Below are 121898 nucleotides of genomic sequence, written 5' to 3'. Positions count from 1 at the left end.
GGTATTTTGCAAAATTAAGGAATATCTGTAAGCAAAAGATTCACTTTCTTGAAGAAATTCAGCCTAATTTCAGTCCTGTGCCAGGACCTACAACAAAACAATTAGGGCAAAGCTGGATTTATTAAAGGGCCCTGGGACTACTAGAGGCTTTTCAAATACATTTTCATGTTTGTCTCAGTCACGTGTAAATAAAAGGCTTTTCTGAAAGGAAGAGAAAGCTGTATAATTCAACCTGACCACTACATTATACTTTGAAATATCAACTTTTCTTTATCACTGGCCTCAATTCTACTGCCGTTCACTGCTCAGCAAAGCAGAGATGCCTTTTCTCTTTCACCCCTGTGCTTAGATTCTTTGCTGGAGCAGTACAGAGCCTGAACTCAATGGCTGAAGCTGACCTTCTCAGGGACTGCTGTGACACCTGGCTCTGGGGAATCCATCAGGACTTTCCCCACCAGCTTTTGCAGAGTGAAGAATTCACTGCAGCAACCATGGGAACCATTCAGCATGTGAGGGATCAAGTTCTTGAGTAGAAAATGGGAGCTGAAATGTGGCTTTCTGCCCATCTGGTTCCAAAGTGCTCCCAGGAAGCTTTTGTGCAGCCTTTGGCCAGATCTCTGCTTTCTCTCCAGCAAAGCAGTAGGACCATGAACCTGTTGGCAATATTATGTCCCAATAATATAGCAATATTATGCATTATTTGCAAATGCTTCCATGCCCAGTCTCTAGAGGAGGAATACCTGCTGCAGAGTGAACTTACAGCTTTCACAGGACACAGCAATTTTCAGGAACTACTATATATTCTATTAAAGTTTGTATTTATACCAGTTTAGTTTTATTAAAGGGCTTTAAGAAAGAGAGGGTAGAGGTAAGAGTCCTTAAAAGACAATCTGGTGTCACTGAAGCCTTACTCCTATCTGCAGCAGTAACTTGCACTGATTTCCCAGAACAGAATAAACCAGGAAATAGCTGGTCTTCAGCCAGTGTTTTCCATAATTAAATCATACCTACATAATACAGAAGCACTGTAGGATTTGTTTAAGAAATATGATCTCCCAAGGTCTGTCCTGTGTTTTTGAAACACATTACCTTTGCAGGTGACCAGCTGTGTGTATGCAATTCAGACAGCGTCCTGCTTTGTCAGCAGGCAAAAACTCAGGAGCATGTATGTCCCCCGCACAGTTTCATTCGTATGTGTCAAGTTCTTCCCAACTCCTTTTCTTCATTGAAGATGCCATAGAAATATCCAGCTCAGCTCCTGATTCATGTGGGAAAGAAATGCTCACCTAAAACCAAAGACATATTTTCCTGCATCATTCAGTGCAAAAAAGAAGTGCTTCTCCCTGCCTGACACATAATACACTGGAGCCCCTGCAGGCACCACTTTGAGAAGCGCAAGGCCTTGCAGTACTTGGTCAGCAGGTCCCAGATGTGCCATGATGTAAGAGGAGGGTCACAGCATCTGAGACAAGACATGCCTCGAACAGTGGGGACAATGTCTTTTGTGCAGAGGACGTACATCTCCCAGAGGGGAATACGTATTGTTTTTCCTGCCACAGAAAATGGAAGCTATTACAAAGCTTCAACTGCTGAGCTGCTTGTACTTGCAGCCCTGGACACCCTCCATTCCCCTGCTCCCCAGCCGCGGGGCAGGGGAGGCTTGCGAATAAACTATTAAACAATATTGTTGGGAGAAATTTTCCAGGAGTTCTGTAAAATACTGTGGTCAGCTGAAAACAAAACAAGCCCCGATCCCTGGCAGGAGATGTTCAGGATGTTGGAGGATTGAACCTGGGCTGAGCCAAAGTAAATTGCAATGAACAACAATAAATCAGCAACCTCCATGATAAACAACGGTTTCCGTCAGTTTACCCACTTCTGTGGTGTTACTGCTTTGGTGTCCATGTCCTGAAGAAAACATTTTGTCAGAGACCAGAGGTCAAAAAAAATTCTTCAAAAGTAATGGACACCTCTTCACCCCTCACAGTGCTCAGGACCACACACTACTGCAAGCTACAGGCATGCCTCCAAAGAGGGGAGAGGAAAGCTTCAGCGATGCTGCTAACTGCTGACTTAAAAGCTTTTCTGCAATTACCTTAAGAAAACACTAATAAATGCCCTATCATCTGCAAGCTGCAGAGTGAGATTGCCTGAAGCCAGTACTTGAGGAGATCCCTCTTCACTGCTTCATAACAAACCCCAGCAATGCAAGGGCAAAGACAGTCTGTCCATAAACAAGTCTGTGACTAATGGTATGAGCTGGGTGAGGGAGAGTCTTCTATCTGACGCTGCAGACTACCACACCACTGACGCAGGCTAGAGCAATGAACTCAGTTTAAAAGCACAGATTGGGGTTTTCAGGGCCACTTGCAAAACCTGACCACCTAGCTTTCTGCAGACTACAAGATATCTGAGTGAGCAGGGATTCCTTTGGGAAGAGCACAGAGCATCTGAAAAAGCAACCCAAAGTAAGCTCCCCACCTAGTTTCAAACACAAGGTTCTTAGTTAATTCAAATGTTTAAGTCTTAAAGTTTGCATCCCGTATTCCTGGGATAGATACTAGCATTTGTCCAAGCCCAGACATGAGCTGTGAACTTTCCAGTACCTGAAAGGAAAATGCTAGAATACCTGGAGGAGGGGCAACCAGCAGGCAAAAGTGCCTTAAAGCTATCGTTCTTAACTATTCATGACTTTAAATGCAGTGTCAGGAGCAGTAGATGTTAGACTCTAGAATTGTTGCTAAGCTTTGTTACCAAAACAGTACATTTAATCCTGGGTCTTCCAAAAATATGGAGTGTAGCAAGCTTGGCTTTTGTTGCTCAAAGGCTGTGCTCCCACATTAAACCTCCAAAATTTAACCCCAGATTCAGTTGCAGGGTTTTGATGCTAAGTTTCACATCACAGTTTTTTAGTGACTCTGTGTATTCCCTCACTTGGTTCTTGAATATCTCATGGTACACATAAACTGTCACAGAACGATTCATTACACATGAAGAGTCATGTCAGAGCACCCATCAATATGAAAACACAAAAAGCTGGAGAATGAGGTTGCCAAAGATCACCCCAAAAGTTGACATAACTGCTTTTGGACAGAACAGGAAAAGAACAGGAGCTCACATTTATTTTCTTGTCAGAGGATTAAGTGAATCAGAAATACTATTAAATTTGCATCAAACTTTAAAATGCTAAGTGATTTTAAACGAGGCAATTACATCTCACACTTAAATCCAACAAATTGCTGTCTTTATATTGAAGAGTTTTGTTAAAATGAAACAAAATGTGAAAAACAGCAGGCATGAAAGAAATTGTTAGGCTACCACAGAAAATCTTGAGGAGTTGAAAATTTGCTCTTTCCAGAAATGTACATAAACGGCTGTGCTTAATGCCTGATGTGTATGATATCTGTCTTCATGCAAACTAGCAGTATCATAGAAAGCTACTCTCTCATACTGCTTCATTCCATCAATTTCTAGTCTTAGCTATAAGCAAAGCTAGAAAATTAAGAGGGGGAAAAGAAGAAACTATTTTTGTTCCTGAATGTAGTGCAAATCTGGAGAAGCTGAAAATATTGGTGCAGTGCCAGGAGGAACCTCATTTCAGCAAAAGAACTGGCCCAGACCTGACTTTAAGGGCATCAAGCCCAGTTCTGTTGCCACTTAAAAAGTAAGTGTCTAATCTTTGCCAAGTGCGAACAGGCAAATTCATGGCAGGAGAACTGAGATAGGTGAAAAATAGCAGGATGCATTCCTGGTGAAAATAGAAAATGGTTGAAAGTCTGTGCACATATACAAACAAATATCTTCCTTTTTCTCTTCTCTGTCTTTTGCCTAAGGCTAAAATAACACAATGATCCAAGTAACAAATGGATCCTTGCTCTGTCTTTCAGTGGCAAAAAGACACAGACATCCATTATCCAGAAGGTCTGACTTAAAGTGATAGGGGAGGCAGCAAAGCCAGCCAGGGACAGTTTTTGAAGGCTCTGTTACAAAATAATAAGATGAATGTATTAAGCAGCTTGGGAAACTTCGCAATTGGCAAACTCCACACAGGAACTTACCACATGTTTTCCAAGAAAAAAACAATCAAAATACACATATCTCCCCTTACAAAAGCCAGCAGCTTTATTCCTGCCTGGCTGCGTTGCACCAAGCCTGCATGAGAATGAGCCACCGCCATCATTCTGCTCGCTTCATTTTGCACTGTGCTTTCTTATGAACAATGCAAAAAATGAGACGAGAGGGAAAGTGAAATCCAGAGATAAAGAAGAGGCAAGATATGGAGAATTAATGGAGCAGAAAGATGCTGAAAAGCTGAATGGCAGGGTTGTGCTGTTCCACTAGGCTCTGAAATATGACAAATGGTTTAAGATCTCTACTGTTTTATTACAGGCAGATCCATGCAAGAGTTGGATCATCTGTCCTGGGCAGCTAGGTGCTTTATACTCCTTGGTCTTGTCAGTACAAAGAACTTCTCCTCATCAGGTTTCCTCCTGTTGCTTTTGCAGCTGTAGTTCAATTTCTGACATCAAGAGAAAACATGCTACTGCACCACATTTAACCATGGTGCCCATTAGATCTCCACACAGAAGATTTAGGAAATAGGTTGTTGGCCAAATCCCAGCTTTCATAAGACATAAGTCACAACAGGCTATATCATTTGCCTGCTGATTTGGATGCATTTGGATGGAGTGGCATATATAGTGAAGGAGGCTAGAGGAGAGAAAGCATTACAATTTCCAAGCTCTCCAAGCCCTGGAAAGCTTTACTGAGAAAAAGCCAACTGGAAACAAAAAAGGCCATCAAAACCCAGCATGGAAGATAATGGTCTCATGTATCCCCATGGTTTCCAAGTGCTGGTACATTAGAAGCCTGTGAAGACTGAAGGATGATACTTTCCTACTTTGGGCTGGGAAGAACTGGCAGGGACAGAGTGAAGCCAGCCTGCCAGAGGCTCATTTTTCAAGGTCTGGATGCACAGACTGCCCAGCTGTGGATCACGAGTGACACGCAGTGGAGAGGTCCGTGAGCAGAGAGGGGATGAAAGGCAGAGCACAGCTGGAAAAAAGTGTACCATGCCTCATGCTGAACTTGAGTAAAACCACACTGTGCAACTGCAAGACCACTCCTCAGCGATGCCCCCATCCAGTGCTCCTGAGCTTTCACGCTAGGGACTGTAGGCAAATGAAACAGTTTCATGCAAGGGACTGTAAATAAAACAAAAGGGGAAAAAAAACCCAACCAAGAGGAATTTCAGCTGAGCAAAAGTAGCGTAATAACGCAGGAGCTCCTCTCTTCAGCCTACCGTTGAACACAAGACGAGCCTGAGAAAAACAGCCCCTTGCATCTGCCACAAAAAGCCTCCAGAATACCTCTACTCCCACACTGCAGCCCAAGTCCAAGCTTTTGCTGCTAACTCCTCCCTTGCCACAGTGGGTCTCTGAAGGTTCTTCGTGGCCAGCTGCATCCTTGCTGTTCTGCAGTGCTAATTCAAGATTGTTAAAAAATTGCAATGTGCCCAGCTCTTTGTATTAAAAAAAGGAAATCAGTTTACCCCCAAACACCTCCTCATGAGCTTTCCATGGAGTGTTTTCTAATAATCTGAACTGGTGTGCAGAAAATCTGGTTTCCTGATTGTGTGCTGGGGTTTTTCATAGCTTCATGAGCCAAGCTGTTAAAACTGCCCTGTTGCTTTCTTTTATGCTCTTTCCTTCTGCAAAGATGTACAGGCTGCTTTTACTTTACTGCGGAAGAGTAATGACAAGGTTTACTAAGTTAGTCAGAGTACAGATGCTTTTTCCTGGGGCAGGGCAGGTGGTTTTGTCATCTGGGGGAGAATGTATCTGCTCCTGCCTCTGCGTCTGACAGACTTGGTGCCTCATCCATCCTGGCTCTGTCTTCTGCATTGCAACTGGCTGAAAGCATCTACTTGCTATCTCCCCACAAATATGCTGCCAATTTTCTCCTTCTTAATGGAAAAACAAATAAATAAATGAATGAATGAAAATCCTCTTTTAGAATAATGGGGGTTGTGAGACAGATTTTGCCTTCCTTGATCAGTGTAAGTTGTACTTTCCCTGGAGAACAGCTCCTTTGAAGTCAGTGAATTGTGCCATGAGCTCCAAGTAAGTAGAGGCAGGAACTGCTTGCTGCAAAACAGGAAGTTTTGCAGATGAAGAAGGTTTAGAAATTAAATGTAGGTTGTAGTTTTCATTGAGGCTTATGCACAATTTACTTACCAAAGGCTATTAATTAGTGCTTAATAGATTGCCTTAGTGACTGGCAATCAACTTTTAAGGAGCCCAAAGGGCAGTGAGTTGCCTCTAGCCATCAATTACTTGAAATCCATCAGGATGGATGATGAACTTGAAACACATGAAACACTTAAAATCTTGCATTAACCTATAATAAACCTTTTCCTGCAGAACTTTCATGTAAGTTATGATGGAAGCAGCCCTACAACGCATAGTGCCCTTCCTATCCTATCTGGATAGATATTTCAGGTGTCCTGCAGAATGGACCTATGCCACTAGGATGACATAGGATAAGATGACCTGCCTTTCCAGTAATATTCTCCAGGATAGTACCTCAGCTATCAGGAACTGAGGAGTGACTTTAATGGGACTGTGCTGATTTATAGGAGTTGTGGTTCTAGCACTGTAGCAGTTTTTCAATAAAAGTGATGGGGGTTATTACTAAACTTGTTAATGATTTCTTAAAGTTTTGACTTCATATGGCTGTAAGAAGTGACTTGGTATGGTGTCATTCAGGGTTTTTTCCTTCTTTAGAGTAACTTCAGGAACGATTTTTCATCTTTGCATATGGTTGTACCACTGTGATAAAATGTGATAAAATTCCCATACCAGACCTTCACTTGGAAAATTTATTTCTGACTAAAGGCCTGTGTGACTAGCCAAAATTCCTCCCAGAATAGTTTTGTGGAAAACAGTTGCCAGCTCAGAGAGTTTTGATTCATTAACTTGACTGCTGATAGGAAGTGGGTTGGGAATAGGCTTGAATGAACTGTATAAAGTAACCCCCAAACTTTCCATACTGTTTGAAAAGTCCTTGTGTGCACACAGCCAACCTTCTTCTGCCTGGGACTGCAGGAGTGACTCTATACCTGCAACAACGCTGATCCAAGGCTCCTCATCCAGGTCACACTTACTTGCTCATTCAGTCCCACCAAAACCAGAACAACCAGCTGCCACAGATGACCAGGTGAAACAAGCCCCATAAATGGCAATATATATATATATATATAGCCATTTACACAGATATCTCTTCTGTTGCTGCTGCTTCTTTGTTAATGGCATACAGCTACAGAAAGGGAAGATTATGAAATAGAAAAGGGAGAAATTCTGATGCGCACGAAGAAAATGAACTGACTGAAAAAAGGGGGAAAATGGCCAGGAAATACACATCTATCATTCATCCTCTCAAACTCATGTTAACTGCTCCCCACAGTCCTGACTTTGTTTTATTCCAGAAAGATATTTCAAGTTGTGGAATCCAGAGAGCATCAGAAATCATCTTGCCTGATTCATATATTCACTGCTCCAGTAGACAGTTTTATAATTGAATCAGAATCCTTGGAGGAGTAACTGTATCTTTGTCCAAAAGCATTTTAAAGGGCTTAGGAATGGAGTGAGGCAGAACTTCATATGTGACACTCCACACCACCAAGTACTCAGCTCATGAGTTTGGTGCGCCATTTCTCTGACAGCAGACTTCTTCCCTTGCTTTAACACTCTAACACGCAAGAAAAGGCACACAAGAGCCTCTCAGATATTTCTTTCTGTAGGTGGCCAAGATTCCCAGAGGTGCCAAGGGGCTCTCTGTAAAATTAGGAGTTTGTGGTGCTGGGTGCTGCAGAAGCATGCAGGAAAGAAGGTATTTTTGCCCCGCATCTGTGACAACATGTGACAGATGGGGGAAACAAGAGGGCAGGGAGAGAGAGGAGGGAGCAAGAAAGCAATATAAACAAATTTTCAAGTGCAGCTTTTTGGACAGAAAGAGATGATGCTGAGACTGCATGTTTCCAAGGAATTGTGCTTGGGACATCCAGAGCTACAGTTTAAAGCTTCTTTCACAAGACTAAGAGGTGAACTCAGAATGGAGAGAGGTACACCTTAGATGGTAGTCCTGAAAGATAGGAACATTGGGTATTGTTTCATCTTCAGGTCCTGCTCTTGCAGATAGTGTGATCCAGAAATGGAAGAAATTTACTAATGGTAAGAAACCTGAAGGAGCAGGTAGCATAACATATAGCAGAACTGACTAGCAGAGCATTACTGAGACAGGAAGTGCTTGGGAGATGTGAATATTAAAGAGAGGTGGGGAGAAGGTGAGGCAGGTGACAGGAGGACCCTGTTATGTGGCAACACAGCTGAAGCAATCAGCATCTCCAGCTGGTGGAAGAAGAATTCTCATCTGTTTTTGAGGAGGACACTTTGCTTCTGCAATGGTCAAACTACCTTTTAGCTGTCTTGATTTTCTTCCAGGCAGTTAGATTTTTCCAGATCACCTCTAGACTTTTATGGGAGGAAAGGTCACTTAATAACATCCCTTCTTGCAATAATCCATCCCACAAGAATTTCCAATAATCCCTAGCCATCGCATTGCTGAAATATTGATTTTCCAGCTGTGGGAGGAGATTTGTTAAGGCAAGCAGCCCCATATCCTGGGATAGCTTTTTACAGTCCAGCCTACATGTCTATTGTGCTTTGCACAGCTTCTTCAGAAGCACATGTTTTGATTCACTTTAAGATAATTTAGGATAGACTAGATGATTAATCTGCCTGTTCTGGACATAGAATTAAGATAAGCAACGCTAATAGATTTCCAGATTCCCATTTCACCACAGAGATACAACAGCTGTGCATGAAGAGATCCTCCTGCAACAGCACAGACTGTTTAGACTGTTCCTCCCAGGTCCACAGTCATTACCATTCCAGGGTGCTGGCATTCAGACGCGAGCTCTGCAAAGTGCTTTGTGTCCCTGTGGGATGCAAAGACTGCACTGTGGAAGACTGTGACATTTTTTGCTTGCAGTATTCATGGCATTAATGTTTCTTTTTTCCTCTCAGACGCCCTGGGACAGATGTGTGCCAGCCTTTCTCCCTCTTTGGTCCATCACTTGGTCAGGTTTCAGCTGGGATTACAAGCGTTTCCTGGCCACTGGTGTTTGGGTTGTGTCAGCACAGGCATTAAAAGCTATGTCCACCCCACAGTAACCAATGAATGATACTTAAAACAGAAGGAAAAAAAGAAAAAAGTCATTGTGCTGCATCTGTTTTCCTCTGCTGCAGTGGAAATTGGCATTACTTCTAGGGAAACACTACTGACATGCTGTTTCCATGCTTTGCATGGCAGCCTTTGTGTTAACAGCTTGCAGAAAAGGTTGGACCTTTGGCCTTATACAAAAATATAAGCCCTCTAGTTCTTCCTGCATGGCACAGATTAGTATGGCCACAGCCTCCAGGCATAGCCCTGCCACAGACCGTGGCATGACAGAGCCAGAGCAAGGTGTATCTAGCTGGTGTGGTCCAAGAGCCCCCTCCTTGGGCAGAGGAATCAGCTGCTGGGGACACAGCATCCAACCAGCTGTACTACATCTCCAGTGCTTCCACCTCCAGGGTCATCAGGAGTCCTGTGAACAGTGGCTCCTAGAAATGCTGCCTCTGGGTCACCTGTACCAGTGTATGAGCCTTCCAGCTCTCCATTCAGCGTCAGTTTCAGAGACAGGGAAGTGCCAAGTGTCGCAGAAAAGACTCCTCTTGAACCATGAGGAAGTTGTTTTAAACAACTGTATGAGGAAGACATTTACCGGTGTGCAGTGTGCGCGCTGGGTTGGAATACCCAAGGCAATAGTTCTCAAACCACTTTGTGGTGACACCACTCCCTGAATCAGACAGAAAACCCTCTGTCCATGTGGGCTCTGTTTTCTGATTCCATTTCCTCTTTACAGATCCCCCTCTTCCTTTTTCCAACAATTTTTCCCTTCCTGCTGTCAACGCCTCTCCATGCTGTGAATGTTGTCACACCATCCTGTTCTTAGAATCATCATTCAGCTCATTCCTAGTCTTCCCACATCAGCTACTAGTGCTCATTCACAAAATAATAGGAAATGCAGTCAGCATTTGTAACAATTCTGCCCTAGTGCATGAGGGATCATTTCTGCAAAGACCTCCAGCAGCCCATCCTCATTCAACTGTGTTATTTCTGTGCACTCTTACAGAGTTTGCTGTTTGCTGCTTCGGAGTTTGCTAACACTGAGCGGTCACAGAGCCTCTCTGGCTCCTCAGCTCTCCTGCTGCAGCTGGAGATGGGAGAGGCACTTTCTGGGATTTGGAAGTGCTGGTGATATACTGGGCCCTGCCTTGCAATTCCCAGAAATAATCCTTGGAGGTAAAAAATGCTAGGTATTTTCTAAAGGCGGCCCTCTCTTCATGCCTGGAGCTGTGAGCATTTCCCAGCTGTTTAAAAACATCCCTTTCAGCCAACAAAACATATGCCAAAAGCATCCTTCAACTGGTCTTCTATACATTCCCTAAGCTTTCCACCCTCCACACCACCCTGTGACCTGTTTATTATGAACTTCACAGTACAGTGAGGATTTTTGCACAGGGGAGTGAGTCATTCCTCAGCAGATGTAAGAACTTCTCAAACACCTCTTGAGAGCAATCCAACACAGAGCCAAATTGGAGGCTTTTTTTGAGCAGGTGAAGGAGGGAATTACAGGCCAAACACTGCTTCCATATTCCCGGTTGTCCTCCTTTTCACTTTTATTTTGGATGTCAACTTACTCTCTGAGAGAGAAATATCCTAAAGAAATCACTTTGTCTACCAGTGTAAAATTTGTTGTAGCTGGGTAGCCAGCTACGTAGTAGGTAAAACCAGTGAATATCAAACTAAATGGTAATTAGTTTTATTCTCAGAAGAACAAAGTTTTATTCTAAGAACAATGGATAGTGAAACACATCTAAAGAATTGAAAGATACATGCATTTGAACAGTTAGCTTCCAAGAGCATGAGTTTCTAAATGTTCATAATGTTTAAAAGGAGCTGCAGGAAAAAAAGGCTATTCTGCTTACTTTGAAACCTATCTTTGATTATATGAACAATCCCCCTGTCTCTTGACAATGTTGCTGTCGTGCTGCTGGGGCTCCAAGCATTCACACTTACTTGCTTCTTCAGGGAGGATAATGTCCCAGGGACAGGCATTTTAAGAGATTACGTATTCTCAATGCAAGTTTAGCTCCCACTGGAAAAAGTGTAGTAGCAGTGACTAGGTTTTGATTTTGTTTTTGTAGATGTACATCTGGAGTTGCTTTTCTGATTGCAATAGGATCATCTGGCATTTACAGAGAAATGAGACAAGATCATGACTGTATAGATGACAGTAACACCACATTCTGTATCTCAACTTGTATGGTTCTGAAAACAGTCTAATTGATCTATTTCAATAAGAATTTAACACTATTAATCTGCAAAAATGGATTTTTCCAGTGTATGCTGCTTGCAGATCTGTGCAACCTAGTTAATGATCTTATTGCAGAAGTAGTTCCCAGTAGCGTATTGAACACTGCAGCAAACCTGAGAGCCACTTCATGAAAGAATAATGTTGTTTCCTTCCCAGGAATGGTCACTGGCCTATCTGAAGAGCACTTGTGTGCTCTAATGGACAAACGCTCTCATGAAATGAACACAAACGTTTGGCAATGTGCATTCCAGTTAAACCTCTGGCATGGTGCTTTCTTTTCTGCCTCCAAGGAGAAGTCCAAGGAAAGGTATAGGCATCCTGAGCATCCCACCCTGAGATATGCTGCTGTGCAGTGTGGGAAGCTCTGTGCTGGCTTTAGTCCCTGGGACCATTGCTGAGAGTGATGCTCCCCTTCGTGGCAGGAATGTTCCCAGCCAAACCTCTCTGAAATCATCAGGATTTCATTTCCATCACTTTCAGTGGTCTGGGAGAAGGCAGCAGACCACTGAACTCCTTGATTTTTCAAAACAACTTCAAATGAGAAGGCTTGCACGTGCCCTGAGAATATCAACACTCTGTAACTTCAGTTATTCTCTAAGCAAGTCCCTCCAATGGCACCAACTTTGTGACTTTTGGATGCCATATTCCCATTCAGTTATTCTTGCACTTGCAGGGGAAAATCCATGTCACCTTTCTTCCTCTCTCTCCACAGAGACATAAGCACTCTGCTGTAAATCTGATTTTGAGCTTCTCTAGTACCTTCCTTTAGCTTGGCTGAACTCAATTGTTGCAACAGAAGTCAGCAGGAGAGTGTCAGGCTGATTGTTTCAGCAAAACATGGCTATGGCCATGGCCTTGGCTCTAGTGAGGGAAGCCAGGATCACATTTCCACCCATCACAGTAAGGAGGGAAGAACTAAGCCCAACCAAACTCAACACAACAGGAAACAGAGGGGCTGGCTGCTGGATGACTTGGGCCATCCAGCAAGCTGGCAGCTGGCCCACAGAGGGTCAGTTCAACATGGTCACTGGAGCCCTCCTCCTCCCGGATTGGATATTTTGTCTTGCTACTTATGAATGAAATCTCTTAGTTACTCCTGAGGAATTACCATGCATGAAAGGACCATAGAACCAGGAGAGAAAACAAGGCAAAATGGACAGGAAAAACCAGGTCATATTTTTTCTTAGGGTGTTATGGATTCATGCTGCCGTCCAACAGCCATCTCACCCGCTAGTGAGTTTGGTGCTGTAGGTTCCAGCCAAGATCCTCCATAATGGATCTCTTGTCAAGTCAGTCTGCTCTAACAAATGCTGCTCTGTACTGCAGTCGTATTTCGGAGCTAAATGGCTCTGCTCCTTGTTTTTTAGGCAGAGTCCATTCCTCCCCTCCTCTCAAGGACCACAGGCTCTCCTTTAACAGCACTCCACAGGTCCACATGCTCCCACTGATTTTCCATACCCCCCCTTAGGAGCTGTAAGGGTCTGGGTTTGCTTAAATGATAAACCTGCTGACTAATTCAAGCTCTCCAGGCTTTCAGGAAATACAGCCATTTCCTGCTGGACAATACTTCAGCATCCTATGTTTCAGCAAGATCTTTGATGGCTTCCTCATCTCCAGTCCTGAAGAAAATCAGGCCTAGCAGTTCCATTAGTTTTCTGGTTGTGGTTCAGCAAAGCTTAGCTGCAAGGAGTTTTTCAACTTTATGTTTAATCCATGAAATTTACCTTTTTCTACATTACTTCTCATGGTTTATTGTCACTGAACATATATTTTGCTTAGTATTTTGATTACTAATTTCTGGTGTCCAACTGCATTCTGATGTAATTCTCTTTCTCTGCTTTCCTGTCCAAACTCCTCTCCAAGAATGAGGTAAGTACATTACTAACCAGCTCACGCCTGAGTTGACAGAGAGTCAGCTGGATGACTGAGTTGCTCAACTAGGGGACTCTTGAGTCCTGTACCAGAAATGGCCTAATTTCCTGGTGGAAATGCTGTCCCATTTATTGCTCTAGGTTCTGCAGAAATACACTGCAAAGAGGTATTCCCCAAACTGTGGAATTCACAGTGGAAAGGAAGCAAAGAAAATAAACCTATTATCCCTACTAAAATAAAAAACTTAGATACTGAGGGGAAATTGTGTAGTCATATACAGTTTGTGACAGAGCCAAACATCATTTCTAACTCTGGACTCTTGGCTGTACCCAGGTGGCTGTATTTCTTCTTTCTTTTTAAATATTCCTTGCATTTGTTGTCTGTGTGCTGGGTCTTTTGGTTAGAGGCAGGACCAGAAGGGAAGATCTGGAGTGGTACAGACAGCAGACCTCTGCATCATATCATGCAGTGGCCATGTGCATGGGCACTGAGTCCTATGAGTAGGGCACCCACCGGGACCACAGCCACAGCCTTTCTTAACACAGTGCTCTGCTACCAACTGCAGCAAATGGGCTGGGGATGGTTAGGGAAGAAGGAGGAGGCAGAAGCCCACCAGCCTGGCAGCGTGATTGTAAAGGCTCATGTAGCTTTATTGATGAACGATTCTTTGATGTATGACTGGATATGCTTTGTTTTTCATTGTATGCTTTACTTGCACACAGTGTCAACTAATGAAATCATGGTTTTCTTTATTAAAATCACACATATGTCACTGTTAGTTCATAGCAAACAACATGGCTTCATAGTAAATTTATACACTGTGTAATATTTTTCCACTCTTAATGAAAAACACACAGTTTTGTTTGGCCCATCTCCAGACTTTTCAGTTATGGAGTTACTCTCTGAAGGTGGAAGCATGTGGGAGGTTGCTTTAAGCAGCATTGCTAGCAAAGCCACTTACTCTGAATATTGGCTGCTCTTTCACTTTATTAGGATGAAGAGTAATATTTTCAAAAGTGTCTGAGCTATTTAGGAGTCCTTGGCCTACACCAGAAAAATTTCATTGGTGCATAATGGACTAGATAAGATGTTTTCCTTTCAATGGTTGCACCTTCATACAGTAATACAAAGCACTGGAAAAAGATGTCTTTTACTAGTGCAGTTTATTTAGTTCCTGAACCAGATCAACCTGGACTGGCACAGGCAATGCTAGACTAGAACAGACGATAGTCAGATGATAATGGACAATGTCTCTTCCATTGTACTCAGCAAAATGAGTGCACCCACATTTGTGAGTGACTTAGGACACTTGGGAAGAAAAGTCCTTTTGACTTTCAGCCAAAGTATTCTACCAAAACTTAATGCTTCTTCAGCCACACAAATTCCTTGGGGAAATGTTAGCTTTTGCAAGCAAAGGGACAGAGCACTAACATTAAAAATAAGCAAATCTGTGCTACAAAGGCTTTCTTTCATACCACTGTGCACTGGAAAATGAGTAGAAAAAGCAGGAACTGGAATTTTGCATAGCTGACCTAGATGTTTTTTCTTACATCACTGTCTGGTGTCTGCTCACTAGTGAAACATCAAGCTTGGCTACAGCTGTGCTGCAGGAAATTTCCAAAATACTCATCAAATGCCAGAGAGAAAGAAAATACCAAATCCTGCTGCAACATGTGGGATGCATGCATTCTTCTGGTAGTATCTGCAGTGGGATGGATTCTGCTGCCATAGCTCATCCTCACAGCCAGGCAATACAAGCCAGAAGCGCACACTGGCCGGGAGCCACTGGAGAGGCAGTGGCCATTAGGCTGTCATTTTTTCCACGTTCCTGGGAGGACCCACTCATATCAACAAAGCCATATATGTTCTTTGACATGTCCTTCTTGGCTGAGTTACAGCCATGGAGTATGAGTAAAAGCCAGGCCTGAGTTCACTGTGGAGCACTGCAATTGACATCTCCTTACAGCCACCCTTAAAGTCTAGTTGCAGACAAAATTTACATCCTCTTTTTCTGGGACAGGTCTGCAATCAATCATGATAATCCACATTAAAGGCTCCTTATATACCTATCATTCCTTCCATCCCAATTAGTGGTGTTCTGCTGTAACCCAACAGAGATGTCACCTCTTCACAAAATGCTGAAGGCAGGAAAGAGGATAGCCCAGCATAGCTCCATTTCATAGCCTGCCTGTGCTGACTTCTCCCCGGCCCCTTTGGTCCCTGCATCCCTCTGCTGATATAGCCATAGCTGGGCAGGAACTGGGGAGGTGTGAACAAAACCTCCCCTACCACATCCCCTTGCTGAGCTCACTGGGCACAGGTCAGACTCAGCAGACGAGGAGTAGGGAGCATTCAAGGAGAGGGAAGTATTCAAGGACTGCAATCCTTACATAGCAGCCAGGTTTACATGGCTTGTTTAAAAAGGGAAGCTGTCATCTAGAGATGGTGATAAGAAAATTTGACATTTCTCCTTTTACAGCTGCTCTTTGTGCTTTTCCAGGATTTTAGAGCATTCACTCAGGTTCAGGGTGTGTTCTGCTTAGAAAAAAATAAAGTAACGCTTCCCAGTGTCTGTCAGTTTTCTGCACAGAAATATAAAATAACAATAAAAACCCACACCATTTAAAGTGAAATTCTTCTAATCCAGCAAGTTTTCATGGAGTTTGTCTTAACAAAATGATTGTCCGTGTCGCAATTGTGTTTTATTTGTGCACTTAGAATAAGTCATTAAATATGCCTGGTGTTCCCCGACCAAAATAGACATCACAGCATAGACACTAAGTATGTGTCCAGCTGATGAGAAAAGAGGTTCTGACAGTCAAGGGCCCCAGTTCCCACTTTACTTTCCTGCATGCTCCCTCTGGTAGATTAGGCATGGATGTCTCATGCTTTTAACCACATGGACTTAAAGCAGGATTTCCACTTTATAAAAAATTTGCAGGTTTTTTTCTTTAGCCCCTTTTTTTTTTACCCCTGAGCTATTTTTTGAGGCATGATCACCCACAAGGAGGGCTGGTCCTTCTGAAGCACCGGCACCTGCCATTTCCCCTCTGTTGTGGGTCTATGTGAGCTTGATGTCTGATGCCCAAGCCCAGCTGACCCCTCCCTGGCATCAGGCCACCCTCCCTTGCAGGCATGTGCCAAATAGCCAAGAACCCATCTGCCTAACCCCTAGCTCCTGCACATGGGGTCTTAGAACAGCCTCTCCTCCCCCAAGATGTGGAAGACATCTCTCTTTTTTCCTGGCCAAAGAAGGAAGAGGGCATGGCATGCCAGGTCGCTGTTTGGTACAGTGCTGCTGTCACTGTCACTGCCTGTGAGTGCACAACCCTATGGCCAATGATCTGGAAAGTCTCAGTTTGCTTCTGTGCCCCAGTGTGCTGGGTACTTGATAAAACCAGAGGGATGCCTCCACTTGGAGATCTGAGGTAAAATAAGTGATACGGGTAGGGGAAAAGAGCCATGCTTAAAAGTAATACCAAGAACCAGACTTCAGCAGATATTCAGAGAAGCATGATTTCACCTTCTCTTCCTCAGGCATGGGATGGGAGCCTTTGTCCTCCTGTTTTTTCCTCCTCCTCTTCCTTGTCCATTGGCCACCTCCAAATTAAGTAGTTGGCACTGTCAAGCTTGGGGCCCAGGAGCCCACATGGCACTGCTGACACCAGTGGGTCAATGCAAGCCCCTGCTGGCCAGAGCTGGACCAGTCCTGAGCCCTCTGACAGACCCTCTCCTCCCTCTGCCCCTGTGCCAGTCCCAGGTTGAGCACTACTCATCCCACCATTTTTTCCACTGACACTGCTGAGGTGAGCAAGTCCATGGACAGGAGTTTACATGTCTGAACAGTAGGAGAAAGGACAGATGACCTGAAGACTAAACAGCAGTTCATCCCTAAGCATGCTCATGCAAAGATGTAGGAGCGATGTTTCAAATGTAGAAGGAATATCTGTCATTTTTTCAAACCCTTAGCCCAGTCCAGCTCAGGAAAGTCTGTTTTCCTGATGTGCCTTTTTAAGAAGTGTCATAAGAACAGCCAGCTTGCCTGCAGTTATTGCTTTAGCTGCAAGAACATATGTACGATATTGGTAGCTCCCTTGACACTAAAATTTCTGAACAAAATAATTGTCACTTGCTAGCATCTAGCTGTCGCTCAAAATCCGACCTTAATGTGAGTAAACAGGAGAAGGGTTTGGAAGGCAACAGCAGCTGGACTAGCTCAAACCAGGCACATTTTTGAGTGACTCTCTAGAACTAAGGAGTGTTCACATATTTTGAAAAAGCAAGGCTGCAAAGAGACACTTGAGGACAAGAAGAATGCACAAACTTCAAAATCTGTGGCAGGGCAAGCATTTAAATACCCAGATATTATGAGCCTTGGAAAAACAGAGAAGTGAAATGAAAAAATGTCAGTCCTTGAAGCATCCTTCAATCTTTTAGTGGTAAAACACTATTTATATAAAAACAATTTAATTTTGTGTTGAGTGTGGGTGGGAAAAGGAAAGGCTTCTCCTTGTTTCAGTTGGCCTTTTGAGCTCTTGATAAATGAAATACACCTAAAACAACAAAGTCTTCCATCAGACAATTAAAAAAAAAAAAAAATTACTTAGGTTGGAAAATACCTTTAAGACGATTGAATCCAACTGTCAACCTAGCCCTGCAAATTCCACCACTAAAACATGTCCCTCTTTTCTAATATCCAATCTAAATGTCCCCTGGCACAGCTTGAGGCTGTTTTTTCTTGTCCTGTCACTTGTTATGTGAAAGAGGACAATGAACCCCACCTCACTCCATCCTCCTCTCAGGTAGTTGCAGAGAGTGATAGGGTCCCCGCTGCGCCTTCTCTACTCCAGACTAATCAGCCTCAGTTCCCTCAGCTGTTCCTATCACACTTGTGCTCCAGACCCTTCGCCAGCTTCATTGGCCTTCTCTGGACCTGCTCCAGGACCTCGATGTCTTTCTTGTAGTGAGGGTCCCAGAGCTGAACACAGGATTTGAGGCACGGCCTCACCAGTGCCCAGTACAGGGGGATGATCACTGCCCTGGTCTTGCTGCCACACTGTTGCTGATACAGGCCAGGATGCTGTTGGCCTTCTTGGCTGCCTGGGCACAAGATGGCTTATGTTCAGCTCCATCAGTCAACACCCTCAGGTCCTTTTCTGCCAAGCAGCTCTCCAGCCAATCTTCCCTAAGCCTGGAGCCTTGCATGGAGTTGTTGTGGACCAAATGCAAGACCCGGCACTTTACCTTATTGAATCTCATACAACTGGCCACAGCCCATTGATCCAGCTTGTCCAGATCCCTCTGCAGAGCCTTCCTATCCTCTAGCAGGTCAACATTCCTGCCCAACTTGGTGTCATCTGCAAACTTACTGAGGGTACATTTTATCCCCTCCTCTATCTCATTGATAAAGACCTTAAACTGAACTGTCTCCAGTACTGAGCCTTGGGTATCACCACTTGTGATTGGGCATCAACTGGATTTAACCCCATTCCTACCTTACACCCCAGGAAATAACAAAGAAACCTTTATTTGTGGTAGAAAACACCTGGTGTTTACCTTGCTGCTTGATTCAGAGATAGCTTTGGCTACCTGGAAGAGGCACAGAGAAAAGCAGTACAAATGAGGAACAGGAAGGGGTCTTTGGAGGGGCGACAAGAAAATCCAGCAAGAAGCTGAGCATGCAATGACTAGTGGAGTGAGGAGCAGATCCATAAGCATGGGAAGGCTTAGCAATTAAGAAGAGTAAGGCATTAGACAGAAGTGGAAAAGGCCGATTCACACCTGCTCCTGCTGGGACCAGCTCACCTGCAGCAGTCCTATTCTCCCTGTCACACTTGGCCAGAAGGGGCAGATCTCAATAGGCACAAAGCAGGGTGGGGAGGCTGGCCTATATGATGCTAGGGAGTGTGCTGTGGGCTCTGGCCATCTTCATTCCAAACATCCCGGCTCTCCAAGCTCCTGCTCTGAACGTTGCCTACTGCGTGCTGAGGCTGTGTCCTGCACTGCTGCACGTGTTGTGTATTTAATGCTAACAGATCATCATGTAAACAGTCTGACTTTGCCAACAAATGGTGATCCAGGGCTTAGAACAAAAAATCCCAGAGGCATTGCAGCATGTTTTCACGAAGGGTGATTTATTTAGCAATTGTGTATTTTGGCTTTTTGCTTGCTATGTCCAGCAATCCATCTCTGTGGGACTGCTTTACATTACACATGCCATGTCACGGAAGGCACCAGGGTATTAAACATGAATCACCAGGTTTTGGGGAGAGTTAAAAATCGAACTCTTCCTTTTTTATGTTTTTGCACTTAGTAATACCTGGAGTGATCAGTAGCGCAATTTTATCTTAGGAATGTCAACTTTATTTTCTGTTGTTTTGCTGAAGCAGATGTTGGTCTCTCTCAGTATATAAGTCAGTAACTTCCCTAATGAAAAGCAGGTAGTTAATTGACCCTTTACCTAATACCTGCTTTCTTCGAAATGTGAAATAGGAATTAGCATAGAGTCTTACGCTAGCTATGCTCAAACAGCATTGAAATAATAATATTTTTCTTTTTTCCTTTTGGCTCTTCCTCCTTCCTATGGTTTTGCAAATCTGTGTGTGTACACATTCATTCCTATGTATAAGCCAACCAGCTTTGGTTTAGTAAATGTATGACCTTCGGTGGTTGAATTGAAACTGGGGACATCATCTAGAACAAACATGCTCATGCACATCAAAAAGGGAAAAGAGAATGGAAAAGAGAAGGGGAGAGAGAAAGGAAGTAATAGGGAGAGGGAAAAGAATCAGCAGGTGCTCTGTGCAGGAAAACTTTTCTACACACTAAAGGAGGTCTGAGGTTAAATGGTGCAAGTGTGGACTTGAAAGGAAGATGAACAGCTAGGAATATGGAACAGAACTGATCAAGTGATTTACTGGAAATAACCTCCCCCTTCATTGCCCCTGTGTTTCAGCCCTATGCTGTCGCCTGGAACAGATCAGCCCGTGCTCCCCCCACACTCCCTAGAACCACTTTTTGAATAATTCCCCTCCACATCCAAAATACCAGCTCTCAGGATGAAGAGTATTTTTGCACACTCTGTATTACACATGCTAAATACTTTATTGTACTAGAAACAACCTCTAAACATTTACAGTAAGTGCACATAATAGCAATTTTTTTTTTGCCAAACCTCATTGGTTCTCTCCATACTTGTGATGTATAAACATGGTTTTGTTTAAACAGGGAAACAAATGAACAGATTCCCAAGTCCCCCACATACACTTTGGTTATCAGAATTTTATCACAGGCAAATGGGAACATTTCATGGGGGCTTTTGTTAATAAAATGCTGGCAGCTTATCAGCAGGTTGCATTTCAATATACCACAGAAGACAACAGCATAGTTTAATATCCTTGTTTGTTTTTGTTGTTTATCAACCTCTTTTCTCCTTGATAAGACTTAGAAAACCAGAGCTAGGTAAACACATTTCTTGAAAATCCTCTAAAAGAAAACAAGAGGAAAGAAAAGAGCACTTTTTCTTGAGGAGTTATGTCTGGACAGGTGCTAGAATTAATACTCTTTAAGGTATCTGTCTATCGGAAGTGACCTTTCCAACCAAATGGTAAAGCCTGGGCAATTTGGTTGGACAAATGAGATTGCATTTACAAAGCCCCTCCATACAGACATGGTGTATAGCACAGACTGATGGCTAATGGCAGGAACTGATCACAAAGGACTTGCAATTGCATATTGCTCAACAGGAAAGCCCTTAAGAGAACCAGAAAGGAAAAGCCTGTATTCAGGTTATGTTACTTCTGCAGCAGGTGCAAAAGAACCAGTCTGCTAAGGCTGACCTCTGCCAGCTCCCTCCCATCTCAGTCAGAAGGGACCCAAAGGAATTACAGGCACAATGGGATGGGGTCATGCCTCAGCAGGCAGGCAATGAAAAAGCTCTTAGTTGGTCTGCCCTTTCTCCTTGTGCCAGCTATCTTCTGAGTTATCTGCCCAGCTTTGAGCATCCCAGTTAGCAGCCAGCCTGGAGCTACCAACAGATCTCAGAGATGGAGCAAAAAAGAGGTTGACAATACAGCGTGCGTCAAGCACAGAACATGTTTACAACTTTTCATGTAAATGCTGTGATTAACAGCTCTGTGGACCGATTGGTTGCTCAGCCTCTCTAAGTGTGACAGAAACAGGGAGTTAAAATTCCACTTAATAATCCTTCACTCAAAGGCAATCTTTTCAATTAGTTTTCAGACTTGTGCTGCCACTGGGGAAACAAAGTAGGAAAACCACATTTTCTTTGACCTGCAAATGATTTCATTAAGCATACTCCTTTTAATACACAGCTTCCTACCACTACAATTGCTGAAACAAACACCATTACTTCTGAACTTCAAGAGCATTTACTTGGACCAGAGGCAGCCAGCAACAGAAGAATTTTAATGACTGTGGGAGGATTGTTGGTATTTTAAGAACCCTTCTAAAACCTTCTGAAGGATTTGAGATAAGTAAAAATAAGTGGAGCAATTTTTTTTTCCCTAAGTACTTTGCACCATGTTTTCACATAGCAGAAGTGGGTTCTACAACTGTGCAATGAAGAGAGGCAAAAGTTGGAAAAAATCTGAGATGAAACCAAGTGGCATGGGAACCACTCTAAAGAAGACAGCCAACGAATCCTTCCATTCCAAGCTCTGGCTTTTATTCTCTTTGCTCACAGCAGCTTTAATTTCATTAGCTTGCAAAGTAACACAATCCACAGATCAGATTTCTCAAGGATATAGGGAGATCATGACAACAAAACACAGCACTAATTAGATTTTTAAGCAGCAGCCACATGCTCAGTGAGTTCTAGTGGAATTGTATAAGCAACATTTGCACCCTGTTGCCTTTGACCTTAAGGAATTGCACTTCACCTTTCAGAAGAAAAAGCCACCTACTGCCAGAAGTGCTCCTGGATTAATCTACCCAATGACTGATATTTAGCTGCTGTTAGATAGTTCAAAATGTCCAGCTTTTTGAACTGTTGAGTGCCTCCTTGGAGAAGGTCTGATTGATGTACCTGGGCAGTGACTAACTCCTGTCATAATTACAATAAGAAATGCCTGCCCTCTGGACCCAGTCCCCTGTCACACACCTGCTTTAAGATTATTCCCCCATGACTTCTTCAAAACCACCACACTTTCAACACAGTGAACGAGGGTGAAGGATTTGCTGCTATTTCTTAGCATCATCCTCCCACCCATCCAGGAAAGATTCAATCAAGAGCATGCAAACAGCAGTAAAACGGACACTTGGAAAGGGCATCCCCAAAAATAAAGTGTCTACGATATCCTTCTTTTATGGAGAAGATGGGGACAGGAAAAAGTGCTCTTCCTGGATCCAGGGAAGAAGGCAACTCCAAGCGTTCTTGAGGAAAGGAAATTGTTTTTCAGTTGGATGTGCCCTCTCTTTGGAGGCACTCTCACCCTCTCTTCTGCTTAACTGCACTAGATGAAACATCACAGAAGCACTAAGAATAATTTATGAGTGGCTTAGCAAAGAGATAATTTTAAATGAAAAAGTTAATCCAACCTGTTCTTCTCTTTTGCAGTACAGTTATGTGGATAAAAAAAAAATAATCAAAATTTACATTCACTTGCTCTAAAATGCAGTCGGAAAAAAGAGCTGTTTTGTACAAAGCAAGTGCAACATTCAATATCTTAGTCAACTGACAGATAATGTTGAGTTTATCCTCTCTGTCCACTTGATTTTCCACAGTGTCCACGCAAATTTGGCTTGACAGTACAGGTGAATTTCAGTTTCACTGAGAACAGTGGCAAAACTCTCATGTTATTCAATGCAGACAGGTTTTGCTCACTTGCTTCCCCCTCACCCCCCCCCCCCCCCCCCCAAGGAATTGCCTTTTCCAAGCGATTTTATACTTGGAAATCCAAGTATATCTTCCAAGCGAGAGATGCTAAAAATTCTGCTTTTTCCTGGGCTTATACTCTCCCCTCCATTCTTTCCCTGCCCAAATGGGAGAATATTGTCCCTTGTGTTACATTCCAGTACAGTACATAGACGGATATACCTCTGATAATTTTTGTGTTTTTTTTTTGTGGTTTTGTATTTATTTTTTTTTAAAGTTTTTCTTGTGTTTTTTTTGTGGTATTTTTTTTGTTTTGGTGGGTTTTGTGTTTTTTCTTTTTTGTGCGTTTTTTCTGTTTTTTTTTTTTTTTTCCTTTTTTGTTATTCTTTTTTTTTTTTTTTAGGGTTTTTTGTTTTGTTTTTTGTTATAGAGGCACATTACAATGATGAAAATGGCCCCAGGACTTTACTGTTGGTATATTTTATACTGTTAGGAGAACACAGAGTTTCCTAGAGAAAGGTGCCAAGTTTTTCATTATCAAGGTCTCATCTTCATCCATATTTACACCTGTGTGATTGATGTCACTGATTCTTGGTAACCGAGATTCACACAACTGATATTTCTCTTTAAAATACACATATGTGAAAAAATCCATCTGTTAGCTCAGCTAGTCTTAACAATATCCATGCGTGGCTATTACATGTAGCACAGTCCTGTCATTTGCAAGAGATGACTACCTACTTTATCTTGACTTTATAAAATACAAAATACAATCATATACATCAAAAAATCCTTCTGCTTTCCGCCATGGACAAGAAAAATGTTCCAATGCCATAAATATTTTTTTTAAAATTCTGCCAATCTGACTGTACCCCTTTAAGAGCCTTATGGATGTGCCCTACTTTAAGAACTTGACCATGAAAAACTTGGGACCCCTTACACGTTACACATTCCATAACGCACTTCAAAGAAGAACATTAAATACCTTGTGACTAGAGTACTGTTTATTTCATAATCTAAACAAACACTGCAATACAGTCTATACTTTTCTACTTGCAGACTTTACAACAATTTTTTTAATTAAAACAATCTGCATACACACAGAACATGCATGCTTTCTAACATCAGTAATGAAGGTAAGAAGAGTCAGTTTTCATCATCTTCCTGTTGCCTGTACTAGAAAAATTACTTCTGTTTTCACTGTAGTTATGGCAGTGTGGCTAATGACGCAAAGACTAGAGCACAGTTTTAATCCCTGCACAGAAAATTTTCATCACAAGCATGCTGATGGTGATAAATATTACATGTCTATTAAATGATAGGCATACTTTAATCCCCTTTACTCCCTTTATAAAAGACTAAGTGGCTACATGTAAATGCAGTGAAGCAGATATAAGCTTAATTAATCAGGGTTGATTCAGACTGGCACCAAGATGCAGCAAAGTCCGACAAAGTCTCAGTGAGGTTCTCCATGGGCTACTGATGACCTCCGCCACAAGGCATGTGCCTTCTGCTTTTTGAAAGTGGAAACCAAAAGCCTTGCAGCAAGGACAGTCCTGCAGACAAGACAGACTGCACCGGTGTGTGGAGCTTCCAGGAAGAGAAATACTTCTAGTCCATTAGTGTCTGAGAAAACCTTGTGAGTGGGTTACCTTGCCCCAGGCCGTGCATCCATCCCGCTCCACATAATCCCCCACTGCTCTTCATCGGCCATGTGGCTGTCTGTGGTTTTACACCACTGAGTGGTCGTTACTGTGCACGCCTGCCAAGATGGTGTGGTTGAGCGAGGACGCAGAGCGGTCTGAGCCTTCAGTGGGGCCATTGGCATTCTCACTGCGTTGGCAGCAGAGGATCTGCTTGAAGGTTGCGCTCATCTCCTTGTCCCGGTAGGAGTAGATGATGGGGTTCATGGCGGAGTTGAACTCTGCCAGGAGCAGGAAGAATTTTTCATATGCCAGGACGTTGCACTGGGGACAGCAAACATCAAGGAGCAGCAAGACCAAGCCTGGGGTCCAGCAGATAATGAAAGCACCTAGGAAGAGAAAGAGTGGACAAAACACAACATAACCCATAAATATACTAATGCACCAACACTATGAGAAAACACTATGAGAACCATCCAACTGGAAATGGCAATGGTTAATTTTTTCTTTCAAAAGTATTGTTCCCACACTATTTCTTCACTGACCTGATGAGAGGGATGCCTTTCAAAGATCTGTAAATAGTTATGGGCAGCACATCAAAAGAGAAAGGCATTCCTCCCCTCCTGACACCGTCTGAAACACTGCTTGGCAAATCCATTTGCACTTAAAATTGATAATGAGGAACATTTTTTCCGTTTAGCTAGAGACCTCTGACTAATCAATCCCTTGATCAGGAGAAATGATGCTGCAATTTACTTCTCAAACTAATAACAACAAAGAAAACCTTTCTATGAGTGCTGTGACTGAAGCATCAGTAATAGAAAAAGAGTGGTGCAGGCAACAATTCTCAAGAAAAAGAAAGCCTGGGTCTTGTTAATCCATTTCAGCCCTATTATGTAATGGAAAGTCCTAAACACACATCCTTCTTGCACTGAAATGCCATCCTTCACCAGATCTACTTCTTTTCTTAGTCTCTATTCAATAGAAATTCAGACGCTCCTCAGGCTTCAATAGTGTAAATGCCGAAGACCCCTACCCTGATTAAAATGCTTCCCCCTCTTTTCTCTGCTTTGCAAAGCTCTGAGGGGAATAAAGCCCAGGATAAAATTCAACGTTCAATGCAGAAATGAAAGCTTTTCGCTTTAGTGAGAGTACTGAGTTAAAGGATGCATGCTCCTTGAAAGGTTAAAGAGGTTCTAAACATACTGGGAAAGCCCTTACACCAAATTGTATTTGCCAGAGCGAAGACAGGGCTCCTGACATTTTCCAGGCTTGACTTGACGTGCTTGACTGAGGTGGAAACCAAAGTCTTGTCATCAGTGGTCAGGTTTAGCAGAGGCAGCAGCAATAAGGGCTTCCCAGCACTACCCAGTGAGGATTGTTTTCAGACAGGTTCTCCTGTCACTGTGGTATTTATTTGCTAACATATTGCCTCTATTTTTATTACAGTGATGCTCTCTGCAGATCTAGCAGCTCACTACTGTCAGTCTCTGCAGCACACAGACTTTTTGCTGTGCCTGCCAAGAAGGTGCCAGCTATTTCCAGCTTGAGCAGTGCCAGCTGTAAGCTGTGCAGACACCTTTCTATTTGGATGTCAAACCCACCTAGATTAAACAGAATGTTTTTTGAAGGGCTTTGCAAAGACTCAGGATGTGCCAGGCTACAGACACTGGTTACCAACCAGGCAACCACACACATGCTTTTTTTGTACCAAAAAGCATCCCTAAACTGAGCTTGCTTGCAACTAGTGGTGCCACAGTGCCACTCAATGCCTATTGCTTTGCAGACCAACAAAGCTTGCAAAGGAGAAGATGGGAGGCGAAGTGCCAGCTGCCAGTACAAAGCACCAATGGCGCTGGCCAAATGACTTTGTTAGGGGCTGGCAGCAATTTTGCAGCATAGGGATGAAACTCTCCCACACCGAGGTGGCATCAAACACATGAATCCACTTCATAGCTTTTGTCTGCTGCTCTTTCAGATTACAACTGTCCTAGAAAAGAGTATTTGAAACTCACGCAAAGGACCATGATCTTTTGTCCTTTCTTTGTACCTGCTCCCAGGTAGTAGAAAACTGCATCTCTTTATTTGCAGAACTGTTCACATTGATAGAGAGGCTGTCTTCTGCACAGAACAGCTCTGCTGAGCTGTTTTCCACAGAAACCAAGCCAATTTTTCAAATTCAGCTACTCACTGCTGGAACTGAGCATGTTGTGTTCAAACTCCTAGTTAGAGAGGCAGCAGTGGACTTTGATCCAGCTTGAGCATGTGTCCTGGGTTCAGCAGTAGCAGTCATGTTTCTCTTTCATGGTAGCTGGTGCAGCGCTGTGTTTTGACTTCCAGCCTGGGAACAGTGCTGGTGATACCGATGTTTTCGGTTGTTGCTAAGGGATGTTTACCCTGACCAAGGACTTTGTGAGGCTCATGCTCTGCCAGGGAGGAGGGAAAGCCGGGAGGAAGCAGAGACGAGGCGCCTGACCCAGGCTAGCCAGGGAGGTATTCCATACCACAGCAAGTCATGCCTGGGGGGGGCGTAACTGGGAGTTACCCGGAAGGACACGGGCTTCCGCTTGGGACTCGCTTCTTGGCTGGTGGTATTGTATTCTCTTCCCTTGTTATTTTCCCTTATCATTGTTGTAGTTGGTGGTAGCGGTGGTGATTTGTGTTGCACATTGGTTGCTGGACTGTTCTTGTCTCAACCCCTGGGAGTTGCACTCTTTCAATCCTCCTCCCCATTCCTCCGGGAGTGGGGAAGGGGAGAGCCCCGGGGGGAAGAGGGTGGGGGGGCCCTCGATTGCTCTCCACCCAGCACCACTCACTGGGAGTGAGTGAACAAGCTGTCTGGCTAGGGTTTAAACCATGACAGCATGTAATTTCTTCATTACAGGCTGCTTTGGGGGAACAACATCAGAGACAGGAACACTGCAAGTCATGGGATCTACAGTCAAGGACAAAAGATGATGACAGCATCCTCACCAGGCAGGAGCAGAGAAGTCCAATGTGGGAACAATGGAGCTGACAGGAAAGCTCTCATAGTGTTGTTTAAAGTTGCAATTGAAAGCTTCCAATTTTCCAACATTTTTTTTTTTTCCATTCCAGATCTGTTGTTGAGAAACTAAGTATGCCAAACAGAACATTCTGTTGCTATCATTTTGGGGTATGTTGAAAGCAGTAACAACAAGAAGCAGTACAGTAAGGCAGGTAGCCATTTGCCCCTGAGAAAGCCCCAGAGTCTTCGGCAAAAGTTCATATGCAGCCCACTGTACTGAACACTGGTCTTGGGTGGAGTTTCTGAGCCATTCTGGGCTCCTCAGTATCACAAATAGGTCCAATAACCTATGCGCTGAGGCTTGATGTGGCTGCACTCAAGAAAAGGACTGCGGTTGAGCAAAAGACAAACACAATGGGCTGTCTTCCCACCCAGCTCTGGAAGCAAATCGAAGTCACTATTCTGCAAGTTGTCACCCTGCTGCTCATGCCAGGCCTGGAACTGGGTCAGTGATGCGTTGGCAGCCAGGGAGTGGAGGGGAGAAGAAATTCCCAGCTCCAAGCTACAGACCTGCTCCGGTAACGTAGGCTTTCAGCTGCCTTGGTCCGCAGCTACAGGCCAGGCTGACTGTTCAACCTGTTTCCTCCATGCAGCAGCAGTGGCAGAAGAGGAGTACATGGCAGCAGAGGAGCACACAGCACTCAGGACTGCACCTCTGTGCAAACAGGGCTAGCTTCAAGCGTCTGAACAGACGGCTCATTTGTTATTGGGAAATAAAAGTCATTGAAGCCAGCCCCATTTAATCTAGCGGGTTTTGTTTTCCTTTAGCCCCTGGGATTTTCCTAGCAAAACTTCCCACCATGGTCCTCCAGCTTATTAAGTTAAGCGTTTGCAAATGCTGACAAAACAATGCCTTGTGTTTTCTCACTTGTTATTTAACTGTCCGTACCCTGGAAAACACTGGAAAGCATCACTTATGGTAAGGGCATATTTGAGTTAGGTACAATGCAAGGAACATTAAAATGTCAGGCTCCTGTTACTTCAAATTTAAGAAACATCATCTGTTAAACATGGAATTACTTCTCTGGAAGGAAAAAAAAAGCCTTCTTTTTCTTTTTTCTTACTTGGAGTACTTGTCAAAGAAAAGTGATACTAGCTGCAAGTGAGGTTAAATTCCTCCCTTTCCAGAAATTTGTTGTGCACTGATTTCACCAAGAATGAAGATCTAAAAATATCACATCTAATAAAAGAGTGAGATCCTAAAGCTCTCTGCTGCCATATACTGAAAAGCCTTAAGCATACACCAAACTCTTGATGTATTTTTCTGCCTACGAACAGAACTGAGAGCAGCCTGAAGTACAGTGTGAGTAATTTCCAGGTGCATCTTAACATTTTACAGGCTTTGGTTAAACCCCTTGTTAAAATGACATACAAAGCAGATTTACTGCATGCAATGAATCAATCTGCTCAGCTTCATGGATATGACATTGTCATGCCATGGCACTAGGAGACATCAACATGCATGAATAAAATCACAGACGGTATGCCCTTGGGTGGCTGAAGAGCACTGTTGCCTAGACAGATAAATAGCACCTCAGGGTGACACTTTCAATCCTGGTAATCCTTAGAGGTGCTGGCACTGCATGAAGCTGACCAAACTGTTCAATCACAGAGAGGAACATCCCTGTGGTGTATGGCCAAGGTCTGCCTTGTGTGTCTGGCAGGACAGGGCTGTTTGAAGAATCAGGCCCAGCTATGAGACAGTAAAGTCTGAAGGAATGAGAGAAATCACACTGCATTTTTTAAAAACATTTAAGGATACAAGAAGAGAGGGGTCTCTATAAACTGAGAAGCATGTTTTACAGCAGGAAACCTTTTTAGCATGCTTTTACATCAGGAGTTACAGTAAAACAGTCATGACACTAATCTCGTTTTCTGTTGCTGTGTGATAACTCTCACCCAGGTCTGAAACCCCAGCTCCTTGTGCACAGTCTGTTTTGCTGCACTGTGGTCAAAGTGCACTGGGGGCTTTCTAATGACTATGATATAACTACATTGCCTCTGTCCTTATCTGATGCAGCAGTGGGGATTATATTTCCATGGAAGCTGGATTCTTGAGAACTCCTCGGGTAAGCATGGCACGGCCTCACAGCAAGGTTTGATTGCAAGGGAGTAAAAACTGTTGTAGGCAGTAGGCATATGAAACCAGCCATGATAAATCACAACAAAGTAAGCAACAAAAAACAGCAGCAGAAAAGAAGCTACATGAGAATAAACACTGATAAACTAGTTGCTCATTACTAGGATACTACACTAGATGGCTACTCATGAAACTTCTCATGTTAGTTCATGAAACTCCTTATGTCAGTAGATGAATTTTCTAAGCAAGCACTTTTTATTTGTTGTTGCTGCCTTCTGCCTTGGACAGCGTAAGTCTGCATTTATTCCATGAACTTCTGTTTTCCTCTAACTCACAACAGTAAAGTAAAATAAGCACTTCTGCTCCTGCAAAGTCACACACAGTTGTCCCTCAGAGGCTCTGGTGGGATGCAGCTCTTGTCAGAGCACACCTATTCTGAAACACCCCTTTCCTCCTGCCTAACCATAATGTATCCCTTTTGTGTGCCCTCTTCCACCCATCTTGGGTATAGACCTAGACTTTACTGATTTCTGACATGGCCTCATGCTCACCCTGCAAAATCCTCACACAGAAAACTCTATGGAGGGGAAAAATATGGAACAAGCTAGTTTTTCCATAGAAAAGAGAGAAGGGGGAAAAAGATCTCTCTTGCGTTTGCAGTTTTGTTAAGATTACAGACAGTAAAGCACCATGATATAAAAGACAGAAAAGACCCACTCCAGCTGAACTTCAGGGACATTTATGGTCTGCCACAGTTGCCCAGCTCTCCTTGTCCACCTGCTGTCCTCTCCAAATCCCCTCCTGTTCTCAGAGTGCCACTTGTGATAGCTGGCTACACCATCTATTCCACTGGGACAATGGGGACCAAGACAGGAAAGGACACTGAGCATCACTGCCAGTTACCAAGAAGGAGAAGAGTTTTGCTGCACTTTCTGTAGGCTGAAACCAATGCTATGGAGAGGTGATTTATTTAACAAAACCATAGCCAAGAATTTTCCATATCCCAGTACAACCCTACACTCAGGAGGTAAAGCAACTTGCTAAGCTAGCTGTGGAGCTGCCACACAACTGCATTTCTTTGTGCCCTAGACATCTGAAAGCTGTATCAATAATCCTCATCAAATTGTGTATTATCTCATGTATAGCATGACTAGAGATATGTACTGCATGAAATAGTGCTTATTTATAACTATGTATTGTTTTCCACAGATACAAATATTGAAGAATGAAATGTAAACTGCATGCTGAATTACATATTCAAAAGTTCCATGAAGATAATTTATTACACTGTAAACTTATAGAGTGTAGGAGCAGTTCTGACATAATTTCCCCAAATTTTGCCACAACATTGGTACAATACAACTTACAGTTCTTGGTGGATGAAAACACAGTTGTTGCTGGTTTTTGTAGTTTCTGCTGGAAACAGTCAACATTGGGGTAAGGTTTACTTCCACCCATAGAATTTTTACGTGCAAAAATATGACTACCACATATGGACCAGATCAACAAACGTAAAATAATCTTATGCTAAATATGGAAAATTCTTCATAACCTTCAGATACGAGAGGCTTACCTCTCCACCCACAGACTTCAAAAGGTTTGGGGAGGATGACAGTGAAAGACCGTCCTTGAAAAATACCTGAGGCAGGGGAGAGCAGCATGCAGCATGCCAGTAACAATGGCCTTGCTGAAAAGGGTGTTATAAAACCTCCTTCACTTACTTAAGGTGCCTTTACTTAAGGAAGATGTATGAATTTTGAATAAGAGATTCGTAGCACACTCCTGCAGGTTCTGACTGAGTGTAAAATGCTGCTTTCTCTGACATGGACCTGGGAGACTTTGACGCAATGGCCTCTTTGGGTTTCAAGTCAAAAATTTCTCTTGTGGGACTCTGTGTGAAAGGAAGGGGGTATATCTCCACCAGTGTAAAACAGGTAACGATAAACAAAGCAAAGCTAAGTAAGATCTACATTCATATTCATGCAACAGCATCTTACATGTACTTCTTGTAAGAAGATTTGGAGCAAGAGGGTTGAAGCTAGTAACAGAAAATAAACAACTAGGGGGGCACAAGGGAGGAGCTGGGTGATAGGACCTAAGAGCCTGTCTTCCACAACACTAAATGTGTCCTATCCCCAGGGACCCTCGCTCGTCTCCCATAAGCTGAACAGCTCTGAATGTGCAGGTTATAAAATCCTGACCTCAGCTTTTCCAAGTATTTGTACTCTGCATGAAAAGTTGACAGGTTTGCCAGATTTTTCAGTCTACTGCAGCCATGGTTTGCAAAGGCATTTTAAAATAAACTGTTTCTGCTAGTACTGCATCCATTCCCCAATTTCCTACTTTCTCACAGCTGTAAGCACATGGACACTCGAACCTTGTCCTGAATCCTGTTCTGGGATTTGGAGCTGTTGAGTTGGGTCAGACTTTGCACAAAATAATGGCTGGATCATGTAGGAACAGAGGAATCATGTCTTGCTCCAAAATATATTTCCCCTTCCCAGCAGGAAAACAGTATGTGTATACTTCAAACATCTGACTTCACTTCTGAACTCCTGTGCAGAGAATTTATTTGGTGTTTAAGGCATGGCTATCTTTTTCAGCAAATCACCTCATCTCTGAGGAACCTGACTGCTTCCCTTCTGAACCATTTATCTGGTCTAAAACATGCTAATGGCTTAACATGAAAGCTTCCTTGGGGCTCTGCCTGTGCTCTCTAGCTGGGCTGGGAGGAACAGCAAACCTTGTCCACAAAGGTCTGCTCTTCCCTTTAATCCTCATCAGCTTCTTTCCCTTCAGAAAGAATAAAATAAAGGAAAAAACTGTTCCTAAATCCAGTCTTGACCACAACTGACACTCCTGCTGGCATACAGACTCATTTGCTACAGGCTGGTCTCTGTGCTCTCTGTTCCCTTTTAATGCTTGCATCACCGCATTGCTCCTGTAAATTCACCATTTCAATACTTACTTCTACAAATTCCTCTGTGACATCTTTAGGTCAAAGCCTTCCTTTTAAACAAGACACGCTTTGGCATCTACACCTTCATGTAGGGCCAACTAAAGATACACCTGACCCACCACAGTGTTTCACAGGGTGCTGAAACAACCATTAGCCAATAACACCATTGGCACCACTGCTGTAGCCACATGGCTGCTGTCTCTGAGCATGGAGATGCTCAGATAGAAAACAGCTGTGGTCAGTGGGGCTATGTCTACAGCCATCACGCCGTCCTGCTTCTCAAGGTGGCTGATGGCTTTGGTCTTCTCTTCCTACTTCAGTTTGCAGTGTTTATTTCCATACTGAAGATGAGACACAGTTTAAAGAGATGTAGATAATGATGAGGAGGTTTCCCTCACAAATGGCAGCCATGGGAGTCCTCATGAGCTCACTCCCTGCAGCGCTTTGTGCTCACTGCCACTAGGTGTTAGCTGCCAAGTGCTGAAGGCAGGGTATGCTGGCAGCCTCCTGGCTTTCCTTCTGGAGGTCCTACCTGCTGGGTGTCTTCCCACCTGGACCCTAGATGGCCTTTCCTCAGAGCCTGGCACCAGCTGTGGATATTTCAGAAACTGCACGGGTCTCCAAGCCCCTGCATATGTCTGTAGTATCGGAAGCTTTTGAAACAGCAACAGAGAGAAACATCTGAGGAGGAATGGTAATGAAACAAAACAAACTGAAGAGGCATCAGCAAGCCATCAAAACTGACCTGTTTTATTTCATGGGTGCTTGTTAAACGCTACCCCAGGTTAACACTTGCTTGGTGTCATTCTCTGCCTGCTGCTTGCAGCCCTGCAAAATGAGTTCATTGGTCTCAGGCCTGCTGATCCAGCTGTCTTCAAACATTGCTTGGCTGAGATCTCTGAAGTGCTAATGCAAATGGAGACCAGGATTGTTTTTCAACTGACACCTGCAAACCAAGGTGTTCGAATACCTCTTTATTTTAAACATAGAGTTGTTGTGGTTTTAAAAAACACCTTACAAAGACAACATGTGCAAACTGCTCTCCAAAAAGAAAAGCAAAAGCTTGAGCCACAGTAGTTTTTCTGCATCCATTTGAATCTCTCAGATTAAAAGGCTGTTAAAGAAAAATGGAATTTGCCACTAACGCCGAGACCCGGAAAAAGACAGTGCTGTGCCCACCATCCCCCGCAAAAGAAGAAACTGAGCCTTTTATCTATAAAAAGCATTTTAGACAAAACCAGGAAGTCATTAAATGCCAACAGTCAGGATTCCAACTGACTTCTAAATTCATAAAGATATGTGAAGCTAATCTCTGAATAAAAGCCTGGCTGTTGCCAGAGCAATCTTGAGTATTTATCTCTGGGTAAAGACAGGAGTCCCTGTGGAATTTTGCTGTTGCCAAAAAGCTGACACAAAGAAGAAATTTTGGTGTCTTTTTCAATTTCCAGTCATTCTAGATGAGCCTTTATACTCTGTTATGGTCACAAATGCTGCAACAGTCCCAAATTACTGGTGGTAGCTTGGCTGGAAAAGGAGCAGAATAGCCCAGCTGATAAAGGCTGGCTCATGGTACTTGTTTCCCCTGGGTCATGGTGACACAGGACAAAAGAAAGTAGGCAGCAGAAGTCTGGGGAGAATTAGAAGCAAGAAACTGCCTTTCAGTGCGCACCTAGCAACCTACTTGAATCCTCTAGTCCAAACTCTGCCAGGCTCGTTTTTACAGGTTCTGATTGCTCATGGTCATGACTTGGGGTGTGAGGTGGGGGACGGACCCATCCCTGAGTGGCAAGAGGACGCCATCCTAGGGGTCTGGGAGAGGCTTTCAGGTTCGGGATGTTTGGCAGCTAAAGGGCAACCAGGTCTGGTGGCAACGTGAACATGCCTACGCAAGCGTGAAAGCTCACTGCAAGAGGTCATCTGAGGCAGGAGCAGGCCAGCTGGCACCCTGAAGGCAGGGCTCACAAACTGGACTCTGTTTTGCCTGCCTCCGCAAGGGTATATTTAGCATGCTTGGGACTTGGGTGCTTCACTGCTTCTCTAGTACCTTCAGTTTTCAATCACAGAAAAATCGTTCACATTGAAAAAGCTAGTTTTGCCCAGTTTTCATTTGGAAATCCATACACCCATGCGGTACCTTGGTACTTTCCCGGGGACGGTCACAATGCTACATTGAAACAATACAATTTGTTTAGCAGATTTCAAACAACTTTGGTATAAGAGATTGTTTAATTGTATTTTCTTTTGTTGTTAGGGACATTAAGTGTTACTGGTATTATGCTTGGATAAGCACCGGTTGCAACATGAGTTTCCAAATGAAGCATGGGTGGATGCAATTTAATATGCAAAGGACTGCTTTGATTCTTACACAAGATGAAACTAATAATACTAGAAGAAAAATATTAGACTCTATCTGCTCCCCTAGAGGAGGAAAAACTGTTTCTCCTGTGCTAGTAGCAGACTGTGAATAGGAAAAAGTGTTACTACAACACAGAGATACTTAGAATGACTGTATTCTATACCAGGTCTACGTCAACAGCTAGCTGGCTAAGCTGTCGCAGACACCTCTCAAGCGAACTGCATCAAGACAGTTACACAAAACAGTTTTAAGAAGCACAATCCACCGTGCAAGCTGTGCTCCTCTGGTAAAACAGAGCACGAGCTCCACAGTGATGTGTACAACAGGGGAAGGGCCCTCTTGGTTAAAGGAATGTCACTCTAGAATAAATCTTCAGTCTCTCTTTTTAGATATGTTAGGATAGCCTCCTTCGCAGCAAAGCCTTCTACTCCTCATCTGAATGTTAACAAATGAAAATACTGCCTTAAAGCAGAAGCAGCCTTGGACAGACTCTACACAAACAAGTACAGTAGGGTAAGTCTCCTGTATACCTCATCACTCAAGCACTGTCAAGGCCATATGGTCCTTGCTCAGGCTATCAGTGACACAGTGAGTCTACATAGTGAGGCATCTACAAATAGCAATGATAAAACAGAGCGATAGCAGACAGACGTGGCATTGCACTTCACAAGACAAGCCGAGTGAAGAGCCACCGAAATTTTGCTTTTGATAAGCATATACTGACACTTCATGAGAAGGGTGAATTCCAGGTTTTAGCACTTAATTCTATATGTACTCATTTAACTCTGTCTATATGAGGGTGATAACTTGGGCAGAAAAAACAGCTTTTGGTCTGTGTTTCCGCACTGAAGATGAGAAACGGTTTAAAAAGATGCAGCTAGCTCTTGATTCTCACAGATGCCTCTGAATTCTCTCAGAATACCTAATTTTCCCTGTCTAGACAAGATGACATCACCCTGTAACTTAAACCTCAGGTGTCAGGAAGAATGAAAGATTAGTATTTTATCAACTTCTATGATGCCAGTCTCTGGATTCATTAAAATATAATCATGCAGAAAGAAGCACTGCAACAGTGTACATTGGGTACTTTTTCCCCGTGAGAAGGGTGTTTACTGTCCTGCAGCATATAATTTTACTGTGGGAATGACAATATTTCCCATACTTAAAATAGGAAAGACAGTGAACAAGTCTGGAAATATTTCACTGCTGGTAGTAAATACCTAAATTCCAGTGGCTGCTTCTCTGTGATTGCCTTTGTATTTACTGCGACAGGATCTATACTGATTTAAAGTCCTCAGGCAAACACAGAAGACAGCACTGATACAATTTAGCCTTTATTTCAACTCATAGCTTCAAGAATCACGCTGCCAAACCACACATTATACTGGGCGAAACAGGTGTGTCTTCAGCTAGCCCTTTCTCATCAGTACACAGTTGTGGAAAACCCTGGGAACACAGCTATTGTGTGAGTGATGCTTTACACAGTTCTGGTTTATATCATTAGGTGAGGACAAGCAGGCAAAAAACAAAGCAGGGCAAAAATTCAGAATGCATTAAGACACCCTCAGCACTACAAACAAGGGAATCCCAGTCCCATCCACTTAAAGGGTTAGCTATTAAAACTGTTCCTGGGTTAGGTGAGTGATGCGTCCTCTCAGTATGACTGAGTTTTCCCTCAATTTCATGCATTTGGTTCAGCATACTGAACTGGTCCTGATGTTTCAGCTGGTATTTTGGAACAGCGCTCTACCTCTGACAGTCTGCTGTAGTGTTCTAAATTTTACCCCTGCTAAGCAAAGTATGACATCTAGAAGTGTCCAAGAACAGTGCTTGCACTGTCCTAGTGCCACATCCTGAGTCACTGTGGCTTGAAGATTTCTATATAAACAGCCTCTGAAACCACAAAATAAGAGAACTATCATGCTATTTTGAAGGTTGCTCAATTTGCATGTTTCTGAGGATGTTTCTTTGATCTCTGGCACACACTTTGCTCCAGTATACCCCAAAAGGCCATGGATTTTTGACTATGATAAAAAGGAACAATAATAATGAAATAAAGACAGGAAAAAATGCACTAAGTCTTCTCATTCGCTTCATTTACTCTCACCTATTCATGAAAGGGCAGCTGTATTGCAGCTGAATACTGAAGTACTTTCAACACCCAAACTGAGCTGATTCCCAGCCACCTACATCTCTTTCTGGGGTGTTCACGAGAAATGCCAGACAAAAGGGACCAGCAGGTCGAAGGAGGTGATCCTGCCCCTTTACTCTACTCTTGTGAGACCTCACTTGGAGTATTGTGTACAGTTCTGGTGTCCTCAACATAAAAAGGACATGGAACTGTTGGAACAAGTCCAGAGGAGGGCCACGAGGATGATCAGGGGACTGGAGCACCTCCCGTATGAATGAAGACAGGCTGAGAAAGTTGGGGCTGTTCAGCCTGCAGAAGAGAAGGCTGCGTGGAGACCTCATAGCAGCCTTCCAGTATCTGAAGGGGGCCTATAGGGATGCTGGGGAGGGACTTTCATTAGGGACTGTAGTGACAGGACAAGGGGTAACGGGTTCAAACTTAAACAGGGGAAGTTTAAATTGGATATAAGGAGGAAATTCTTTCCCGTTAGGGTGGTGAGACACTGGAATAGGTTGCCCAGGGAGGCTGCAAATGCTCCATCCCTGGCAGTGTTCAAGACCAGGTTGGACGAGGCCTTGGGTGATATGGTTTAGTGTGAGGTGTCCCTGCCCATGGCAGGGGGGTTGGAACTAGATGATCTTAAGGTCCTTTCCAACCCTAACGATTCTATGATTCTATAAATCCAGTCCCTATTTACCAAACAAGGAAGGAAGAGGCATTAACATTGCCGCTTTCTCTGTAGCATGTCTCAGCTTTGTCCTGGATCTTCTGCTGCTGGACATGAGCGAGCCGTCTCCATTCCCACTGAAATCCTGGCCTCTCTAATGAGACTGCCAAAGACCACACTAATTATTTTCTACTGTCACCTGTCTTCAGGCCCAGAGGTAAAGCCAACTCATCTCTCAGACAGAGAAGGCACGCTGCCGCCCAGGCAGAGCTTGCAGCCATGCTCACGCAAGCTCTCCCCATGGACCTGCTGGGCAGCATGCTGCTTCTGCAGGGCAGGAACTTGAAAATACTTCCTTTGCTCACCCTCTGCTTGCCAGGGACTTCAGCCCTCAAGGGATAAGGGATTTAAATGCCACACAATGTAATATATTTAGCAGTTGAAAATGAAACCATCTAGAAGTTTTCAAAATACAAAACACAACTTAAACAATTCTCTGAGATGCAGACCAAGCTATCTAGTAATAACTAATGTCGCTAATATGTACAGCAGGGCAGTACTTCACTTTTTAAAAGAGCTGCTAATAACAGTTCCACCAGATGTGGCAGATCAGCTACGTGCAGTGGGGGCCACACCAATGCCTGCCAGAGGCAGAAGATAACTGTGAAAAGCACTTGTTTCACACTTAGCCTAAGACTGCATCCACAGAATGACAAAGCAGTGCCATTCAAAAAGCAAGCCCAATTTGTTCTGCATGCTCTGATGGCCCTTGGATCCATCTAATCCCCTCTGATTGATCCTGCACACTATGCCCACCAGTCACATCTGCACAGCGTGATGCTCTGACCACTCCATGGTAACAGGTTCTAGATGTCTCCTTAAAGAAAGGGGACAGCATATAAGCAGGGAGCCAGCTGTCAAAGAAATTGTCAGCCTACTGACTTTCAGAAGCCGTTGTAAAAACAAACATTTGCAAATGGTGTAGCTGCACTGAAAGCAGGCCTTAAAAACAAAAACAAAATTCTCCTCCACACTCTCTCCATGGAAAACAAGAAGTTTCTGCACCATTATCAGTCCTCAAAAGAAGTTTTTAGTACATCTAGGCCATCTACTGTATTGCATCATTTTGCTTTAAACAATGAAGGCTTGTAATCATGGGCACAGGTTATGAAATAGAAAGCCTACCTAGCAGAACATCAGCTACTGTGCCCCAGTGAAAGGGGAACTGAAGGACCAAGACTGCTACTGAACCATAAAGGCAACTTTCAGCCTGAGATCTGCAGTTCACCTATGAGGCTGAGGGGCAGCAAACTGACAGACTAGCAAAAGGGGTGAAACAGCTGTGATCATTAAACAAGACACCTTCATGTTCCTGCTGCCAGCTTCTGAATTGCTCCACGTTAAAAACCCTACAGCACTAAGCAGCCAGGCTGTGCCCACCAGCATTACTCAACGGCACCAGCACATGTCCAGGAGGTGAAACCTGGGGCCACTTGAAATATGTTTTATTTCAATGCTGGCAAATTAAAGCACCCACGCTGAAAACTCCTCCTCCAGAACACACACAAAATAGTGCCTGCAGGATCATTCAGATGTGTTAATTCATCACTTTTCACAGTAGTTTAAATCAGATTATTTTGGGGCAGCCTTCCAGTATCTGAAGGGGGTCTATAGGGATGCTAGGTAGGGACTCTTCATTAGGGACTTTAGTGATAGGACAAGGGGTAACGGGTTCAAACTTAAACAGGGGAAGTTTAAATTGGATATAAGGAGGAAGATTGTGAATGCTTCATCCCTGGCAGTGTTCAAGACCAGGCTGGACGAAGACTTGGGTGATATGATTTAGTGTGAGGTGTCCCTGCCGATGGCAGGGGGGGTTGGAACTTGATGATCTTAAGGTCCTTTCCAACCCTAACTATTCTGTGATTCTATGATTCTATGAGACACACTGATATATGAGTTTGCCAGATTCGTGCAGTTGTTTTTTTAGCAGATATCTGTGGATTTGCGCCTAAAGCAAACGGGAAGCTGCATGACATAAACTGAGACCTTTAAGGAAAAGGCCCTTCACTGAGGAATGTTTAGGTTAAAAAAAAAACACAACACAATTAGTACATTGTAAGCAAAGTGCTTGCAAATTCCTTCAGTACTTGCTTCCAAGAAGTACTTCTGCTGCTCTAAGTGAAACACGGAGCTTCTTTACCTTTTTTTTATTCAGAAAAAAAAAATTAACCCCCCGAACTATTCAGCAATACACTGAAGAAGCCAGTCAGAGGTGACCTCATTTTTTTAAAGATGTTTTAAAAATTAAAGGAATATTGAGGCAACACTGAGGTGAACTCCAACACAGCAGCAGTGTGTAGGGGATGTGCATAAAGCGGAAGCCCTGATGCAAACTCAGATTAGGCTTTGCTGGACTTCATTTCAAGCTACTTGCCAGCTTCTCACCAGTTTTCCACAGCCTCAGAAGAGTGGCCATAACACAGGCAGGCTAGCAAAGCTAGGGATGAATGTAGCAAGGCAGACAGGCCGTATCTGCGCTGTAAGAAAAGTCCATGCCTTCAGCTGCTTGTCTTTACTAAGCAGGCTTTGCAGCCAGGGGATTTACCAGTGCTGTGCCTCAAACAATACATAGCCAAACCAACCAGCAAAACAAGCTTCAGATTTGCTGGGTTCTTTTTTTTGCTGCTCTATTGCCCATTGCTGTGACTGTCCACTGACATCAATGCTTTGTATGTTACTGCAATTTGGTATACATAACATTCATAACAGGACAAAAATGAAGGAAAAAAAAAGGTGCCTCTAATGGATTCACAGCCTGGGTGTTCCTCACTTCCTCCTCCTTATTCTCCATCACAGAATAATACCTGCATTCATCAGGCTTACTTTGGGCAGGAGTTCAGGGTGAATGGGAGAGGGTTGCATGCAGAGATCTTCCAGGATTCAGCTGTGGCTGTCAAACACTGCTGCTAGAAACACATCTAAGCTTGAATGTTGCTGCAATGAAAGCATTTTGAGTGGAAAATTCAGTCATTTATAGTAGATGGTGCAGGGCGCAGGCAGGAACAAATACATCAGAAAGCAAGGAAATGAGTTTGTTTGTGAAATGTGGTACACACTGTCAGGAGGCTTTACGATAAGGAACAAGACGACCACATACAGTACAATGAGCACAGGGAAGGGAAAGGAAAGGCAGAGGAAGTATACCAACGCCTGCAACAACATTACATATCACTGCAACAGATGCGCGTAAATATTTACACATGCGATTTAAAACTTAATCTTTTCCCCAGAAATACTCTATCGACACGTGTAAAACAGATTAAAAGAGACAATCCCAGAAGTTGTTTAGAGCAGAAGAGGGCCACATGTGGCCTGTCAGTTCATCCTCTTCTCTAGCTGCACTTCTTGAATTTCATGACACTATAGAAAGCTGTCCCATTAAGCTGGCATCACAAGAACATGAGCTGTCTCCTTCCTGTGCTGAATAACTAGCAGCAAAAACTTGCTGATAAAACCCTTCCCTGCCACAATTCTTAGCTAATTTTTCTGGGAACACTCATACTTAATCTGTAAGATGCTAAACAGGGAAGAATGGTACTAACGTCTCTCTCTGGCTTATTTAGCACTGCATTGCTTTTCAGAAGCACAGTGTTATCACATGGCATTTGTTTGTGTTGCCTGGCTTCAAGGACATCTAACCGGTAATTTTTTGTTTTGAGGAGTGGTGAAAACAAAAACACTGGTGTACCTCCATGGCAGGGGAAGTGACAGGCCTCTCTGGGAGACCTTGCTGGAAGATGCCCTAAACGGACCTGAAGAAGCCAGAGCAGCCTAGACTTTTGGCTTCCTCAGAGAAAAGGTCCAAGAACTTCACAGTGGTCCCCCAGGGAGACCTGGAAGGACCAGTAATGCTCCATGGTATCACAGAATTGCCAGAGAGCCCAAAACCTCACTCATCAGAGGCAGCCTCAAGCTCTAACCCAGCCTGTGTCCCCCATCCATCTGCTGGGGTTCAGAGGCAACTGCTATGACCAGAATTCGAGGACTTATCTTCCCAGTGCAGATCCACCCCTTACACAAATGTTGTGTTTTTTTTCACAAGCATTTGTAATAACTCAGAGACGGGACATGTGCCAGTTCCTGCCAGTGCATCACGTGCAGACCAAAGGCATGTTTATCAGCTCTTGAGCGCCCATGAACTCTGAGCACATCCTGAAGCCAGAGCTGACGCTGCCCCAACGAGGGCAGCTGTAGTCACAGCAATGATGGGTGCCCTGGGAAAACCTCACACCAAGAGCACAAATTGCAATATGTGCCTTTTAATCTCAAATGATGAAAATAATACAAGTCCCTCTCCATCTAAAGAAAGAACAATTCATACATGGAATGAGCTACAAAATAATTAAATATTTCCAGATATTTCTGTTACTGATATCTCTCATGCTGGTTCAGGAAGTCACAGAACCTATAGCTGGCCTAGCAACTTTTCTGTCACAGCTCTTCAAAAAGCGGGCAATGCGCCTGCCTTTTCCGAGCACTTTGTGTTTTATTTTCCTGGGGTATTTAAAGGTGTTTAAAGAAAGAAAATGCATTTCCAAGCATGTAGATTTTTTTTTTTTTTTTTGAAGTGGTCAGTCCATGTCATGAAAGTAGAGGAGATGGTTTCAAGATGTGGCAACATACATCTCTTATTATCAGAGATTTCAGCACACACAGAACTTACCATATCACGCTATTGCAAAATGCTGCCTGCAAAATTGCATACATACAGCTTGATAGGCAGTTATATCTGTATCTACTGTCTTTTCAATGCACTCTACTAAGATTACTTTTTTAACAACAACAAAAATTTAACTCTTTAAAACAGTAGCAGAAGCCTTCTGCTTGGGCTGACTTTTTTGGTTTGTTGTGGCTTCTGCTTTCCTACATACATCTGAAGAGATGCATGATGAAATTGCTGCATCTTACAGATATTTTCTCTGTCCCGTTTGAAAGCACCCAGGACAGGATGTCAAAGCTTCTCTAAGAAAACCTCTGACAAGTATATTTTCTTTAGCTATTTTTTTGTTATTTTGAGGGGGATCTGCACTCAGCAGTGCAATATGCACTGGAGACATCCCATAACTGACACTTTACAAGATTCCTGCTCCTCTATGAGTCAAGGGTAATTCTTGATAGTCAGCCTAACGGATGCAGGATACCACTTCTAAAAATCTGGGAGCAGATCACACCGTTTCAAAGTGAAGTGTGAAGGCACAAAGCTTATGAACAGATCACGCTCAGAGTTCAATACATTTTGTCACCATTTTTTAAAGTCAGGGCCAGGTTTTAAAGTCTGATTCATGCCCCTCCTAAGATTACACCAACATTTGCACTGAAATCCTAGTGTTAACACAGCCAAACGCAGAACTTGCGCTTCAGCCAGCTCTGGATCCAGCTTTTGCCACTTGCTTTCAATTGAGAAGGAGATGTCAGAAATTTGAGGCACTGTCATATGCACTGTAACTGGAAAATTGCTGTGTCTTGGCTGAACATGCCTCCCAAAGGGAAATACTCAAAAAGACACAAGTTCTTTCTCACTCAAGCCTTGACTTGTCCATATTTCTGTAGAATCTACTTCTTCAGTTACTGGTGCTCAATCAGGTCCTGAGGTTAGGAACTAGAAGCGTCTGACAACTAGCTTAAATCAAAATAAAATAATTAAAAAAACATGGTTTTGGTGTTGGGCTTCTCAGAGCAGTAAGGAGGGGTGATAGCCTTCCTAGAAGGAGCAAAACTTTGGGGAACCTGGAAAAAACATGTATCCTTTGCAACTCTAACCACTGCCACATAGGAGGATATGCCCCTGCCCTGCTTTTTCTGTGGGCTCTGCTGGACACAGAGGGAGCTACTTGAGGCAAGAAACACCCAAAATCTGAGCAGCAACAGTAAAATGAGCTGTGCTGCACCCCCCACGCCCTTAGACCTTCCCATTGTGGGGAAGCTGTGAAGCAAACCCAGCTCTGCAGCCAAAGTACTCAATACTCCTCCCACTGAGGTAGTTCTGTTCTCAGAGAGATAAATCAGCAAGAGGGCTCAATGGGAATATTTAATTGTACTATTTTCTAAACCTTCCAAGAGAAAAGTTTTAAAGTTCCATATCCAAAATTAATGGGGGAATTTTATTTATTTATCTTTAATTCTTAGCAACTCAAAGTTTCTAGGGAATTCAGAATTTCTTCTGAATGTAAGCAACTTGCAGATGTACTGCAGAGTATGCAACAGGCAATTTCAGCAAAATAAAAAACACAAACCAAAAATCCAATCCTGAAACATTTCAGAAACTAGAAAAAAAGTTAAACAATTCAGCAAAAGCATAGTGAATTGAGAGCTCCCTGTTAATTAAATCATGTTTGCTTGTAAAATCAACATCCATATCCACAAAAGAAATGTAAAAGGTTACCAGTAACCAATGCATATTACCAGTAACAAACAGTTATTTTAGACTACTCTTACAGTTTAAATGCATCTATTTTTAATTCACCCTGGAGAAAACATGGTATTGTCACTGTCAGGGTAAAAATTCAGCACATGCTTCTTCCATTTCACTGCCTGGTTCCAAAAACTCAGGAAAAAAAAAATTTATTTGCTTTTCTTCCGAGAGTAAATCTCCGTACATGGGTTATTTATGCCTGTAACAACAGCTTGAAGGAACACTGCTACACTTTGTTTTCTGGAAATATGCCTGGAATCGCTTTTCTCTGCCAAGCCACAAGCCAAGAGAGCCCATCAGCCCAGTCCTGCTCAGAGACACCTGAGATGGGACCACCACTGGCCCTGCAACAACCCCCAACAGTTCACACTGCCACAACCCATCCTGGAGGCTGGGCTGGCTAGTGGAGATGCTGCTCCTGCCTGCCAGCTGATGGGGGCAAGGCCACAGAGATAAAGTTATAAATAAAGGGAGTGAAGAGACGGGAACAGAGGGAGCAGAGGAAGGGTGGGTGAAGAATCAACAAATTTAAATAAAAGGAAAATCTCCTGGGAAACAGCATCAGTCACTACTGTGTTCTCTAGAACGCGCGTAAAAGGTCACATTTCTTGACTGAAATTTCTTGGCTTTGCGCACACCTCTCACTTGATGGGGCAGGTATGGCCAGTGCTGCCTATCTGAAAGCCTGCTGCTCTTTAACACTCCACACAGGAGCACATCGTGAATGCAGCACTGGGGTTATTTGATGGATTAATAGACTGGAAGCTGAAGTGTTCATCTAAAGAGTGCTGTTAATTATTGCCAGTTAACTAGTTTCCTTTGTTTGTTTATTTAAATTGACCCCTCCTCACTCTAGACTGAACTAAGCCAAGCTTTTCTGCTGCAAAGACACAACTCCTTTCATACAGCATACTAGCTAATGCAGCCAAGGATTTGATGCTGATTATTCTCACTGAATAACCAGTGATGTTGATTATTCTCATTTTTAATCCTCATGGTCTACAGAAGTCATATTAATCAGCAGCCTCCCTGGGGATGGGAAAGGTGTGAGCTGCAGAAACCTAAGCAGAAGGGACTAGAGTCATCTGCTGGATTAACAGCTCTCTCCAGGAGTCTCTGTCTTCGCTTTTCACCTGAGGCCGAGAGGGTTTTTCAAGAGAGATCTCATTAAGCCCAAGGCAAGCCCGAGTAAGAAAAGGAAGAAACCATTTCATGTCTTCAGGATTAATCCTGCAGATCACCCTATATTCTGGCACCAGAACAAAACTAGAGTGAGCAAAAGTCAATTTCCTTCATTTCCTGTTTTGCTGTGCTAGGTAACAAGCATGCATACTGAAATAATAACAAAAATGTTTCGATCTCTGAGGAACAATGAATACATTCCACTACTGTATACTACAAAAGATACTTCCAAAAGACACACTGTTAATATAAATTCATAAATCATCATGGAACACTCACACAAGTTCCAGAAACTATGCCAAGCATTATAAGATATGCCAATTTTTCCTGTATTTCACAAGGTACACCGTGGATGAGCTTCAGTGACCATCTCCTCCACCCTCAGCTAACAGTGAGAGTTAGCTCCTTTTCTCCAATATGAATTACTTATCCATTAGCTTCAGAACAAGAATTTTAGTCAGCACATTTTGTGGGAAATGATTCTTCAGTTTTCTAGATGCCACTTGGTAAACACTGGCCAATAAAAAAAGGTAAACACTTTGCAACGGCATACTTAAATTAACCTTACGGGTAGTCAACCTCCAAAACAAAATACATCAATTAAAATTCAAGCAATTTATTATTCACCTTGCCTGGATAGAAATCTTTACTTCCTGCTTCCAAGACACAACCTTATAATACTTTTTATTTTTTTTTTAGCCTTTAATGCTTGCGCACCACCCTACCACATCCATCCTGCGCATTAAAATGGAAAATCCTTCCAGTAACCTACTGGCGCTGTGTAGCTTCTAGTAGTACAACCTACATTTCTGGTAATTTCTGGCTGAAGTCAGAAAGCCAGGTTGAAACCCTTTTTAAAAAAGTATCATCTTTCATGGCCCTGAAAGGTACAACCATCTCAATAAAAAAACCTCTTTCCTTTCAACACTCACAACTGCAACGGAGGTTAACCTAAAGGTTTCATTTGCAGCTAGTGCAGTTACCAAATGAAGATTAACACAGCATACGCTTGCGAGCCTACAGCAAAGGAGTAGCTGACCATGAAGTTTACAATGGGTGCTATTCTGAAATTACATAAAACCCCTTCATATCCAGCTAACAAACCATATGCCTGAAGTAAAGCAATAGATGCAGAAATCGAGGCTTAAGTCTGAGCTATCTAAAATGTGGAACATGACCTCTCCATCTCCTTCACAGATAGTAATGATGATTAAGAAATTTCTATCTCACATGAAGGATGAGACTGAAACACCTGAGGATGTCAGCAGGACTGTAAGATACTACACTGACCTCTTTCCTTAAGTTAGAAGAACGGCTTGTGGTCTCCTCAGACACACTCTGCCATTCTTCCGGGGAGCAGGAATGGCAAAGTTTTGAAGTTGCAAGCTGTTAATATGTGCCTGGAAAGCTCAAAATCTGGTTCAAATGAGAACTCCAAGACACTGGATAATGTCAGTAGGAAGCCCAGACAGAGCAAAGGCTTTTGATTCAGAACTTGAAGAGCCAGGTATCTGCCTGCATTGGCACTAATTCAGAAATCACTCACTGTATACTAAAAATACATTACTTTTTAAAGGGTGTAGGGGCAGTTCCCTTCCTATTCTTTTGCTTACATGCAATCTCTTTTCTTCTTTGGGCATATACATGTCAAAGGCAAGAGATCTCCTGGAAAATGAGCTAGTCAGCACTGAATTCCATTTCACTATTAGCCTTCAGAGGAGGAACCAGAACACTGAGCGCCCTGCTGACATGACTTTGAACATCAAGCACTAGCAGACATACTCTGCTGGTCTGCCAACTCAAGACAGTTTTTCTATCACAAATTTCCGTTTTGACCTGCGCAAGCAGGGATTAGAAACACCCACACATCATTCCCACCCTGCTTTCCACAGCATGGTATGAGCAGATGGGAGTTGTATCCATTTCTATTTGCAGAGAAGATATGACTTTACTACTTTAGTCTGTGCCTTTCCCCATTCATGAGGCTTTTCATGGCCTAGTCCCTTTGCCAATTAACTCTGAGCAAGGGGCTGTTTTACACATCACTTAAAATTGGTAGTTTCTTACTATGTATTGAAATGGCTGTAATCTGAAGGCAGACACCGCTTAAAGTATGTATCCAAACTCATGGCTATGCTAGTCTTTTAATTGTAACGCACCTATACCAAAACTAGACCTTGTAGCACCAGCTGCTAATTAACAGAACACAACAGGATTGACTTTTTAATACTGCTATTTATCAGACTCTCCACCACTCTTCACCCTGCACCCAGCTGAACAGACAGATAAAACTGGTCTGTTCCTCAGATGTTCAAGGTTTGAAATGCAACTGTTTGGGTTTATGGTTTCTTTTTTTTTGTAATTATGTAGAAGTTTCTCCTCCCCATTCACGTGAGCTAACCAAAATGCACATGCAGTAGCATTGGCACTGAAGCACATGGAGTGTGAAGGGCACTGTGCCACATGGGAGACCAGCAGATGACACTGGGTCTATGGTGGTCTGAGATGTTACAATAACTGATTCAAGCTGGGAAAAGGCGAGCACAATTTCCACTGAACCTTTTTCTATGAGCAAGATGCAGTTATGGTAGAAAAATGTCATAAAATATGTTTATTTTGGTAATTAGCAAAGGTAACCAACTTAAAAAAAATACATAAATCCAACACATCATCAAGGAAATCTGGTTACATATCTAAACGTGCTTGATATCTTCTTGAAGTTTTCAATTTTTGTTTAATGGAAGAAAGAGACAACTATTTTGCACAAATATGCAATCAATTTTTTCTTTTTCTTTCAGCTCTTTTTCTTTCTTTTTTTCCTCTCTACATGCACAGCTTCTGCTTGGAAAATTAATCTCTACACTACTCCTCATACTTCTAGAAAAGTAAAAGTGGGCACTCAATAGAAACTTCAAACAAGGGAAAATGAGAGTTATCAATGCCATATGTCAGAAAAAGTTCTTTCTGAGGTTCAATATCAGAAGACGGGAAACAGCTCATAAAACTGCTTTTAGGGGAGCAAGGAAGGTAGTGAGTCCAAGGTCAGAGGAAACGATTTCCATGAAAATAAGATAAGTGCAGGAGCTTGGCAGCTTTTTGTGCTTGTAATAGCTAAATTCCCTTCATCTTCTTCAGGCGATGACAATTTCTTTCATGAAAGAAGATATTTCAAAAATCTTAACTGTCCTTGCATATCTATGGTTACATTAGCAAATTTGTACTTGGGATACAGAGTACTTTAGTAAAGCTGAAAGACCCAAGAAGATAGCTCTTACTCCAACACAATGAAATGGAACAGAATTACGCTCTCTCACTTGCCTCAAAACTATCTGAAACTTGTTTTTTTTAAGTAAACTCATAGATTTTACCACTAACATGAAGGAATTACTATCTCAACCTACTGCAGCACACAGAGGGTGCTCTCCTAACATCAGCCTGCAGCAGCAGATGGCCAGTCCTGTGCAGGTATGTCTGGGACAAACGGCATTTTCACTTCCCAGCTGCAGAACTTAAGGTCACCCTGGCCATAAACTTCAAAGCACTTATTCCTGACTGCTCAAATACCTCCTGTTTGATAGTGGGCCTGGAAAACAAGTATTTTCACTTACAATATTTCCCCTTGCTCAAGTACTTCATTAAGCAGCACAGACTGATGGACAACACTTCACTCAACAAATGATGTCATAGTTTCTGAAGTCTTGTGACTTTGCATTGCAAGCTCTGAGTCCTTTTGCCTGCTCTCCAGGAAGTGATGGGAAAGGATATGTGTCTACCAGTGGACCCGCCGCATATGTAAGAAGCACTCTTGGACATAGTAACAGTTTTTCCTCCATATGGATACAAGGAAAATGAATTTCAGAGATTATTTTTAGGCTGAGAAAAGTGGAAAGGTGGCAAGAAGTTTCTTGATTGAGAACTGCAGAAAGCATGGGAATTTTCTGTTGCTGTTACTGCTTTCAGCTTTAAAGAAGGTCATCAAATGTGTAACTCTGTGACAGAAACTTATTCAGGGAAGGGCTGAAGGTTAAAAACTAAAAAATAAAAGACCACCTTTGTCTGAAAGAAAAAAGGAAAACAAGCCCACCTGTAAGCTCAGTGACAGCATTCCCAGCTGTATGAAAGGAAAGGGGGAAAAGGGGAAAGGGGGAAAGGGGGAGAAAGAAAAGGGAAGGAAAGAAAGAAAGAAAAGGGAAAGAAAGAAAGAAAAGGGAAAGAAAGAAAGAAAAGGGAAAGGAGGGAAGGGGAAGAAAGAAAAGGGAAAGGAAGGGAGGAAGGGAGGGAGGGAGGGAGGGAGAAAGAGAAAGGAAGAAAGAGAAAGGAAGAAAGAGAAAGGAAGAAAGAGAAAGGAAGAAAGAGAAAGGAAGAAAGAGAAAGGAAGAAAGAGAAAGGAAGAAAGAGAAAGGAAGAAAGAGAAAGGAAGAAAGAGAAAGGAAGAAAGAGAAAGGAAGAAAGAGAAAGAAAGAGAAAGAAAGAAAGAGAAAGAAAGAAAGAAAGAGAAAGAAAGAAAGAGAAAGAAAAAGAGAAAGAAAAAGAAAGAAAGGAAAGAAAAAGAAAGAAAGAAAAAGAAAGAAGAAAGAAAAAGAAAATAGGCCTTTTCCTTGAACATGCTTTTCATACGTAGATTAAGAGGGAGGCACAAAAGCTGCTGTCTGAAAGCTATCACTCACTGCTGACCATTTCCCACCCCAGTGACCGACTGCTGTACCTCAGATGTCTCAGCAAGCTTTGATGTTAAGAGCCATTAGCTTTATTGAAACTATAAAGGTAAAAATAATTTGCATTTAAATTTGTATTCTTCTGTTTTTACAGATTATCCCAGAAAAACAGACAAGCCAGAATACTTACTCACACTGCTCATGTGCAATGAAGCAATGCACAAGAAGGAGCAACACTTTTCTCTCACAAAAGTCTCTTGTTCTCAGTGTTTTCCAGTGGTGGAAACAAATGATTGTTCAGTGCTTCACTGAATGCAGTTTTACAATGTGACAAGTTAACAACTGGCATTTTTGTTCACATAGTTTCTCAAGCTGAGGTCTAGCTGAAAGTTTGTATTAGTGAGCTGTTTTCACCGAAACACGGAACGGACAAATGGTATCTCAAAGACGAAAACACAAGCCAGAGGCTGCACATTACCACAGATGTTCCAGACTGCAAATGCGTTTCTTTAATGGTTACCAAGGATGTATCAGTTTTAGCTGAGGATGCAAGAAATTTAACTCAGAAAATCAGTGAAGAAATTAAGCAAAACATTTAGAACCAAACTCCTCATGTAACTATGTGCTTTCTAGAGGACAAAAATGTTACCTCACAAGCAGCCATTTTGTAAAAGCATTACTGTCGCCTCTTCTAAAGGATGGATTCCCATCTCCTGTTCCAAAACATTCAGCTCAAAAAGAGTAACATCAGTATGCCTTGGTCATGAGCTGACATTTTACATGTAAGTCTTCCTGCCCACACTGATTTTCAAATGTTTTCCTTGGTAACAGTTTCTACCCTGAGCCTTCAGCTTTCTCAGAGTTTATCATGAGTCTATTCTGGGGCAAATGCCCCACAATATATCCCCACATTCACTATTTTGGGGAAGCCCAAGTTGATGAGTACTCACACACGGCCATAGCACTGCTAAATGGAGTCAGATGGCAAAGCAAGATGTGGTACTAACTCACTGGTTCAGCGAGGATTTTCACTAAGTTAATTTCACTCCTTAGCCAGCAGTTTGTTATTTCACCTGGATCCAACAGAAAAGGTTGGATTCTATTAGCTGCGGTAAGATAAGGGTGTGACTTCCAAATCCTATTATACATTAAGAATGAAAACCAATTCCCTTGGCCTTGTTGAGAAGAATAGCTAATTTTGACATTGCAATTCATTTTTAGACACCTTCTGGAAATGAGAGACAACCTATGCAAGGAATTAGATTTTTTTTTTTAATTTTATTTTTTTTTTTTTTTTTAATCAGAAGCTGAATATGAGCACAAACCAAGAACTTATGAATGTTTATCCCACTCTGGCCATTCTCAGAAGAATGCAAACAGCTTTCCTTTATTCTTCAAATTTATTTCTTCCCTGAAAAGGTAATAAATTATCCCAGAGCCCAGGAAAGACTTTTATTAAACAAGGCCTCATTTCCATCATCTGTAAAGGAATGGATTTACTAGTAGAGATTTTCCCCCTTCAAAAAAGAAAAAAAATAAAACCACATTCCTGCCTTGGGAAATGATCTAAGTTCCTCAATGCACAGTTTCAAAGGATCCCAAATAAAAATGAAAAATACTTAACTGAAGGGGGAAAGAGGAAGAAAACTTCCAAATACCTTCCCCATGGTGAAGCAATGAATTACACACGGATACCTGGAATACTTTATAGAGAAGATATTTACCCAGGACATATCAGCTTTAGCTGGGGATGCAATAAATTCAATTGGGAAAGCCAGTACAGGTATTAAGTAAAACATTTAGAACAAGACTCCCAATACACCCAGCCACACCCTAGGTTCAGAGAAAGAGTGGCCTGGATCCAGGGCGCCAAAAACTTCTGCTTCAGCAAGGAGAGCTTGCACCGGCTTGTTTTGAAAAAGAAACCTACTTATCAAGTTTATCACACAAACAAACTGACCACAGTGTAATTTCCAGATGCTGTGCTTCCTTATTCTCTTTTCCTTTCAGTATCCTCACCAGCCAAGCAGTACTGGGAAGAGATTTCACCTAGGGCTACTAGACAAAATTCAAAAAGATCCACTGGAATTCATTTGCAGAACTACAAATGACAATAAAAACAATCAGTGAGTGAGATTTAGAGAGACAGATTGTCAGAGAGCACACATAGTATTGCTTTTACTAGCTGCATGAAAAAAAAAAACACAAGCAAGAAACATCCTATGGAAGTCCAAAGGGTCTTAAATTTAAGACACACTCCAGTCACTGCATAATTATGTACAGATTACAGTTTAGATCATTAGCAAGTTTCATGCCTCCATTATTTTAACTGAAAGCAGAAACTCATTTTGCTGATAAGCTGTAACTCATTTTTAATAGTTCTTTGTGAAAATTTGTCTCCCTTTTCTAAAACAGTGCTAGGTAATGCATTGTAAATAGTTACTGAAAGCCCTGAATGTCACCTCCACCCCAAATTGTGTTACTTTCCCCCAGGGAAGCTTCTGAGGAACAATCATGACTTCCATGAATTTCCACTAAGAAAAGAGAAAGAAACCAAGCCATCAGAAATCCTACAGGTAGAATATATATCTTGTAGGAAAATTTTAATTAAAAAAAAAAAATCACTTCTTCAGCAAATATTTGATGATACAACTTGGAAGTATTGCCACCACACTGCAGCTCTGAAAACGCTTATTATAAATCTTCCTTCTCCACACAATGGTAACAAGAATTAAACATATAAACTCTATGAGGAACACTCCATCTAGACTACAATCAGCAGCCATCATTTCCCAGTTTACTGTGGGTTAAATTCACAGCTTATGCCCTTTTAAAATATACTTATCTAAAAACACTGGGACTGCACATAACTGTACCCTGTGTAGAAGAACAGAGAGTCATTGATGCTAAGAGTCGTATTGCCCACACCAGTTCCAGAGTTTATTGCCCTGTTTTTCCGTCAGGACTAAATCAATATACAAGCGACATCACTGTGATGCAGGGGTCAGGCAGGGTTGGTGACTCAGAATGAGCTCCCCGTGCTGGCCACAGGGTAACCCAGTATTTATGACTTCACAGTCCCCCAGTCCCAGAGAAGCAGCTGTGAAATGTGCTGGTCTCATTTGAACTCCAGCCTGATCTCACTGCCCAGCCCAACCCTCTAAGGAAAATGTAATAATGTCAAGGAAAAACCCCAACTGGATGGGACCACAGTTACCTGCTGGAAGGACATCTCCAAGCTTGGACATACTTATTTTTTCAGTCATCTCAAGGAAAATGCTGCTGAGGAGCTCAGCTCTTTCCACACAAGCATGACGCCTTGGGGAAGAGGTGAATAGGTGAAGTTCTCTCCTTCTCATCACAGGGCTCACAGTTACATCTTGGCTTCTCCAAAAGACCATTCTTTTGCCTGAATTGCCCGACAAGGCTAATGTTTGCTTTGGCCCACCAGAATAACTTTCTATGGGCAGGAAGGGCTTGCTGAAGTTCGAATGATGCCATAAGCAAGTTCTGTTTAGATAAGATCATCTCAGCTTGGAACCACTTGGTAACTGGTGAAATATAGTTAATAAGGCTTAGGTATACCAAAGCCTTACAATTTGGGGGCTGATGAATATAGGCTATCCCAGTTGACCACCTAACACTGCACGAGGAGTATGGAAATAAAGAAACACATCTGGCAAAACACAGGGTGCTGTGTAGCACTATTTCAGTCTTTTTATTTTCTACAGAGAATAAAGTGTTATTACTGCATGAGGGGAGGAAGAAGGAAAAGATACAGACTGCACAGCAGAAGACACAGCACAGATGTTGAAAACATCCTTTAAAAAGTATGCCCCCACAGACCTTTTTTTTCTATCTTGGAATGAAATGTTGCATATCAATCCACCACCCAAAAAAGGTTAAACTTATCAATAATTAATCACAGCATCATAGAATGGTTTGGGTTGGAAGGGATCTTAAAGATCACCCAGTTCCAACCCCTTGCCATGGGCAGGGACAGCTTTCACTAGAGCAGGTTGCTCAAAGCCCTGTCCAACCTGAGCACTGCCAGGGATGGGGCAGCCACAGCTTCTCTGGGCAATCTGGTTCAGTGTCTCAGCACCATCAAAGATACTCCCAATACCTTATCTAAATCTATCCTCTTTCAATTTAAAACTATTTTTCCTTGTCCTATCACTACATGCCCTTGTAAAAGTCCCTCTCCAGATTTCTTGTAGCCCCACTCTATGCCTGCCCTAAGCTTTCTCTTCTCCAGGCTGAACAGCTTTCACAGCAGAGCTCTTACAGCCTGTCTTCATCGGAAAGGTGCTCCAGCCCTCTGATCATCTTCATGGCCTCCTCTAGATGGGCTTGAGCGGGTCCACATCTCTCTGGTGTTGGGGGCCCGGAGAGCTGGACACAGTACTGCAGTTGGGGTGGGAACTTTATTTGCTTTGACTATATAGCTACAGCATATGTTGGCACTCACATGCATTAGCATAGTTACTTGCTGCTTTCCATCCCCATTTGGTACCTAGATGTGAACGAAAAACTACAAGAGTATAAAAATAAGCTTCTCATGCAATTCATAACTGCGACAGAAAGAGAAGGCAGCAAAAAAGCTGTTGCTGAGCAGTTCCACCCTGCCAGATGTTTATACTGAACTTCCAGATGTTTTTTCTTGCATTTATTGCTTTGCTACAATAAGTGACTGTCTTCAAACACAGTGAGGCTCCTTTAAATCAAAACAGTTTATACAAAAAGTACCTTCACTTTTTTTTTTTTTAATCTGTGCCCACATTAGTTTCCAGATCTTACAGAATAAACTACATTCCTCCTTCCAAACAAAGTGGATGGTCTTACAGGCAGGCGGGAAAGTCCTAAGTGTCTGTTTAGTTCCCAGGAACATAAAGTGTAAGCAATCATGAATTCATTGTTTGCTCTCCCTATGTTCTGGGGGTTAGCTGTAGTGCTTGGCTCAACAGGCATGCCTAATTTTGGCCAAACAACACTGAGAACTCGCCCAACACGTAAGGCTAATTGGCAGGACTGGTTAAATACATATGAAAAGGCTTTCCGCTATTGCTGTTAAACAAAGTTCAGTTATAAAACCTCAGTATCATAATTTTACAGAGAAGAATGGCCAAAGATGTGTATGGAGGTATAGGGAAGAGTGTTATCTGCATTGTAAAAACAAGAGCTGACAAATTAAGAATGGGTGTTTAATCAGCATTTAGGCAAGAGAATATACAGGTTAACTCTCCAACACTAATAATCTAATCCGGTAGTTACCTACAAATGCAGGTATATAAGAACCCTTAAAGACCCTAGCCTTTCACAACTTATTCCAGGCCATGGAAATCCAGAGCAGAGCTAAGTTTTTCCAGACCTGAAATCCTTTTTCAGTGCTTTCACTCCTTCTTAAAACAGTAGATATCATCCATTTTTGGGCCAAACCTGCATTTGTTCCAGCCAAATGCATTCAGAGTCTAACTTTGACTTCCATCAGGAAATGTTTAGCTTTGTCCTTAAATGTAAGATACTGTGGAGGATGGAAGAGGGGATGCCAAATTTCAGCTTTTGTTGCTGTCTGTTCCCTTGATCGCTCATTTAAATGTAACACATGGTGGTGGTGAAAGGCAAAAGTGTTACTGAGCTACAAGCTGAATCAGACCTGATTTTATGGCTATGTGCCCTATGCTGATCAGTCCTGCTTTAGCCCCTGTGCAGAGGAAAGGCACGCTCTAGAGAAAGAGTTTTATGTTCCTTGTTACTTTCGAAAGATTTCAAAAGCAGCCTTGTTAAAAGAAAAAAGGGCTCAACTATGACATCACTTCCTTCTGTTTAAAATATTTTACCCAAGGAAAAAGAAAAACCCCAAAGGGCATGAAAAAAAACAAACAAAAAAAAAAATCTGTTCTCTGCTTCTGGCTCGTTCCTCGGATTCAGCATCCCACCCGCTTATGGGATGACGCAGTGTGCCAGATCCCGACTGCTCCAGCCAGCGCATCAAGCGGCCGTAGCCCTCCCCACACAATTACCCCTTGTCAGAGGTGGCTGGCATGCGCCCTGCACATGCTGACAGCATTGCTGCTGCGACAACTGCACCCCTTCAGGGCAGCTCTTCTCCTCTTGCAGCAAGGCAGTAAGGCACCAGGAGGCCAGGCTGCGTTAGGCAGCTAACAAACAAGAAGCTCTTTTGTCAATTTGCTCCCTCTCCTGCCTCCTGAAATGTAGTGTGGATGGAGACAGAGGAAAAGATGATCTTCTGCTTGCAGCAGTGAGGCTTTCTTTGCCTGGGAGCACAGCCAGCAGGACAACTTCAGGAAGAACCATTTATGGAAGTTTAAAAGTCAAACGAACAGTTCATTGCTGCCCAAATCACTAAGGGGTTACTTACAGATGAGCAGCATTCTAACAAAGCTCCTAAGATGAGTACTGCTTCCCTCTACCAATGCTTATAGGTTTACTCAGAGTCCCAGCTTTGTTTTTCCTTGGTTTTCAGGGCACACTTCCTCACCAAAACGGGTAAGTGGGCTGACACACACCAGCTCCCTTCCTCACTCAGCTAGGGAGAGGTGGGAGAGGGATCTTGATAACAAACTGAACCACTTCCTTTCCCATCTCCACCTCCAGCATAAAGTTGGTTTCTGCCTCAAATAGCAATGTATTACCCTGATCTTCATCATTAACAGAAGCAGGGAGTCTTTTCTGCTGTGCTATTGGGTTTATTGACGCAGGAAAAGCCAGATTTCCAGACTGTATGAGATAAATGTTCATCAAATTGCTCCAGGCAGCCTAAGACACCCACCTTTTCTGCCTTTGCCAAAGCTGAAGCAGATAAACTTGCAGCACTGTCTACTGGCTGTGTCTGCAGGAAGGGACTTGGGGAGTATAACACTTGAAATTAAATCTTCTGCTTGTGAAATTTTTAAGCCAGACTTACAAGCAGCCCGCAAGCAATTGCAAAGCACAAGGACACTGTCCTGGGTTCAGCAGTAGCAGTCATTTTTCTCCTCCTTGGTAGCTGGTGTAGTGCAGTGTTTTGACTTTCAGCTCGGGAACAGAGCTGATAACAATGATGTTTTGGTCTGGCCAAGGACTTTGTGAGCCTCATGCTCTGCCAGGGAGGAGGGGAAGGCGGGAGGAAGCAGAGACAGGACACCTGACCCAAACTGACCAAAGAGGTATTCCATACCACAGCACGTCATGCCCAGGATGCAACTAGGAGTTAGCTGAAGGGCTGCGACTGCAGGGTTGGAGGAGGTATCGGTTGGAGCTTGGTTGGGCTTGGGGGGCGAGTTATCGGTCGGCTGGTGCTGAGGTGTTGTATTCTCTTCCCTTATTATTATTATTATCACTGGTGGTAGCAGTAGTGATTTGTGTTATACCTTAGTTACTAAACTGTTCTTATCTCAACCCGTGGGAGTTGCAGTCTTTTGATTCTCCTCTCCGTCCCTCCGAGAGCAGGGGGAGGGCAAGAAAGGGGGGGGGGAAGTGAGCGAACGAGTTACCTGACTGGGTTTAAACCACGACAGACACTCACCTGATCAATAGGCTGACTGCACTGCCTACTCCAAGCTGAGGTAACGCCTAACCAGCCCTTCAAAGCTATGCTTAGCTTCTTTTTGTTCCCCAAAACAATCTTCCACTGGAAGCATAAATTCAGTAATATGGGATGCCATTTGTCAGCTGATGACAAATAATGAAAATTTCTCGTGGTTCATCTAGCAGTCTGCTTAACACCCTGATGTACAAACACTTAACCTCCCAAAGCCTCTGCGGTTGCCCCCAGGCCCAATTCTTGGCTTCAGGCTATTTTTTTTTTCATTTATTATTAAAACAAACCCAAACAAAACCCAACAAACCAAAAACAAACCCACAGCTCTCTTCCAACCATTTTTATCTTGCAACTGTGTCTCACAGATTGTAAGGAGGTGAAAGCATTGCTGCTTCTTTACACTGTAACCCTCTGACCGACCTCCTTCTACCAAAGAAAACACACCGCTTTGGAGAACAAACAAAACCAATAAACCCCAAAACAAACCCTTTTCAAAATAATACCAAAGTGGGAGATCCAAATACAGGATGAACTGTGTCACAGTCTGGAAGTTCCTCTGTTTTCTTCAAAACAAATACTACAATACCTCTCTCTGTAAATGGTACTTTATGCCGATTAGAAAAGATGCTAAACCAAAGTGTGTGCACAACACTGAATGAATAACTGCACCAGTAACAAGAAACATGGTTCTGTCTGAATTCTGAAGAAAGCTTCAATGTGTACTACCTGCAGACCTGAAAAATTCTTACTTCAAATAACCCCAGTGAGGAATCAGGGATATTACTGAACTACATCAGCAGCTAAACTTGAGTCACCTTCAGTTTGGCTAGTGCTACTTAACCTCTGGACTTGTTTCACTGTTTCCAGAACAATACCTTGAAAAAAATAAGGTACTTACAGGGGTTAAAAAAGGGCTACTTCATGTTCCTTGTACACTGTTGCAGCCATACTGGGTAGCCTGTAATCTCCCCTGTGACCTCTGCTCATAAGAGAACAGAGGAGGGTGCAGTCAGTACTTCACCTTACAGCTGCATACATACCTCTAGTCCCCATATATGCTTGGCATGAGCTGCCATGTACAATTTATTCAGTGACTATTTACTCCTTCAGCTCTGTGCTTCACTGGCATAAGCACTGGCCATTTCCCACCCACATTTCTTTTTTTAAAGTTTGAGGCAGTCTTTCACCTCAAAGGAAATACCCCACTGCTGTAGGTAGAAAAAACAAGGATTTAGTTCCAAAAAAGACAACTGCAAAATCTGAATATTCCTTTTGTCCTTAACCTCATTTTGCCTTCTGCAAGGAGGATGATGGAAGTGGGGACAGACAGATTTCCAAACCACCAGGCAGTCAGGAAAGTTTTTACCCACCACTATAGCCTCCCTCCCAAAACTCAAAACATTCTTTTCCCAAAGAGAAGAGCAAGACATGTAGGAATAAGACTTCTCAATGGCTGAACAGGTTAGTCAACTACACAGCTGCTATTCTGGCTACAAAGCTAAGCACCAGGTCAGACAGCTAGATTTACATTCTTGAACTAAAGTATGAATTGACACTGTGATTCACATCAAATCTCTGCAATTATTCTGCTGTGTTTGCGCAGACATTAACTGCTAGAGAGCACAAGTCAAAACAGAGCAACGGAAATCAAGATGTCAAGAACTGGGGTTAAGTTTTGAGCTTTGCAGACTTTGTACAGGTGCATTTATGGACTACTAGGGCATCTTCATGATGCAGCAGGGTACTAGGATACCAAGAGACTCATCTTCTGTGCTGGAAGACCTCATGGGTAAGAACACAGGTTGGGACAAGCAGACAATTGGCACCATCCCTGCCTGCCTTTAACTTACTGTCATCAACAACAAACAGAACAAACTACAAAGAACATCACTGGCCAATGGTACCCAGTATCTAGGCTGTGCTTTTGCATAAGGAAACTGAGAGTTCCTGACAAAAAACAAATACAGCCATTTACAAAAAGACACAAATCTTCTGACTCTAAGTGTGCCATGGTATTTGCCTCCTGTTTTCCAAGCCCTGAAGCTTGGGCACCTCCTGAGAAATAAGTTCAAGCACACCAGTGCCTCACATGCTACTTTTCTAAATTAGCAAATTGGTAGATGCTCAGATGTGCCAAACATTATAGACCTGAGTAAAATGTACATGCAGTCCTGCTTAACATGCAAGATCTTTCCATCAATACCCTGGAGCCCCTCATTGGTCTTCAGACATGGGAGTATGGCCTGAATGCACAGAACACCTTTTGGGTGGCAAAAAGGAGACAAGAGATACTTCAGAGGAAGACTGAGCCTTCCCTGTACTATTAAAGGTTGCAGCCATTTGGCATGTTCAAAGGCAAAAGGGCAAACACTGCACAGCATAGGATGCTCAACAGGTATTAAACCTGCATTGGTGCAAAATCCCATCACCTTACATCCTGAGGTCCTGAATTTTCATCAGTTTCACATCTAGGGCTAAGTAACCAAGTCTCTTAGACCCTCTTCCATAAATAAGCTTGACAGTCCCAACACAGTAATGAATGCTGGGGGCTCTTATTGCCCCCACCTCTTCTAATGTCTTGCAAACACTACCAACCTCTCACCCTCCCATAAGCTGGATGTGCGTTACTTAAATCACCTGATAAACAGAGCAGAGGGAACAGGGAAGGCAAAGTAAACACTTACCAAGCACAATGACGACAGTCTTCAGGAGGCTCATCATGGTGTCCCTATTCCTGCGGGGTCCAGAACTGTGTCTGGACATTCTCATAGTCCTTTGGCGGACGTACCCAAAGATATGAGCATACAGGACGACCATGACCACAAAGGTGACCAAGTTGAAAATAGCCCAAAAGACCAGGTAGGAGTCACTGTAGAGTGGTGCCATGTTGGAGCAGTGAGTGATATCACAAATACAGTTCCATCCAACACTTGGTATGGCGCCCATGACTATGGCCATTGTCCAGATAACAACGATTACGACCACCACTCGCCGGTTGCTCATCCGAGTGTGTAGCTGCATTCGGAAAACTGTAATGTGCCGCTCAATAGCAATGGCCAACAAATTGGCTACAGAGGCCGTCAAGCTAGTGTCAATAAGACCCTGACGGAGAAGCCAGGTGCTTACAGTCAGTCTTCTAGTGTTGGGTCCTGTGTTGAACATTAAGTAAAAGTAGGCCAGTCCTGCAAAAAAGTCCGCGGCGGCTAAGTTGGCCATTAAGTAATAAATAGGGAAGTGGAATCGGCGGTTGACATAAATAGCCACCATGACCAAGAGGTTGGCCAGCATTATGAAGATGCAGACTGTAATCCCCAGTCCCATTACAAGCTTGCTGACAGTATTCCATTCAGTGGCTAGATATTTTCCACTTCGATTATAAAAGAAGGCAATGGTTTCATTGTAGTAGCACTGTGGTTCATTCATGGCTGTGGACTGAAAGAAAAAGGGAAAAAAAAAAAAAAGAGAAAAAGAAGAATGACATCAGAACTGAAATATGATTGTCTCCATGGACAAGACATACACAGAGAGTGGGGAGTGGGACAGGAAGGGAACAAGCTTCAGAACAAATTTATTTTTTCAGACTAAGTGGCATTCCGCAATTCGCAAACAAATGCTCTGAGGAGTCTAGTAACAGCAGCCAGATTAGAAACAACCAGAAATGTTTCCATCTGCTCTGGGAGCTAGCATGATTCCTGATGTAGTCGTAAATTCATAGCAAATGAGCTTCTGGCCAACCAGATGTGCTGAAAAATTCACTTAAAGAGAAAGGCATGCAATTCATAATTAAGAAAAGTTAGCTCTCTTACAGGACACCTTATTTACATTATCAGTGCATAAAACTGTTGTTTGGTTGTACCACTGTGAAGAGCTCTGCAAACAGGAGGAAAAGCTTACATTTCCCAGTAGGTTTTGACTCATTCAGATCTCCATCAGGGGTATTCCTTCTTGTCCCATCTTCAAAATTGGGAAGGACACCCTCAATTAAGACTGTCAGTGTGTTCTAAAACTAAGAATTGCCAGGGCCAGGGGCTATATCCTTAAAACGTAAAGTACATTTATAAACAATAAAAGAAGCTTGCCACTGTATTTCTATGAGCATTCTTCTTTCTCTATCAGCCACATTTCTGTATTTTGAAATAAATCATGCTTTTAAGTATAATTTGTGTGAACCAATTTATTCCAATTTGAATTAGGAGTGAGTCAATAAATCAGAAGAGTAGTATTTTAATACTAAAAACATCAAATCTTATTTCTTGTATTAAGTACTGTTACGTATTGTCAGGGAATATGTAAATCATTTTCTTGCAGAGTACTGAGCTGAGCACAGCTATGGGTGCAACAAAGACCCATACTCTACCAGAATGTAGAACTCTTGCATAGAAGTGTTGGCTAACAAAAAAAAAGGTTTAGTGAGTTTCCTTCCTCAATTATAATCAATTACTCAAGGTGCAATTCCCAAAAGGCAAACTGTAGGAAGAACCTCTCTGAACAACACCCTGGTTCCTTCTTTAGTATGGCTTAAAATGAGGATGTAATCATAATAATTAAAACAAAAATGAAACAGAATAAAACCACAGAAAATACACCCACCAAAAAAGCCCTCAAGAAACTAATGTCAAAAAAGTCTCTTTCTAAAGACACCCATGAGATGTGGCTCTGACACCCTTTTATGGCTGTGAAACTCTATTGACTAAACTTGAAGTTTCACAAAAAGAGGACCAGTTTTAGCAAGAAACAAGTAAGCCCAATGAAAGAACAGATCAACAATACTAAAAGATAAGAATTTCTTCTCATTAAAACATGCAAACAAAAACCCTATGCTTTGGACAGCTCCAATCATTCTGCAGGAAATGCTACACCCAACTTAACCTTTATGTGGAAACAAAAAATGTATAGAATTGGAAAACAGAATTAGTAATTGAACTCAAGCGAAAATAGTATCTGACAAAAATTTCCTTAAAATTATCCAAAGCTATTTCTCTTTCCCTCTGTTTGTCAACACAATTAAACTAATTCCTATGAAGCAATATCCAAAACTTTCACCAATATCCCAAATGCACTACATGACATTTAGATTTATGTTAAGGAAAAAGGTCTTTTCAGAATGATTTTACCTCCAACCTAAACATCGATTAGAAACATTTGCAGACCCAGGATAATAAAAAGCTAGAGTAAATAGTCTTTCTCAGCACAGTGACTATAAAACTTTTATTGTTCCTCTAGGATTCATCAACTCTTAGGTTAGAAACATTTCAGCCTTAATTATTTAAGAATTTTTAAAAGTTCTTATGTAGGATCTCTCTGTTGCATAGAAAAAACGATTTATAAGGGATAGTTAACAAAGAGAAACCTAGCTACAAGACATCTGGCTTTAATTCTTTGGTTAAAGACCATGTGGTAATAACGGGTCAAGTATAAGAACCCTTAAGGGAGAGAGGAAGTCATATGAATGAATTAGTGGCCCTTATAAAAGCTTGCCAACACCTGCATTAATTATGTGAATGCCCTGCGTTTTTTCTCTCTGTAGGAATATCTACATGCAGTTATACACTCTAATTTAGAGAGGAGGTCAGGACTCCAGGATCTAGTAGACTTTCATGATCCTGAATAAATTCTCTCTTTGTCTATAAATTTATTGATGGAAATTTTTCTTGCAGATGGCTGCTGCCTATACGTAACAATTCCTGATCCACAGTTGCTCTACAGATACACCTGGCAGAATATGATTTTTAATTCAGAAATTTGAAATGTGGTAAATCTAACTTTTTGTGCGTCTTTGTTTTGCACATCAGCTTAGAATGCGAATTATCCTTCCATTTTGTAATCCTGATTTTATTTTGTAGAATGTGAATTATCCTTCCATTTTGTAATCCTGATTTTATTTTCTAACCCCAGTTTTTATCCCTCAGCTTTTTCACATGAAATCTGACACAGATATGATTAAAAACAAACAGTCTCAGTCACAAAAAGCCAAGCCAGGGCTGAACATATGCAATGCACATAAGAACATGTAAAACAGTACAGAGTCTGATTTGTTAAATTTCAAAGCATGACAGCGCTTGAGCAATCTTGGAGGAATAGCATGAGGCTCATTAGCTTCTCTGATTTTGAAGACACAGGAACAAAACACTCTGTTCACATAAGGGATTTGAGAAGTTTTGTTTTCAGAGTGTGCTAATCTAAAACCTGGGATTGCCTTTAAAAGATTTTTTTCAGTCCCAAGGGAAAGAAAGGCAGCAGAAGAGACTGCTGACAAAAGTTCAAGCAGGGGACTTCCCAGATGATCAGCTTTCTTGCATGCCAATGTATATATTACAGGAAGGTTTTGACCTCCCAGGTCATGAACGTACAAATCCCAAGGCATCACACTTACCCCTACTGCTGCTATCTGACTGGAAAGGCTCAAGCAGCAGGGCAACACAACATATCTCTGAGTACTGAAAGTGTTAACATACCATAATGGGATATGCAAACGGGCAGACCCATCCCCTTCTTCTGGCCCTGCAGGAAAAGGGTCAGGGAAGTTTATATTTTAATTTCCTGAAGTTTCACTCAGTGTGTTTCATTGCCTGGGTAAGCCAGATGTGCAGTGCCCTGAGATTTACCTCATCCATTTAGTATATCTCAACAGAAGTTTAAAACAAACTGAGTTGCAAATTGCCCATGTTAACTAAACCTCTAGGACATGTCTCTGTAGAAAAAGAAAACATCTGAATTATGAACCAGCAAGACACATAAAGCAAAACGGAGTAATAGCGGCTAAAAGCAAAGCCTCCTCTAATCATGTGAGGTTGACTGAATACTCAAGACATGGCTGTCCCAAACCAAAGAACAAGAAAATCCTGAGTACATGGAGTTAAATCTCTTAATATGATGAGACACAGTAATAACCACAACACAATACACACAGGCCAGGAAATCCCATACCAGGACTTAGTAAATAAAACTCACTCTGCTTCTACTGTCAACACATAGTCATGCTGTAGCCGGAATACCACCTTGTCACTGGCTTTCCAGCTGCTATCTGCTACACTTGTCCTCTTGGCTCCTCCACTCTGGTGGTAAGAGACCATGCCAGTGAGGTGGCAGTGGAGAGACTGGAAGAAAAGCTTGTGTAAGCAATTTGCTAGTGTTTCATCCTTGATTCATCACGCTGCTGCCCCAAGTCTCCATCAGAGCTTGAGGACTGAGGTGAAGATTTGGATTTAAGGCAAAGAAGAGCTTGCCCATGGGACTTCCTTATCGTCTTGACCGGAGTGAAGAAGCCACTGTTTGCCTGGAGAGGGAAGGTGAGAGGGGATCTCTGGGTCCTGCCAGCTTGGTGCTGAGTGACAGCCCACCTGGACAGGGCTGTACATGGAGAGATGCTTAGGGTGTAAAACAAATACCAAGTGATGGATTCTGTCTAAACTAAGCATTTGTTAGCACAAGGTGCCTCAGGGGCAAATGATCAGTTTACAAATCCTGCTGCAATCAGAGTTTGCAGAGATCCCCAGTCCACTTAACAAAAAATATTAAAGAGAAAAGGACCCCCTCCCCTCCGGCATGCATGGGTTCATTTATTTCTCACTGAGAGAAACAGAGAACAGAGCTGAACATTCTTAGAATACTAAGGTCTGACTTTTACAGAGCTTTTAAGACTTGGAAGCCACAAAAATGATTCCACATCCAAGAAAACTCAAAAAAAAAAAAAAATTAACCCTAAACTCTCCAAACATAATCTGCTCCTCTCATTTTTCATTTACTGAACTAACCTCGACACACTGCTGATTTCTTACTGAGAACACAGACAAGAGATGAAAACCAATTTATCTGGCAAGGAAGGCATACAACCATTTTCCAAACAATGAAACGCCAACTACAAGCCAGAGACCTCAACTTTGCAGGAGTCATGCATTTTGCCTGTGCTCTTCCTAAAGTTTGGGAGACTCTGAGGAGACTCATGATATCCAAGATGAGTTTTTAATCGTGAGGTAGCTACCCTTGGATCCCCAAAACAATATTTATCATTCTCAGTGTCAGCCAGAAATCCAAAAACATTTCAGAAGAAATGCAAACTTGGGAATGGTAGGACTCCCAGACAGGAATAGGTGCCTTAAAGCTTTACATTTACTGCAGCAGCCAATGGAAAAGCAGTAGCACTGCTTTAAGTTTATGTAAATACTCTGAAGTTTACCAACATACCAGGAAGGCTTGAGCTGAAAAACTTAAGGGAACTGCCAACTTCAAAATCCCCAAATAAGGGTACTAATTAAGAAAATCTTTAAAATAAGCATAAGCAAGTATAGGAATAATTGAATCAATATGTAAATACTTTATCAACCCACAACTGCAAAACTATGGGCTTTATAAGAGTAAAGTTGTAACAGATGAGAAAAAAATTCCAATTTGCAACGAAAATTTCATCATTACCTAACGAAAAGCACAAACTATCATTCAAGCTGCAGAATACAAAAGAAACAAGATGTTTAAAAGTAAAGGGGAAAGTCAGTATTTCATTTAAAGATAAAAACAGCAGCTGAAGAGGCATTTAACCAAAATATAAGACAAAAAAAAAAAAGTCACAAAACAAGGGTCCCAATACATTATAGCCTTATGCCTGCTCTGCCTCATATACAGATATAATTTTATCTGTTCAATGAAAGTATGGAACCCTACCACCAAGATACAATGGCTCCATACATACGTTTTTCCAAAATGCATCTCCTAAAATAATAATTCGATGGACTTAAAGAAAACCTCGTATGATGAGATATGGTTTAGCACAGCAGGCAATTTTTTCATTTCACTGAACTCATTTTGCTCTTCACATAGCTGAAAAGACTACCAGAAATGGAACCAAGAAGTTATTTGTCTCCTACAGTTTATACCTGGAAAGGGTAACCCAACATATCTAGATACTCAGTGTACCAAAGAAAGAGACCCAGTTACCAGCAACACTGGAAAAAGAAGCTAAACTTCTTTTTAAGCAGAAGTTAAACTGCTGGAAGGTATAATTCACAACTGACAGATCCTGTTGGAAATTATGATTATGACCTCCACAGATTGTCTATAAAATCAGGGAGGGTGTTCACCTTAGTGCTTATTCACTGTTGACTACTACAAAGGCAAATTCAAAGATAGCTTCTGTGGCTAAAAAAAGAACGGGTAAGAGAAGGAAGTCCAGCTTACTCTAAAAATACCTTTCTTCTGGAAGATGCCTGGGTTGCTAACTATCAGGTCTGAAATACCTCAACTTGGCCCTACAGATTTTCAGGATAGATAAATCATGAGCCATGCAATTCACTATGTGGACACCAGAGGATTAGTGAAGAGCCATGATGGTCAGGAGCATACTGAAGTGATCCAGCAGGACCCTAGATTACCAGCTCTCTGGTTTAAACCTTTTCCACTTTCTACTGCTGTAGAAAGGAAGTGTGCATATACATGCAGTCTCTTTCACTGCATAATTCTGCAAGCAAAAGAAGATATAGGAAATTGAAAAGCTAGAAGAATTAGAAAAAATATCTTGGGAAAGACAAAGAGTGAACTCATCCCTCCAGCAACCTACCCAGTAATTCAGGCACTGCTATACTGTTGCTCCTGTTTCACAGATACAGCATTTTCAGACGAGCTGCATCTCTCACTAGAACTACCTATGTATTCTGACGAATGCTTTCCAGTTCAGGAGGAAATGAAGACTGTTTGAATCAGGGCAGAGTTCTACATCATCACAACCCCCTTTACATTGCTAGGATGACTTAAACACTGATTATCAAAGATTTGTTCCCAGACCACAGAGTACTTCTCTGCTTCCCCATCTCCTCCTTCCAAGCTTATCTCAAAGGGAGGGAATCATTGCAATGTGAAAGTATTGAAAATATAAGGTAATTGGTTTTGCCCCTAAGGGAGATGCAATCAAGCACGTTGAGCCCAAATGTCCCATATAGAGTACAGAAAGAGCTTCTTCAAAGCTCTTCAAGCTTCATTTTCTTCTGGAGGAGCTTTCATGACAAGCTGAGCTTCAGAGACTTTAGCCAGACATGGGTATAAGCTCACCTCCTGGCTTTCTGGGAGACACATGAAGGCAATTATATTCCATTATCTAATTTAGTGACTGAAATATAAAAGGTTACTGACACCTTTTATGCCTGCAAAAAATAGCCTGTGTCATGATGTAGTTTTCTCCACTATCTCACCCAGTTCATTCCCTACTGCCTACCTGTCTTATCCTCAACCTGAACATCATAGCCACACATCTGACCTGCTGTGAGTCCTTGAAAGCTGCTGTGCAGGACAGACCAAAGAGCCCAGGCCCAGAAAAAGCTTTCTGCAGGGAGGCACAGCACACAGTCCCTTACCTGTGACACTTTAGAAGCCATCAGAGGGAAGAAATAGTAGAGAAAAAGGAAAAAAAAATCCACAACTCTAACAAGAGAATTTCTGCTCACAATGAATAGCAACACGCATCCTTTGGGCACAGTTTGGTGATTAGTGAACCAAGCTGGGAATTAATTCTTGGCTCCAGCAGCTGGAAGACTGGCCTTTTATGCTGAAAAGATGTTGCAGGCTATTTGGGCAACTTCCATCTCCAGGGCACACCTTCCATCTCTCCTCACCAAGCAAACCAGGAAAGTGAGCACTTTGGGAGAGTTTAGCCTACAAGAAATATGCTTATTCAAAATTGTGTTCATGAGCATAGCAAATTTCATTTAGGGCTGAAAATGGAGATTTCCAAGTGGGATAAGACTATCCTGTGTTTACCATTGCAAATAATTTTTTTTTGTGAAATATACATCAGACAGTTTGGGCTTCTTTTGCTACATGCACTGCTTTGTGAAATTTATAAACATAATATAGAAAAATCTTTCCTAGGAATCTGGCAACAATGGGTTCTCTGTCAGTAACTTGTTCATACAGTACTATGCAGCTGCTTATAAAGCAGTATTGGTCTGTTTTGAACAAAACAAAGACGTATTTTGAGGCCCTGGTAATCTCATCTAGTATACCAATTAAAAAAAAAAAAACAGCATGGTGGTATTTAAGATTCCCTATGATGTCTAACTGGGTGGATGTACTTCTAATCACAAACTGTTTCTACCAGTCTCACCATTTCCATGTGTTCTCTTGTTTACCTTATTTACCACTGCCAGAGGACTGTTTTGTTAAAGAGGTTAATTTGTTTACTTACCTAGAAGGGGAAGAAAAAAAATCCCCACATTTGTCGGCTGCAGAAATTTGGGCACTAAATCTGAAATGCAAAGTGTGTTGAGCTTTGCTGGGGAAAGGGGTTATAACAGCTGTGTCTCCCCCCAGGAGTCTGCTCTCAAGCACCATTATAAAGAGGAAAAAGCTACTGATGATGACCATTCTGCAGCAAGGATAGTTTAAGTCTCTTTCACTCTAATTCAAATAAAAAGAAGGGAAAACAGAGAAGTATTCAATGGCACCAAGTGGGAGAAGTGTTTTTTGGCTCTGGTAACCACACAGCCATGAAAGGCCACTATAATGGAAACTGCTCTGGATTTCTTTTTAAATAGCTGCAAGGCAGTTATTTGAACGTATTCATTTACTTCTAGTATTTGGCTGATAGGATCCACTGCTGGCAAAAGCAAAAAGAGAATGATGAATTTTTGTTGCTTTCTTGTTTTAAGCATTTCTGAAGCACTGTTGGAAGTCCCTGGTTCATTAAGCAACTGGAGCTCCTATCATTTCTTCTTCAAAGCTTTTACTGCACAATTCATCTCACGCCATTCTCAAAGAGAAGATACGAATCACTCCACAGAGCACATTAATCAGTTTAGGTCACCACTTGTTATGTTTCCTTTTTGAAAACAGCAAAATCCTCTGGGATGCTTAATGGTTCTTACAGAATTATTTAACTTTCCACTTACTGCACTATCAGACCAATCAAGTTTCTATGATATAACTTTGCTTATACATCGTGGAGGAATGAAGTTGCCACATGTACCACAAAATATCCCCAACTTAAAAATCAGAAAGTTTTGTTATGTTTTGTTTCCAAGTGCAGCATAGCTTATCTAATCTGAAATCACTAGATTCTGCCTTACAAGAAAACTCCTCAGGAAAAAACTTAAAGCATATTCTGAAAATTTTTATTTTATTGACTTTTTTTGGACATATTATGAATGATGTCCTAGAACTGTTGTCCATTCCAGATTTCAGTTATGGATAGCTAAATTGCCCTGAAACTTTACTTATCCTTCACATTTAAACATGACCAAGATGCCTTAAATCTGTGCTCTTAATCACCACTTATGTTTGGCAACAGGATGCTGGGGGGGAAGAAGATGGGAGCAGAGAACTTCAAACAGCTCAATGCATAGGAAAGGTATGAAGCGACATGATTATGAAAAATATGTCACTTCAGTAGAGGGGTCAGAAACTGCTTTTGGTATTCTTTACCTGTTGACACACTAGCAACAAGAACATTTTAAAATGGTAACGACAATTTCACACCTGATATCAAGAAGTGACTTTCAAAAACCTTTTCAAAGTCTGAATCTTTTGTTACCTGACTCAGAAGACATATCTTGACAAAGATAAAATTTGCAATTAAATTACCAGTAACTCCCCTCATTGTGGTACCACAATGAGCATCTGTAGGATTCAAACCTAAAGTAAAACCTGTTAGGGTAGGCTTCAGGTCGCAAAAGGCCCTGCTGTGGTCTTTGAAATCCTTCCCTGTGGTAAATAAGAGCCTATTCTTGTTTGCTCTGTGCAGTTAAAGGACTGATGAAGGCAGAGGAATATTTATTACTGAGATGTATACACACATATACATCCATTTCTACAACAAAATAGATATTATTTACTTCTAAAGACTAAACTGAGTGTGAAAGAAACCAAATATCCTGGCAATACTAAACAAAAGCTTAAAGATAAGAGTTTAAAGTATAGAGCAAAATACTTCTTTTGTAACTGAGATGCTACCTAGCTCATGCAGAAGGCATGCAAGGCTACTTCCAAGTTCAAAAAAATCCTTAATACATTAGTTTCTAAATGTCTTCCACAGTACACTGTGGCATCTGCTCACTTTTAAAAGGCAAAATAATGTCCTCCAGAAAAAAAAAATAAACCCAAACCAACGTATTTTAATGAATATAGTTTTCTAAACTATACACAAAATTAATCTGTACGTCAACACAAACACTAACAGCAAGCCATGCAATTCCAGTCTGAAAAGTTCCTTACCTTAGTATTTCCACCTAATGATTTATCTCTTTAGCTGTGTCTCTCACTATGTTCTTCCCTTTTAAAAAACCTTCCTTACCCTTAGAAACATACACGTCTCCCAGCAGATTGACTGGAGCTATTACTTCTTTACATAGGACTGAAGACTTAGAGGAATCATCAGATCCACAATAGTTTACTGAAATCTATGGTAATTCATGCATGTATGTAAGTTTGTCTGTATGGGTATCAAATTTTTACAACATGAGGTTGAGAGAATGTTATTTTTCTACCACCATCTCCCACACTGAGTATTGTCTTTGCTTTCTGTTGCTATTTCTTTTTTGCTTCTGAGTCAAATCTCACTGAAGCACAGTCTCTAAAATTCAAGAGTGGAGGGAGAGCTGTCTGGATTACCAGTCAATGACAAGAATTATCCATTTATCTCTAGTCTTTGGTCTAGTGATGCAAGTCCAAGGCTGGATTTATTCAGTAGAAACTCCCTGCAGACACAGGACACATGCATTTATTCATGTGTAAGTAGAACAGAATGGTGACGGCTGATCACCAAAATTGTTTACAAGTGATACTTTTCTTCCACTCATTCTTGCACCACAGTTGACCTTATTTTCCCTTCAAGAAGACATTTATCCTAAACAACATTCTTAGATACACAAGTTTTTCATACACAAAGAAGGCTCTGAAGAGAGAACCCATGGGGACAGGGATGCAACTGCCTTTCAGAGTAAAGAAGGAAATGGCCTGAGCGCTTTTCTTCAGAGAGTAAAAAGAGTCTGGCAGCAGTCAGGCAGCCTGGGACACAAGCATACAGAACCCACCTCCTACTCTGCTGTAAAGATAGAGAATCCTTCTCTGACCCTAACAAGGACAGAGAGACAAGACACTTGAAAAGCACAAAAATACTTTTAAAATATACTAGTTCTTCATTTGAAACACAGGAGGAAAAAGAGCACAAAGAAATTTTTCCAAAGCAGATTTTGGATTCAGCTCATTTCACATCACCACCCATTAGTGTACATGTTTTACGTAGCTTCACAGGGTCCAGAGATCTCTGAACTACTGCATTTCTCAATGCATATTGCTAAGAGGTGTAGTATCCTGAGCCAAAGAATCTCTAGGAAACAAAAAAAAGGAAAATAAACATTAGCTCTCCAGTTTTCTGTCATCTAACTTAATCAATTTTGGTGCCCTCTTCAGTAAAATATACACCTATAAAACTTTAAATTGTAACAGACACTTGGTTTTTTATGAAATTCAAGGGACTTTAAAAATGCTTTTCTGAGATATCTCATTTTCCATTTGTAATCTTTACTTCACCAGAAAACGCAAGTATGCATTAAGTACATGGAGAAGAAGAAATCATTTAGGTATTTATACATACCACATCTGAAGCACGCACTTTGAATGATGAAGATTAATGTGTTAATAGTTGTAAGTGTATTATTCATTTTATCACTGCTTTTCACTTAGAACTTTGGCTTTTCTGGTAAGAACACTGAAACACATTACGGCCTTCTACTCTGTATTCATTAGGCACAGGAAAAACAAACCATAATGCAGGATCACCTACATGGAGTCAATAAACACCATATTTTGCCATGTATTTGCTTATACAGCAATGTCGTGTCAAAGCATAATAACATTCATAGCAAACAATGAATGTCTTTAATACAGTATTTCAGGAAAATTTACCTTGATGGCTCAGAAGTGAAACAGGAGAAAAAGTTAGGATTCAATGAAAAAGGTTCAATTAGTTCAGCTGCCAGAATTTCATCATGGTCTACTCACCTCAATGACCTCAGGCTGGGACATCATGGAGGATGGCACTAAATCAGTGGGGATATCCATGGTAGCTCAAAATGTCCCTCCTGTCCTTGCACCCCTCCTTTGCAGCTGCAAAGAACTGGTAGGAACACAGAAGTCCTCCCTTAGACCCTAGTCATGCTGGCATTTGCTCCTAGTAGGAAGGAAAAAGAGTAATTGTTGAGAATAACAAGAGAACTGATTCAGTCAACATCCAAGCCAGGCTGCTGCGAAACCAGCCTGTGAGTTTGCACAGCCTGACTTGCTTACATGACCATTCATAACAGATTTCCAAGAGAAGTTTAAAAGCGTACATTGGAATTTGGTCCAGAACAGCAAAACAATTCACTTGACCAAGGAAACCAAAATTCACAGAAACTGAATATAGCAAGAAGGCAATGCACAGACCATGTAAACATTGCAAGGAAAGACAGTCACCTCCACAGCATTGGAATTGTGCTATCTATATTGTTTTGTTTGGTTTTTTTTTAATCTCCCCCCCCCCCCCCCCCCCCCCCCCCGAAGAGTACTCATAGATTACTTTTTTTTTTTTTCTGGAATTTCAGATACATTTATTTCCTTAACAATTTTTTTTTCCCTTTCTGCCAAAGAAGCACAGTTTACCGTAAGTGAATACACTGAACTGCTGTGTGATGTCTGACCAGATGATCAACAGAACCAAGTTATTTCCATAACCTGAAGATGGCAAAGATCAGCTTCTGTGTATGTTTTGTCCAATGAAAAGCAAACAAAACAGGAGAAAACTGGAAATGGCTAAGAAATTAATCCTGTTTAAAAATTCCGTAAGAAGATACTAACAAGGAGGATCTGGTTGAAGCAGTAAGGGTTGAGGGCTGCCTTGGTTCCAGCGACCACGAGATGGTGGAGTTCAGGATCTTGTGTGGTAGGACCAGTAGAATAGCAAGTAGAATTGCAACCCTGGACTTCAGCAGGGCAAACTTTGGCCTTTTCAAGCAATTGCTAGGGGAAATCCCATGGGCAAGGCTGCTTGAAGGTAAAGGGGCCCAAGATAGTTGGTTGACATTCAAGGATTGCTTTTTCCGTGCTCAAGATCGGAGCATCCCGACACGTAGGAAGTCAAGGAAGAGGGCCAGGAGACCTGCGTGGCTAAATAGGGAATTGCTGGGTATGTTCAAGTGGAAGAGGAGAGTTTACAGGTCATGGAAGGAGGGGCTGGCCACTTGGGAGGAATATAAGGCTGCTGCTAGAGGATGTAGGAAGACAGCTAGGAGGACTAAGGCATCCTTAGAATTAAAACTGGCGAGAAGGGTCAAGGACAGCAGAACCAGCTTTTTCAAATACATGGCAGACAAAACTAACACCAGAGGCAATGTAGGCCCACTGATGAACGGGATGGGTGCCCTGGTGACAGAAGATGCAGAGATGGCAGAGTTACTGAATGCCTTCTTTGTCTCTGTCTACTCTACTGCAGGCAGTCCTGAAGAGCCCTGTACCCCTGAGACCTTAGATGAAGTCAGGTCAACGGAGCTGTTTCCCTTAGTCGATGAGGAATGGGTTAGAGATCAGTTGAGCAATCTGGACATCTGTAAATCCATGGGTCCAGATGGGATGCACCCGCGGGTGCTGAGGGAACTGGCGGAAGTCATTGCTAGACCACTCTCCATCTTTACCAAGTCTAGGGAAACGGGAGAGGTGCCTGAGGACTGGAGGAAAGCAAATGTCACTCCAGTCTTCAAAAAGGGCAAGAAGGAGGACCCGGGTAACTATAGACCGGTCAGCCTCACCTCCATCCCTGGGAAAGTGATGGAACACCTTATCCTTGGTGCCATCTTAAGGCATATCAAGGATAAGAGGGTTATGAGGGGCAGTCAACATGGCTTCACCAGGGGGAAATCATGTTTGACCAATCTCTTAGCCTTTTATGAGGAAATAACACGGTGGATGGATGATGGCAGAGCAGTGGATTTGGTCTACCTTGACTTCAGCAAAGCATTTGACACAGTCTCCCACAGCATCCTCACAGCTAAATTGAGGAAGTGTGGACTGGATGATCAGGTAGTGAGGTGGACTGCGAACTGGCTGAAGGAGAGAAGCCAGAGAGTTGTAGTCTATGGGGCTGAGTCTAGTTGGAGGCCTGTAACTAGTGGAGTGCCTCAAGGGTCAGTACTGGGACTGGTATTATTTAATATATTCATCAACGATTTAGATGAGGGAATTGAGTGAACTATCAGCAAGTTTGCTGATGACACTAAGCTGGGAGGAGTGGCTGACACGCCAGAAGGCTGTGCTGCCATCCAGCAAGACCTGGACAGGCTGGAGAGTTGGGCAGGGAATAACTTGATGAAATATAACAAGGGGAAGTGTAGAGTCCTGCATCTGGGCAGGAACAACCCCAGGTTCCAGTATAGGTTGGGGAACGACCTGTTAGAGAGCAGTGTAGGGGAGAGGGACCTGGGGGTCCTAGTGGACGACAGGATGACCATGAGCCAACACTGTGCCCTTGTGGCCAAGAAGGCCAATGGCATCCTGGGGTGTATTAGAAGGGGGGTGGTTAGTAGGTCGAGAGAGGTCCTCCTTCCCCTCTACTCTGCCCTGGTGAGACCCCATCTGGAATATTGTGTCCAGTTCTGGGCCCCTCAGTTCAAGAAGGACAGGGACCTGCTGGAGAGAGTCCAGCGCAGGGCAACAAAGATGATTAAGGGAGTGGAGCATCTCCCTTATGAGGAAGGACTGAGGGAGCTGGGTCTCTATAGTTTGGAGAAGAGGAGACTGAGGGGTGACCTTATTAGTGTCTATAAATATATAAAGGGGGAGTGTCACGAGGATGGAGCCAGGCTCTACTCAGTGGCAAACAGTGATAGGACAAGGGGTAATGGGTACAAACTGGAACACAAGAGGTTCCACTTAAACTTGAGAAGAAACCTCTTCTCAGTGAGGGTGACGGAACACTGGAACAGGCTGCCCAGGGAGGTTGTGGAGTCTCCTTCCCTGGAGACATTCAAAACCGCCTGGACACATTCCTGTGTAACATTATCTAGGTGTTCCTGCTCCAGCAGGGGGATTGGACTAGATGATCTTTTGAGGTCCCTTCCAATCTCTAGCATACTGTGATACTGTGATACTGCATATCTTTCCCCTCAATCAGGCCAGACATACACCACACAACCCACAAATTAGCCACCACAGAAAGGATCTTGGAGACTCATCTAATGCTCTCTTTATCTACCACTTCCTATTCTGAGTCACAAAGGAAAACCTCTCATGCTGAGTGTATTCAGCATCCAACAAATATACCAATAAATGAGCCCATACCTGGTGTTTTTCAAACTTAGACCATGGTGTAGCCATACAAACAATGCCAGTGACTTTCACGGCCACTGGTTCATTGTTTCAAACACAGCACCTACTTCCCAAGCCAAGAACAGATAAGTGCTGTAGGAAAGTTGTACTCCACAGACTTTTCTGAGTCAGTTGTGGGTTTGTTTTTTTTTTTATTTTTGTTCATTTAACTCAGCAGTTGCATGCCACTGTGGAAATTATTCCTCCTTCTTAAAAAGCATCATCTTGAAATGCCTGCTTCCCATTTTAACACATCCCCACATACCTTACGTCACATGCAGCTGCCTCATTTGCCAAGCTCTAGGATCACTTTTTCCATCTTTATACAGCTTTCCCGTGACCCCTATTCTTTCCTACTGATTTCTTGCTAGTAACCTTTCATTTTTTCCACTCCTTGCTCCAAATTTCTACTACTGTACTCATGGAGAGGACAGAAAATGGGGATTTAGTATTCCTCTGAGAAAGCCTTCACTGGAAGTCAAAGAACCAAGCTACACATCCTTCAGGCTCCATATTTTCTTTTTCAAAAATAAAGTTTTGTCTGCTGTCTGAAATTCACTGATTGTTCCACTGTGAATAACGGATAAAGGAAACAGTATTAACTTGAAACTACTGCTCTTTTTTGGCTTAGTGAAGCTTTGCTATTTGACCAAGAAAAGTGATTTTCAGTACAATTCCATCAATGACCTCAAGATCCTTAACCAGCACATTTCATCACTGTCTTATGAGCTGTCACAAATGTAACTTCAGTAAGATCTCAGAAGACCTTTGTTTCTGTTCTTCTCAAAACATGCTTAAGAGCAGCAGTGTCACTGCATCTACTTTACAGCAGCTCATTGTTAGTTTTTTTTAAAGTTTATTCTCTTCTCTCAATCCTGAAATGCTGCCACTCTTGAAGATGGGGAAAAAGTTATAGATGAATCAGAACTTTAGGGGAAAAAAAAGACTATCTAGACCAGTACCAGAGGTGTGCTTAGAGTCCTGTTTGCCACATGTAAAAAGGACAGAAAATGATAATTTTTACTAGGGATCATCACAGACCAGAAGAGTAAAAACTAAGGACAAAGTCCTTAGTTAGCTTTAGTTAGCTCTGTGTACTCCAGGTAGAACACTAATGTCAGAGAAAGCATGACCCCATAAAATCCAATGAGCATTTTTAAGAGATGAGAGGATAAATATGCCTGTACTTATTTTTCACCATCTCTCCAAGAAATAGAAAACACAGGATTAGTAAAAAATCCTAAGCCTACAACCATTTGACATTCCCCCTTCTGCTCCTAGATACATCTTCATTGCTTGTATTGCACTGATCCCTCAATTTGGCCAGGAGAAGGAATGTTCTTCTGCATCCACCTTACTTCTCAAACTCCAGAGCCCAACATACACAATGATTAAGACTTTCTGCCAACTAGTTAGGCTCCTAAAAGCATTCCAGCTGAAAACAGGTTGGACAGTACAAAAGGTTTCGCCCCCCTCTCCCAACCCATCTCATCATCTTCAGCAGTAACAAAGTACAGAGGGAACTATGCTTTCACAGCAGTGCAAAAACAAGCCGACTCTATTCAAGCAAACAAAGATGGCTCCTAATTTAATACCCATGTGAGTTCGGGGTGCAGCCCTGTCTTTTTCAAGAGCTGCAAATAAAGGGAACAGGATCCTCAAATGAACTTTGTGGAAGGGCATTATGACAGAAAAGGTAATCTCTATTAAAAAGAAAGTCTCAAACAAAAGCACAGGAGTGAGATTTTGATGGATTCCTGCACTACAAACCATTGAAAAAAACTGCTAAATTTGGAAGTAGATCCACATATATCATTTCCAAACACTGCAACTGCAGGTGTCATGGCAAATTCCACTCTGTGAATACTTGACAGATGCTGCTGTCTTTACTGAGTGCATCTAGAGAACTGTAAACTGGGGAAACATGTTGGATCTGTATGTAAAATTTGCACAACGAAGATAATAGAATTTCTTACCCCCTGCAAAGGTGACTCATATCTACAAAAATATGTTTCACCATAAATTACGACATTTAGAAAGTCATTTATGGTGACACATTGAGTTTTTGTTTGACTGATTAAAAAACCTGACCAGTTGACATTTAGCAGAGTAGCACGTCTCTAACACGTGAAGCAGGGATGCATCCTTACCAAACAAAACATACTGCTCCCTGACATACTGTGATTAAACATCATGATTTCCAGATCAGCTGTCTGTGACCACAGAAATGAAGAACCAAGCAGTTCTGTCATTACTTGAAGTAGTTAGAAGTTCAATCATGTATCACAAAAACATCATCTTGAAAGAACTGCTTCTGGAAAATCCATTACAATGACAAAAAATATGACCCTTTCTCCTCCTCAGTTCACCATGATCTGCCATTTGGAAGCGATGCAGCAATATCAACAACTTCTGCTTCACTGTGTATCTCATCTGGGCCCACAAGTGCCTCTGCTATGGCACAAGTGCTTGCCCTGACAGGCAAAATGGTTTTTCACAATCTGTGGCTGTCTGTGTCAGACAATTTCAGGTGTCCTGCATTGTTGCTGTCTTTCAGTTTTGGTTTCCTGCACCCCCCTCAGAGCATCTTTTGGTACCACAGCTTGACTTCACAGACTTCTTTCTGGATTACATGACTCAGGGGATGCTGATTTGGTAAGACCTTGAAGCTGTTAAATGTGACTTAGCTAAACAAGACTAAACAGCTCTAGTGAATAAAAGCCTAACATATGGTTACTCAGAGGACAGTTTTAAGTCCTAACTGATCTCAGATGGACAGGACCCATAAACCCGTCAAGGAAAATAAAACATTTGGACAACATGTAAAAAGGCGAGAAAGTAAGAAAAAGATCTCACATAAGGGTTCCACTTCCAGTTGTCACTTCAGAGACATTCCAGATTTCATGTGGCATCTTAAGTCTTGACATCCAGAAATAATCATTTGGCATCACTCACCTCCAGCCTTTTTCACTAAACTACAGCTGCTTGTAAGCATTAGTTTGCTCAACAAACAAACAAAAGCATGACCCCACCACAGTAGCCTTAAAAGGCAAAATGGCAAAGGCCATCCAGGGAGGAGTAACAGCATTGACTTGATCTGTCTACCACTTCATTTTACCGCTTACCTAAAGTGGTGGTGGTAACAGATTTTTAGCTACTTACTATTGACTCTTAGAGGTTTTTTTCTGCTCTCCGCTAATCACTTGGTTAATAAAAGAACAACTATGGATACACTTTCTGGCATGTAACGAAATAAACATGAAGGGCAGTAAAAACTGGTTTCAGTTTCATGCTGCTTGTCAAAAAAGAGGCCTTCCTGTTAATCTTTCTTTTACTACAGTGACTGCTAGGAACTACTGAAGAAAATTGGGGTTTTCTTTTGCAAGTTACAGAGCAGTGGATCTTCTTAACAGAAAGATATTACCTCTTCTGAGTCCTTATATTATTTTAGCTAAGGTCTTTACAATCTCTAGTGTTGCCACTTTGAACACTGCAAATGCAATTCACTAGCTTATGACTGTTGAAAAAGTTATTTAATAGAGACTCTTCAAACACTGAAACTTCTCTTAACAAAGTTTATAATTAAAAAAAAAAAAAAAAATATCATGAAAACCCCAGGATGGGTCAACATCCTTTTTGCAGGTTAGCAGAGGTACAACTGTGAAACAATAGCCCCAGCACACTGGCAAAGGGCAAACCATGCTGCAGAAATGCAGATAAGAAGCTTTTGGTTTTTCTGAAATTGCAAGGCAATCCAAACTCTAATGTCAGTGTTGACTTCTCTGAAACAGTTTCAGCAAGCCTTTGCATAAACACTCTTTAGTTATTTTACTTATTTATTTATTAATTATTCATTATTCAGTTCACTATTGGTTAAAATGAAGGGAAAAGCCACATGCCAGCTCCCTGTCCTGTCACCTCAGGACTTGCCTTCTCTTTCCTCACATGTCACATCTGGACTGCTGTTTCAGCAAACATCTTGTTTTCTGTCAGGGAGCAGACTGCTGATTGTTGACGTGAGCTTGGTATGTGGTATCTTATAACAAATAAATGTGCCAAATGAGCTGCATAAAGCATGTGAAAATTTACTGGATGACCCACCAAAGCATAAGAACAAGCTGAACTAAGTGGTTATGATCCCCAGAATCCGTATTTCCTCCCAGTTATGTCCTTTCTCTCTGTTCCAGGGTACATTCTGTCTGCAAATGTAGATAAACTCCTGCACACTGTGTTAACTTGCTCAACAATTAAAAGAGCTGCAACAACTTAATAGCTGTGATTCAGTACTGACTGAAAGAAGCAGAAAAGAAATAAAAGAGATTTCCAAGCAGATCTCAGCAGATGCACTAATACAGTTTGGAAGGTAGCACAAAATTAACTGTCAAATCTTGTTGACAGCATGTGTATTTTAATACACACATTTTCCTGCACAAATTCTACAGTTTGGCTGGTGTCAGCCTGGCTCTTGACACCCCTCTTCAGAAAGCACGATAAAGGCTGCCATCACATCCATTGCCTATTACTATAGCAGTAAGTACTGGAATAGATCTATATGGAATGGATCTATATGGAATAGTACATGGTAGTGATTAAGCAGGTTTAATAGCAGTGAACCTCAAATTACACTGCTGGATTTGGAAATTATTTTGTCAATAGCATGGAAGAAAATTATCTACTTCTGATATCAAAGGGGCAGACGGGAACACTGGCTGGGTTGAACCACTGTTCATATATACCCCTGTAGAAGGAAGTGGATGCAATTCTCCAGCATGCCTTCACACCAACTACCAACAAATTGCACAAGTTACCTATTATTACTGCACATGCAATACCACCTTCAGCTGTACCAGTGAAGACCAGTTATGCAAACATGCCTCCTGCCAAAGCCTTCATGTCTGCTGCTTCTAGTCACTGGACAGACTGCTCTAAAGAGCAATGGAGTCATAGCATCTCACCCATTTGGTAGCTCTTCATAAGAATAATTTCACAGTGAAAATGGATTCGTGAGGTTTTAGTAAGGGGTTGTGGAAACCTGGAAAGGGAGTACCAGATGAAGGGACAGCATCATTCTATTTACTGTGCTGGCTGTACCACTGTTCCCTGGAAACAGCCACTGCTGGTAAAACTAGACATTTCCTGAGTCCAGATTCACTGTCTAGCAAATACATTTTACTGGTGTTTGCTAGCATATGGAAAGCTTCAGACATAACAGTAGGAAATCTCTACCTTGGAAGTATTTAGAAAAAAAAAAAAAGGAAAAAAAAACAACAAACCTTACAAAACTACAAACACCCCCACAACCCAGAGTAAAGCATACTTGATGGTCCCTGCCCTCTCCCACTAGCAAGACTGAGTATCACAAAGCTTACAACTAACCCTAATAAAACAGCTTATCTTGTAACAACCCCCCCTTCTTTTTTAAACAGTCTGAGCACTTGAGACTTTGACAACCAAAAAACAACAAAAACTTCCCCAAGTTCGGATTTAACCCAGCCACTGAACACATCAAAGCAGATGCTGTCTACACAACTTCTGTTCCAACTTCAGAGAGACAATATCGTAAACAACTCTCTTGGAAATGACTCAGTGTCACAGAGATACACCACAGAATCAGGGATTTTATTATTGCTATGGTTCCACATAACGTGTCTGCTTCTATGTTCGTAGGATGCCTACTTTGGTTGCTCTTTGTCAGCCAACGCATGCATTCCATGTAACATACAGTGCAAACACCTTTTAGCCACTAATAGCATCAAAAGTAGGACAGCAGTGTGCTTAGCTATTAACACCTTGCAGATTGCTTCACTGATAACAACAGTTGGCCAGATCATTTGGCTTTTACTTAAGCCAAATCAAATCAAAATACCACAAACAACCAACTTGCTTAGCCACCTGAAAAGCATCTTAAAAACTCCCGATAAATAAGGAATAAAACAGGTAACTTAATGAGACCAATTAAAAATACAGAAGTCCAAAAGCATAATATTAAAGTTAAAAAAAAAAAAAAATCAAATTAATCTTTCCCACTTTACCTTCTTCCTTCAACCAGCTCACACCTGTACAACTCAAACATTTTTAAGAGGTGCTCCAGGGAAGTTTGCAACTTCCTGAAGCTAAAAGAAACTTACAGTTTCCACTGCTAAGTCTTCACTCTTAGGAGCACATCAGAGCTGCTAGTCTTCCTTATGTAAGGAAAAAGAGATGAAGTTTACAGCAATAATCTGAGGCTAGAAAGAACACTATTGCAACACAAATTTAAGACATTTCCCTCACATTCAGTAGGACTCTTCCACAATACAATAATCAACAGAGGATCTCTAACCTACTACTTGCATTCACAGCACAGCCTCTGCCTAAAAAAAAAAAAAAAAAAAGCTAAAAAAACCTAGAAAAAATGACATCAGTCAAACCTGTCTGAATAGGAGCTCTGTGGCTAATCAGGGAAAGATCATTATTCTGGCCTCAGTAACTAAAATTATGAGTACTACAAAACCCATGCTAAATCTTCCCATGACAGAATACAGCCCCAAAGGAGTTCAGCAAAGACATGTCAGGTGGAGCCTCCTTACCCCAGTTAAACAGTTTCATGAACTTTGCAGAGGCAGTGTTGTGTGGAACTGTCTCTTCGTCCCTTCTTCCCCACTGCAAGATTAAGGAAACAATCAGTCACCTTATTCATTTACCACACACAGAGCTTATTTACAACAATAAAATAGGACCACTGTGGAGTGGCAAGCCCTCCAAGAAATCATCTGCTTGCACAGAGACCACATGGGTCAGGAGAGACATCTTCCTAGTCATCCCACCAGGGCAAGATCAGAGCCCCCACCCATCCCACCAAAAAGCAGATCAATTGGATTATACAAAAGAAAAAAAAACAAAACAAACACCTCTATTCACACATTTTCAATGGAAAAGAAAAAAAGAACAAATAGTGTGCTACCCTGAAGCATTTATCTTGCAGGGAAATCTTTTCCATGTGCCACTCAATTTTGCCTCATATCCTTTTTGAGGATGACAAAAGCAGGCTGACCACAGTTATGCAGCACTGGGCTCCACCAAAGGGCAGACAGTTCAAGTGTCTATTTAACCTATTCATGTCTGCCTTTCTCCTTTACCTACTCTGATGTTTACCCGCAAAAGGATAAACATTATTGGATATATCATTTGGATATTTTACTGTGACTACAATGAAGGTTCTTCAGTGAGAAGATACTTCCCAAAATTATGAGCTGTTCATTCTTTCTGGTATTGTTTTGGCTTGGGGTTGTGTTTTTTGTTGCTTGGGATTTTAGACTTCTTTTTGTTTGTTTGCTTGTTGGGGACATGGTTTGTTTTGTTTTTTTTTTGTTGCTGCTGTTCACTTATTTTTTTCTGACAAACCAAGAGTCTGAACCTGTGCCCATGAAATTCAAATGCATTTTGTTGATGAATTCAATGGCAGACAAGGAAGGCAGGAGGACTCTTACTTCCCCGAGCATTTGCTACAGATCCAACCCTGCTGAATGCAGAAAGTCCTGATGCCGTTCTTTCTGCAACATGTACCCATGCAATTTCCTCTTGTTGATTACTCATGGCAAGAGGTATTTGAGGAGACTATGTTGGCAGTGTTGATGGAAGCTGAATGGATTCTCTTTGGCCCATCATGACACTTCTTTATAGGTTAATGGAAATGACCAAGAATATCTTGAAGGGAAAATAACGAACATCTTCCCTCCTCTGTGTCAGTGGTAGCAAGATGCTCACTTTAAAAGGTCTTTTCTAAGGCATGTAAGCATCACATCATGAAGGCAGGTAACTAAACATTGCCATATCTGATTAAAAATAATTTTTCTTGAACTTTCTAGTCTTGCTTCCAAAACAATTAACTTCTTTCCCTCAGGACATTCTAGGGGATTCATATCTTAACTATAACATATGCTAACAGAAGAAAATCCCACATTTTAATAATAAGCAGAAAACATATTTAGAAAGGACAAACCTACAGTATTTGACATTGTGACATGTGAAACCATGAAAATTCTCATGCTAAGTCATGCAAATTATGGTACAAATTGTACCAGTTAGCCAGCAGGCTAACCCACAAGGCATGCAGCAGCACAAAAACAAAGAGGCATCATTTTCTATTCAAATCTCAACATTATTGTTTATAGTGTCACTACTGTGCTGTCCACATATTAATCATGCTCCTTTTCCCCATTAAACACAGGGTACTTTTTCTCTCTCTGTTATACACTGAAGGACTCAAAATCCTATTTACCATCAAGAAAAAAAAAAAGCAAAAAACTTCCATTTGGTTTGTGTACTAGTCCTTTTTAATTATTTCTTTACTTCTCTGACCTAGCTCAGTTTGCATCTAGTGCAATTCTCTCACTTGCTCTGCCTCTTTTCCCAATTATTTCCATATTGTATCTATTCCACTCCCATCACTAGGGCAGCATTTTATTGGGGTGTATTTAAATCCAAAAATGATACTTCATCTTCTCTTGAAGTCTACTGCTTCTCTCAAAAGCTTTCTGAGCTCTGCCTGAAAAATCTGAATTGCTTCAGTTTTAAAGCCAACGTATCAGATTATCTTCCCATTATCATCCTAAACCTCTAGACTTACTTCAAGCATTATCTATCAGAAATGTAGCTTCTCTAATGACATCCATCAATGCTTGTTTCTTAAGGGTTGCTTAGAGATGATCCCTGCTTTTCTACTCAGCAAGTCTGGAGAGCCTCTTCCCCCTCTTGTTTAGTGAAATGAGTGAGCTTCTGCCTTAATGCAAGGGGTTCTGGGTGGTACATGAATGTTTCTTGAGATGTATCGGGAGCTTCTGCAATGAAATGATCAGGTTGGCATAGGATAAAATAACCTTTAATTGCTTTAAAGCATCTGTACTAACCACAGTACCAGGTTCAAGAAACAACTGCGGGAGCAGTTCCACTGGGTTTTTTAAAATTACTGGGTACTGGAACAGTAAGATATCCCTGAAAGTGTATTTCTAATGTTTCTGTTTCAAGTAAAAACAAATGAACCAGGAAGGCTCCAGAGTAATAATTCATGCCATCATCCAATGTCAACATTATTTTACTACTCTAAACTTCAAGAAAGAATCACCAGAAAACAGAGGAAAAATACAGCTAGACACAGACTGCTGGAAAATAATACCAGTCTGCTCAGGCTTATGTAAACAAGTAACTACAATGTGGACGGTCTCTCATAGCACAAGCACAAGGAAGCTGCTGTCATATGACAATGTTTTCATAATCTGCACTTTCATCGTAATGACTTTTAAAGTACCAAATATTTCTAAAACAAGTCATTTTGAAATAGTTTCTGAGACTCTTTTAAAATGGCTTATTTCTAACGACAAGCATTAAATTTGAAGAGGTTAACTAGCAGGGAGAAAAGTTCAAAGTCACCATGGATAGCTCATCCTTTCAGATGCATCATTAGCTGTTGCCAGCATTGTGAGTGCATGTGCATGTTTAAAAGAAACAAATGTGCATGCTTTTGTCCTGCTCCATTATAAATAACAGCAACAACAAATAAAACAAGCAAGGAGCTGCTCATTAAAATTATTCTGAATGCTGGAATTGCAAGGAGTGGTTTTCACAACAGATAGCCAATGCAGACACATTGCCTTCCACTGGTAGTTGACAGAATTTCACTTGGTGCATTCTCATCACTATTTTGCTTACTAACTGGTATCATTAAAGAAGACAATAGCAATACATAAAGTCACTTCTATCAAGGTATAAATCACCATATAAGATACCAGGATGATATCCAGCTATGACTCCTCGAGAGGAAAGACAGAAAGAACTTATCTTCTCAACAACTTACAAACAGACATTTAATATTTACTTCCAAGAAGAAAAAACAAAGTAATATAGTTAGACACTTCCAAGGATCGGCAACAGAGACTCCATTTGCTAACTCTACCTTTTGTTTAGACCTCAGAAAATAAGTAGTATGCTGGCATTCTTCTCAAACAAGTTTGTATTTAAACATTCAGGCACTATCCTTTTCACTAGATAAAAGACATCTGGATGATAACAGAATGTCACAATTCTCTAAACAGCTTTCGGGGGGGCAGCATTAAAGCAAATACTTCTTTTCCCTCCCCAGATCCATGAAACAGATGTTCAATCTTCAGACAGAATGACCCACTACAAAATACAATAATGTGGAAATGATGAAGCCAAGGAAGTCCATAATTAAGCAGGCCAAACCCCAAACCCCAAATTACAAATGTACCATCCTAATATAGCCCTACATGGACCCTGACCAATGGTGCACAAACAGGAGTTTAATTAAGTTTATCTGAAATAGAAATTTGTCAACCACCCCCCACAAAAAAATTACACTGAAGACTGCAAGGCATCAGCTTAACATGGTTCAGGCCAGCAACAATGCAGACACAGTAACTGTTTACCAACCCCTCAAACTAGAAATAACAGTCATGCTGCTTCAGAAATATTTTTGTAACATCTGCATCAGTTCAGCTGACTGTTCTCCAGGCAATTTCTGCAGTGCTGTATTTTGCATAGTTGAGCTGAATGAAGTTTGAAAGAATTTAGAATTGACAGTAAGAAAGAATTATCTTAATGACAGGGTTTAAATTCCCTGTTCTCACGTCACTGCTTTTTCCCAAGGCCACAAACAAACTTATCTAATGGACAGCAGTGACCCAGAAATAAGATCTTACCTTTGATCTTGCCTTGTTGGAGAGTAAGCCAACCCAGTAGCTCAAAACAACAAAAATCCTAATGTTGACAAATGAATGGTAATTGCTTCTTGCCCACCATGTCAGTCCCTGGTGTACTCGGGACAATCACCCAGAATTTGTGAGTCTATGCTATAAAATCAGGGCTGGCTACTAGTTTCTTGGCAGAGATTGAAAGGGCTTCCTTATCTCCATAGTCTGAACCATATTCCCCACCATCTAAAGCATCGCAACTCAAACAGTTGGGGATTTTGAGGAACAACATTTAAGGATAATCAGGAAATAACACACTCCCCAACATATCCTGGGAGCAGCAGCAGCAGCTGTCAGTAGTGCTTAGCAAGAGAGCTGCACTGGAGTACTGGGTTTTGGCCTCAGGTAGCTCATGCTGATCATTCCATGAATTCGAGATTTATAAACGCAAAGCAGTTCTGAAATATGCCCTGAAAGGACACAGATGAAGAAAACACTGAGATTTCACCACCTTTCTCTCTGACCCTTCCCTACTCAATTATCAAGTGAAGTTTAATAAAACTTGAGCTGCTGCCTATCTGAATAAGCAGGTAAACACAGGGGATTAGCATGCAGCTTGGCTAATTCACTTTAAGAATTTACTTGGATTAACTCTAAATTGTGTTTAGCAGACAAGCTTTTAGTGCATACAAGAGGTCACATGAATTAAGTAGGCTGTTGTAAATTCACACCATACTTCAGTGATTACTCAGCTTCTCTGATTAGGTCCTCAGCATACATACCACCCAATGGAGACTACAAATACTTCTATGAGAATATTTGGGAGATACCAAGGATTCAAGTGGAAAATTAAAAGCCATGAGGCAGAATGCAGTCAGTGTTAAAAACAGAATAACAACAACAACAAAATCTAACACATACAATGACAGAAATGCTGGTGTTCAAGCACTACTTAAATGCACTGCTGCTTTTCAGATACGCTCCTTTTGCACATCTTTTAAAGAGCAAGAAAGAAGAAAAAACAATCATATTGGAGAAAAATGCAACTGAATAGTAATGGACTCTTAGAAAAAGTAGCAGCCTGCCTCAAACTCTCCCCTTGGAACTCAGTGCACATTAGCATGGATACAAGCATTAAATGCACACACACTTCAAAGCCTCTTTAAGACAGTTTGTAATGAAAGAATAAGCCATAAACCATTACTTGGGAACCACTAAGATCTTTCTTTTGCAGCTATACAAATAAACTAAGATGTCCAAAGGATTCAGGCCACAAAAGGAGAATGTACTGAAATCCACCCACAAACTAGATTTTTTAGGCATCCCACAATTGCAATCCACCAGCTGTGTCCACAACACCAAAGCTGAAGGCCCATGCAGTGCTCCTGTGACCCCAAACAAAGCCCACTTAGGCATGCTGGGTCTGATTTGCAGTCTCTCCCACTGCGGAGCTGCCTCTCCTAGGCTGGCCAACTTTAGAGTCACCATTTACTCCTCTCTTGTGGGACTTCACCCGGAGTGCTGTGTTCAGCTCTGGGGCACCCAGTACAAGAGGGATGTGGTGGAGCTGTTGGAGCAAGTCCAAAGGAGGTCGCAAAGATGATCAGGGGACTGGAGCACCTCTGCTTTGGAGACAGGCTGAGATAGTTGGGCTTGTTCAGCCTGGAGAAGGCTCAGGGGAGACCTGATATCAACCCTCTAGGAACTAAGAGCAGCCTACAAGAAAGCTGGAGAGGGACTTTTTATACACATGTGTAGTGATAGGACAAGGGGGGGGATGGCTGAAAAGAGAGTGTTTTTAGGTTAGGTATAAGGACTATGAAAATGGTGAGGCACTGACACAGGTTGCCCAGAGAAGCTGTGGCTGCCCCATCCCTGGCAGTGCTCAAGGCCAGGTTGGATGTGGCTTTGAGCAACCTGGTGTAGTGAAAGGTGCTCCTGGCCACGGCAGAGGGAGTTGGAACCACATGAGCTTTCAGGTTCCCTTCCATCCCAAACCATTCTATTATTCTATGATTCTGTACAAACATGTGGCACAGCACACTGGCAGAATTGATACTGGTTTTGATAAAACCAATGCCTGCTACTTGGTGAGCTGCTGTGTAAGCCCATTGCTGGGTCCTGACTCCCTTGGGTCCCACAGCAGCCTCCTTCCAAGAATGTTCCACTTAACCCAGCAGCCAATATTGCCAGCTGGAAAGAGTAAAACAATTTAACCAAATCCTCAGAGTTTTCCAGTATAGCTATACTGGCATCCCCCTCTAGTGGAGGCACAGCTTATACCAGCAAGAGTCCCCACCGCAGGGTCCCACAGGGGAAGTTGTTCAAACCACAAGTGGTATGGTCACAGGGAGGTGTGGGGCACTGAATGACTTCTGCCACAACTCCAGGAGGCAGCTGCAGAGCAGCTTCACATTTGAGTTTGCTACCAACTGAGAAACATCCCCTTATCCTGGTAACTCCAAGGAAAGTGAGTATTTCCTCTCCCTTTTTTTCCACACGCCTGTCAATGTCAAAGCATGATGAAGCAGGATGCATCTTGAACGCCAAAGCCTTTCCTGCAGTTTTGTGCCACTCTCCTGAAGAAAAAAAGCAACCACTTTCCCACAATAATCATATCAAGAGTCCCCTCACAGAGCCTTCATAGCACATTAGGAAAAATTTAAAAACAACTGAAAAAACTGTAAACAAGTCTCTCAATCAGAACTTTGTCATTAAAATCTAGGCAATTGGCTTCGTAAGAAACTCTGTGGAGATGCAGAGGTTGGAAATATGCAGGACCATGGCAGAAGTGTTTGTTCAGCCATACTAGTTTTAAGACATTTATGTGTTCTACAGCCACGTAATTCCCTCCTGTCATTGGGTTGTCATCACCTTGCACAACTCTCCCTGTGTTTTTTTCTGTAGGCTGAACCTCTTAGGATGCTTTTGCATGAGAAACACACCATGCTTGTTGGAGAACCAGGCACTAAGCCACGTTATTCCTACCGTTTTCAAAATTGCAATAATTCTAGAGCCCTATTTTAAGCCTATTCACTAATTACCAGAGTTGCTTTGATCATAATAATAACCTAAAGTCTCAGTCAGCTTCCAGTCTCCCTTGCATAGGCTATTTGAACTAGGACACTACAACTGCTGTAAACAAGCAGCTGAGAGACCAGTGGAGCAAAGAGATTAATTTGGAAAAGTCTTATCTAATTTGCAAGGTTACTGTATGGGGAAACACACTGCTCTGAGATGAAGTTTTCATCAGTTCCATCCAAAGCTTTAGAAAAAGCAAAATGAACCTCATGTGTTGCCAGCCACACCAGGACAGCTCTGAAAGCCCTGAGCAGAAACCACGCTCAGGGCAAGTCAAAGGCATCCTCACTCATTTCCACAACTCTCCATATCTGCCACATTTTAGGAGTGAGAATAAGCAAAAGGAAAGACAACTAAACTTGATAGGCATTTATAACAGTATCTTTCAAGTACAAGATTTCACATTTAAGATGTTATTCTTTGAACATTAGACACAGTAACCAAAAGAAAACAGAACCCACCAAGAAAGTCCACAAGTACCTGATGCAGGCATGGGAATCAAAGGAATACTGTGTCTTGACCACAATAATTACTGCCACAGTTCTTCCCAGTGGAAAGCCCATTCTTCTAGGGGCAAGGTGACCTGACACAGTTGTTTCCTTGATATATTTACCTGCAGTCTTCCACTGAGGTCTCCTGTGTTCAGTCAGCCAGTTGAGGGCCAGCAGCTGTAGCTGGTGCTACTACTCAACAGTTTGCTTTGCCTTTGCCCAAAGCAGCAGGAGAGCGGAGGTGCTCACCACCCAGCAGGCTGCAGCGCCACAAGCTGAAGGAATGGCGACTGCCACACCGGCAGCATCCCCAGTGCCAGGATGAGCCCTTCCACCTTGTTTGCCACCAGCAAAGCTGATTCAGAAATGAGCAGCAGACAAGCTTGGCCTTTGTCTGCACCAGCCTCCCAGTGACGCCTACAGCCTGGTTGGGGATGGGAAAGGGAAGACATGTTGCTCTTCTCACACCTCAGCTACGCAGCACCAACCCATTCCCTCTCTCAGCCACCAGCAGCAGCTCAAGGCTTCGGGACACCATCCTGCAGGTGAGATGTCCATAATGGGTCAAAAGCAGATTGTGCTATCCACAGCTAAACATTTAGTGAAATCCAGCAGCTATGGAACCTCTACAAATGCCGTACAGCAACAAACAAATCAACACTTGCCATGTTTTCAAGGTACATAGCCAATTTCCTCCTTGGAGATCAGCAGTCTCTCTTCTTTCCTTCAAATACCAACCTGAAGTATAACCACCTAAAATACAGATGACCTGTACATCATCTCCCTTGACTTCTCAGTTACCAGGAAGTCTTTGCTGGAGCTTGTGTTAAGCTCAGCGCTCCTAAATAATCACCTACCCATCCAAAGAAGAGAAAAAATTCTCTATGCAGTTAAATACTCATCCAACACATCTTTTTATTTAATTTGAATAAAGCTGCAGCTGACTTCTTCACAATCAAAAAAAGGATACTGCTATAGTTATACATATATTTTTCCATCCAGGCTGAAAACAATCACCCCCAAATGGCCAAAGAATTTCTAAGAACAGTCTATATAAACTGCTCCCATAAATAATGTACTGGCACTATTTCATATTTGACATACACACCCTAAAAAGAGGGGAAGGAGAGAGGGAAAGGGGCTTACAATGAAAACCAGTCTGCATTTCATTTGCCAGATTTTTACCACTCTTAAAATCTCCAGTATTTTGTACAGAAAGATGTTGCCTTTGATGGCAATCCAGTGCTTCTTTGATTGCTTCTGCAAGCACTGCAGTATGCAATACATTTTGGAGCTGACAAAGAAATGGATGTACTGTCTAGAGAGTGCCTGTGAAATTCACCCTACTCAGAAGGTCACTGTGGCATGTAAATTCCTAGAGAAAAGGCTAAATGGTGTGTAGGTCTCATGCTGGAATATTACAGAGAGTTGAAGTTCATTGTATCAACTATCAAGCTCATCACCATTTTTTCCAGCAGTTTCATAAAGCCACTTCAGGAGATGTTTGCCTGCTATTCACAGCAGAAGCAAAAGCAGAAAAACAGTATTAGGCTTGCATACTTGGCACCTTTGTATTTTTAAATAGAAGGTGAAAGCAACTCCAAATGATGTCTTTCAAGTTAAACTAATTTAAAACAAAAATAATCCAGTTGGCACAAAACTGTAATGAAGTTCTCACCAATACAGTACCTGTGCCCCCCAAACATGTTTCCTCCTAAAATAGATACAGCCTTCCCACTTTCACAACTGGAAGCACTTCTTTTGCTACCAATCCACACTACTTACCACCACCTCAGCAGCAGACTACACTGCGATCTGCAGGTGAGAATTGGCAAGGGGCAACACTTACCTCCTGTTTCCCAGCAGCAACAACTGCCAGGTCCTCATCCAACTCCACCAGCAATAATCTTCAAGCATTTGGAAAGCAGAACACTTTCCACATGCACCAGTGGAGGACACCAGGCAGGCTATTCATTGCAGGAGTGGCCTGAGGAGGAGGGATGCAGCTCCTCCCACCCCAGCAGTGCTGCTGGCAGGGACACACATGCCTTAGCCAGACTCCTTGAACCAGAGAAGCCATGCACATCTGTGGCTGGCTTCATCTGCCAGGAGAGCAAGAAGGTTCATTTTCTTTTAAAGAAGAAATGTTTCTTTACCTGGGGGTGTATGTGCCAGCTCTCACCTGATGTGCACTAACATTATTGCCTACATGATGTGGGTCAAGAAGGAGCCAGATCCAGTAGGAAGGAGATGCAGGACTGAGAAAAATGTGTTTAACAAATTACTCCAGTCTGTGCCTGTCAGAAAATTCTGGAGAGTATGCAGTGATCCAAGCAAGGCTATTGTTCCTCTATAGAGAAATGCAATGCCTTAGGCACCTCAAAAGGTCTTTTTCAAGAGCTCATTAGAAAAAAGCAATGATCACAGAGTTGCTGTGTGGGATACGGATGCGTGTATACTACCCAAACTGGCATTAAATAGCCTCTTTTCCTTACTGGTGCGAAATATTGCACAAATGAAAACCACATTTTCAAGAATAAGAGGCACCAGTCATTAAAAAATGAAAATTGATCCTAGAATGCAACCATCAGCCAAGCCATGACCAAGACTTTTCAAACCAGGTGTGCTGCTAATCAGCTTGAGCGTGGGAGAAGGCAGTCAAGAAACAGCAATAGATGAGAGGAGGAGACATCCTGATATACAAAAGCAGACACTTGTCAGAATTCTCCTCTATCTTCAAAAATCAAAACAAAGCACCTGATCTGCTTCAGATGTTCAATTTCATTTGCTTCAATATGCTAATTCGGTATAAGAATACACACAGGTAATGGGGTTCTACTTGTTTTAAAGTAACAAAGCTTGAAAGATAAGTGAAGAAAACCAAAAGTCCCCTGAAATGTAAGCAGAACAGCAGATCTTATTCCCTCAATAGAGCTTTCACTTGTCCAGGGAATAATTTTGTCTTCTACCAAAGCAACATATCAGCAATGCACCTGATCCAAAGCTGCTCATGCTGGTACAGATTTTGCCATTGACATCTATGTGCCATGAATGAAGCCTTAAGATTCTGAGTTAGCTGTGAAGGAAATTCAAGAGCAAACACTGAATATGTAAATTCAGCCCTAATGTTGCATGACTGAGAAGCGTCACATTTCTACAGCATCACCACACAACACATGGAAAAGCGAAGTCAAACACACACATGGAATGCTACATAATCACTACCAGCTTAAGCCATTACCACCTCAATTATCATTAAATCTTAAGATTTCAAATGAGTTCTTACCTGAAGAGAAAGCAACCTGAGAGAAAAGGACAGAGGAAGAAAAAAAAGAAAAAAGCAAATATTTTTTTCAGCTATTAGCATTGCCTTTTGATAACTTCTGTGCGTTTATTTTAATACAACCACACTGTTTACTTTTTTAGAAGTTTGTTTCCTCTTCTTTTCATACTACTACACTGTTCAAAAGAATAATACTCATTGTTAGGGAAGAAGCAGTGAAATACATGATAAAATACTGTTTGCTTTATGCTCCTTTCAGTAAAACACTTGTATGTGTCTTCTCCCTGGCTTTATTTGTAGAGGCTGCAGTTCAAATAACCCATTTAGATGGTAAACTGACCTGAAGTGTCCCTTAAATTACATACACTTTCCTTTATGAAATGGAAGAAATCCTCCAAATGTAACAACTTCCAGTTTTGGAATGGAAAGGACAACAGCCTCACAGTACAACCTGTTCCCATTCTCAAATTTCTAGGTGTCCGTGGACATCACCAAGATCAAGAGCAATGTATGTGAGAGCTCCTCAGGCAGCCCTGTTGGCAACAGAACTGCTTTCCGTTTTCCTCTGTGCCCATACACTAAAGAAGCCCCATGCAAAGCAATCGACAAGGTAACAACAATCAGCAAGTGCTGGCAGGTCACCACCTAGAGGTGCTCAGAGACAGGACTTCTGGAGGAGGAAGCTTACCTCTAGGAGCTGATGCACAAAACTGCTGGGTAGTCAAAGGTAAAATGGTGGTAATCTCCCAAAGACAAAAGCTACTCAGAATTAACATTTTTGTTTAAGCCTCTGAATATTGACAAAGCAAGCTCAATATGGAGAGGCTACTGAGAAACAATTAACTATTCATTAAGATGTTACTAATGTCTCATCAAAGCAATGTTAAGTCCCACCAAAGTTTCAGCTCCAGAGCAAAACACTTTCTTAAACGCTCCCTCCTGGATTCCCACATGGTTTCACTGTGTGACACCTACTACAAGACCAAGTTAAAGACAGATTTTTATTTTTCCCATTTCTTAGCAGAGAAGGAATGATATTTTAGTTGTTACAGTCTTCCACAGCTACTGATGAAAACCATGCAGCCATAAGTATCTTTGCACACAATTGTAAGATCTTCTGTTACTTGCTCATTGTATTCATGTATTATAGCTAGGTGCTCAGTATAGCACTACTTCAATTTTGCATTTCCCATATGCTGTGTCTCAAAAGCTGTTTAACCTTTCTACTCTCAGTATTTGGAAGAGGGGAGGAAAAAGAAAGCAGGCACCAGTCAGTATTTTCCTCTCTCCAGCCAGCACCATTTCTAGTAACTTCTGAGAACAAGGTTTATAGCAGCCAAGGGTCTAATTAGTGCAACCTGTAATAGAGAGTGATAAGGACAACACTATACTGAGCATGAAACAGTGTTTCCCAGCACTCCTAAATAACACTTCCTTAGTTATTTGCTTCTGAAAATCCAGAACAACCACAGTTCAGGTACAACTCCACAGGATGAGACAGTGTCAATCTTTTCTGGTGAAAGACAGAGACAATCTTTCCTGGAGAAAGACAACATCTGATTTTGTGTAGTTAATATTTAATAAAAACAACAGTAGAACACACGCCTATCAAGTTGCCTTGTAAATTCGAGCGCATATCAGTTAAGGAGAAGCACACGACACGCCTACAGCCGACATTAGCAAGCTGCAGGACAGAAGTGCACTTACGCCTGTGCACACAGAGCACCCCTTCACCACTGAAATTGCCAGAACACATTATTTTAGTACTACCGTATACCCCATTCTCGCACAAGAGTAACAGGCTACATGGCACGCAGTCCTGGCTGCCAAATTGAAACCTGATTCTCAGACCTGAGAGTGACTCATTTTAGACCAAATGGTACTACACACCAACTCTGACTTAGCCTGCAAGAGGCTTTCTTTGAAAAGATAGTTGCAGCAGTTTTTCACAGTGCAGGACTGTGGCTACCCCAATCCCCCAAAACTTCGAGGGCACAGCTTGCCTACAAGGACTCCTGCAAGCTATTCAGCCTTGACTCTCAAAAAAAGCCCCAAAACTACATCAAAGGAGGAAAAAAAAAAACAAACCACCCCCCCCCCCAAAAAAAAAAAGCAAACAAAACCAACAAACAAACAAAACAAAACGAAAATGGAAAAGGAAGGAGGGATTTGAGCAGCTTCTCATTTATTCACAGACAACTGAAATCAGAAAGGTGTGAGCTGTTTCACAGAGAAACTCCACCAAAAAAAAAAGTTTAGACATTGCAACAGCTTTCTGATAAAGGGCTATGCAGAAATCTTTTCCCCTCATTTCCATAGGAAGAAGGGTTTGGGGGGTGGTTCCCATTGTAGAACTGTTTAAAAAGAACATGCAGAAAGGAATGAAAGGAAAAAACTTGGTCCCTCCGGTTCCACCTCTCTCTTCTCACTTCAGTTTTCTAACGGCTTTTGTCCGAAAGCATCCACCCTGCTCCCCACTCTCCCGGTCTCTCCCTAATACTCCATACCTTGTCCTAGCCATTCATCCCCTCCCTGTCCTTTGCCTTTGTGAACCCCAAAGATACAGGGACATAGTTCCCATCTGACTTTAGCAGGGAATTCGTCCGGAGGACTGAGGAAGTCAGAAGAGAAAGGTGGCAACCATTTTTTTAGGTAGGACTTTTTCCACTGCCCTAATTTGGTGTATGTAAATCCAAAGAGTCTTCACGGAAGAAGAATTAAATAAATAAATCAAGTTAAAAATCAGGACAGCCCCTAAGTGAGCGAACAGTGGCAGTACTGTTAGCGTCCCTTAATCAAACAAGTGTCCATCACTTACTCCACGCCAGCCTCGGAGATGCTAGTCCTGGAGGCACAGCCGCCTGACCCGACGCCAGCAGCCCGTTAAAGCCCGTCTCTAACGCGTTCTCTGCCGGACCCCCGCCGCTGCACCTCCCCCTTACCCTGCCGCGCACCCGTCAAACTTCGCACCACTGTCCAAAATACTGAAGAAACCGCCGAAAAAAAAAGAAGGGATAAAAGACGCCATGGACACAGACCCCGCGGAGAGAGAGCAGCGGGCAGCTTCCCGCAGGCGGGGCACCTCACCTCACCTCACCTCCCGCCCGCCGCCCCCACCACCCCCCACCCCCCCCCGCCCCGCCCCGTCCTGTCCCGTCCCGTCCCGTCCCATCCTTTCCGCGGGGCGCTTACCTGCGGGCGCTGCGCGGGGTTCCGCGGGCGCGGATGGAGGGAGGGAGGGAGGGACGGAGGGACCGCGGCGCCGCCGCCGGCGCGCACAGAGGGAGGGATGAGGGGGGAGGGGGCAGGGACGGGAGGGAACGAGGGAGGGTGGGAGGGAGGGAGGAAGGGAGGAAGGACGGGCTCCCTCCTCCCCGTTGCGCCCGCCTCCGTCGGGCTGGGGCCCAGGTGCGCCCCGGTCCGCCCCGCCGGGCCGCGCTCCTGCCCCGCTGCAGACGCAGAGGGAGGAGAGCGGCGCGCAGGGCGCGGTGAGCTGCGGCATCTCGCTCTGCTCTCGGCTGCCCGGCTGCTAGCGGAGCCCGGCCCGTGGAGAAGGGTACCTCGAGGAAGGGCGGTGTGGGACTTCGGGGCAAGGGCTGCCCGGCACCGGTGTGCAGTTGGATCTGGAGCAAACAGTTCTCTCGTGAGAGTCTTCCGACCTCCTGCCGATGTCGGCAAAGACCGTTCGGCAGGCACAGTTACAGGAAGCATCAATCCGTACGCTCACCGAACCCGTATAAAGAGGCAGGGTTGTACAGTGGATACTTTTCCAGACTTAGAAGAGTTATATTATTATACAAAACCTGGTTCAAATTACTTCTTCCCCCAGTCCCCCACCTCCCGCCAGCTGCTCTCAGTTCTTAACTTTGGAATAAGCTGATTTAGTTGGATTGCAGGAGCATCTAGAGGCCGCTTTTGCATGTGCATGCATCAAGTGAAAAGACAGTGTATGCTGTTCCGCGCTTAAGTGTTCAGTAGCTGAAATGGCTGGCTAGGTGCTTCAACCCCCTGGAGAGATTTCTAGAGAGATTGCTTACAGCTAGGCAAGCCAGCAATGCCTCCAGTAGTACAAAAAAAACGTAATGAAAGACAAAGCCCATTTAAAATACTCATAAGCCTCCCAGGGAACCAGAAAGCAACAGATACAGTTCTCCTCAAGTCAGATATTCACTTGTGTACCATCAACAGTAGTGACACTGGCTTCCACAGTTACTGACCATATCTGCTGTATCACAGGTATTGTTACTAGAAGGATTTTCAGCTTTAGTGTGAGCAGTCAAATACTTTTTTTTGTGTGTATGTATCAAAAACGGTTATGTATGTATGTATACATGTTTCAAGAAGACAGATATTTTGTCCCCACACAATACTTGTCCTTGGTTTTTGACTCAGCCCTGTGATATAGCACAGTGACTAGGCTTCAACATGCTGAAAAGTCTTGTTAATTATTAAGCAGGCCATCAACTTTGGAAAATGTTCTATTTCATACCTGGTTTCAAATTAAGCTACCACATGCTTTCAAGGGTAACAAAGAAACATGTTCTCTTACAAGCTCTAATACTTGGTTAAACATCCATACACCAAGTACTGTGATAGGTCTTGATAGCTTTCTGCCTGTGCACAGGCTGCATCAGGTTGAAGACCAACTTCGGGTTTGATGCAGCATGCTCAAACTGCACCGGTGCCCTCCCCTGGTGGCAGAAATGGGGTGACTTGCACGACCTGCTGGTTGAAAAGCCAGTCTTCAGAATGTAGAATTTATTGCTATGGCAATATGCTTTGCTTATGTAGCTTCATCATAAACCAGATTTTACGCAGCTTCTTCAGGCAGGAACTGACCGCCCATGTCCACAGTTCCTGTCCTTGCTCTGCCAGTTGCTCAGATATCACTGTAACAATTTATAAATAATATATATATAAATTATAAATAATTTATAAATTACCAAAGCTTCAAGGAAAGGATGAGCTGAAAGGACTTATGTCTCCATGGTGATATCTACTACCTCAAGCATGCAGGAGCATGTTTCAGAGGGATGGTGCAGGAATTAAGACATTTGGTGGGAAGAGCTATTGCATCTGCAAATTGGGAATTACCACTACCTAGCTTCTGTAAAAACAGCTCACCTAGCATGGTTACTCAGGTTGGCTGGTTAGGACCATCTCAGTGGTGACTGTAGCTACTGATGACTGAAGGAAAATAGCAGTCCTGTGCTCATGAGGAAAGGCTGATCTGTGCATGAGATGGAATTTTATGACAGCAAAATTATGACACACATTAAAAAAAAAAAATCCCAGTATTTCTGAGTCCACCTTCAGAGAATTGATTCAGTTAGAGCAGCAATACTGTTTTCAGTTGCTTTGATTTCTGTTAGTGACTTCAGACATGCTTGCTCAGCCCTGAAACTGTGAAGTCACTTCTCATTTCTTCAAGGCCAATGTAATTAATTCTCAGTCCTCCTTTATTGCTCTAACTAGGAAATACAGGGAATCTTTAGTAAATCCTAGAAAAAGGCAAATATTGAAGGTCTAGGGAAGATCACATGTCTGATATAGTTTAATGAATGTAACTTCTATGAGACTTGGCTGTGCTGCTCCATTGTCTGAAACGTGTTTAAGTAATCACACACAGATGTAGCAGATCGCATTAGATGGGGAAGTAGTTTTCACATCCTTCAGTCTGGAAAAACGTCTGTTTCCAGAACAAGCCACATAAGTTCCATGTGCTCAATTTTGTGAATCGATTCAAATCATACGTATGCTTAACATGTACGCACATTGATATATTTATATTTAGTTCTCAGTGTTCATACAGTTTCAACCGAGTGTCTGTAAGATTAGTCATACAGACACAGAAAAGTTAATTCCTCTTCAGTCTGGGAAAGTACCTCTGGTGTTTTTAATAAAAAAAAGCTCAAGGAATTTGCAATTAAGATGTCTCTTCACTCTGTCACTTCTCTATGCAGCGTACTGTGGTGTTCTTTTGCCAATGGATAATTTCATTTTGGACTGGAAATGTGCCGAATCTTTCAGTGCAGTAGATGCTTTGAAGGAACTGTTAGATGAGACCACAATTAATAGTACCTTGGGAGGGGGAAGTGTCAAGCTTCAGCATTATCTGAGATAGGAATAATTAGAGAACTTGAAAAGTGTCTTCAGTGTACATTTGTTATTGATCATTATTAAGTACGTTCCAGTTTCCTAAAATAACACCGGCCATAGTCCATTGTTAAAGCACGTGCTACATTACTAAGAACAGCTCCAGCAATGCATGCAGAACAAGCACTTTCTGGAGTCTGACTTGTTACTCATCTATTATATACAGACTACCCGAAGCCCAGTGCTCACATGTAGGGGATCTGTTCAGAACAGGATGCAGAGGAATTTGAACAAATAACAGTATTACCCACAATCAGAAAACACACTGTTCTCTGGAGCAACTTCAGACATATCAGAAGTCCCACAGACAGAAATCAGCCTTTTCCGTAAAGCCACAGCTTTGTTTGTTGCAGTGTTTCTGCCCTCATTCAGTCTCCTCTCTCCTCCTGTTGTGTATTTACAGCAGCAGCGCATGATGTCCTATGAGCCATGAACTCCTCCAAAACCTGGAAAGCTCTCAACGTAGAAAGCATCTTTTTTCATTCAGACCCTCTTTCCCGGTGACTTGGCCTCATGCTGCTCAGACCTGTGTTTGTCCTAATCCTTCTGCAGCGTAGCTGGTTGCTGAAAAACTAACATGACAGTACTACCCCTTACAATCCAGGCTTTGGCTTTTCATGCCTTTCTGCCTTAGTCCCTAACAGCAGGGCTGCAAGTCCATGATTGAAGGAAAAGTAGGCGCACACAGGTGCCTGAACATATTCAGGGTTAGGGATGTGCCCACAAAAGCAGAGGAGATGGTTGTTTCCCATAGGCTCCATGGCAAAATCTGAGTCAGAACAGGCTGTTTAGAGCAGCTTAATGCCAGAAACGAGAGCAGCATCTGCTCAAGTGACCATCATGCTGGCTCTTTGTAAAAGGGCCTCTGGCTTTTTCCTGGCACTTGCATAGTCTGTGTTGCCCTGAAGTGGTTGCACCAGGATTTGTAAGATGCTTCAGGCAAGTTATTGTCAGAAGTGCAAAGGAGCTCAATGCATGAGTGGCAAACCCAGTAATAATTCATATGGGACCATAAGACTCAGCTTTATTGTTCATAATCTTGTGACTCATGTAGCATCAGGCACTGGAGCATACAGCTGACAGCTGTGTGAAGCATACAGCGCTGGTTTGGAGACGGGCATAGGGGCAGGAGGCTGCCTTTTAGGATGGGAGGCCAGGAAGCTGGCTGTCACAGCTTCACCACTGTGGGGATGAGACACAATTAGGAGGAGCTGGAGTTCTGGGGTAAGGACAGAGATGGGGACGGCTGCAGGTTCCATGTGGGGGAAGCAGAAGGGGGCTGCCGGCGATGTATGTCTCAAGTGGGAGAGAAACAGCCCCATGTGGCATCTGTCCTTTGGCTCCGAGGTGTGCCTGGGCAGGTGCCTGGCGCTGAGTCACCACTGCTCTTTGGGGAATTTGTGCATTTACACAAGATGCCTAAAAGCCCTAGCAGCCACTTGTACACTGCTGATCCATCAGCATTTTGTTTTCCAGTTTCTCTAAGAAACAGCACGTTTGTAGGTGTTGATGAAAAACTACATGGAGCATGTTGCTCTGATTTGTCTCTTCAGCAAGCATAGGGCCTCAGTCTGCCATGAAAGAACTGAAATCCCCCTTCTCATGAGGGCACAGTGAGACAAGGGAAAGCTTTACCCTCAACAAGCACAGCAGCAGCCAGTGGATTCACTGCTTTAGCACACCTCTCCAGCACCTGTCCCTCTGGCTCCAAGGGGTGCAGTGAATATAAAATCCTGCCCTGATATTGCTATTTAGCAGCATCTAAAATATTTTATCTACCCTGTAAGTGCCCTTTCACCTGGAGCTGAATGATATTTTTCCTCTAATAAATTGAATGTCATACTTCTTTACAGCATAAATTCTGCTGGATACCTCTGTACTGTATATAACTTTGCACTTTCAGTTTGGTCTGCTTATATGTCAGATCTTTGAAGAGTTTCTGGAGCTATTATTTGAGAAAAATCAGTAACGGCAAGTGAAAGCCTCCATCCTACATTAGAATTACATTTCATTTGAATGACAATATTACCATCAGTGTCTAAGTTAGTTTCATTGACATATAATTTTCCCATTTCTCTCTCTTCCAAAGCTTTGGCATCATGAACCACTAGAACTTTTCCAAGAGGTGCTGTGTCCACTGTGGGATGCAGAATACACATGCCAGTGAAGGAGAAGTGGTCTAGGACTGAGATTTAACAGAACAAAACTGAAAAAAGGCCCCATCCAAAACACAAAATAGAACCTGTAATGTTAGCTGAACAGTAAAGAATTTGAATATATTTAGGTAATGAAACTCTTGCTTGAAGGTAAGATTGGGTCATTTCTGTCTGCACAGTGACAGCCCCAATGTAGAACATATGAATGCCAGATGGCTGGAACTATTCCATTAATGAACCAATGCTTTCATTCTTCTGAATTTGATTTTGTAGCATTTTGCTTATAATGATTTGATTGCACCATTAAAAACCTTCAATAACCTCCTGATAAATTATTCAGTCCTCAGAATACAAAAGAGAAGATGTCTCTCAACCTCCACTTTCCATTGGCCTTAAAAAGGACCTGCAAGTGTGCAACATCTCTGGCAGTCAGTCTGATGAATGCATTTCATGCTGTTTTCTCAGTGCTCCCATTTACCTAATGTATGCAGGACCCACGCACAATATATTCTTCTAAGGCACAGGAAAATTCAGTGCAAGTGACAATCCGTTAGTCAATGGGGCTATCCAGTGATGAATATTGAGGACGAAAAAGAATCATAGGTGTGTGCATACAGGGAGAAGTTCCTTCTAGATATGTGAAAATACAGGAACAATATCAGGCACTGGAAGCTACACTCTTCTCCCAGAGTGCACACCTCCTTCAATAAACATAATACCTATTACAGTAATCTTCCTGGTCTTAGGTTTAATGAACAGTCTAGGAATCAATTTCTTGTGTATGTTGCCACAGGCACATTCATTTTCCTGGCTTACACGCCTCCTCTGTAAACTTGCCCTCAGCTCCCACGTTCAACTCCAACACTGACGGCATCTCCGCCGTGGCTCTGCAGTCACCCTTTGTCACAGACCTGGTGTAGTTCAGTGACAAACCTCTGTCCTCTGTGGTTTGTCTCTAATGCCCAAGTCTGAACAGAGCTCATGGACAGGGAGCCTGGAAAATAAAATTCAAAAATAAATCCTAAATATTAGGCTAGCAGCAAGCAAAGGCTTCCTACGAAATCTAGGCTTCTGCTGTACACCTACTTTTGAAATGCTGGAACAGCTTCAGTATGTAGCGCCAGAACTGAAGCGAAGTCTCCTGTTTCTTCTTTTACTTCTATTTCAGTTCTTTTAAGCAAGCTAAAAATACAGTAAAATAAAATAAGGAAAATGGGGGGAGAGAAGTAGAGAAGTGTGGATTCAGACTGCTCACAAGACTTTTGGAGACAAGCTCTGCTTTCTTCTGTTCCCTGGGGCCTTTGTGTTCCCTTTTTTACCTAGCTCCCACAAATTTCCCTTGGTGTTGGTGGGGATTAATTATCAGCTAAAGTTATATAGAAGTTACACAGCTTTTTTGGGGCAGGGTCACACAGGGGCAGAAGCAGAGGTCAGGTGGCAGAGGGAGATTTTGGCGTCCATTCTCTGTCCATCCTCCTTAGCATGAATGCAGGAGTACAAAGGCAAGCTGTGATGGGGAGAGGCAGGGATATCAGTATCAGAGCTGGCAGCCCTTTTTTCTAGGCACCCCTTTTACTTCATCAGGACACAGATGGGTGCTCTGTGTGATTTTCTCCTTCTTGACTTGAGCATTGTGTCTCAGGGTTATCTCCAGCCTGGAAACCAGGCTGTAAGGATGGGATTTACCCCACCATCTCATTCCCCATTCCAGTTGGGTCACTGTGGGCTATCTATGACCCAGCCCACAGGCCTTGGGTGTACACGGGAGCTGTGGTAAACCCTCGCGTGTCTTTCTGGCATAGGGGGAGAGGGCAGTCTTGGACATCCCAGATGGAAACATACATAGGTTTGGTTCAGCTCCCTGCTAAGGAAAGAGTGAGCCAATGTGATGGAGACACCTCAAGGCTTTGCCCACCTCCACAGGACCAAAGCCTGCATAATCCAGAAACCCAGCTGCTGCACCCTTGGAAGTGCTCTGCTGGCAGTCTGCCACAACACCACTTTCTGATCAGGCTGATGCTGCGCTCTCAGTGAAATGGTAAAATGCAGGCTGCTGCTGCACTCTCCACCTCGTGCAGGAACAGAGGAAAGACTTGGGGTCAGCTCAGCCTCATTAGTTAATAATTGAAGGCCTGGCTGCCTGCTACTATCTGTTGCCATTCAGGTTTGAATCACTGCTTGTGTTTACAAACCGCACGCAATATTCGCAGCATTTGTTTGCAAATGTGCCTGTAGTTCCTTTGTGCTGCCTTCACAGGGCAGAGAGAGTAAGGGCTACAATGAGAACCAAGTAGTAAGCTGTTTGTTTCGTGCCAGCAGAGCAGAGGGGGAACAGACCCCTCGACCTTGTTAGCTAAAGCCACTTTAAACAGGATGAAAGTCTAACCCCTATTTTTAACAGACAAGTGCACCTTCCCTGATATCACATCTGCTTTTTCGAGCAGCTGCCAGAAGCTGGCTGGCTCGGACTGTGGTTTTCAAAGATTTCTGGGTGCCCAGATCTCATTTATTTTAGTATGAAGCTGTCCAAAATGCAGAAAGAGGTATGGTAATTTCCATGGTAACTCTTTGGAGACATGCTTGCCCTGATACTGACCTCCTCGGCGCTAAGAGAAACCAGAAGTAGCTCCAGTTCTGACTTTTGAGCTGTGTCATAACCAAACATGGGGCCACATCATATTTTGTTTTATTAATTTTTGATTTCATGAGTGAAAAGCCTCCCAGGCAGGGCAGAGCAGAGTCACCCAAGCACAGGCAAGGAGGAGGCTTAGGAGGGCGTACAGCTCTGAGGGAACACCAGCCTGTGGAAGACTCTGTGCTGGGGCAGTGGAATCAGAAGTGAAAAAAGCAAGCAAACAGCCAGCAATGGATCAACCCAGTCCCCTATGCCACCAGCACATCAACTGAATTTGTTAGAAAAGAGAGCAAAAAAGGATGAAAGAGAGGTGTCAGGGGCAAATCTGAGGTGTTTCTCCAAGTGTTTATTTTTTTTTATTTCTCAATACCAGAATCAGTAACTAGAAGATTGTTAATTGGCAAGAAATGAAATTGGTTGAAATTTCTTCATATGAACCTCTCTTTTATTGGCCTGTGACAGAAAGATGCTTTCTGGTAGGCAGAAGAATACAGGTTGCTGATTCCTATAGTTTTGTTGATGGAAGTAATGCATGCCAGATTGTTCAGGACTAGCAATACCTTAATTTAAGTGCTTCCTCTATGTGACTTAAGATCTTCAAGCCAAGAGTATGCAGATGTTTTTATAGGAAAAGAAACCCATGCTTTATCAGTCAACAATTTTTCACACAAAGGATGAGTATCTAAGGCAATGTCCATGGCAGCTATTACACTTAAGGTCAGACTTGATTACTTTTCCCTGAGCCTTCTGACACCTCAGTGCAGTGAAAACAGCTGGCCTGATTCTCTATCAGCCTAGGCAAGAAAGATCTTGCCTTCCAGAAGCAATAACTGTGTTAAATGGAAGGGAAAAAAAGTGTGCTGCATTACAGGAGGAAGGCACTGACCTTTCCAGGGGTTAACAGGCAATGCACAAAATGGAGATTTTTTTTGTTCTTTAGGAGGAAACATGAGACTGTAGTTAGAAACAGGCCATACTGTATGGTTTTGCCTGCTACTGCTATTCAACACAGTAGAGTAGAGGAAGGGACCCACTAGTTTGGGGACTGAATTAACAACTGGAAATTTAACAATGAGTGATCAAAATAAGCACTATTTTTTCCCCCATAGGAGTCTGAAGAATGACTTGCAATTGGGTGTTTGAGCTTAAAATTAGTTGAATAATGGCAATTAAAAATCAAAAAGTTGGGGTTTTTTGTGTTTTTTTTTTTTTTAGTTATTTGGTAGCATAGGTAATGAAAAGGATCATACACCATTCAGATACATCGCTAGGTGGATGCAGCAATAAGAGGCATGTAAGCATACCACCTGAGACTGATCTGTTCAAACTGTTCTGGAGCCTGTTCATAGAAGACCTTGAGCCAATATTCAGCCTCCATCTCACCAGCTCTGCATGAAGGCCAAAATAAAGACTTTTTCTTTCTTTCAGGTAGGTCCATACACCTGATGAAGGCTAACGGGAACTGCAGAAGCATTTGCCATGCAGGAAGGTGGAGTTAGAACACTACTAAAATGTTTGACCAGAAATCTAAATAGATGCCTTGAAATTATTTGGTTTTGGTTTTTGTTTTTCTGTTTTGTTTTTCCTCTCAACAAAAACTCTCATGAAAGTTGTAAAATGTTGAGTTCGATCAGAAAGAAGTAGGTCAGGGTTCAAAGCTGTTCAGCCTTATATACTGGGAGCCCTATTGCTAAATTGTACATGCTTGCAGCCACATACTTAGGCTACTTAAAGCAGAGGCTTTTAAAATCTGGCTGGTTTGGACTATTTTTCTGCTGAAGACTGTAAAGTTTTTGCTAGTCAAGATGAACTTCTTAAGCCAAGGGTTTGACGAAACTTCTTGGTCATAGGAATTACTCCTGACTCAGGTTGTGTAACGCTTGAATTACTGGAAACAGAAATGTCGCTGTGACTCTTTCGATTCAGCTGGCACCTACAGGACAAGATTCATAGCCTGAAAAAGACCAGAAATCCACCTTCTTTTCAGAAAAAATCTCCAGGTACCGTTTTTGAGGCACTTGCTTTATGGTCACAGATCCATCATTGCAGCAGTGTATCTTACTTTCTGAAATAAAGTAAAAAATATTTGTGTTTGAAAAGACCAGATTGTAAGGACAAGAAAGAAGGATTTCTTTTATGTGAATGCCAAGAATCAATCTTTCTTCTTCAAGGAACATTCAAGGATTATGAACAAGTGGATAAGCTGAGTGAAATCCACTCCTCACCCTGGCTTCTTCCCAGTGAGGGTAAATGCAGGCGCATAGCAGAGAATCTTCTTGAAACTCGTGTACAGTGAATATACATGGTCCTGTAAGCACTGAGTAACTAAAGTTACCTACTCTGTGGAAAAATCCTGTGGCAAAGTGTTTGAAAACCCTATTTATGAGAGGACTTTTGTCAGTAGAGTCTCTACATTTTAAATAACAATCTGTATAATGTACTAAGTAAGCCTTTTAAATACCATGATTTATGACACCTTCATGAACTTTGCTAGGATAGCTTTTGAATTTGTTGCATTAGGGCATATGTTGTCAGCCAAACACTTCTGGATCCTATTATTCTCTTTTGCCATTTGAACTGTGACCTGTTCTTTGCCCCTAGTGTGATTAAGCTGAGCTTTTATTTACCACAGTAAGTGAAAGATTGTGTTTTGTGGAGATGTAATACCTAACAAGAAGACGTCCATGAAGTCATTCATAGAGTAACACACCTGACTTCTGTGAACTCCAGAAATCAGCTGCTGCCACAAAATACACAGGTTGTGTAGGCAATGATGAGTTAATTTCAGATTGCGGTCAAAGACAAGTGTCAGTGTCAGGAAAGGGTGTAAGTTAAGTGGCTTTACATGAAGTGGTCCACACCACTGTATGATACCTGTGTAGCTTAGCCTGTCTTATGGTTGAAATCAGGATAGTCTGGGACTCTCATTAGCATTTGGTGGGAATGTGACACAACAAAATCACTCATCTTTAAAACAGGAATACGTCCTTATATTTAAGCACATCTGTGGGAAGCCTGGAGCACTGCACTCCTTGTGACTCAAAGCAGGTGGTTTCCAGGTGCTCTTTTGGTCAGTCAGTCAAGCAGCAATAGTGAGCAGCGCTGCTCCTCAAATTGCAACCGTCGTTGCACTGCTCATTCAGCAGAACAAATACTCCCTGGGTTGAAGTTTAAGAATAAAAGACAACAGGAATCCCCCATCCTGCTACTTACTGAGTCAGGAGCTTAGGCTTTGTTATGTCAAAGATTTCTTCGCTTTACATTGCTGAATAACACTCTGGGTACAAGAAATAGCAGATTTTCTCTTGGAGTAAGGATGCTCCCTGTACAGAGCAGGAAAAGCTTCTTTCAGCATCCTTAGTATCATGAGGATATGCCTCTCTGTCTCTCATCCCATTTTAATTTCCACTCTGCCTCCCAGAGTCTACCAAGACCAAGAAATATGCTTCCCTCCTAGCCACACATGGATTTTGTCTGGAGCAGAATTATCTTCAGATGGATAACGATGGGTTGGTTGCCTGTAAAAAAAAATCTGTCTTCTAAAATAATCACCATCCTTAGAAACTTCCACCAAGTGGGAGTGATGAAAATAAGGCCAGAGGGAAAAGAACTGGGGGATGAGAGTAGCACATACAGCTCTGTGGTCAATCTGTGAGCTGGGCACCTGCTGTAATCCAGACCAGCTCCTAGGATTTCTGGAGGAGATCAATGTCAGAAGTTTCAAGGAGGGTGAAACAGAGAACAGAGTCCCTCAGGGTATGGGGTACAGAGGGGACCTTTGAAAAAAAATCTGAAATTAATCTCTGCATTCAAAAAAAAAAAAAATTCCTTTTACTCTCTTTTCAGATGCTCCATTTAAAAGCGTTAGTACAAAACTTGGTGAAAGCAGTAGCAGGGATTGCAAACTCTTTGGGGCAGAGAGCGGTTTTCAACAGTCTCTAGCAGAATGAAACACAATTTCTGAGTGGAACCTTGGAGTTTTGTAGTTAAAAAGAAGGAAAAAAAGAAAACCCCACCAAACCAGCAGAAATGCAGCCCATACACTGCCACCCCATGCATCTAGGTCTGTTGGAAGCTTGTGACTCCCGGGTTTGAGTTTCAAAAGGTATAAAAGCTACATTGGCATCGAGTATCATTATTACTAACCACATGCCTTACTACCCACTCTTTTTGATGCAGATGTTGTCCTGGTTTCACTTAAGCTCTATATAAATCTAGATTTCACTGCTGTAATGTCACAGACATGAATTAGAGCTCCTGGATGACATCAGAGCCATGACACTTGCCTCACTTTGCTAAGTGGCAGTGGAAATGTCACATGTGGCTTTCATGCAGGAGACAACATGAGTGGTACAGGAGCATGGAATAATGGTGTGAAACAGGGGCCTTTATGGCAAAAGGAGGCCGATCTCCAACAACAAAACAAAGCCCATGCTGGAATTTTAAAACGATCATGTCACAGCTTAGAGCCTCTCTCTAAAAGCTCCACCCACCGCTGTGGCAGACTTGATGGCTTGTGGGTGGCACAGCTGTAAAAAAGCCAGGAAACCATCAAATAAGCACAGCTGTAACCCATAAAGTCACCCTTCTGCCCTGCAGCATATCTAAAACCAGCCTCATTTTAAATGTCCCTCCTCTTCTTGTCCACAAAGCACATGAGATACAGACAGCTTGGGACTGTGGACTGGGAACACCGAAGATGCAAACCTGGTTAACAAACCCTCTTCTAACTTCACTGTCATCAGTTTGACTGCCTCCATTCAGAAAAACTATGCTAACGAGATGCACTTAACTGAATTACACAGAGTGAAAAAGCAGGACATAGAGCAGAAGTTTTGGAAGGCTGTATCATGTTCTGAGAAACGGAAAGCAGAAATTGACAGACACACAGGAAGAAACCGGAACTTTTTGAAGACATATATCTACCATAATAAAATAATAATAAAAAGCCTTTTGTCTGCAATATTGTCCCATGGGTTTCATTGTTGCCCCTTGCAAACAACATTATCTGGACAACAGAAAAACATTCCATTTAGTCCAATGACTGTGGCTGTGGCTGTCTCCATCTTACAGTTATCTATATGCTAAAGGAATAATAGGGAGGCATAGATGAATTGTACATTAAAAAAAAACCAACAACAACAACAAAAAAAAAACAAAAGCAAACAAATAAAAGTTTGCCCTTTAAGATGAATATTTTAAAACCAAGCATATTTGTCTTTCATTTTCATAAAGACTAGGGTTGTCAGTGATGTAATAAATTTGGAAAAGAGCCGTCCATCTCTCCTGTGGGCAGTAAAAGACATGTTTGTTCTATAGTCAGGACTGATTTTAGATTTTACGTTAAGACTTTATCAACACATAATTAGTGTATCTGAGCATTTTAGTGAAGAAACACAGACTAGCATTCAAAATTTGAGGTGACTGCTTGAAGCAGAAATACACACACACATATTCCTCCTCCTCATTTGGGTTTCTTCTTTTCAAAGTACATATAGACACTGACTTCCTTGGTCTCTTCATCTGTCTACTGAAATATGAGAGTCAGATTAGGCAGTGTAGAAGACTTGTAAGCCAAGCCTGATAAACATCTTTAGCATACCGAATATCATATGTAATATGTTCTTCAGGGTGGTTTACAGGCAAGACCACCTTCTTGTGGCTTTGAGAGGTGTACCCATGACAGAAACAGGTAGTACTGATGTTGCCAGAATGGAGCATCATCAGCTCAAGTAGTAAAGTCACTATTCCTTTACCATAAATAAATGCATAACTAATTGAAAAAAAAAAAAAAAGGGGCATAACAATGTTAAAGGGTTTGTGTCTACTTTGAAAAAACACCAGGAAGTAAGTACGCTTTGTTTAAGCTGTGCAGCACTGGCCTTGTGCTGAAGTGACTGGTAGATCATACGAAAGTTCTTAGGATTCATGGCTACCCAAGGTTTGTGTCTTGCTCATCTGCTTGCTTACCTTTCACTGCATCCTAGTCAGAGACAACTGTACCACCAGATCCACCAGTGTCCTCTTGCACATTGGTGGATCTGCAAATTGCTTCTACTGCAGCAGCACCTCCTGTTCTCTCTCTGCTTCCCAGGTTCCACTCATGGGGATCAGAACTGTATTGTGCCAGGTATCTATATGCCTAAACAGAAATTCATAGTTTCTACAGCTTGCAATCTTGATAAGCAAAATCTGCAGAGAGTAGGAGGGGATGAAGAGTTATATTCTTCATTTAGAAATGAGGGATTTAGTGATTTTCTCAAAGTTGTGCATGTAATTGCTGTCACAGCTGAGGACTGAAAACAGGACTGTGGAGCTCCGAAGTGCCAGAACAAAGAAACCGGGCTTGTGCAAAATTTGTTTGGCTCTAATTAAGGGAAATTAAAAAATACCTTATAAAAGAGATTGAAAGGTTTTAGGTTTGATATGTATCAAAACATGCACAACTAAAATCACTCCTTTCTCAAACCCACATTCCATGTACAGACACGCATGAAGATGAATTCAGAGTTCAAGTGGGTGAAGTTTGGTTTATTCCCCTGGAGCTGTGCCTGTTTACATGCGGCTGATCTAGAGGTATTATGTCTCTGACAATGTACTCCATTAAGATTTCTGTACATATGTCTCTGCACCACAATCCAACTGTTGTCTATTACTCTGTTATTCAGTTGTTTAAACTTTTCACCTTCCTGCTGAGTTCCTAATGGAACAGATTCCTAATGCTCTGGTTTCTGGTTTCTGATGTTGGGTTTTTTTTTTATTATTATTATTTTTAAAGGTTTGCACAGATTGTCCAGCACTTTGAGCAAAGGCTTTAGGAATATATATATAACAGTGGGACCAATCCTTTTGTCCTTCCTCATTCTGAGGTTCCTCTTCTGGTTGCAAGAGCAGAATCTGCCGAGCAAGACACTGCTCAGTGCAAATAAAGTTGGCAGGAGGAGCCATTAAGCAGAAACAGAACTCTTGTCCTTCAGCCAGAAGGCATTATAATTTCTGTGACAAAGGAGATCGTGTTGCGCTGTTGTTCCTACAGTCACAATAAGAGGAACAGTCAGTTCTCAGAAATATGTGATTTTATTTTAAGCAGTTTTGCATGGTAGAGAGAGCTGAGCTCATACAGCAGCTAGGGTCCTGCAAAGGAAATCAGAAGAAAACCTTGAAGGTTGGATCCTCTTGCCCCTTTGGTCTTTAAAAATATAGCTGGAGGGGGCTGGGAGTAGCACACCTGCCAGCTGTGTCTATGTGAGGATTTCACCCGCATAGGTCAGTTTGAAATTAACCTCCAAAAACATCTCCACATGACACAGCCATGGAAAATGCTTAATGAGATGCTTCAGGTATCAATATTCAGAATTACCCTAAATTACACCTTCTTGTACCTACAATATGAAGGGCACTAACTTTACCTGCTAGGCACAATGATGAAGCAGGTGCTAGCAGATTTGTGCTGTGCTAACCACCTGCTTAGACTGAAAGTAAGGGAAACACTTTGATGACCTCAACTTTTCTTCTCAAACAGGATCTAAAACTTTTGAGATGGGACGGGGGAAACACCATGGGAAATGCAGAGCAGATATAGTGACATAAGGCAGAGGACGTACTGGAAAAAAGAAAGGCACTGCTGCAAGAAACGCCTGCTTTACTGGGGAATGGATTTGAGAGGCAGGAGAAAATGAACACTGTAAGAGTAACTGACATTATCCAGGGACAACAAAATTCAAGCTGCATGTGAAACAACTCAATATTGACCCAGTGAGCAAGAACTGGAGAAGCTGACTGATGTGGAAAACGTTTCAGGTAAGAAAAGCACTGCAGTGAAAACTCCTGTAGAGCTTACTGAAAAACTGGAGGTGGGGGGGAAGAGGAAGGGGAAGGGCCGGGAAGCACTAAAGAGCAGGGAAAAACAGTGCAAAAATCCTAAGTGAAGACCTAATGATTGAAGCATAAAGTGCAATAAAGCAGGGAAATGCAGAGTCTTCTGCCAGATTACAAGCTGCAGAAGAAGAAATGGGCCAATCAAAAGGAAAAATGTGCAACATCCTCAGATTTGGGCACAACAACACAGAAAAGATTAAAAAAAAAAAAAACAACAAATAAACATATAAAGCAAAAGGCACAAAACTTCCAAACAGAGTTAGTTCCACCTTAAAACAGCATCAAATGAAATATGGAAACTTAGCCAAGATATCCTTAATATCACTCCAATAGAAATGTGAGAAATACAAGCTGCAATTAAGAAGATGAAAAACAATAGAGCAGCAGTCAAAAAAGTCCTAGCAGTAAAGCTAAGGATATGTGACATGCACCATTAAAACAACAGTGGCAAAGCTAGGCAGCAATGCCCGAGAAAGAAAAGAAAATCCTCCAGCACACTGGCAACAAAATATTCTTGTCAAAATGCCCCAAAATGGAATTGCAGGAACCATGATGTCTGGAAATGAGTTATGAGCTGTATTTAATCTGAACAGTTTTCTGAAGTGCTGCACCCCATAGGGTAAAAGGAGCAGTGGGTGGGAAGTTTTGGGGACTGGATATAGGTTCAGCCCTTTGTAGACCAGGCATATTTACTCAGCCCATTTTTGATGTATACAAAACAGATTACTGGCTTTCAGAGCTCCCAAAATAGCTTGAAGAAATCTTTGCTATGGAGTGTCTTTTGGTCCTAGAGAAGCTTGGCTGCTGTTATTAATAACAATAATATGAAGTGCTGTATCAAAGGAAGAGTAAGCAGTGATTTGGCATGAACGCAGAAAATGTGCCTGCATTTCCCTTCCACTGATATTAGGACCTGCCGTAGATGGACCATGAATGTGTGCACTGACACAGCTCTTGCCAAGATCATCGAGACTTCACTGTTGACATGCTACTGAACAGCACCTCCAGGGAGTGACAAATAAAAGTATGAACAAGTGCTTAGAAACTGGCTTCTCAGTAGACTACATCAAGAAGATGAAAGTTTTACCTGAGTAGTACCGTAGAAGCACACAGAAATATGTGAAGTTAAGAACAGGAAGGACACCTGCAGTATTCACTCAGCTTAACTTCACAGTCTCCCAAGGCACAAGGAAAGCAGGTGTTTAGGAGAAACCTTTAAGAAGAATTTTTCCCAGGGAGGACAGATACCTGACCTTATCTTCAGAAGAGACAGATTCAGCAGTTAAGGAGTAAGCAAAGCTAAAGACACAAGTTCACACACTGAGCACCACCTGCCTCTCCACTTGTGAGAGCATAAATGTCCCCAGATACAGCTCATTGCCACAATGTGTCACAGTATTCAAGTTCTCCAAGTTCTCAGAAGAAGAAAGAAAGCCTAGGAATTTGTGTGGTTGCTTGAAGCACATGCACCCTGCATAGATGGTTCTTTGGAAGATATAAAAATAACCGTAACAAAAGTTCCAGCCTTCCTGTCCAGGCGATAGAATACAGTTGTTATGCCATGGCTGTGACCTGTGATCACACCTATTTCTTATGCTCAACACAACTAGTAGTTTCCTGAAGAGTGTAAACCACTGTGCAGCCTCAAATTGACTGTACTGCACATATGCAGAAATAAGTTCCTGAGTGCTTTGAAAAGCGTTTTGGAAAAGCTGGGGCAGACTACCACCAAAATAACAAGTACAAGTTACCTCTATGCACCTGACAGCAGGTTGGATGCATTTATGTCAAGGCAGCAACACACTCTAAGTTGCTACCTGTGCAGGGAGTCATGTAACTCCTCCTTATTCACGTGGCAGACCCATTTTCCGCTTATAAAATATTACCCAATCCAAATGAGACTTAAATTGCAGCTATTTTTGTTGACTGTGTTGTCTGCATTAATCTGTCAGAAACAACGGGAGTCTGATTCTTCTCCTAGAGGACACTCTCATAAACACACCTCCTTGATTTCTTCACAAGCAACTGACAGGTTGGTCACCTGTGATGCAATGCCTTTGCACTGATCCCGCTCCTTTTCTCATCCATTTTGCAAGGCAGTATTTTGAGTGATTTTTTGGTAATTCCTCAGAGCAGGTATGGGATGTGATGCTCAGCTTCTCATATTAATTTTGCAACATATTAATTTTGCAGTTGCTTCTGCGGACCAGGGTAGTTAACTCCTTATCAACACACAAGCATTTTTAGCAGGGTCTATAGTTCTAGGGAGAGGTTATCTCAACCCTTCTGCTGGTGCTGCTTGCCACTGGAGGTCTAAGTCAGTTGCAGGTTTTGATTCTTGCAGAGTTTGCAGAGTTTGACTCAAGGATACAAGACTCCACTGCCTTCTCCAATATGGACAGGAAACATTTACAGATGCTCCCAGTAGAGTCTTCAAAGGGTGAGGCAGGAAAACACATGGTGAACATGTGGACTTCTGGGGGAGTGGTTCTGCTGTGCTGGATGTTTTTCTTCTGTCAGCTTGCTGTGATACAGACAGCAGACCCTGTGGGAATAGTGGGGCCGCGCGTAGGAGTGCAAGCTTTGCTTGTGCTGAAGCAACAAGCAAAGCTGCCATTGCAGCCATTTGTATTGCCAACAGCTATAAGCCACCGTTTGGCTTTAGTGGGACAGACACAGCATCACAAGGAAAGGCGAGAAAGTTTTCTAATGAACATTTCCTTGGCCTTCAGTTTTGTTACTTTGTGGAAGCTGATGCAGCTGAGGGAGAAAGAAAGGGAACTCCTCCTGCTTTGCTGCACTGCTTTTTGCCAAGGACTAATTATCAGTTATACACTGCAGTTCTATAACTGATTATCCCAAAGTTAATTAAATCCTTGCAGTCCTTAGAACCCCAAGCAGTTGGATTGCCATATTTAACCATTGTATTTAATCAGTCAGTAACGGAAGGAAACTCTTATTTAGACAGAATATGGTCTAAATTGCTCAGCCTCTCCTTGTATCTTCCAATACAGTTTCTCAAAGGAAAAAGCCCTTTTCCAGTTTGCAAGCAGAAGTCATTTAAATATCCTTTCTGCTTGTCTTTCATGCAGACAGAACCACAGGAGTCCATGCTTTTTGCCACTCATGACTCTGCACTTAATGTAGTATGTACACAGAATTATTTTATGTCTCTGCCGCATCCTGTGCTTGAAGAAGCAAGCTGTTCCTTTCTTTCTTCCTTGATCTTCAGCTCAAAGAGCAAAGCTTTACCTACTGCATACATGCAGAACTATTTGTTATGTACTTACATGACCTCAACTGCTTCTGCACAACAAAATTTCACAAGGAAACTTTGTGCAATGACTGAATTGAAACAAGATTCCAAGACACCAGGAAAATGTGAAAACTACCCAAATGCCCTAGCAGTGTTTTCTACACTCAGTCAAAAACTAGGAAGGTTGGGAAGAGTCTGTGAGTTGCTAGTATGAAGAACGGTTGTACCCAGCAAAGTGCTGCATGTCCTTCTTTATGATGTGTCATTTTCCACCAGCAAAGAAGCCATTGTTTTGAGTTCCTTTCATCAGCTAAGAAGGATAGTATTTTAAAGAGCATATGTTTTAGCCAAAATTGTCTCAGTGCTCTCAGAAGTGAGAAGAGGAAAACAAGCCCAAATTTTTTCATGCACAAAACGTTAGAAGTCTGTTTCTCTGGATATTGTTTGTCTCAATGATGCAGTCACTTTGGTATGAATCTGATTGATTTCATGAGCAAAGTAACAAAATATGGGCTAATGCACGCTACTTCTATTGTGCAGCAACGTAGAGAAAATAATTGAAGACGGCTCCTCCTCAGTTACCCCGGGTGGCTCTTGAGTGCCGGCTAGAATAAAAGCCAACAAACAATTATAATTTTGTCACTAAAGCATCCAGCCATCACTCTAAATTCAGACCAGAAACAGAACAGGGAGGAATGGAGGTGACATGTTTTCAATGCTGCAGAGTAAAACCACAGTCCAAGCAAAGAAATGATGTGATAATCTTCAGACTGATTCCTCGGCAGGGGACAAGATGCCTTGTTGGAACTGTGATATTCTGATATATTGCATGTGGTCAGAACATTTTTGAAATACTGAGAGATACATGCAAATAAAACAGCGGAGAAGACTTGTGCCACGCAGGAGGGTCATGAGTAAAAGTGAGCTGTATGCCATCAGCACTGAATTATGAGCCGGTCAGAGGTAACGAGTGTAACAGATCACAGTTCCACAAATGCTTTTCGTGCCATTTAATGTCCCCCATAGTTCAGTGAGGACATAAAGCAGTTTCAGAACAGGTGAATGCTGAAGTTTTCCTACTGATTTCAGCACAGATTTGAATGGACTGGAGTAATCTGCAGCCTCAACACATTTGAGTTGTGTTTGAAAAAGCACAAAAGAATCCAGATGCTTAATGGATCCTTTAAGTCTGTGCAATTGGGATGATGCACACAAATCATTCCGTGCTGGGCTTTTCTAAAAGGCAAATTTGTCTGGAAGCACCAATTGCTCCTCTCTCATAAAAACTACCCCTTCCCTGTCTTCATATCTCTATCTTGAAGTTACTCAAAAGATTATGAAAAAACTGGGAGAATTCCTGATTTCCAGCATGGGATGTCTCTCCTTTGAGTACATTTGATTTCTTCTTCCTATTATAAGTCCAAATGCCTCTTTATTTCCCTGGGTCCTTTTCCTCCAATTTTAATTTAAAGTCTTCCAGAGGTAGGCTAGGAGCATGTAATTGCAGCCTCTATCTAAGAAATGCTTCAGATAGAGAGTGCTGAGAAAACTGTTAGTATGAAAATAATAACCTCACCAATATATACGCTCAATCTAAAACTGAGCAGCTTCATGACTAACATATTCTAGAATCTCCCTTCACTCCCTATTTAGCCCTAAAATTTATAGCCAGAGTTTCAGTCACATTGGGTGCTTTTGCAAAACAAACCAAAACCAAAACCAAACAAAAAAAAACAAAAAAACCCCAAACAAACAAAACAAAAAAGATCCCACCCCCCCCAAACACCCCCCCCCAAAACCCCACAAACAAACAAACAAACCAACCAACCAAACAAAACAAAACAAAAACAAACAAAAAAAAAAACAAAAAAAACCAAAACCCTGAAAAAAACCTGAAGGGTTTTTATTTAGAAAATAAAAATCTGCTTCATTCAAATTGCCATTTTTGTATGCCACAAGCCTTTTCAACAGAAATCATTTCTACAGAGTCAACCCCCCTTTAGACTAGTCTAGGCTCAAGTTGGTACAGAGATAAACTATCAGTGAACGTTTCCTTAAATTGTAGATATGACCCCTCTTATCACAGAATCATACAATCACAGAATAGTTAGGGTTGGAAAGGACCTTAAGATCATCCAGTTCCAATCCCCCTGCCATGGGCAGGGACACCTCACACTAAACCATGTCGCCCAAGGCTCTGTCCAACCTGGCCTTGAACACTGCCAGGGATGGAGCATTTACTACTTCTTTGGGCAACCTGTTCCATTGCCTCACCACCCTCACAGTAAAGAACTCCTCATATCTAATCTAAACTTCCCCTGTTTAAGTTTAAACCCATTACCCCTTGTCCTTTTACTACAGCCCCTGATGAAGTGCCCTCTCCAGCATCCTTGTAAGCCCCCTTCAGATATTGGAAGGCTGCTATGAGGTCTCCACACAGCCTTCTTTTCTCCAGGCTGAGCAGCCTGATCTCCTAATCTCTAGAAAAAAGTTTTCCCTCAGTACCAAGAAAAAATTACTCTGAAGATCCAGCTCACATTCCCCATGTAATCAAGAGGAGAAAAATTTTCAACAACAAAAACTATCAATTGTATCAAACAAAGGCATTAGTTATAGAGTATAGGTCAGTTTCATTATGCTAATATTGATAAGGGTTTAAACCTTCCACTTTTTGATGGAGAAAAACAGTGAGAGAAAACAGTGAGAGAGTAGCTTCAGGAATTTAAAATTTTGGGGGTTTAACCTACTGTGTCATATGGTAAAGGACACAGTTGCTTGCAGAATCGTTTAAAGTATGTAACCCAGTGAAAAATTAAGGTCTTTGCGTGTTTGATCCCACTGCTTTCAAGAAGGATCTCGATAAGTTGTTGCAGTCACATTACACTGAAAGGTTGAAGAACAAGCGCAGAAGAAATGCAAAACTTTTGGGTCAAAATAGAAGGTTGTATGAAAGAGCGTGCTGGAGTCTGCCCTGGCTTCCCTCCATTTAAAAATGCAGGTACTGATAATCTCCACTCATACAAACCATACAGATGAATCTCTAAGCATTCCTATCTTCTAGTATACCTGTAGCTATACTGTATGTTAAAGACAGCTTGCTTTTCCTTTCATTTAACCCACAAAATAACCACGCAGGCTTTCAGAGAAGTGCAGTGGAGCTTCCATGTCTTAGCTAAATGTAAATAAAGGTAAGGTAAACTTTTGCATTCACAGACTGGCAGAGAAGCAACTGAAAACCTTTTGCTCTGAAAATTGTGTGCAGACACATCATAACCATCTTAATGTTTGCTTTGGAGTAGGAAGACAGTTTTAGGGAATGTAAAACATATACTAAGTAATTCAGGAATTTTGTCTCTTTTTTCCATTATAAAGGTATGTAGCATTTTACATTATTGAAGATGTGCCTCACTGAGGCCAAGTTTTGTCCTTGTGGACTTAGGCACCACCATCCCTTGACTACAGTTTAAAAGTAGTCCTTCAAGTCCTAGAGAAGCTGTGTGGGGAGTTCTTTCTGCGGAGTACGGAATGTGTCCATGGGATGTCAACAGTAATCTATGCATCTAAGACATGTTATTTAAAAGAAAATTTTGCTGCTTTGTGAGTTTTGACTTTCTGGAATCCCTCATGGCAAATAGCCCGTTCTCAGATGTAAACACACCATCCTGGCAGCTGCCAAAGCTTAACCTTGTGGCTTTTTTTCGAACACCTTCTTTACTTTTTTATAACTCAAATGTAAAATCAGATTCAAACTTAGGATGCCAAGAAACAGTTTACTCTAAATGTAACTTGAGGACTAGTAAACAACATGAGTTTGGCAGAATAATTTGTTCTCCATAGTTCACTTTTATCCCAAACTTTAGCTGATCTAAGGGTCTCCTTCCCATGACATGCTTACTGTTGTTATTCTGCTTCTGCTCCAATACACCTAGACCAGACTTAGCTGGGTGATATGCAGTGGAATTGTATTTCTGTCTCTTGGAAGCTAAAACCCACTGTCCTGAGTTCACTGATTGCTCCTCATTGCTGCCATAGTTCTTTAGATCCTACTGTACCAGATCAAAACATTAGTCCCAAGCTCAGCATTGTGTGGGTTGAAGTGGTATCCTGCAGAATGAAGTTTCCAACTGTCCTCCTTTAAGGAACTTCAAGCCAGAGGTCTACGTTTACAGTGGGCTATACTTGAAATACCACTCATAATTTAGACTTCTGTTTTATTGCACTCTTGCTCCAACCCTATCCTTGGGTGAAGAGTAGATTTAGGAACCTCCTGGGGAAGGTTTTCCTAATTTTGTCACTAAGAAGTCCTGTGGCTATTGTCCCTTTCCTAAATTAGTCTGGAGTCTGCTTTCCCCTGGCAAACATTTCTCAAGCATGAACCCAAGCCCCAGTACCTTGTTTAGGCTCAGACTTGCCCCAGTGAAACCCATAAAATGACATTCCCAATTTTATCATCAGCAAAGCAAACAGCTGTTGACCTAAATTTACTCAGGGCAGCTCAGAATGTCACAGTGACTACACCCGCTTGCTTCAGCTTCACTGGCTCTAATGCTTATCTTAACCCCTGTCAATATTCATAAACAGAAAACAGAAGTTTCTCAGAACCTTTAGGGAAGAAATCTACTGTCCTACATTTTCTGGTGTGAGGTTTTTTTGGGGAACTCAAAATGCCATTGTTACTATTTGTCTTTACCTTTTGTTTTAAAGAAAAAGTTTTCTCAATGAAACATTACTAATTATCAGAATGAGACTCAGCATTTTTCCTAGGGGCACACTTTTACCACAGAAAAATCTCTACTGATTTCCCATTGGTTTGGGGTTTATTTGTTGTTGTTGTTGGCATTCAGTAGATTTCATTTCAGTGAAAACTTAAACATAAATGAAGGTAAGATAAAAATTTAAAGAATATGCTACCAGCTCAAACCAGTGGTTCAAGTAACCCAGTTTTTGGTTTTGAGCAGTGGCACAACTGGGGAGAACATACAAGCCTCGCCCCACTTTGCAGCCCACTTCCCTAGTACTACTATCCCGACGTATTTGCATGTGTTGGGGATGTTAAAGCCCTTTCCTATGTCCACTGGTAGACCTGTCATTTGAGAATTTTCCCTAACCCCTTTTGGAAACTTTCCTGTTGTTTCCATTTAAGGAACTTTTACATTTTTTCAGATGTCTTAAGTTTTCCCTTGGAAAGCTCCTTAACTTCTGCAGACTGTGAACTGTGAAGGGCTTGGTTTGCTTTGTTTTCTTTTTGAGTTGTGGCACACAATTTACATTGGCTTCTAACACAGTATTTTTAAAAAGCCCACTGTCTGCTGTTCTTATATTTTACTGACTTAAATGTTTTCATTTGCTTTACAGTTTGATTCATTTTCCACAGTTTCTTTCTTGAAATTGAGCCGCTACATAGTACATTTATTTGGCAAACTCTCTTCTGCTATAATGTTAAACCTAATTCTGAACCTTTCAAATGGAGTTCCTACTATAGCTCCTAATTTTGTTATTGTAAGACCTAAGATTACTCTCCTGAGCTTATGCTATGAAGTCTGACTGGCATGCTGATTGCTGCTTCCTGAGCTCTGTTCCTAAATTAAGCTTGTTCTAGAGCCAAAGATACAGTGTGGAACAAAACTTTTAATTTTCTTCATTGCACAATCTAGTGGCTGTTCTCATAAACTTAATGTGGGTCTGCTTTGCAGTGGCACACTTACTATTTCTCTACAACCCCAACCTTTGCAAGCTGCAAACTAATCTTCCAGCCATACCCTAAGTAATGACATCCTCATTATTTCACTGAGAAACCTAATGTTGCCTATCCCAGAAATATGCTGTGATTTGCTTCTAAAGAACTGATTTTGAAAGGCCCTAGGAAAGACATATCTGTGTTTACCCCAATCAATATTTGTGGTTTGTACTTATCCTCACCAAATGTAATTTTGTTCTGTGGTCATTTGTAGCTGGGCAGCTTTTCTTGTTCCTCAGCCTCCTGGCTGCTATTTACATTCCTTGTAGAACAACAATCCTTATTTTCTCACT

At 42.1% G+C, this 121898-nt stretch overlaps 1 protein-coding gene across 3 annotated transcripts; it reads right to left on the bottom strand.

Annotated features, from left to right (window-relative positions):
- Positions 1 to 24173: 24173 nt before the first annotated feature.
- Positions 24174 to 97478, bottom strand: LPAR1 (lysophosphatidic acid receptor 1). 3 transcript variants are annotated; one of them, XM_062604367.1, is made up of 5 exons: positions 96980 to 97066; positions 82814 to 82886; positions 72909 to 73077; positions 60611 to 61358; positions 24174 to 25221 (listed from the first exon to the last, which is right to left on the bottom strand). In XM_062604367.1, the coding sequence occupies exons 3-5, from the start codon at positions 72966 to 72968 to the stop codon at positions 24920 to 24922; spliced, it is 1110 nt and encodes a 369-aa protein (XP_062460351.1). In that variant the 5' UTR covers positions 72969 to 73077; positions 82814 to 82886; positions 96980 to 97066; the 3' UTR covers positions 24174 to 24919. The 3 variants fall into 3 exon arrangements, with proteins under 3 accessions (XP_062460351.1, XP_062460352.1, XP_062460350.1); XM_062604368.1 differs by lacking the exons at positions 82814 to 82886; positions 96980 to 97066 and adding an exon at positions 97348 to 97478; XM_062604366.1 differs by lacking the exon at positions 82814 to 82886 and having other exon boundaries at positions 96980 to 97079.
- Positions 97479 to 121898: the final 24420 nt, after the last annotated feature.

This window comes from Pezoporus occidentalis, unplaced genomic scaffold (genome assembly GCF_034315485.1).
Source record: "Pezoporus occidentalis ecotype Australia unplaced genomic scaffold, CSIRO_AGI_Poc_V1 ctg86, whole genome shotgun sequence".
In the NCBI taxonomy this organism is placed as follows: domain Eukaryota; kingdom Metazoa; phylum Chordata; class Aves; order Psittaciformes; family Psittacidae; genus Pezoporus; species Pezoporus occidentalis.
Note: the sequence above shows the minus strand (reverse complement) of the source record. Positions and strands in the feature narration are given on the sequence as shown.

Bases quoted from the DNA above. Each gene is read 5' to 3' on its own strand.
- LPAR1 (XM_062604368.1), bottom strand. From the start codon at position 72,968: ATGGATATCCCCACTGATTTAGTGCCATCCTCCATGATGTCCCAGCCT. The intron at 61,359-72,908 runs GTGAGTAGACCA...TTTTTCTTTCAG, and splicing joins CCCAGCCTGAGGTCATTGAG to TCCACAGCCATGAATGAACC. The intron at 25,222-60,610 runs GTAAGTGTTTAC...TTCTCTTCCTAG, and splicing joins GACTGTCGTCATTGTGCTTG to GTGCTTTCATTATCTGCTGG.